Source organism: Gorilla gorilla, chromosome 1, assembly GCF_029281585.2.
Source record: "Gorilla gorilla gorilla isolate KB3781 chromosome 1, NHGRI_mGorGor1-v2.1_pri, whole genome shotgun sequence".
In the NCBI taxonomy this organism is placed as follows: Eukaryota; Metazoa; Chordata; class Mammalia; order Primates; family Hominidae; genus Gorilla; species Gorilla gorilla.
In genome coordinates this window covers 37,096,839-37,226,498 of record NC_073224.2, presented here as the reverse complement: position 1 = coordinate 37,226,498, position 129,660 = coordinate 37,096,839, and the positions used below count along the sequence as shown (strand labels likewise).

Genomic DNA, 129,660 nt, shown 5'->3' with positions numbered 1-129,660 from the left:
ACCAGCTGCCCTGAACTTTGTGCCAAACACCGTCTTAACGGCTCTGCATACATCATCTCATTTAATCCTCCCAGCGACTCTGAAGAAGGCGCTGATATTGTCCCCATTTTACAGATGAGAAAACTGAGCCTCGGAGACGCTAAATGACGTCCCCAATGTGGCACGACAGTCACAGGCAGAACAGGGACTCTAAGCCACCGGAGGCCTATTGCAATCACAATACTGCAATTACTACTGCTCAGCTGTTTATTTGATTATAGATAGGGTTGTCAGATTTGGCCAATAAGGCTGGGTGCGGTAGTTCACACCTGTAATCCCAACACTTTGGGAGGCCGGAGGCAGGCGGATCACCTGGGGTCAGGAGTTCGAGACCAGGCTGGTCAACATGGTGAAATTCCGTCTCTACTAAAAATACGTTGTGGCAGGCACCTGTGATCTCAGTTACTCGGGAGGCTGAGACAGGAGAATCGCTTGAACCCAGGAGGCAGAAGTTGCAGTGAGACGAGATCGCGCCACTGCGCTCCAGCGTGGGTGACAAAGCGAAACTCCATATCAAAAATAAAATAAAATAAAATAAAACGATTTGGCCAATAAAACAACAACCCTCCCAAATGTTTAATTTGAATTTCAGATAAACAACAGATACTTTTAAAGTATATGTAGGGCCCAAATATTGCATGGGCATACATACTTATTCTAAAAGAAAATATGATTCATTGTTTACCTGAAACTCATATTTAACTGGCAGGATTAGTTGGGTTACTACTGGGAGAAAGCGTTTAGAATACTGCCTGTGTTGGCTACTGTGACCACTCTGTTGTGGAGCTAGGGTGTGATTCTCATCTCACACACAGAGACATGGGTGCGTGCCAAGAAATGCAGATGGGAAGAAATTACCTCCTCTCCTTCTCTACAGTAGTAGGGAAGAATTTGGGTTTCACTGGAAGACTGTGCATGGTCTACAGCAGTGGTTCTCAACTGGGGGCAGTTTTGTCCGGTACCCACCCCAGGAGACATTTGGGAATGTCTGGAGATAGTTTTTATGGTCACAGCTAGGAGATGAGGTGCTACTGGCCTTTACTAAGTAGAAGCTAGGGATGCTGCTGAACATCTTCCTATGTCCAAGATAGCTCTTGTGAATCCAGAAAATCTGAAACAGGTCTCATTTAATTTAGAAAGTTTCTTTTGCCATGGTTGAAGATGCACACCTGTGACACAGGAGGTCCTGAGGACATGTGCCCGAGGTGGTTGGGGTGCAGCTTGATTTTATACATGTTAGGGAGGCAAGAGTCATCAGTCAAGTACATTTAAGAAATACATTGGTTTGGTTCAGAAAGGTGGGACAACTCAAAGTGGGGTGGGTGGTGGGTGGGTAGTGGGGGTGGCTTCCAGGATATAGGTAAATATTTAAACATTTTCTGGTTGACAATTGGTTGAGTTTGTCTAAAGGCCCAGGATCAATAGAAAGGAATGTTTGGGTTGCGATAAGAGGTTGTGGAGACAAAAGTTTTATCACATAGATGAAGCTTTTAGCTAGCAGGCTTCAGAGTGAACAGGTTGTAAAATGTTTCTTATCAGACCTAAAGTCTGGTTGATGTTCGCGCTGGAGAGGTATAATGAAGCATGTCCGACCTTGCCTTTCCTTCATGGCCTGAAAATTTCAGGTTAAAATTTTAAGAGCCTCGGCTAAGGAGGAACCATCCATTTAGATGGTTGGCGGGGGTAGGGGAGGGGGAGGCTTAGAATTTTATTTTTGGTTTACATTCTCCACCCAAAACATGATCTAGTCCAAGACATCAGTCATGTAGAGGCTGAGAAACCCTGGTTTAGAGCATCTCCTTCCAGAAGATCTGGGTCTAGCCTTTCATTGTTGTTGTTGTTGTTGTTGTTTTTGTTTTTCTTGAGATGTAGCACCCTGTCACCCAGGCTGGAGTGCAGTGACAGGATCTTGATGATCTCAGCTAACTGCAACTTCTGCCTCCCGGGTTCCAGCGATTCTCCTGCCTCAGCCTCCCACGTAGCTGGGATTACAGGTGCACACCACCACATCTGGCTAATTTTTAATATTTTTTGTAGAGATGGGGTTTCACCATGTTGGCCAGGCTGGTCTCAAATTCCTGACCTCAGGTGATCCACCTGCCTCAGCTTCCCAAAGTGCTGGGATTACAGGTGTGAGCCACCACACGAGCCCCTTTCATTGTTTTTGAGTTATTTTATAACTCTAAGTTGTATATAACTGTAGCAATGTATAGTTACCTAAGTAACTCTAAGTAAGTAATCTAAGTTGTAGATAACTGTAGCAATGGAAAATAATTTTTCCTATAGATATGCAAATGCATTCTGTCCAGTAGAGGCACTACAGTCCCCCTGTAGAGAGACCAGTTTTTTGTCTAGTTGCATATTCCGTTTCAGTACTCTTCACGTCATGTAAATTGTGCTGCTTTGGTTTCTCCTTTGAACCAGTTATAACATCCACCAGATTGCCTCGTTTAATCAAGTTAAATGGACTCTTTTTTTTTTTTTTTTTTTTGAGATGGAGTTTCACTCTTGTTGGCCCAGGCTGGAGTGCAATGGCACAATTTCGGCTCACCACAACCTCTACCTCCCAGGTTCAAGTGATTCTCCTATCTCAGCCTCCCGAGTAGCTGGGATTACAGGTGCCTGCCACCATGCCTGGCTAATTTTGTATTTTTAGTAGAGACAGGGTTTCTCCACGTTGGCTAGGCTGGTCTCGAACTCCTGACCTCAGGTGATCTGCCCACCTCTGCCTCCCAAAGTGCTGGGATTACAGGTGTGAGCCACTGCACCCTGCCGAAATGGAATCTTTAAAATGTGTTTGTTTTATACTAATATGAGAGCCATGATGTTACCTTTTCTTAAAACAAGTATTTTTGTCACTATTATTCCTCTGCCCCCATCTATTCTTGTCTCTGACACCCATTGCTTACCCCCTTTGCTTGACAAAACTTTGGTCAGACTTGTCTCTTTCCTACAGATCCCTGAATGCTGCCTGCCCCCAAGCCTGAACAAGCACAAACAAAGTGGAGTGTCCCCGCCAAGTCACTTCCCTGCCCAGCTTCTCCTGGGAATTGACTGAACACGGCAAGACCCTTTTCCTGTCGGCTCCCACTGGTCATTTCCCCTCACTTGTCCAGCTTCCCCTCCCAAGAGTCTGCTTATCTCCACTTGCTCCTCCTTTACCCTAGAAAAGAAGAATCTTTTTCTGTTTGATTTTGAGCTGCTGGCAGATTCTCTGAATTGGAATTGTCTTTCTCTCTTTTCTTTTCTTTTCTCTTCTCTTTTCTTTCTTTTCCTTCCTTCCTTCCTTCTCTTTTTCTCTCTTTTTTCTTTCTGTCTCCCTCCCTTCCTCCCTTCCTCTCCTTCTCTCCTTCTCTCTCTCTCTCTCTCTGGCTCTTTCTTTCTTGTTTCACTCTTGTTGCCCAGGCTGGAGTGCAGTGGTGCAATCTCCACTCACTGCAACCTTCGCCTCCCGGGTGCAAGCGATTCTCCTGCCTCAGCCTCCTGAGTAGCTGGGATTATAGGTACCAGCTGCCATGCACAGCTAATTTTTTTGTATTTTTAGTAGAGATGGGGTTTCATCATGTTGGCCAGGCTGGTCTTGAACTCCTGACCTCAGGTGATCCACCTGCTTTGGCCTCCCAAAGTGCTAGGATTACAGGTGTGAGCCACTGCGCCTGGCCTGCAATAGTCTTTCTTTCTATTGAAGTGTCCCTTTATAAAAGTCTGGATTTTTTTTTTTTTTTTTTTTAAACAGAGTTTCACTCTTGTTGCCCGGGCTGGAGTGCAATGGCGCGATCTTGGCTCATTGCAACCTCCGCTTCCCGGTTCAAGTGATTCTCCTGCCTCAGTCTCCCATGGTTTTGTTTTTATTTGACATCCTCCATCTCTGGTTTGCAAGTCTGGGCATGCTGCCTGATGGGCAGGTACCACCGTCCACCACCAGGCTTTGCTTTCTTTACTCTTGAATAAGGCGGGGACACACGTTCCATTGTGTAATGGTTGGCACTCTGGACTCTGAGTCCAGAGATGGGGATACAGGCATTCATTTCTAGCTCGTGGGTTTCTGGTGCAAGGGTTTTATGAAGCCATCACAATTGAAAACAGAGGAAAGAGACAGCCCTGTCCTGGAAGCTGTTCATTTGTTCCACTGTCTGATTTCCATTGGCCCCACCCCGACTTCTTCTGGGCTCGAGGCTCTTGGGAGAAAGCTTGTCCTTCTGCCCAGTGGGGCAGAGCGCAGGCTTCTCCTCCCACTGATCTCCTCAAGGACAGCTCATCTCTGGAGGAAGTGACTCCTCCCAGGCAGGTGGAGGTTATTTCCCTCCTAAGTCATTTTAGCAACAAATGGGCAGATCAGACCTATCATTCCAGTCAACTCAGAAGCTTTGCACAGCCTGGAAGCAGAAGAGCCTCCTGGCTCACCTGAAGTTCCTCTTCCCCAGCTAGGCAACACCCTCTTTGGTGCAGCCCTGGCCACTCCCCTTGCCATCCTTCTAGGGATCGCTGTGTACATAGGGCTCTGCTTACAAAGGGCTTTAGGCTGTCCTATGCCACCCAAATTTAATTGCAAACACATACAATGACTACTTTCCCCAACCATTTGGACAAAGTCTAGTTTTTAAACCTGAGTTAATGTTGCTTTTTCTACTTCCCAAAGCCTCTCACACTATGCTATCTCACTGACCCAGCAAAGTCTTCTCTTTCTCTGACCACACAATCCTTTTCATGGGAACACAAGGACATAGACAAACACTTCATGGTGGAAAACCTTCCTGGAGTGAGTCAGCCAGCCCTGAGGATGGTGGTGAGTCAGAAACAGCTGGGATTATCCAGAACTGCCTGGGTCTGGGCCACTGACCTTGTGAGTAAATGAGAGAGGGAGTGAGAGAGAGAGAGAAAGAGAGATAGAGAAGAAGAGGGAGAGAGAGAGAAAGAGAGAGAGAGAAGAGAGAGAGACAGAGAGAAAGAGAGAGAAAATAAGAGAATAAGAATGTGTGTGTCTCAGAGGGCCATGGCAATGGAAACTTTTTCAGTAGTATTTTTCTTTAGATTATTTTCTCCCTGGCCCTGGATGGTTGAGATGCATCAGAGGCACAATCTGCAGGTTCTGGATTTTTTTTTTTTTTTTTTTTTGAAGTGGAGTCTCACTCTGTCACCCAGGCTGGAGTGAAGTGGCGTGATCTCGGCTCACTGCAACCTCCGCCTCCCGGGTTCAAGCAATTCTCCTGCCTCAGCCTCTTGAGTAGCTGGGATTACAGGGGCTCACTGCCATGCCCGGCTAATTTTTGTATTTTTAATAGAGACGGGGTTTCGCCATGTTGTCCAGGCTGGTCTTGAACTCCTGACCTCAGGTGATCCACCCATCTCGGCCTCCCAAAGCGCTGAGATTACAGATGTGAGCCACCGTGCCTAGCCAGGTTCTGGAGATACTAACCAAAGCTTCCTTTTTAATTTTGCACCTCCACGTGTCAGTCTCAGTTTTTATTTGACATATTTGTGCACTTTACACATATTTACACATATTTGTGCACTTAATCTTCACAGCCAGTCAAGGGAGATCTTATCTCCTCATTTTATGGATGAGTAAACAGAGGCCCAGCAGAGCAGCTGACATGTTGTGTTGTAGAGCCAGCCTGGCTGCCAACACCTAGACCACGGTCCCTTGGGGTCTGTCCATACCCAGTGTAGGAGGGCAGAGGGAACGGCAGGCCCAAGCAGAGGAAAAGAACCTGTTTTCTTCCCCTCCCTCTTTCAGGTCTGTGATTTGAATCCAAAGGAGATCAGAGAGAATATGAATTCCACAGGGCTGCAAAAAACGGTTTCATTTGAAAAGAGATTTCTTTCTCTTCTGAAGCAGCTGCAGGTTTTATTCTTTCCTCATAGCTGTAGCATGGGTATTAGACAAGCCTGTTAGATGCCACTCCTCAGGGAGGGGGCTTCTGGAGGGATTCCAAGAGCTGAAGAGACATGGAAAGGCTTCTCCCTGGTGTTGCAAAAGATGGGACGTGCTGACAGTAGAAGGAGAGAGGGAAACTCCGGAAAGAAATCCAGCAGCCCAGACAGTTTTCTAAGCCCCTTCTCTTTCCCCAGTCTGTTGGAGCTTAGGGTATTACATCCCACCCTTGCCAGGAGGCAAGAGCCGAAGCTGCTGCCCCTCACCCACCAGTGCTATCTCCCAGAGAGGTTTTCATAGCTGGGGTCCCCTAGTAGTAATTTTACTAATAATACATGAAGTCTTATATGTGTGGGGTCTGGCAGTTTTCAAAATACTAACTATCCATTCTCCCATCTCTTAAAATGGGGAAATAATACCTACTTTGCATAGTTCACACGGTTGTTATAAGCATCAAATCACAGTGTATGTGAAATTATTTGGGGAACTATAAAATCTTAGATGCTATCATTGTTATCATCAGCAGCAATGGCCCCTTTCTTCTACAGGCACATGAGTACTTGACATGTGGCAGCAAATCCTGTTTTCACGCTTCCTGATGTAGGGAGCAAATATAGAGCAGCGTGCTTTTCTCCACTCCATGGGAAGTGATCACCTCAGATGTCAGCACCACAGGGTGCTGGGAGAGGAGTTGGCCCCGTCCATAATTCCCATCAGCAAGCTCCCCAATAAATATGTCTCTAAGCCAGAACAGGGAGCTTACTAAGCAAAAACAGCTACAAGACAAGCCTCCAATCCCCTGCCCCAAATGCCATCTACCATCCACATTTTATTTTTTTCATCCCTAAGTCCCTCCCACATCGAAATTCTAGAACTGCCCAGATATATGCTCAAGTTCATCTGGTAAGAAAGCCAAAGTAGCACTCTGCCACTCAGTCTTCCGAGGATGTAGTCATGGTGGTCAGTATGTCATTTCCCCAACACATCCGCTGGGGCAGAAACCAGTTTCCCCGTACAGTTCAGTGGTGGTTCTCTATGTGCAAGAATCACCAATGCTTGTCTAAATTGTGATTTAGGTAACCATAGGAGACATTTGGCTCTATCTTGCCTCTTTGTTTTGTTACTTTGCCCCGTTCCATTTCTTTTCTCAGCCAGTCCAAGGACAGGCTTGTTAACAGGGAGTGATATTGAAAGTATTTCAAACCACTGTAGTGCCGACACTGGCTTGCTGAAAGGGAAGTTGGTGTTGGCCGAGGGGCAGGAAGCCTCCCCTGAGTGAGCTATTAATCCTTTAGTGGATGAACTGGGGGAGTATGGGAGTTGCCAGGAAGGGGCTGGTGGGCCAGGGTGCTGGAACAGGGAGGGGCAGGAGGGGGCTGGGGGCAGCCAACTACCCATCCTGCTGTGACATATGAGAGTCACCCAACTCCATCACCTACTCACGTTGGGGCTCCACGTTTCCCCTGCCTCAGTTACATTTGTTTAATGACAGTCTAGATGTGTTTCTGTGTTTTCCCCTCAATTCAATGTTGTATTTCTCTTGGGATCAGCAACTATTTTTTTGTTGATATCCTTGACCACTTCCCTCCTTCCAGGCACAGGGCTGAGCCCAGTGACATCTCATTATTGCTGTGGCCCACCTTATTGCAGGGCCGACATTTCAGATACCCTTCTCATTTCCCTTCCCTCAGCTGTGGCTCCCTTTGGTTTTCCATCCTTGTGTCACACGGACCGTGACTCAGTGGCAAACTAAGACCTCAACTGTGGGTCTGAGACAAGTGTCTTGGTCTTCCTAGACCTCAATTTCTCCATCTGTAGAATAGGGAAAATGGTGCTGACAAAGAAATTCTCAGATGGGAGGAGACTTACAAATATAGCTCAAATTGCTAATGCAATTCAAATGAGCCTTCGGACTTCCCTTCTGTAGAATAAGGCCCTAGGCGACGGAGGCGTTTCACACTTTGAGATTCATATGAAAGAATCTCAGGGTTGGATGGAACTTTAGGGGTCTTCACTTCAATGTTTTTTGGTGTTGTTTTGAGATAGAGTCTTGCTCTGTTGCCCAGGCTGGAGTGCAGTGGCGTGATCTCGACTCACTGCAACCTCTACCCACTGGATTCAAGTGATTCTTGTGTCTTAGCCTCCTGAGTAGCTGGGATTACAGGCATGCGCCACCATGCCCTGCTAATTTTTGTATTTTTAGTAGAGACGGGGTTTCACCATGTTGGCCAGGCTGGTCTCCAACTCCTGACCTCAAGTGATCTGCCTGCCCTGGCCTCGCAAAGTGCTGGGATTACAGGTGTGAGCCACCACGGCTGGCCTAGTTCAATGTTAAACTTTAGTCAGCAAAGCATGTTTCATGAGATGTTCATGAGAGGGTCTGTGGCGTGTGTGGATGTGAGTGTGTGGTTTTTAGTGATCAAATGAATTTGGGAAATGCTTTATACTTTTCTCTCTTGATGAGTTATAATGTGTATATTTTAATATTAAAGGCCCTGACAAGTCCTGTAGCAGAGAATTCTGTTTAACCAAGTGTGTCAACTTGAGTCCTCTGGGAAGCAAATGCCAAAACGAACTTAGACATGCAAGAGACTTATTGGGGGTAAGTCCTGTGTAACTGGAGGGGAGAGAGAACAGGAGTAGTCCAGAAAAGCCTTCAGCCCATAACATAAGCCTTACACCTATGAAAAGAGATGGGGAAGGAAAGGCGGTGTGGTAGGAGGATCCATAGACTGCAGTGCCACTCTGAGAAAGCCTTGGCCAACCCATTGGGGATTCTGGGGCAAAGCTGGGCCAATAGAAGTCTGCATTGGGCAGAAATGGCCAGCCCAGTACCTCTACTGTGTTGTCATTGGCTGGAGCAGCCTGGAGAGAACACATCCTCATCTCAGGTGCTTTGCAAATGGCCAGGCACGGCACATTGGGAGGCAGAGGTGAGAGGACTACTTGAGCCCAGGCGTTTGAGACCAGCCTGCACAACATAGAGAGACCCCCATCTAAAAAAAATAAAATCAAATGCTTTGCACATATTTACTCATTTAATCCTCAGAATAGCCCTATAAGATAGGTCTTGTCATTGTTTCCATGTTTACAGATGAGAAAACTGAGACACCAAGATACTCAATGAGTCACCCAGGGTTATACAGTCAGTGGGTAGTGGAGTCGGCATTTGAATTCAAAACTGCTTTTGGGAACCTCTGTCCTAGACAGGGGCAATGTGGTTTGCAGAGCAAACGGGGGAGAAAATGAACACTCTGAGCCTTACTTGTCAGCACCCTGCGAAGTGCAGTGGTCACAGTCCCCAATGACTTCCTTGATTCGAAATCAAGGGAAACCTTCTCAGTTCTTACTCTCTGTGTCCAGCAGCTGCCACTGACACTGTTGCCATTCCCTTACTTTCTTCCCTCTGCTTCCATGGACACCTCCCTCTCCTGGTTTTTCTTCCACCTTCCTGGCTGTTCTTTCTCAATCTCCTTCACCAGCTCCTTCCTCTCCTTCCTCTTCTTGTACCTTTGTGGATTTTTTGCCTCAAAATCTACCTAGGTCAATAACTCCTATGCTTCTAATTTCGTCACAGGGGCCACTTGGAAATGTAGCAGTGCTTGGGGGAATATCACCAGGACACTTCCACTGGCCGGGCTGCTTCTCTCTCTGGGAGGTGGGTTATGTCCTATCCTCCCCGTTTTGCTCTCTTCTTGATGTATATACAGAGGAGACTTTTCTATGGACTTAGAGATAGTAATTTTTTAGCATATTAATTTCGGTTTTCAGGGACAGCTAGTGGAAGTTTGATGGTGTCCAAATCATTCTCCATATAATGTAGTTTATTTTCCTTCCTTTGTTTCTTCCCGTCTTTTTCTTTCTTTTCCTTTCCTTTTCTTTTTTTTTTTTTTTAGACAGGGTCTCACTCTGTCAGCCAGGCTGGAGTGCAGTGGTGCAATCTCAGCTTACCGCAACCTCTACCTCCCAGGCTTAAGCAATTCTCCTGCCTTAGCCTCCCTAGTAGCTGGGATTACAGGTGTGCACCATTACGGCCCAGCTAATTTTTGTATTTTTAGTGGAGACAGGGTTTTACCATGTTGGCCAGGCTGGTCTTGAACTCCTGACCTCAAATCATCCACCCACCTCGGCCTCCCAAAGTGCTGGGATTACAGGCGTGAGCCATGGCGCCCAGCCTCCTTCTTTCCTTCCTCCCTCCCTCCCTTCCTTCCTTCCTTCCTTCCTTCCTTCCTTCCTTCCTCCCTCCCTCCCTTCCTTCCCTCTCTTTTTTTTTTTTTTTTGAGACGGAGTCTGTTGCCCAGAATGGAGTGCAGTGACACGATCTCAGCTCACTGCAACCTCCACCTCCTGGGTTCAAGTGATTCTCCTGTCTCTACCTCCTGAGTAGCTGGGATTACAGGTGTGCACCATCACACCTGGCTAATTTTTGTATTTTTAGTATTGACTCACCATATTGGCCAGGCTGGTCTTGAACTCCTGACCTCAGGTGATCTGTCTGCCTCGGCCTCCCAAAGTGTTAGGATTACAGGCGTGAGCCACTGCACCTGGCCTTCTTTCTTTTTTTAAAAATATTTTTTTCTTTGCTTTTTTTTTGTTTTCTCCACATAGTTGAACATCCTGGAAACTCGTTCCTTTGCGTTAGTCTCTGAGGATGGGCCAGTTAGCTACAGAGCCATCAGAGTCTGAGCGTCTGGCACCTGAGCTCCTCCTTGGCCCACAGAAAGGCTCTGCCCACCAGCTCCCCAGAGAGAATATGGAAATGCTGCCTGGGACCAAATAAGGGAATATAATGAAAGGGGCCTCAGGGCTGAGTCTGTCTGAGTCACATTTTAGCAAAGCGGCCACATAGCTTCTGACTCAGAGCACAAAGATTCTTCGATTCTTCATGGCAAGAATGAGACTCACAAGCGCATAAGCTCAGAGGTGGAAAGGAGGGCAGAGCTGTCTCCTCCTGTCCAGTCTAACCAAGGCAGCTAAGAAGCTGAGGCCAGAGAAGGGAGGGTCCCGCAGCCCTACAGAGGGCCGGAGCCAGCTGGGGCCAGCTGGGGCTTCCAGACTCTCGGGAGAGGTCCCATCCTGCTGCCCGCTCTGCAGGCTCTGCTCAGTCTGCTTGGATGCTGCGTGTGTCGGGAGGCCCTGTCACCCTGCCCCTGACCCGGCTATGCTGGGGAGACCTCAGCTTTCTGACTCATACTCAGAAAGGAGTGTCTTAGAGGAATTTCTTTCCACTCAAGCAGTCTATGGACTGATCAAAAGTGCAAGTCATGTCAAGACATAAGTGCTCTCTAACATGTATTCTGCAATGTGGACTTGAATATAAACTGAAAAGCACAATAGTGAATAATTAGAGCTGCCATCTTAGCACGTTTTATGTAACTTCTGTGACAGCGCGTATCACCTGGTGTTACAAATATTTAGTGTCCATTTCCCTGCTAGCCCATCCATTTCTGAATGAGACACCATGTCTTTCTTGTTCACCTTTGTGATCCTGGCATAGTGCCTGGCACCTGGTGGGTGCTTAGTAAAGGTTTGTTGAACGAAGGGTCATAGGCACAAAGCGTTCCCAGGGAAAACTTGTTGGCATCTTTGATGTCAGAATCATTGATTTAGGGTGAGGGAAATGCTCCCTGGGCCCTGTGTCATGCTAAAGGAGTCCCTGAATTGAGAACTTTGAGGAGCCCAGATTTACTATCCACTAGGATTGCTTCAAATGTCTGAGTTTAGGGTGGGGTGGAGTGTACCCTCCTTTACAAGAGAACCAGAAGATTCCTCCCCCAGGGTTTAATGCTTGAATTCCTCTAGGAGAAAGATAAGAATGTTGCAGGACAGAGCTGTGCAAGCATTTCTTGTTGCTCCCTCCTCCCTCTCTCTCTTTCTCTCTCTCTCTGGGGATGACTGGTCTGTCCCTAAGTTGTGGGTGCTGGTGCTGGTGTGGAGGGGGGATGAAGGGCCCAGGACATCTCTATGGGGTCTACTTGGGACCAGACTGGCCATCAACACACAGCCCAGCCTCTCCACTTCATTGCCACTCCTGGGGGCATTTCGGTGGACTACAAAGTGCTAGAAACCATGAAGTCCCTGGACGCCCCCTTGGCCCCCTGAGCATTCTATGTAGGGATGGGGGTGGTTGGGTGTGTTCTGGGAGTAGGGTCCTGGGGGAGGGTGGTGGTAGTAATGTGAGATTGGTGTCAAAGAAAAGAAAAAATTATTCGATGGTACTTGTTGAGGTATGATTAGGAAGGTTTTATTCAGGACCGTTGCAATAGGCATAGGGGCCACTGCAATGGGGTTTTGCGGGGTGAATAGAGATTGGGCTCAACTCTGAATATGGCACGGCCAGGTGGGAATGCATAGCCAAGAAGCAGAGTGGGGGTCAGTGACAGATAATTACTAAGAGGAAACGTAAAGAATAAGGGGGATTCTGGCTAAACCCCCTAACCGAGTCTTGCTGAAGACAGGACAGGGTCATTGGACATCACCTAGATGGTGGAGGATGAGGAGCACAGTTAGATATTGGGGATGATCAGATAGCAAGGTGTTGAGGGGTTCTGGCTAAACTGACTTAACAGGGTCCTTGTTAAAACTGAATTTTTCAAGGAAGTGCACAAATGGGCCTAGGAAAGGATCAGGAGGCTCACTAAAGTTTGGTCAAGCAAAGAATCTTTGTCAAGGGCCAGAAGAGGCCAGAGGTGAGGCCAAGAGGTGGGGAGGGACTAGCTGCTATAGGACCTTGTAAGGGCAATTGGAGGGGTTGGAAGTGGAGGGTGAAAGAGGTGAGTGTGGTGGTCAGGCTGGTGGGGAAGGAGTAGGGCTCTAGGCAGCTCTGGTGGAGAGGCTCCTGAGCCCCATCACAGGTGTTCCAGGGTCCATGAGAGCTTCTTCTGATAGCAGGACTGTAGGCCCATGGTCCTGCTTGCCCACTCTTCAGAAGCAGGCCCTGATGGAGAAGAACTTGGCTTTTTATTTTTTATTTTTTTTAAGAGACAAGACCTTGCTCTGTCACCCAGGCTGGAGTACAGTGGCATGATCATAGCTCACTGCAGCCTCCGTTTCCTGGGCTCAAATGATCCTCCCACTTCAGCCTCCTGAGTAGTTAGGACTACAGGCATTTACCACCATGCCAAGCTAATTTGTGTGTGTATATGTGTGTGTGTGTGTAGAGATGGGGTCTCGCTATATTGCCCAGGCGAGTCTGGAACTCCTGGCCTCAATAATCCTCCTGCCTCAGCCTCCCAAGTGTGAGCTTGGCTTTATGAAGATACAATAATCTGGGGGCTTCTCCTAGTCTATTCCCACTCACGATTTTTATTTTTATTTTCACTTTTTATGTTTTTTGAGAAGGAGTCTCGCTCTGTCACCCAGGCTGGAGTGCAGTGGCATGATCTCAGCTCACTGCAACCTCTGCCTCCTGGATTCAAGCAATTCTCCTGTCTCAGCCTCCTGAGTAGTTGGGACTACAGACGCCTGCCATCACGCCTGGCTTATTTTGTATTTTTAGTAGAGACGGGGTTTCACCATAATGGCGATGCTGGTCTCGAACTCTTGACCTTAGGTGATCCACCCGCCTTGGCTTCCCAAAGTGCTGGGATTACAGGCGTTAGCCACTGCGCCCAACCCCCACTCACAATTAAACACAGCCTGCACATGTATTTCTGCACCAACAGGTTGACAGGCTCTCATTGGAGAGAAAATAACCCACTCCATCCTTTTGTGCAACTGGAATGATTTGTGTGTTTTGGGAAGTTTTAAAGGTCACGAAGATTTCCTGAACAACAAAAATAAGCCTGTAGTAATAAAGTTATTACACCACAATCATGCTCTTCACTGTGAGCTATAGCGGGTGGTCCTGCCCAGGCAGGTGATGACGGTAAAATGGCGCCTCCGAGGGCCCGTTTGATGTTGTATTGGCTCCACCACGTGGCAAAAAGCAGTATTGTTATTTCAAAGCAAGAAAACCCCTAATTTAGCCATGGAAAAGGAAACCTGTATCTCAAAAGGCCTTTGATGCTTTTCAGCATAAACAAGTAAAACTGGCAAAATGTCTTGTTTTGGATCTCAGGCAGTCATGACTCCAGATCCCAAAGCCCTCTGGAGTCTGATACTGAGTTCCTCATGAACTGACCCATCTGTTTATGTATCTATCTGTCTATCTATCATTATTTGTGACCACACATACGTGCCAGGCATAATGCTGGGTACTGAGGCTTCAACCGTGAACAGGATACTGTACTGTCCTTACAGAGGACATAGACAATGGGCAACAGGCCATTGCAATTCACTGTGGTAAGCGCTATGGAGACAAATTACTGAGGATCCTCACCCAGATTTGGGGAGTCTTGGGTTATTTCACTTAGCATAATATCCTCATAATGTCCTCAAGTTTCATCCATGTTGTAGCATGTGACAGGATTTCCTTTCTTCCTTCCTTCCTTCCTTTCTTTCTTTCTTTTTTTTTTTGAGATGGAGTTTTGCTCTTGTTGCCCAGGCTGGAGTGCAAAGGTGCAATCTTGGCTCACCGCCACCTCCGCCTCCTGGTTTCAAGCAATTCTCCTGCCTCAGCCTCCTGAGTAGTTGGGATTACAGGCATGCACCACCACGCCTGGCTAATTTTGTATGTTTAGTAGAGACGGGGTTTCTCCATGTTGGTCAGGCTGGCCTTGAACTCCCAACCTCAGGCGATCCGCCTGCCTCAGCCTCCCAAGGTGCTGGGATTACAGGCGTGAGGCACTGTGCCCAACCGATTTCCTTCTTTTCTAAGGTGGAATGATATTCTATTGTCTTGGATATACCACATACACTGAGAAAGTCTTTTTACATTTAATTTATTATTTTTTTTATTTTTGAGATGGAGTCTCACTCTGTCACTCAGGCTGGAGTGCAGTGGTGCAATCTTGGCTCACTGCAACCTCCGCTTCTTAGGTTCAAGTGATTCTCCTGCCTCAGCCTCCTGCGTAGCTGGGATTACAGGTGCGTGCAAACACGGACGACTCTTCTTTTTTTTTTGTATTTTTAGTCGAGATGGGGTTTCACCATGTTGGCCAGGGTGGTCTCAAACTCCTGACCTCAAGTGATCCACCTGCCTCGGCCTCCCAAAGTGCTGGGATTACAGGCACGAGCCACCACGCATGGCCAGGAAGTCTTTTTTTTGAGACAGGGTCACTCTCTGTTACCCAAGCTGGAGTGCAGTGGTGTGATCATGGCTTACTGTGGCCTTGACCTCCTGGGCTCAAGTGATCCTCCCACCTCAGCCTCCTGAGTAGCTGGGACTACAGGTGTGCACCACCACATCTGGCTACTTTGTGTATTTTTCATAGAAACGGGGTTTCACCATGTTGCCCAGGCTGGTCTTGAACTCTTGAGCTTAAGTGATCCACCTGCCTTGGCCTCCCAAAGTGCTGGGATTACAGGTGTAAGCCACCGTGCCTGGCCCTAAGGGAGGAAGTCATCAACTGGGGCCTGAGAGCTGAGTTCAATTAGTGTAAGGGTGGATGGATAGACGGAGAGAGGATAGGAAGGGGAGAGGGCTCCAAAATGACTGAGTAATTGGCTGGGAACTGAGAGAAGTTTCGGTGGCTGTAGTGTGGACTGTCAGATGAGGATGGTGATGGGAGATGGGGCCAGAGAAGAGAGCAGGTGCCGGGGACACACAGGGCTTGTGAGTTCCGCGAAGGAGTTTGCCCAGTGTCCAGCAGGGGGTAGTAGTGGTGGTCTCCCCACCTTGTTCCTATGGGCTGATTTAGGCTGTGGTTCTGGCTGTGTGTCCTCTCTGTGTCTGTTTCCTCAGCCAGATCTTCTCTGAGTGGACAGCACTTCGAGAAGACCTATGTGGGATGGTTGGATCCTGGAGAGGCCTGCAAGTAGCCATCGATTCAGTCCAGACACTATTTGCTCTGGAATGTGCGGGACTGGCTCACATTGGCTCCTGAGAGGAGGGAGAAAATATGCGCAGGGCAAGTTGGAGACGTTATTTCTCAGTTTGCAGTTGGTTGGATCATGTCAGCCCAGCAGGATATTTTAGCCAGGATGGAAACGAGCCTTCTAGAGCATTTAGGATGGGGATTGCCACTTGGGGAATTAAAGGCAATAATGACAAAATGAGCTTATCAGAGGACCTAGTAGGATTCTCATTCCTGTGGCTGGGTACTGTTGGCAGGAGGGCAGCTTCCTGGGCACTCGAAGGCAGGAGGAACTTGACTCTCCACTGGTGAGAACACAGCTAACGTCCTGTATTGTACAGCTGTGGTCATGCTGTGAAATTCTTGTGTCTTCTAGTTATATTTAGAGGAATTATATGTTTTTACTGTGTCTGTTGGTATTTTTACATCAATCACAGTCCATCTTGTAACAATAAAATAATCTTTCAAAAATGTTTTTCTGTTTAAATTAGCCTAAAACTCTCCCTTTCTCTCTCTCTCTTTTTGAGACATGGTCTCACTCTGTTACCCAGGCTGGAGTGCAGTGGCACGATCATAGCTTGATTATATCTCACTGCAGCCTTGACCTCCTAGGCTCAATGATCCTTCCACCTCAGACTCCTGAGGAGCTGGGACTACAAGCACACACCACCATGTCCAGCTAATTTTTTTTTTGTAATTTTTTGTAGAGGCCAGGTTTTGCTATGTTGCCCAGACTGATGCTGAACCCCTGAGCTCAAGCAATCCACCTGCCTTGGCTTCCCAAAGTGCTGGAATTACATGTGTGAGCCACTGGGCCCGGCCCCTAAAACTATCTCTCATTTTTCAGCAAAAAATATGATGAGTACTAATTCCCTTTTCTCCCAACTTCGTGTCTAAGATTTTGAACGTTGGGTGTTTAATGTCTGAAGGTATTTTCCTTCATGAAAACATGCAGGAGAGGGAGCTGCAGCTGCAAACTAAGGTTCTGAGGCCTCTTCTCCTTGTTATCCTGCAAGAAGTCCGAGGTTCATAGCACTGTGGCTAAGAACACATCTTAGATAGCAGGGCCTCCGGATAGAGAGTGCCAGGGGCCAGAGGAGACCAGGCTTCCCCTCCACAGGTATTAGTGTGTATGTGGGGGTGAGTCTGTTGTGGCTTGGGGCTGTCCCTGGCCATTCCACTGAGAAATGAGCCTCATGTGCTGGAGGGCCACCTGCCACTCTGGTCCTTTCTGCCTATGATCCAAAGGGGAGGATGGTGCCTCGTTAGCCTCATCTCACTTGTTCCCTGTTAGTTGATTGGGAAGTGTGGCCAAACCAGTCTGCCTAAGACTACACACCCTGAACTGATATGATGGAGGTTGACACCAATCTTTTGGGGGGTCTTTTGGAGGATTTTTAAAAAAATAAACTTCAGATTTATCAAAAATTATGGAAAAATTGCAAGACTAGTCCAAACCCCTCCTGCATATTTTTTACCCAGATTCACCAATTATTTACCTTTTGCTTCATTTTTGCTTTATTATTCTACCATCCATCCATCCATCCATCTACATACACACCATTATATGCATGTACATAGCATTATATCCCCATTACATATGCATATATGTGCTGTGTGCCTGTGTGTGTATATTTTTTCTGAACCACTTGAGAATCAGTTGCAGACATTGTGCCCATTTACTCCTAAGTACTTCAGGGTGTATGAAAGTCAGAATATTTAACACTGGCATATTGCTATTATTTAATCTAATTAATATTCAAATATCATCAATTGTCCCAATAATATCTTTTATAACCTTCATAATTTTTTTCTCAGGTAAATGATCCAATACAGGATCATGAAATGCCTTTAGTCATTATGCCTCTTTAGTCTTCTTTAATCTAGGGCAGTTCCTTAGCCTTATTTTGTCATTTGTGACCTTGACATTTTTGAAGAACACACTCTAGTTAGTTTGTAGAATGCCTCTCAATTTGGATTTGTCTGATGTTTCTTTATGAATAGATTGAAGTTATGCATTTTTGGCAATAATATCATAAAAGTGATATGTCTTTCTCAGGACATTACATCAGGAGGCACATGATATCGATTTGCCCCATTTCTGATGATGATAATTTCGAGAATTTAGTGAAGGTGGTGGCTGTCATTTTCTCCATTGTAAAATTACTATTTTTAAAATACCTTTGAAATTAATCAATTATTTTTTGGGAACTACCTTGAGACCATATACATATTCTGTTCCTCAACAAACTTTTACCTACTAGTTTTACATTCATTGCCTGAACCAACCACTACTATGATTATTATAAAATAGTGTTTTAAAAAATTATAATATTTCCTCTTCCTTTATTGGCTGGTATATGACTGCTAGGAAGAGTTTTCCATTATCTCCCAGTTATTTACATAAATAAGGGCAGATAGGTTCCTATATTACTCAATGGATTAAATGCATTACTATTGTTATTTATTTTGATGCTCAAATTGCCCCAGATTTTGCCAGGGAGAGTCCCTTCAGGACGGCTCCTGTGCTCTTCTGACGTGTCCTCATCATTCTTCGAGCACCCCCTTACTTCCTGGAACATGAAGCTATTCCAGATTCCACTTATAATTTTTCTGCCCTAGTTCTGGAATTAAACATTTCTTTTTTTGTGGGGGGAAATTAAGCATTTCTTCAAGGAGCCTTTTTTTTTTTCTTCTTTTTCTTTTTAGTGGGGAATAGTACTTAGAAACCAAGATCTGGGTGCTTAGTGCTACTGGAATTGCTTCTAGTGCCTCAAGGCAGACAGATCTCTGTTCTCTGTATTAGAGGACACTCTGTCCACTCTCTAGCTAACAGGCCCAGCCAAGAATTTTCTTATTCTTTTTTTTTTTTTTGGCGGAGTCTCCAGGCTGGAGTGCAGTGGCAAGATCTCGGCTCACCGCAACCTCTGCCTCCCAGGTTCCAGCGATTCTCCTGCCTCAGTCTCCCAGGTAGCTGGGATTTCAGGTGCCTGCCACCATGCCCGGGTAATTTTTGTATTTTTAGTAGAGATGGGGTTTCATCATGTTGGCCAGGTCAGGTCTCGAACTCCTGACCTCAGGTGATCTGCTCACCTAGGCCTCCCAAAGTGCTGAGATTACAGGTGTGAGCCACCATGCCAGGATGAATTTTCTTATTCTTTAGGAGAATGTACCTTGATTTGATTTGTTATTCACTATTGAATGGGGCCAAGACCATAACGTTACATATTAACATGTAGATTTTTGTCTAGTATAGCTACTAATAATTTCATTCAGGGAAAAAAAATAAAACAACAAAAACTAAAACAAAAAATAAAAACCAAACAAATAAACAAAAACCCTAAATCCCAAAGGTTATAGTCTTCTTGCCCTGTATAACATTAACCAGTTTTGTGTACCACCCCAAAATTCTATTTTAACATCTTTTATTAGTGCCTATAATACTTAGTCTCTCAAGTTCTCTTGAAACCAGCTTTACCATCCCACTCATTCTCTCATTAATTAGGTAAATGAGTTTTTAAAAAACCAGGTACATAAATCCTAAACATAATGCTCTCTTTATAAAAGTAAATAAATAAAATACAATTTTAACTCATAAAAAATTATACCCACGCTGGTGCAGAGCCTCTCCTTTAATCCCAGCACTTTGGGATGCCAAGGCGGGTGGACCACCTGAGGTCAGGAGTTTGAGACCAGCCTGACCAGCATGGTGAAACCTTGTCTCTACTAAAAATACAAAAATTAGCCAGGCGTGGTGGCAGGTGCCTATGATCCCATCTACTTGGGAGGCTGAGGCAGGAGAATTGCTTGAACCCCGGAGGTGGAGGTTGCAGTGAGCTGAGATCGTGCCATTGCACTCTCTAGCCTGGGCAGCAAGAGCGAAACTGTCTCAAAAAAAAAAAAAAAATTATACCCAGCTGGGTGCGGTGGCTCACACTTGTAATCCTAGCACTTTGGGAGGTCCAGGTGGGTGAATCATTTGAGGCCAGGAGTTCGAGACCAGCCTGGCCAACATGGTGAAACCCCGTCTCTATTAAAAATACAAAAAATTAGTTGGGCGTGGTGGCACATGCCTGTAGTCCCAGCTACTCAGGAGGCTGAGGCAGGAGAATTGCATGAACCCGGGAGTGGAGGTTGCAGTGACCTGAGGTTGCACCACTGCACTCCAGCCTGGGTGACAGAGACTATCTAAAAAAAAAAAAAAAAAAAAAAATTATACCCTGCCACTTGAATTTAAATTGGCCTCCAATTCCAAATGACCACAATGTGATTTATTTTAACCTTCCCTCTTTCCGTATTTGTAATTCTCTTCTCCAACAATGAGAGATATTGCTTTCATCCTTCTGAATATATTTATTTATTTATTTAATTCAAGAATACACAGAAAGTAGTCTTAGAATCACAAACCCATACTACCATGAAAATTACAACTACCAACTAGGTTAGGGTTCAATGTTTGTTTATAGTTCATTTTGTCCTTACTGAGAAGATATAGTCAAAATGCCATAGACAAAGTCTCTTGAATTACTTAGTTTCCCCCCTATTCAATAGATTCTTTTTGAATCTGGCTGAGCACGTGGTGGCTCACGCCTATAATCCTAGTACTTTGGGAGGCAAGGAAGGATTGCTAGAGGCCAGGAGTTTAAGACCAACCTGACCAACATAGCTAGATCCTATCTCTACAAAAAAAAAAAAAAAAAAAAAAAAGAGAGAGATTCTTTCTGAATCTAAAATCTGTTTAGAACAGGAGTGGCTTGGTTTACTCCACTACCCTTAGTTAGAGTGTTTCTAACTGTGGCAGTTCCTTTCACATGAAAATAGGGCCCTCACTTTTTGTATAGGTGGCCATAGACATATAATAGAAATAACAGACAAGTAGCAGAATATACAAAACAGTTGCGTTTTGATCACTTCCCAGGAGTTGTGCATTCAATTTACTAGTGACTTCGTGTTTCTACTAGCCTTTTGCTGATATCCTAACTACACATTAGTTCTTTCCACCCCACATGGAAAATGACAGTATTGGCGTACTTTAATTAACTCCAGATAGTTTTCTCTATTTAGAACTCTGAGAAGTTGATCTCTCTCCAGAGGACCCCAGATAATAAAAAGCAGTTCTAATTCTCTAGAGTTGGGCCATTCAAAGCCAGTTTTAAACAAGAGGTTGAATGATGTCCCCACATGTTCAGTTTTATATGTGGTGTTAGCATACTTCTGGTGATAAGGGAGTTTTGTTAATGACTCATATAAATGACAGCTTAATTTTTAGTTTTTAATAGTTGTGCTGTGTGCTTTGCTCTCATTTTTAATAGTTCGCTGTGTGATTTGTGTCCTGTTAGGAACAGGATTCTAACAAAGCCTAACTCTGGCTGTAATCTGGAATTTATCATCAGGCCCCTGGCCCTGTTGTATCACCCTTTCCCACCTTGATGGTAGTCTCCCTGTTTTCCTTGTATGCAGTGCCCTGAGGAGAGCTTTTTCACACATTTAAAAGTCTTCTTTCATCAAAGTATCTGAAAGTCAGTCACATGAAGTTGCAAATAACAGATAATAGCTTAAAGTGTCACTCTTCTCTCCTAGACTCCTACAGGACAACCAGGGACAATCATCTTCACAGGAACCTATCCTCCCTGCTGGGTATGTAATTTGCATAATTTACAGGGCTGGGTGCAAAATGAAAACGTGCTTATCTGTTAAAAATCCAGGAAAAAAACTGTAATTAAAATACTAAAATATAAAGCCTTCGCGGTGGCTCACGCCTGTAATCCCAGCACTTTGGGAGGCTAAGGTGGGCGGATCACTTGAGGTCAGGAGTTCAAGACCAGCCTGGCCAACATGGTGAAACCCTGTCTTTACTAAAAAGACAAAAATTAGCTGGGCACGGTGGTGGGGCGCCTGTATTCTCAGCTACTTGGGAGGCAAGAATCGCTTGAACCTGGGAGGTGGGGATTGAAGTGAGCCAAGATCGTGCCACTGCACTCCATCCTGGGCAACAGAGTGAGACTCTGTCTCAAAACAAACAAACGAACAAACCCCTAAAATATAAAGCTTTTTTTTTAAAAAACAATTTTTATAAAATGTAATAGGGATAATAGTGATATATGAGTAATGACTAAACCTACAAATTGCAAAAATGTACCATTTTTTGTTTCACCAATTTATATAATACAATGGATAATAATACTTTATTAATGTGAAATCTTGATGATTGGTCATAAGATTTTTCTGACTCACTTCTCTGCAAATCATTTCTAAAGCCATCAAAATTTATATATATATATATATTTTTTTTAAAAAAGGGGCTATGCTAATCTTCTCTGTATCGTTCCAATTTTAGTATATGTGCTGCTGAAGTGAGCACCAAAATTTATATTTTCAAGATGATGACAGCAGAGTAAGAAATAAAAATAAAATCCTAAGCCTCCCAACCGACTGAATGGAGTGCCTCTCAGCCAAGTGGACCCCAGAGGAACCTTAAAAACTGAGTTCCCAGCCATAAGGGGATGGGAGGTCAGATACACCTCAATATGCCCTATCCTTATTCATCTTTAACCAGAAATTTTTCCTAAGGAGTACACGGAAATCAGCCCTGGGGAACAAGATACAGATGACTCTACTTCATTGCCTTTAGCCGGTCATCTGAGGCCATGACTGGACTCCCCCATCCTTTTTGTGTTTTTTTTTTTTTTTTGAGACGGAGTCTTGCTCTGTTGCCCAGGCTGGAGTGCAGTGGCATGATCCTGGCTCACTGCAAGCTCCACCTCCCGGGTTCACGCCATTCTCCTACCTCAGCCTCCTGAGTAGCTGGGACTACAGGCACCCGCCACCAAGCCCGGCTAATTTTTTTTGTATTTTTAGTAGAGACGGGGTTTCACCGTGTTAGCCAGGATGGTCTTGAAGATCTCCTGACCTTGTGATTCACCTGCCTCAGCCTCCCAAAGTGCTGGGATTACAGGTGTGAGCCACCGTGCCTGGCCTTTTTGTGGTTTTAACACAGCAACTAACCAGCATTCCTTCCTGGTAAGAGATCACTGACCACAGAGTGGTTCTCAGCAGTCTGCAGAAGATGCACGTTGAGGGTTTTTGTGTTCCCTGTTTCACCTTTTGATGTCAGAGGGCCAAAAACTCCACCCTTGGATCATGCAAGCATCATCATTTTTTGAACATGTGACGCATGAAGAGGCATGAAGCCCAATTGCACATGCGCATGTTTCTCTTTTCATAAATATTCATGACTCCTCCTATTGTGTACTAAATATGTATACTTAGCCAAGCCATTCATTATACATTCCTGTTTTATCCATCCCTGCCTCGAAGTACCTGTTTCTGACTTCTTTCACAGGCTACACTTCCCAGCCTGTAGGAATGGCCACCTTGCAGATTGCAACACTTCATGAGAAATAAACCTCTTATTTCAAAATTTATGAACCTCACCACTCGTTAGTTGACAAGAGTATTAACCTAAGCATGGGGCCCCTCTTGGAGCAGGGCCCTTATGACTGCATAGGTTGCTGGCCATGAAGCTAGCTAGCCCTGCTGACCTTGTTGCTGGTTTTCCAGGAGTAGATGCTGAGATTGTGCTTGGTGTACAGAGTATTTATTAGGAATCAACATCCGTGGATGAGAGGAGGAGGAAGCAGTCTTGGGCAGAGGGAAAAGTCAAAATGTGATGCAATTGTGACAAAGCTTTGGCCATTCCTATGGGATGTTCTGGACCATACACAGCCCATCAGAGATGCTAGATTAAGCCAAAATGTCTGTGTCTTTATACCTTGCTTCTATCAGTCATTGGATGTGAACTGCCCCAACTTTGGGAGGTGGGATTAGCAGAAAGTTTCCAGGTCTCAAATCCTTTAGAGTTTGTTTCAGTTGCAGAGAGCTAACTCAACCGAGGGCACGGCCCTCCCAGGCTGAGCAACATCCTGCTTTCTCTTCTGAAGAAAACAGTAGCAAACCAATCCAGCTCTCTATATATGATAATGTATCACAGCCAATAGCTGAGGTCAAGAATAGTAGATTGACCACTTGTGGTGACTCACGCCTGTAATTCCAGCACTTTGAGGTGAAGGTGGGAGGATCGGTTGAGGCCACGAGTTTGAGACCAGCTGGGCAACATAGTGAGACTCTGTCTATACAAAGAATTAAAAAAAATTAACCTGGTATGGTAATGTGTGCCTGTAATCCCAGCTACTTGGGAGGCTGAGGTGGGAGGATCACTTGAGCCTGGGACGTTCAGGTTGCAGTGAGACATGATCGTGCCACTGCACTCCAGCCTGGGTGACAGAGCAAGACCCTGTCTCAAAAAAAAAAAAAAAAAAAGGAAATTGCTTTAACATTAGGGAATCAGAGAATCAGTCACTGATGGATTGATATATATTAACAGAATGATGCATAAAGATACAGATATAGAAAGGTTGAAAATAAAATGATGGAAAAAGGTATACTATGTGAACATTATGAGAAGGAAGCTGGCATAACTATATTAAAATCAGACATAATACTTTAAGGCAAAAATCATTATTAGAGTTAGAATGAGGTTGTTTGTGATGATAGAGGCTCAAATCATGAGGAATGTTAAAAAGGAAGAGGGATGACTCAAAGGAAGATCAGCGAAGACTGTGGAGGAAATTGTGTGTTTCCAGGAAGCTCCAGGCTCCTCACATTTTCCCCACCAGCCAGCAGATAGATATTCCATAGTTTAATTTCTTTAGCTTAGTGCTTTATTGTATAGTTAAAATTAAAAAAAAGAAAGCAAGAAAGGAAGGAGCCATCAAGTTATGAAAGGACATTGAAGAAACTTAAATACATATTACTAAGTGAAATAAGTTATATTAGTCCATTTTCATGCTGCTGAAAAAGACATGTCTGAGACTGGTTAATTTATAAAGAAAAAGAGGTTTAATGGACTCACAGTTTCACATGGCTGGGGAGGCCTCACAATCATTGCAGAAGGTGAAAGGTACGTCTTACATGGCAGCAGACACGAGAGACCTTGTGCGGGGAAACTCCCATTTTTAAAACCATTAGATCTTGTGAGACTGATTCACTATCATGAGAACAGCACTGCAAAGATCCGCAAAAATCATTATTAGAGATAGAATGGGGTTGTTTGTGATGATAGAGGCTCAAATCATTTTTCCCCATGATTCAATTATCTCCCACCGGGTCCCTCCCACAATATGTGGGAATTGTGGGAGCTACAATTCAAGATGAGATTTGGGTGGGGACACAGCCAAACCATATCACTAGTCCATCTGAAAAGGCTACATAACATATAATTCCAAATATATGACATTCTGGAAAAGGCAGAGCAATGGAGACAGTAAAAAAAAAAAGATTTCTGGGTGTTTGGTGAGGGGTAGATGAACAGGCAAAGCACAGAGGATTTTTAGGGCAGTGAAAATACTCTGTCTGATACTATAATGGTGGATACATATTATCATATATTTGTCAAAACCCATAAAATATACCATACTAAGAGGGAACCGTGATGTAAACTACAGTGATAATGACATGTCAACATAGGTTCATTGATTTTAACAAATGTACCTCACTAGTGTGAGACGTTAATAATTGGGAAGCTGTGTGTGTGTGAACATCTTACTTTCCTCTCAATTTTTTGTAAAGCTAAAACTGCTCTGAAAAACAAAACTATTAATTAAAAAATTAATAGGAGGCTGTGTACAGAGATTCTTTTTGTACAAGGAAAAAAACCAACTCAAATTAAGCCAAAACCAAAAGTAAATGCATGATAGGTCTTGGTCGTGCTGCTTGATGACTTAAATCTAAGGTTATGGCAAAACATCTGAAGCTCATTGCCAGGCTGTGATGGTGCAGGACCCTAAACAGAATGCTCACAATGGAGGGGCTCATGACATTAAGCCACAGAGGCACTATGAGAAGCTTACCACAGGTGACAGCGACAGAGCTGTGAAACTTGCCTGTGGATTTATAATTTGGAAGTGGCCCACAAGATGAACTCCATGGGAAAGAGTTGGGCAGATAGATCCATGGCAGGGCTGCTGAGTCCTGTGTGCAGGACACCCAACGTGAAAACCTCATCCATTTTGTGCTGTCGCCTCTTTTCTTCCTCCAAAAACCCATATGATGTATATTTCTCTTACCTTTTTTCCCTGCAGTAAACCTAATCCTACAGATGCAAGAAGGCCTGTATATACAGAAGCAATCCCTGCAGTCAGCAATGGAGCCTCTTTCTCTTAAGTGACAGAGAAACTGAGTCACAAAATAGTCTAGGAGTAGAATGATGGTTGCTAGAGGATACAAGGAGTGGGAAATGTGGAGTTGGTGTTCAATGGAGATAAAGCTGCAGTCTTGGAAGATGAAAAGATGAAACCTGCGGTTTTGGAGATGGATGGTGAATGTACTTAGTGCCACTGCACTGCACACTTAAATGCTAAACCTAGTACATTTTATGTTATATATATTTTATCACGGTAAAAAAAGTCCAAAGTAAATGCATGCTAAAGATTCTGGAATGTCGTTGTAAAACCAAGGTAGAATATGCATGCCTCAGGAATAACCTAAACAGAGACTCAGATAACATTGGGATCCCCTTTTCAAGGTGGGAGGAAAAGTGCCCAAACTTTATTTTTCACAGCTTCAACCATCAGATTCAAGTCCAAAAATCTAGGGAAAAAACTCATTGACCCGTGTTGGGTCAGGTAGAGTCTCCCATATCAATCAACTATGCACAAAATGTGCCCATGCCACCAGGACTGTGGGGTGTGTGGTGGCCAATTTTGGTAAATACTCCATGTGCATTTGAAAAGAACACGGACTTTGCTGCTGTTTGGTGCAGTATTCTACATATGCTAAGGAGGCTAAGTTTGTTAATTGTGTTATTCAAATCTTCTATATCCTTATTGGTATTTTTGTCTGCTTGTTCTATCCGTTACTAAGAGTATTGTATTAATATCTCATATTAATATTGCATATTTTCCTTTTTGTCTTGCCAATTTTTATTGTACATATTTCGTGGCTATGTTGCTATAAGTATACAGTTTTACTACATCTTCCCAATGAATTGATCTTTCATGATTATGAAATGTTTCTCTTTATCGCTAATAATGCTTCTTGTCTCAGGGTGTTCTTTTTCTGATATTATATAGCTATATCATCTTTCTTTTGGTGTTTGCATGCATTTCTTTCTGTACTTTTATTTTTAACTTTTCTATATCTTTATAGTTAAGCTATGTCCCTTTGTTGCTTTTAACTAGGCTGAGAATTTTTTTAATGCAGTCATTTAGATTTAATGGAATTACTAATATGTTTGCATCTAAACCTACTTTCTTCTTTTTGCTTTTTGTTTGTCCCATCAAGTCTATGTTTTCCTTCCTCTCCTTTTTTTTTTTGCTTTCTTTTGGATTAACTATTTTTTATTATTTCATTTCACCATTAGACTGGTTTTTACTATCCTTTTGGTGGTTATCCAAAATGTCAATAATGCAGAGGCTAAGAAACCCTGACTAACCTCTTATTTTCTCTAAACTGGCAGTAAAATCTAGAGGTTTGATTGGATTCAGTTTATTCTTTGGCAGGTGGACAGAGGTCTTCACAGATGAACCTGTATTGTACACCATATTATATGAGAAGGCAATAATGTCCCATGCATAGATGCACAGATTGATAAGTGGGCTTAGGTGTTTCAGTCAGATTCATCTATTATAAAGTTCTCCATTCGTCTTTCATCTAATTGTGTTAGCATCCATTGGTGATGGCTACCTAGACTCGTTAAGTCATTAAGGGTTGCAAGACGGTGACTCCTCTATCACTTGTTCTCCTATTCGTTGCAGTTCTTAAGAAGAGCATTGCCTTGCCAACTACTTACAGTCCACACAGGAAAGGTAGGATAAATGCATGACTGATGAAGCAGGAAAAGAGTGTTACTATGCAATATTACACCAAGCACTTGGTTTTAAATTAATCTGAGGCCTGTTGGAGGAAACAGACGTCTAGGGGGCAGCAGAGACCACCAGTTGCTGGAGCCATCATTGATACCTTCAACATGAGTTACCTCTGACTGCTGTCGCTGCACAGTTTAATTTCAGCTGGCTAGAATCCCAGCTGCTCTGAGAGGCCATATTCCCTTGCTGGCTGCAGTGAGGAGCTGGGGTTGTCTCTGGTGCCTCCTGGTCCTTGTTACCTGCTGCTGGAAGGTGAGGGAGTATCTCACCTGGGACTAGCAGAGGAACCCAGCAGTCCTGTGTTGGGGCTAAGGGGGAGATGTGGAGGGGAGAGTGGACTCTGTGACAAGAATGCAGACTCCATCAGTTCAACTCCCTGGGTGCATTCTACATAAAGTGATCATTTGTCACTTTAAACAGTGTCAATATGGTATCTTGGATAAATGTGTGGGCTTTTAGCTAACACACTTGGGTTCCAATCCTACTCCTGCTACTGAGGAACTGTGGATGAAGCTCAGATTTCTCACCTGTAGAATGTGGCTGGTGATAGTTGCTATTGCACGGCGTTGTTGCAGAAGCAGGAGATGGTGTGTGTAAAGGGGTCAGCCAGGGACCTGATGAGCAGGCGTGTGTGTGCACCTGTGTGCTGTTGGAGCAGGGAGCCCCTCGCTGTTCCCTGGTGAGGCTTGGCCCAGCTCCCAGGCTGATAGCTGTGTTCAATGCCCAGCAGCCTTTCGCCTCCAGAGAAGTGTAGCTAGACAGGGTCACAGGAGGGCTGGGCTCCGGGCTCCCATGCCCTCTGTGTCAGATGAGCACAGGAACACCCAGGGTTAAAGTGACTTCTCCAGGTCACTCAAGAATGTGGCAGAGCAGAGGCTGGAATCTAGATTTGCAGACTCTCAGTCTTGAGCTTGTATTGGCTGCATCTAAGTTACTATTTTCTCTGGATACTCTTACTGCTTCTCAAAATCCTTAGGTTGTCTTGGTTTAAGTTGTAGTTGCAAACATTTTCAGAGACTCACACATGAAATGAGCCCTCAGTATACATGTGTACTTTAATTCATACAATTATACTCATCATGGGCTTAACTATACTCTGTCTCTTACCAGTCCAAGAGTGTGAAATACGAAGTTTGAATATGACTTATATATTTAGCTAATTATTAATTCATCAAGCATGTATTGAACTCATATTATGTGCCAGGTTCTAAGTCACAGAAAGAAATTTGAGATAGGCTGGGTGCAGTGGCTCATGCCTATAATCCTAGCACTTTGGGAGGCAGAAGTGGGTGGATGACCTGAGGTCAGGAGTTTGAGACGAGCCTTGCCCACACGGTGAAAACCCATTTCTACTAAAAATACGAAAATTAGCTGAGTGTGGTGGTGTGCACCTGTAATCCCTACCTGGGAGGCTGAGGTAGGAGAATCGCTCAAACCCGGGAGGTGGAGGTTGCAGTGAGCCAAGATTGTGCCATGCCACTGCACTCCAACTTGGGAGATGGAGCGAGACTGCATCTCAAAAAAAAAAAAAAAGAAATTTGAGATAAAGGGAATAGAGACATAAGGATGAAAAATACAGTCCCTGCAGGCAAGGAATTTCAACTTTAATGGGAGTAGTGGGGAAGATGTGGAACGGAGAAGCCAACCATTGATTACAATTCAGTGAGACGCATGGGCTAGCCTTTACCTTGAGAGACGTTCTGGAGGAGTGATATTTGAACTTAATCTAGAAAGGTGAGTCATGCCTAAGCAGGGAGAGACCAGAGTGACTGTCCTTGCAGCCAGAAAGAGCATAGAGGTGTGAAAAGGCATTGTGAGTTTGGGGGGTGTTTCCAATGTTAGTTCTGCATGGAGGATATATGGGCAGACAGGGTTGTGACAGTGACAGGGCTGGGACACCAAGACGCTGAGGGTCACAGTGCTGTACCAAGGAGCTGGGCTATCATCTTTAAGGCAAGGTGAGGAGCATTGAAGTACCTTAAGTGGCAGGATCAGACTGTGGAGATTGGAGGGATTTGAGAGATTTGGAAGGCTATTGTTGTGCTGCAGGCTAGAAGGAATAAAGAATTGTACTTAAGTCATGGCTGTGGGGATGGAGAGGAAAGAAATGACTCAAGGGATGGTTACAAGAAAGACTGGACAGGACATGTGTTTAAACAGTGACCATGGGAAGGATCTGCAGCAGTGTTTTGGAACGAACCTTGAGAAATTGCTACCATCTGCCCAAGTTCCCACCTGGCTATTACAGGTTCAGCTTGAGGCATTTCTCTGAAATTCCTTGTAAACTGAAAGTCTAACAAGCACCTATACTAACAAGAACCTGTTAATGTTTTATCCTCCTTTGCCTTTCCTTTGAAAACCCAGTGGAGAACTCAATGTTCTCTTTGGACTAGTGACTGGGGAGCTGGGGACGGGAAATGAGGCTCTTTCCAAGTGCAGCCTAGACCCTAACTGCAAGGGAGAGTGACTGAGGGGCTGTGGATACCACCTTCCCAGCTGATTTCACTGCCAGGCCTGCTGTGGGAACAGGCTTGTTAGATCTGAGGCTCCTTGGGCAGGATTCTTAACTTGTAAATATCTCCCTCTCTACCTGCTGTGGGGATTTCTTTTTTTACTGTCCATGTTCAAAATTGGATTAATTGTAATCCTTGATTCATAATACTCTCATTATTATTAGTCAACACATGGCTTTCTTTACTTTTCTTTTCTTTTTTGTTTTTGAGACAGAGTCTCACTCTGTCACCAGGCTGGAGTGCGGTGGTGCGATCTCAGTTCACCGCAACCTCCGCCTCCCAGGTTCAAGCGATTCTCCTGCCTCAGCCTCCCGAGTAGCTGGGATTACAGGCACACACCACCATGTCTGGCTAATTTTGTATTTTTACTAGAGATGGGCTTTCACCACGTTAGCCAGGATGGTCTCAATCTCTTGACCTCATGATCCGCCTGCCTTGGCCTCCCAAAGTACGGGGATTACAGGTGTGAGCCACCGTGCCTGGCCAGCACATGGCTTTCTTTAATTTCTTTAAGTTATTATTAGTAGTATGACGAACTGGGCACAGTAGCTCATGCCTGTAGTTCCAGCTCTCTGGGAGGCCAAGGTGAGAGGATTGCTTGAGCCCAGGAGTTTAAGATCAGCTTGGGCAACATAGGGAGAGCCCCATCTCTACAAAAAATACAAAAAATTAGCCAGGCATGGTGATGTGTGCCTGTGGTCCCAGCTACGTGGGAGGCTGAGATGGGAGGATCAGTTGAGCTCAAGAGGTCAAGGCTGCAGTGAGCCACGATCACACCACCGCACTCCAGCCTAGGCAACACTGTGAGACTGTCTCAAAAACAAAACAGAAAGTATGATGAATTCCTATGTATCCACCACCCCACCCGAGAACTAAAAAATTACTTAAAACTTACATCTCTTTATATGCTCCTTCCTCACTTCGTTTCCCACTCTTCAGGGTGAAAGAGACCACTATTCTGATCTTTGTGTATATATTTTCTTTTTTTCATGAGTTTTATTTCATATATTTGTATGCATACGTTATATTTTCCACATTCAAAATTTCTCCACCAAACAGGGAAAAGAGAAAGACCCTTTACACGGAGAAGAGCTAATATGTACTCCTTGAAAATAGAGCCTGGCAGCTTGCTGTATATAATTCTTATTAAAAATATTAAAAATTGGCCGAGTGCAGTGGTTCACACCTATAATCCCAGCACTTTGGGAGGCCGAGGTGAGCAGATCACTTTAGCTCAGGAGTTCGAGATCAGCTTGACCAACACGGTGAACCCCCCCAATCTCTACTAAAAATACAAAAATTAGGCAGGCGTGGTGGCAGGTGCCTCTAATCCCAGCTATTTGGGAGGCTGAAACGGGAGAATCACTTGAACCTGGGAGGTGGAGGATGTAGTGAGCCAGGATCGCGCCACTACACTCCAGCCTGGGTGACAGCGTGAGACTCCATCTCAAAAAAAAAAAAAAAAAAAAAAAGAAAAAAGAAAAAAAAGTTAAGAATTCCTCTTTCAAAAAAAAAAAAAAAAAACTTTGAATAGAATGAATAGTCCAAGAAAACGTCATGTTGGTGCTCCAGCATGTTACCAAGCACCCCAGGGGGGCATATGTCCCCAGTTAGAGAGCCACTTCTGGCAAGGTGGCTCTGATAGGCTGAGAGAGGTACAGCCCTCTGGCCAAGGAAGTCAGGGGCTAGCTGCTGGGGTTGCAAGCACACCAGAGCTTGTGAGTTTGCAAACATACAGGGCTCCAAGGGGTGTGGGCATTGATGTTATGTGCCACAGCAACCAGTCCCTTAGCTTGGTCAGTGACATGGGACCTGTGTGATCTGGCTTAAGAAGGTACCAGGGCCAATTAGATTTTCTCTTTTGGCAATTTAGACAGAGAAACACAAAGGGATTATTTGCTAGTAAGTTGTGAGAGCTGTATTAGGCAAGTCATAAGACAGAGTTGGAGCTGGAGAGGCTATGATAGGCCATGGGGAAGTCCAAGTTGTGCCGGAGCAAAAACAATGAGTAATCAGCCGGATGCGGTGGTTCACGCCTGTAATCCCAGCACTTTGGAAGCCAGGTGGGCAGATCACTTGAGGTCAGGAGTTCGAGACCAGCCTGACCAACACTGTGAAACCTTGTCTCTACCAAAAATACAAAAATTAGCTGGACGTGGTGGCAGGCGCCTATAATCCCAGCTACTTGGGAGGCTGAGGCAGGAGAATCACATGAACCCTGGAGGTGGAGGTTGCAGTGAGCTGAGATCATGCCACTGCACTCCAGCCTGGGCGGCAGAGTGAGACTTCAATTCAAAACAAACAAACAAAAAACAATGAGTAGTCCAACGAGGCCAGTGGACAGCAGGACTAAATTAGACGGGTGACCAGAGCTGAAGCTCGCTAATGGGGGTGCAGCAGCGTAAGGACCCACCGTTCTGGTGCTGAGCCTGCTGGAGCCATGTGCAGCCGACATTCAGCAGAATTCACCTGCTGATTTTGGGAGGCCTGGCACCATCAAGGCTCTGGTTCTTAGATTTCTTGCTCTCACATATTCATAACTTACTTAATCCAACTTTCCATCTACCCCATGCCTGACCTGCGCCTGTACAGCTCAGTGTGACTGGAGTAAAGCACACAATCAAGGTATGGTAGTTAAAAAAATGCCCATAAATTATTTGGTATTCCTTACTTTAAGAGGTGGAGGTAAATTCCTCTTTTGAGAGTGGGCTGGACATAGCAATTTGCTTCTAATGAATAGAATAAACCTGAAGTGAGTAGACAACTTCAGAGACTAGATTGTAAAAAGCAGTTCCCTCTCTGATTTTTGTATCACTTGTTCTGGAGGAAGTCAGCTGCCGTGTCATGATAACATTGAAACAGCCTAAGGAGAGACCTACGTAATGAAGAACCGAGGCCTCCTGCCCATGGCCATGCGAGTGAGCCATCCTGATAGGAGATCCTCCCACCACAGCTGAGCCATCAGTTGACTATAGCTGCAGTCGGTATCTCATGAAAGTCTTAGAGGTCAGAACCATACAGCTAAATTCCCAAATTCCCTATGCACCGAAATTGTAAGATAATAAATATTTGATGTTCTAGACCACAGAATTTGGGAAAATTTGTCATCTGCAAAAAATAAATAATATATGTGTTGATCTGTCTTACATTAAATTGATAGTCACTAACTCAACTGGCCCTTAATGCCACCTGGCAGCATCATGTCTCTTATCCAATTTTCAAGATCACTTATTTTATTTTATTTAAAAATTTTTTTGAGACAGAGTTTCGCTCTTGTTGCCCAGGCTGGAGTTCAATGGCGTGATCTTGGCTCACTGTAACCTCCACCTCTCGGGTTCAAGTGATTCTCCTGCCTCAGCCCTCCAAGTAGCTGGGATTACAGGCATGCACTATCATGCCTGGCTAATTTTGTATTTTTAGTAGAGATGGGGTTTCACCATGTTGGTCAGGCTGGTCTCAAACTCTTGACCTCAGATGATCCACCTGCCTTGGCCTCCCAAAGTCCGGAGATTACAGGCATGAGCCACCATGCCCGGCCAGATCACTTGCTTTATACCTCCTCTCTCTCTCTCAAATCTCCAACACCTCTGCCCCATTCTCACTCTCAGCTAATGCCCTTCACTCCTATTTCCAAGAGAAAGGTCAAAGCACTGAAAACAGAACTTGCCAAGGTCCAACTGTGACATCTATCCTCACACTGTGTCTGCCATCTACCCTGTGACAAGGGATGAACTGTCTGTGTCCTAAGGCCAACCTCTCCCCTTGGGCTCTAGATTTGATTTCCTCTTGGCCACTCAAAAACATCCCTCCTGAAATTCATCCCCCTCTCTATTTCTAGGTGGAAAGAGCATCGACCTGAGTCCAATCAGCTACTTACAGGTCAACTAAGAAGAGGACTGAGAGTTAACCATTGGATTGAGCAACATCAAGACCACCTGGATATTGGCCAATGGTTTTACCCTGAACATCTGCCCAGAGGGATGGTAAGAGAGAAAGGCAGGACAGAAATGAAAGGACAGTGAGAATACACACCACTTTCATGAAATTTTGTTGTGAAAAGAAAGGAAGAGGCCCGGCGTGGTGGCTCACATCTGTAATCCCAGCACTTTAGGAGGCCAAGGCGGGCGAATCACCTGAGGTCAGGAGTTCGAGACCAGCCTGGGCAACATGGCAAAACCCCGTCTCTACTAAAAATACAAAAATTAGCCAGGCATGGTGGCGTGGGCCTGTAATCCCAGCTACTCAGGAGGCTGAGGCAGGAGAATTGCTGGAACCCAGGGGGCAGAGGCTGCAGTGAGCCGAGATCGTGCCACTGCACTCCAGCCTGGGTGATAGAGCAAGACTCAAGAAAAAAAAAAAAAAAAAAAAAGAAAGAAAAGAAGAAACAGGACAGGGGCATGGAGTCAAGAGAGATTAAACATTTTCTTTTTTTAAGGCAGGAGAAACTATAGCAAACTTGTATGGGAAAGAAAACGATCCAGCAGAGACAGAGAAAACTGATGCAGGTGCATCTGTGGCTGCTTGGCAGCAGGAACTGAGGTCAGGGAAGCATGTGATATAGTGACATGCCCAGCAAGAACAACCTCAAAGTACACTCGTAAGTCCCCATATTGCATGTGGAGCTCTGTGAAGGGTTGCACGATGAACTTGAGAGAGACACAGTTCCTACCTTCATGGCCTTGTTTTCTAAGACTAGGTCAGAGGACTCTCCGCCTTTATGCCGTCTCTTTTCTATTGTATTTATTTATTTATTTATTTATTTATTTGAGACAGGGTCTCACTCTGTCACCTAGGCTGGAATGCAGTGCCTATTTATGGGCATGATCATAGCTCACTACAGTCTTGACCTCCTGGGCTCAAGCAATCCTCCCAACTCAGCTTCCCAAGTAGCTGAGACTACAGGTGTGTACAACCACACCCAGTGAATTTCTTATTTTTTGTAGAGACAGCAGTTTTGCCATGTTGCCATGGCTGGTCTTGAACTCCTGGGCTGAAGCCATCGTCCCACCTTGGCCTCCCAAAGTGCTGGGATTATAGGCATGAGCCACTGCACCCAGCCTGTCCCTTTTCTAGCTAGTAGTTTTCTTTCAGAGGAAATCAAAATATCTCCCTATTTACGCTAAATATGAGTCCTGAACTGTTACAGCTTCTGGGGTAGATAAGGTTAGGATCTCTGTCAAATGCCAGCATTCAGAGGCATATAAGAAGCACTCACTGTTTTCCTCTATTCACAACACATTTCGCTTCTGACACCAGATGTGTGGGTTTTTCCCCCACACTGAACAATTTTCCAACACCAGCTGGGTGTCCTACAATTTAACTCAATTCTGACACTAATTGCCTGGAGTTAGAACAAGTTAATGGCTCAGTCCTACAAGACCATCCCCACTTCAGAGTCCAATCATAAGTGGTGGGTCCCCAGGTCACTCACAACTTCTGTCTGACTTGGTTACAAATTGGAGGTTCCCACGACCTCCTCCTCATGTTCACTAATTTGCTAGAATAGTTCACAGAAAGCAAAGAGAAAAGTTACTAAGTTATGGGTTTGTCATAAAACGATGCAATTCAGGAACAGCCAGATGGGAGAGATGCACAGGGCAATGACATGGCTTGGCTGTGTCCCTACTCAAATCTCATCTTGAATTGTGACTCCCACAATTCCCACATGTTGTGGGAGGTAATTGAATCATAAGGGTGGGTCTTTCCCATGCTATCCTCTTAATAGTGAATAAGTCTCATGAGATCTGATGGTTTTATAATGAGGAGTTCCCCTGCACATGTCCTATTCTTGCCTGCCAGCATTGAAGATGTTCCTTGCTCTTCTGCCATGATTGTGAGGCCTCCCCAGCCATGTAGAGCTATGAGTCCATTAAACCTCTTTCCTTTACAAATTATGCAGTCTCAGATATGCCTTTATTAGCAGCATGAGAACAGACAAATACAGGCAAGGTATGGAGAAAGGGGTGCAGAACTTCCATGCCTTCTCTGGGCACACCACCCTCCCAGCACCTCCATGAGTTCAGCAGCCTGGAAGCTCTCTGAATTCTGTAGCTCAGGGATTTTTTTTTTTTTTAGCTGTGACCTTGCCTTTCTCTCTCTTTCTCTCTCTCTCTCTCTCTCTCTTTCTCTCTCTCTCTCTCTCTCTCTCTCTCTCTCTCTCTCTCTCTGTGTGTGTGTAGATTTCTTTCTTTATTATTATTTTTTAAACTTTTATTTTAGGTTCAGGGTTATATGTGCAAGTGCTGCGGTTTGGAGTTGTGTCCCCACCCAAATCTCATGTTGAACTGGAGTTGCCAGTGTTGGAGGAGGGGCCTGGTGGGAGGTGACTGGATCATAGGAACAGTTTAATGGTTTAGCACCATCCCTCTAGTGCTGTTTTAAAAGTGTGTGGCACCCCTCCTTCCTCTTGCTCCCACTATGTAAGATGTGCTTGCTTCCCCTTTGCCTTCTGCTGTGATTGTAAGTTTCCTGAGGCCTTGACAGAAGCAGAAGCCTATACAGCCTACAGAACTGTGAGACAATGAAACATCCTTTCTTTATACATTACCCAGTTTCAGGTACTTCTTTATAGCAGTGTGAGAATGGACTAATAAAAAAAATTGGTACCAGAGAAGTGGAGCATTGCTATAAAGATACTTGAAAATGTGGAAGTGACTTTGAAACTGGGTAATAGGCAGAGGTTGGAAGAGTTTGGAGGGCTCAGAAGAAGACAGGAAAATGAGGGAAAGTTTGGAGCTTCCTAGAAACTTGTTGAATTGTTGTGACCAAAATGCTGATAGTGATATGGACAATGAAGTCCAGGCTGAGGAGGTCTCAGATGGAGACCTCTCAGATGGAACTTATTGGAAACTGGGGTAAGGTTACTCTTCCTATGTGTTAGCAAAGAGACTGGCAGCATTATGCCCCTGCTCTAGACATCTGTGGAACTTGAACTTGAGAGAGATGATTTACGGTATCTGATGGGAGAAATTTCTAAGCAGCAAAACATTCAAGATGTGACTTGGCTGCTTGTAAAAACCTACAGTCACATGCATAAGGAAATAAATGATCTAAAACTAGAACTTTTATTTAAAAGGGAAGCAGAGCATAAAAGTTTGGAAAATTTGCAGCCTGGCCATGTGGTAGAGAAAAAAAAATTTTCAGAAGTGGAATTCAAACCAGCTGCAGAAATTTGCATAAGTAAAGAGGAACTGAATGTTAATAGCTGAGACAATGGGGAAAATGCCTGGAAGGCATTTCAGCAACCTTCATGGCAGCCTCTCCCTTCACAGGCCCAGAGGCCTAGGATAGAAGAATGGTTTTGTGGTCTGGACCCAGAGCCCCACTGCCCTGCACAACCTCAGGACAGTGCTCCCTGTGTCCTGGAGGCTCAAGCTCCAGATATGCCTCAGGCAGCTGCTCCAGAGGGTGCAAGCTGCAAGTATTGGTGGCCTCCACATGGCATTAAGCCTGTGAGTGTGCAGAGGACAAGAGTTAAGGCTTGGGAGCCTCTGCCTAGATTTCAGAAGATGTATGGAAATGGCCGAATGTCTAGGCAGAAGTCTGCTGCAGGAGTGGAGCCCTCATGGAGAACCTCTACTAGGGTAGTGCAGAGGGGAAATGTGGGGTTGAAACCCCCATGCAGAGTTTCCAGTGGGGCACTGCCTAGTGGAGCTGTGAGACGAAGACCACCATCCTCCAGACCCCAGAATGGTAGATCCACCAACAGCTTGCACTGTGCACCTGGAAAAGCCACAGGCACTCAACGCCCTTGAGAACAGCCATGGGAGCTGAGCCCTGCAGAGCCACAGGGACAGAGCTGCCCAAGGCCTTGGGAGCCCAGCCCTTTCATCAGTGTGGTCTGGATGTGAGACACAGAGTCAAACGAGATTATTTCAGAGCTTTAAGATGTAATGACTGCCCTGCTGGGTTTTGGACCTGCATAGGGCCTATAGCTCCTTTGTTTTGGCCAATTTCTCCCTTCTGGAAAGGGAGTAATTATCCAATGCCTGTACCCCTATTGTATTTTGGAAGTAACTAACTTGTTTTTTGATTTTACAGGCTCATGGGTGGAAGGGACTTGTCTTGTCTCAGATGAGACTTTGGACTGGACTTTCGAGTTAATGCTGAAATGAGTTAAAACTTGGGGGACTGTTGAGATGGGATAATTGTATTTTGCAATGTGAGAAGGACACAAAATTTGGGATAGACCAGGGACAGAATATGGTTTGGATTTGTGTCTTTGTCCAAATCTCATGTCAATTTGTAATCCCCAGTGTTGGAGAAGGGGCCTGGTGGGAGGTGATCAGATCATGGGGGTGGTTTAATGGTTTAGCACCATCCCCCTAGTGCTATCTTAAAAGTGTGTAGCACCTCCTCTCCACTTCCTCCTGCTCCCACCATGTAAGATGTGCTTGCTTCACCTTTGTCTTCCACCATGATTGTAAGTTTTCTGAGGCCTCCTCAGAAGCAGAAGCCTGTATAGCCTGCAGAACCATAAGCCAATTAAACAACTTTTCTTTATAAATTACTCAGTTTTAGGTATTTCTTTATAGCAGTGTGAGAATGGACTAATACAGCAAGTTTGTTATATAGCTAAGCTCCTGCCATAGGGATTTGTTGAACAGATTATTTCATCACCCAAGTACTAAGCCTAGTACCAAATAGTTATTCTTTTTTTGTTCCTCTCCCTCCTCCCACCCTCTACCTGCAAGTAGGCTCCAGTGTCTGTTGTTCCCTTCTTTGTGTTCGTGAGTTCTCATCACTTAGCTCCCACTTACAAGTGAGAACATGTGGTATTTGGTATTCTTGCATTAGTTTGCTAAGGACAATAGCCTCTAGCTCCATCCACATTTCAGTAAAAGACACAGTCTTGTTCTTTTTTTGACTGCATAGTATTTCAGGGTGTATATGCACCATGTTTTCTTTATCCAGTCTGTAATTGATGGGCATTTTGATTGATTCCATGTCTTTGCTATTGTGAATAGTGCTGCAAGAAACATTTGCATGCATGTATCTTTATGGCAGAATGATTTATATTCCTTTGGGTATATACCCAGTAATGGGATTGCCAGATATAATGATAGCTCTGTTGTTAGCTCTTTGTAGCTCAGGAATTTTTATGGAGGCTTTATCTCATAGACATGATAGATTATCAACCTAGTCACCAGCTCCTCTCCCCTGCCTGGAGGATGGGGAGTGGGGCTGAAAGTTCCAAGCCCTCCCTTCCTCCCTTCCTCCCTCCCTCCCTCCCTCCTTTCTTTCTTTCTTTCTTTCTTTCTTTCTTTCTTTCTTTCTTTCTTTCTTTCTTTCTTCTTTCTTTCTTTCCTTCTTTCTTTATTTCTTTCTTCTTTCTTTCTTTCTTTCTTTCTTTCTTTCTTTCTTTCTTTCTTTCTTTCTTTCTTTCCTTCTTTCTTTCTTTCTTGTTTCTGAGACAGGGTCTCTCTCTGTTGCCTAGGCTGGAGTACAGTGGCATGAACATGGCCCGCTACAGCCTCAATCTCCTGGGCCCAAGCAATCCTCTTGCCTTGGTTTCCTGAGTAGCTGGGACTACAGGTGTGTACCACTATGTCCAGCTAGTTTATTATTTTTTATTTTTAGTACAGATATCATCTCACTATGTTGCCCAGGCTGGCCCTGAACTCCTGGGCTGAAACGATCCTTTTACTTTGGCCTCTCAAAGTTCTGGGATTACAGTTGTGAAGCAACTTGCCTGGCTTTTTCCAAGCTTCTAATCATGGCTTGGTCTTTCTTGTGACTAGCCCCCATTCAGGAGCCCACAAGAGTCACCTTATTAGAACAAAAGACTCTTCTATTCCCAGGAAATTCCAGGGATTTAGGAGCTCTGTGTCAGGAACTAGAGTCAAAGACCAAATATTACAACAAAAGATGCTCCTAGCACATTTATCACCCAGGAAATTACAAAGATTTTAGAAGCTTTGTGCCAGGAACTGAGGACAAAGACGAAAATAATTATTTCTTATTAAATCACAAGATCACAAGAGGTATCCTGGCTGTGTCTTCCCTTCCTCCACACCCATCCCCAGCCTCTGGGACTCACAGAGGAGGTAAACTTGGGAACTCCTCTCCCTACCTGCCCAGCCCCAGTGCCACTACCTGAATTAAGCCATCATTGATTCTTGCTTGTTTCACAGCAACTGCACCCTAACTATAGAGAAGAAGTCCACATCCATTTAGGATGGCATTCAAGGCCCCCAGTGTCTTTTCCTCTTGTTGTTTGCCTCCTGCCTCACTCCAGGAGTGAGTGATCTAGAATGATCTCATTCTAGATAATTAATATTCTGTTAGCACTGTGTGCAGAGCTGTTCCTTCTTGCCATTTTCTTGCTGTTCCCCTTGACTCCAATGCCCTTTTTACACTGCCTTCTTTCAAAATCATCATCCTTCAAGCACCTTATCCTACAGATCTAACTGGAAGGCCACCTCCTCCATGAAGCCCTCCTTATCACTCATCATCCTCAGAATCAACCACTCTTTCTTTGAGCATTGCCCGGTCTTTCCACTGCATGGAAGTTCTTTGTGGGCAGGCATGGTGTCTATTTGTCTTTCGGTTTTTTCTTTTCTTTTCTTTTTTCTTTTTCTTGAGACAAGGTCTTGCTCTGTCACCTAGGCTGGAGTAAAGTGGCGTGATCTCAGCTCTCTGAAACCTCCACCTCCTGGGTTCAAGCAATTCTTCTGCCTCAGTCTCTTGAGTAGCTGGTATTACAGGTGCCTGCCACCATGCCTGGCTAATATTTTGAATTTTTTGTAGAGATGGGGTTTCACCACGTTGCTCAGGCTGGTCTGGAACTCCTGGGCTCAAGTCATCTGCCTGCCTTGTCCTCCCAAAGTGCTGGGATTACAGGCCTGAACAAATGCATCTGGCCTCTATTTGTCCTTTTATCCTCCTACCAGCATTGACCCCTGCCCAGTGGAGTGTTGGCACAGAGATGGCTTGCAGATGGAGGGCTGAGTGAGTCATTGGATTTCTTCCTTTTAGGCATCACGTCTCACAGCCTACTGCCCAGATCGGATCTCCCTGTTGGTATGTGTGGGTAGCGTGCCTTAAAAAGAGCATGGGGATTAAACAGAAGACTTGGGCTCAAGTTTGCTACTTGAGTGACCTTGGGGTAGCCTGACAATATGATCTTTCTTACAGACTTGTCGTGAATCTCTAAGCAGCCATGGCAGGAAAGTGCTATGTAGACCTTGCATTCTATTCAAATGTGAGTTTTTGCAGCATTACTTAGTCATACCAGGTCAACAGGATCTGTAGGCCTCTAGGGGGCAGTCTCAGCTGGCCTCCCAACTGGCCTTGACTGAGCCCTTTCCTGCCAGGATGAAGGCCTGAGGTGTGACCCCTAAGATGCCATGAGCCATCCTGCAGACCTGGAGAGAGAATGAGCCCACACATCTCAACTCATCCACGCTTCTGGTTAGGTAGGGTTTGCTCTTACAGCTCTAGAACTGTTTGCATGTGCTGGGCACTTGATATCCTGGGCAGATGGGAAGCCAATCTCTTCCTTAGAGACCACCTACCAATGCTTGTATCATAGCCAGCCTTCCCCTCTGTAATGCCTTTTTTTCTCCTTTTCAATTTTAAAATTGAGATATAACTCACATAACATAAACATCGCCAAAGTGTACATTTAAAGTGTGATATTTATTTATTTATTTAAGACAGGTCTCGCTTGCTCATCCAGATGAGAGTACAGTTGTGCAACCATAGCCCACGGCAGCCTCAACCTCCTGGGCTCAAGCGATGCTCCCAGCTCAGCTTGACAAAGTGCTGGGACTGCAGGTGTAAGCCACTGTGCCTGGCCTAAAATGTGACTTTTGGTTGTGCAACTATCACCACCATCTCATTCCATAGTAATTTCATCACCCCAAAAAAGAAACCTTGTAACTATTAGAGTCAGCCCCACTTCCCAATCCCTGGCAACCACGACTCTGCTTTCTTTCCCTATGGCTTTGCAATTCTAGGCATTTCATAAAACTGGAATTATACAATGTATGGCCTTTTGTCATTAGCTTCTTTTACTTTGCATGTCTTTAAGATCCATCTATGTTGTAGCATGTAACACTATCTCGCTCCTTTTATGGACTCCTTTTATGGCTGAATAATATTCCATCATATGCATATGCCACATTTTGTTTATCCATTTGTCCATTGATGGGCATTTAGGTTGTTTCCACTTTTTGGCTATTATGAATAATGCTCCTATGGGCATTTATGTACACGTTTTTGTGTAGACATATGTTTTCAATTCTCTTTCAATCCTTGAAGTGGGATGTTACTCAGAGTTACTGTGTAATTCTATGTTTAGCATTTTGAGAAACTGCTGGACTGCTTTCCAAAACAGCGGCACCATTTTACATTCCCACCAGCAATGTATGAGAACTCTGTAATCCTCTTGACACTGGATTCAACCCCTGCTTGCCTTAGCATTCTGAAACTGTCAGGCCCAGGAGAGAGAATTCTGCAGTTAGCTTGCACCCATCTTTTCCCTGAAGTTATAGTTATGCAAGACAACAAGCTTTGCAAACTTTAATCCTCTGAAAAGAACACTTGGACCCCTGGGTGCAACCAGGGTGATTTAACTTCCTTTCTAAGGGGATAATACAGCCTTGATCCTTTTGACTGAGAGGAGCCATGTATAGATACAGCTCAGCATCCCCACTTGGCTGGTGTGCACAGAAAAGAGGCAGCATTCACCTGGGCTGTTTGCCGAGAAGTGTTCTTGTTAAGGAGGTGCTGCCAGGTGTGTGTCAGTTGTGTCTGCCCACCCTCATCAACCTCTTAGTGGATCCTCAGGCTGCCTGGCAAGGAGCTGGCACTGGTTCCTGTGGTGCCTGGGGTGTGAGGCTGGAGAGACATCTGTCCAGGTGGACAGAGACAGTGGATGCAGGCTGCTTCCTCCTGGGTACCTGGCTGGAGAACACATAGATGTTTGCTGTCTGCTCATGAGGCGCTGGGGAGCAGAGACTTCTCAACTCCACTTGTTCTTTTTGTGCCTGGATACAAGGAAGGCTTTATTTTCAGTGGCTCAGACTTGCCAGCCTCGATGAGGAAGGGTTTGTTTGCACAGCATCTGGATGTGGGAGCGAGGTAATTCAGGCAGGTGGGGTAGGAAGGAGATTGCTAACCTCGAAGGAGTTCCCTTGTGCAGAAGGAAAATTACCAGCTGTGCTTATTCTGCGATTGGATGGAGGAAGGGCTTGTTCATTTTAGTCAGTCTAAGGGGAATGTTTCTGGGAGGTGTAGGGGAGAAAGAGGCAAGAAAAACAATCCCATAGGATTCTTGTTAATGAACTAATGACCCTGCTGGAAGGTGTCAGGTCCATTATACCTGGTGCACATTTATCCACAGCACGTCTCATACCTGTAGGTGTATATTCATGCAACAAATATTTATTGAGTCCCTACTATGTTCCAGGAGCTTTCTAGGGTTCAGGAATACAACAATGAGTAAAACAAACAGGGGTAATTGTCCTTGTGGAGATCAGAGCCTTGTGGGTTGGAGAGGCATTAATTAAATGATTACAGGAATCGGTGCGGGACAGGGTCTTGCAGGTTGCTATGAGGGCATATAAGAAGGGAAAATGGCTTAGTATGAGGTGTGGAGTTGTCCAGAAAACCTTTCCTGGGGCACCCAGGTCTACTGGATGAACAGGGCTGGGGTGGGGAGAAGAACATTTCAGGTGGAGGGCACAGCAGGTGTCAAGCCCTGAAGCGGGACAGAACACAACATTCCAGGAATGGAAAGAAAGCCAGGAGGGGAGAATGGAGCAGGAGGAAAGGTAGGCAGGGCCAGCTGCTCAAGGTCAAATGGGCTGTGCAAAACCCCCCTTACTCTTCTCCCAGGAACAGTGGGCAGCCATTGGAGGTTTTAAGCTTGGCAGTGACACAGCCAAGATTTGCAATGACCATTCTGTTTTGACTGAATGGAGTTGTGGTTCTGGTTTTAGGGGTGGTTGGGGCCACCCAAGTGAGATAGTGTCAACTGTGTGGGCCGGTGAAAATGTAACTGTGAACACTAGATGAGCTTAATAGTGGGCAGATGTGGAATCAACGGGAAAGTGATGTTGAGGGAAGGAAGACAGGGTCCCCAAGGGGGCATGGACCATAGTCTTTCTGAGGCTAGCTTTAGCCTCTGAAGGCCATTTTGGCCTTGAATTTCTTTTTTTTTCTTTCTTTCTTTTTTTTTTTTCAGGCAGGGTTTCATCACTCTGTCACCCAAGCTGGAGTGGGTGACTCACTGCAGCCTTGACCTGACCTCCTGGGCTCAAGCGATCCTCCTACCTCAGCCTCTTGAGTAGCTGGGACTACAGGCATGCACCACCATGCCCAGCTAATTTTTTCATTTTTTTTTTTTTTAGAGACTGGGTCTTGTTATGTTGCCCAGGCTGGTCTTGAACTCCTGGGCTCAAGCAATGCTCCTGCCTCAGCCTCCCAAAGTGCTGAGATTACAGATCTGAGCCACTATGCCTGGCCTGGCCTTGAGTTTCTGATGAAACCTGGGAAACCACATGTTTTTCTGAACATCTGGGAGCAACCCTTCTTTCTACTTGCTCAGACCTACCCACCTAGCTAAGTGCTTAACACATGGACTGTCACTGGCTTAGAAGGTCAGAGTTGGAGGCCTCAGAGGTCGGCTGGTCCAGAGCTTCTCAGAGGGCATCCCTGGATCCTTGTATTAGCATCATCTCTGTGGTACTGGTTTTAAAAATGCAGATTCCTGGGTCTTACTTCAGACCTCCTGAATTAGAACTCTTTTTTGGGAGGGATGGGGGTGGAGGATTTGTGATAGCACCTATTAGGGAATCAGCATTTTGAGTGAGTGCTCCGGGGGATTCTTCTCCACACTATGTTTCCTGCATCTTCTGTAACAAATGACCACAAATGTGGTGGCTTAGAACAACATACATGTATTCTGTCACCGTTCTGGAGGCCAGAAGTCCCAAGGCTGTGAAATTGAGGTGTCGGCAGGCCCACATCCCTCCAGCGGCTCTAGGGGAGAATCCATTCTTGCCCCTTCCAGCTCCTGTGGCTGCTGGTGTTCACTGGAGTGGGGCAGGATCTCGCTAACCTCTGCCTGCCTCATTTCATCACCTCTCCTTTTTGTCTATTGTCAAATCTTCTGCCTTCCTCTTATGAGGACATTTGTGTATTTAGGGTCAGGATAATCTTCCCATCTCGAGATCCTTAACTTAGTCATAGCAGCAAAAACCCTTTTCCCAGATAAGGGACTATTTACAGGTTCTCAAGATGAGGACCTGGTATCCTTGGGGGACCATTTTCTAGTGTGCCACAAACACTGAAGTTCAAAAAGCATTGGTGTGGTTGACATCCTTCGGGTAGACCAGATGTAGGAAACTGGAGCCCAGAGAGAAGTGACTAATCCAAGGTCATACAGCTTGTAACTCACTTCTGAGATTGGAATCAAGGCTCCTGATTCCAAGGCCTTTCTGGGAATCCTGGCTTCAAGGAATAGTGATACCTGACATTCACTGAATGTTACTTCATACTGTTCTAAGCAGATGACATGTACTGTCTCATCACTCTTCTGAACAACCCTTTGTGGTAGGCTCTCCTATGATCTTCCAGTTTATAGATTAAAAAACTTAGGAGAAAAGAGGTTAAATAACTTGCCCAACATGACAGAGCAAATTACTGGGGGAGCTGGGATAGAAACCGAGGCAGTCAGAGGCCGACACGTTCACTCACAGGTGGAACCTCCTCCAGTCAGGCTTATTCCAAATCTGGCCTGTGAATCACTACTCTCTGATATTTTTTGCCTTCCTAGGAAATATGCACCCAAACATTTCTGGCAGGAAAGGAGGCCCCTGTAACTACTTGCCTTCTTCCTGCTCAGAGCCATGCCTCCAATTCCTTGATGAATATTTGCTTCAAGCTGCACAATAAGCCTTCTCATCTCAGTCAATGGGCTTGATGCAAGGTAAGCAGGTCTTGCAAAGAGGTGTGTGGAGGGAATGCCAGGGTAGGGTCAAGATCCTAATGGATTTCTTAGGGTAATGGCCTGGGATGGGCCCTGGAAGTTTCCCAGACCCCAAATTATTTGCAAAAGGCAGAAGAAGAAGGTGGGGCAGATTGGCCTGGACCTTGGGTACATATTTGTCCCTGGCCATGACTCACTTCCTTCTGGAACAGGGCCTCAGGTGAAATGTTTGTCTGCTCCACCTCTCCTAGTGCCTTATAGCTCCCCTCCCAGTGGAGCAGGTGTCTGAGAGTACAGTGCAGCCCTGCCCTTCTGTCCACCCTACAGAGCCCACGGCCATGGCAGCCCAGGCAGCTGGTGTATCTAGGCAGCGGGCAGCCACTGAAGGTCTTGGCTCCAACCAAAACGCTTTGAAGTACTTGGGCCAGGATTTCAAGACCCTGAGGCAACAGTGCTTGAACTCAGGGGTCCTATTTAAGGACCCCGAGTTCCCAGCATGTCTATCAGCTTTGGGCTACAAGGATCTTGGACCAGGCTCTCCACAAACTCAAGGCATCATCTGGAAGCGGCCCACGGTAAGGAAGCGGACTTGCTGTTGAGTGACATATAAGGCGGAGGGGCCTTACATCTGATCAGGAGCAACTGAGGGAGAAGTTGAGGCTGTGGATCCTAAGTGTCTGGATCTCATATTTCAGACCCCTCCACCACCACCTTTTTTAATTTTATTTTTTTGAGATGGAGTCTTGCTCTGTCACCCAGGCTGGAGTGCAATGGCATGATCTCAGCTCACTGCAACCTCTACCTCCTGGGTTCGAGTGATTCTCCTGCCTCAGCCTCCCGAGTAGCTGGGATTACAGTCATATGCCACCATGTCTGGCTAATTTTGTATTTTTAGTAGAGATGGGGTTTCTCCATGTTGGTCAGGCTGGTCTCAAACTCCCAACCTCAGGTGATCCACCCGCCTCAGCCTTCCAAAGTGCTGGGATAGCAGACATGAGCCACTGCATCTGGCCCCCCCATCACCTTTTGAACTCTTATTTTTTTTGAGGCAGAGTCTCACTCTGTCACCCAGACTGGAGTGCAGTGGTGCAATCACAGTTGTGCTGTGTTGCCCAGGGTGGTCTTGGACTCCTGGGCTTAAGCCATCTGCCCACCTCAGCCTCCCAAAGTGTTAGGATTACAGATGTGAGCCACTACACCCAGCCTGAACTCTTGTTCAGAGATGGTGAGGTATAGAGAGAAGAGCATGGATGAGCTTTGGAACTAGGTAAGTTAGATTTGAATCCTAGCTCTGCCTGTGTTGTTTTGGGCAGGTAAACTCTGTGAGCCTTAGTTTTCTCATCTGTAAAATGGCATTTACTGGCACCTTATTTTTCAGGGTTGGTATGAGAATTAGAGATAAATCTCAGAGCATAGTGCCCAGAACATAATAGATGCAGAATACGTAGTTGTTATTACTGCATATGGTCCCTGGGCCAGTGCACAATGGAACAACTCAGTGCTGGATGCAGTCAGCTCGCAGGTAAATTGTGACAACATCATTGCTGAAAGGTGCACGGTTGCTCAAGGTCATGAATTGACATTATTCCATCAGGGCTGGTGAGTGGAGAGGTGGGAGCTGGGGCTCTGTGGATGCAGACGGAAGGCAGAGGCTCCTGCATGCGGTTACTGATACTACCCAAAGCTCAAGGGCAAGGGATGGAGAACAGTCCTCCCAAAACCTAGACCCATGACCTATCACTATGTGACCCTTGTCAAGTGATTCCTCAGGGATGAGAACCTCTCCCATACAGAGTGGTTGTGAGAATTGAGCTCATCCATACAAAGTGCTCTGTTCAACAGAGCTCATAACAACGTCTCAGGAGAGGGACTATGAAATGACCTGGGCACCTTTTGTCTTCTAATCCATGATAGGGAAATCAAGTCAGGGTTCCTATTTTCTTGGCAGTGGTTGAAACAGGAAGACAAAGGGAGAGTACTTCTTCTAAAATGGTCAAAATCACTATTTAACTCCAGCTACCTCTACCCTTTTTGCTTTGATCCTGCTGATTTTGCCTAACAGTTTTCATCTCTGAGAATAACTCCTTGGCCATGCTGCCCTCCCGCCCACCATGGTTCATCTTCCCATTCCCCTCTGAAACCTATAGGGTTACCCTGGTATGTTGATAAAATCCAGATTGGGAGTAATGGTTTTTATTCTAATTTCAAGACAGCCACATTTCATTTCAACAGACAGTTTTTTTGAGCTTCCATTTTGTGCCAGGCATGGGCTCTGCACTGATTGGAAAGGTGGTCAGGGAGAAACTGAGGAAGGAGCTGTGGTCTCAGCTCTGATGGAAAGTGTGGGGAGACACAGGTGTGAATAAAGGACAGATGCCCAAGGCAGAATGAAGTAAGAACTCTACAGAGGCATAAATGATGGGCCATGGGAACCTGGGTTGTCACCACTGGGTGGTGAAAAGCCTTAGGGAGGGGTACCATTGCAGATCCCAAGGGTCTTGGGGGAGAGGAAGGAGGGGGAGAAAATTTTCCTTTAGAGACCAAAGTCAGGTATCAGTTAACCTTTGCTTAGTTTTTCTCCTTTCTTTGAAATCCTTAGAGACTTTACCTCCTTAACCACATAGCCTGTTCTTCCCCAAACTGTGTCTTCACCTGTCCTCGTGGTCTGTGGAAATGCGGTAATTGTAGACTGGATGTGCTGATTTGTGGCTGTCAAAGGAGGAAGTAAAATTCAGAGCATGAGGCAGTGGAACCTGAGTAATGCGGAAGGTGCAATTGAAGGACTCCTATTTGGAGTTTTCAAGTGCGTGTTGAGTAAATAAATGTGTGTCAAAATTTAACCTCTCCTTCCCTAATCATCAGTGAAAAATTATCACACAGCTGCTTTTGGGCAGGCTCATGCTCACATACCACAAGGGTACATTAGAGAATGCAGACTTATCCTCTAAGATCTTACAGTTATTGAATAGACTCCTGAATCAGTAAAGATTCTGATCCTATCTCTATGAGGAACATGCATTGAATGCTGAAAAAATTAGCCTGCTCCTAAGTGCTTCATTATTATTTTTTCCTTCCAAGAGGCCTTTCAGGGGTTTGCAAAGAGATCAGGGTATCCAGAAATGTGGTGCATGTAAGTTCATTTGTTGCATTTACTCACTTATTTTTAAATTGTGGTATGATACACATAACATAAAATTTGCCATCTTAACCCCTTCTAAATGCACAGTTCAGTGGCATTAAGTACATTCCCATTGCTATGCAACCATCAACACCCTCCGTCACCAGAATTTTTTCTATCTTGCAAAACAGAAACTAAATACACATTTAAAAACTCCCCACTCATTCTTCCCCGAATTTCTTTTCGTTTCTTTTCTTTTTTCTTTTTCTTTCTTTCTTTTTTTTTGTTTGAGATAGAGTCTTTCTCTGTTGCCCAGCTGGAGTGCAGTGGCGCGATCTTGGCTCCCTGCAACCTCTGCCTCCCGAGTTCAAGCGATTCTCCTGCCTCAGCCTCCTGAGTAGCTGGGATTACAGGCACCTGCCACCAAGCCTGGCTAATTTTTTGTATTTTTAGTAGAGATCGGGTGTTGCCATGTTGGCCAGGATGGTCTGGAACTCCTGACCTCAAGTGATTCAATCACCTCGGCCTCCCAAAGTGCTGGGATTACAGGTGTGAGCCACTGAGCCTGGCCCTTCTCCCCAATTTCTGACAACTGTTCTCCTTTCTGTCTCTTTGAATTTGATTATGTTGGGTACCTCATATAAGTGGAATTATACAGTATTTGTCCTTTTGTGACTGGCATAACTCAGCATAATATCCTCAAGATTCATCCATGTTGTGGCATATGTCAAAACTTCCTTCCTTTCAAAGGTTGAATAGTATTCTGTGGTGTGTATAGACCACATTTTGTTTATTCATTTGTCCATCGTTGGTCTTGGGTTGCTTCCACTTTTGGTTATTGGTTATTGTGAATCATGCTGCTACAAACATGGGCATACAAACTTCTCTTTGAGACCCTGCTTCCAGTTCTTTTTGTTATATACCCAAAAGATATGACCCATGGCTGGATCATATGGCAGTTCTACGTTCAAGTTTTTGAGGAACCACAGTGCTGTTTTATATAGTGGTTGCACCATTTTGCATTCCCACCAGCAGTGCACAGGATTCCTATTTCTCCACATCCTTGCCAATGTTTGTTATTTTCTTTCATTTTTTTTTTTTTTGAGATGGAGTTTCACTCTTGTCACCCAGGCCGGAGTACAATGGCGCGAATTTGGCTCACTGTAACCTCTGCCCCTCGGGTTCAAGTGATTCTCCTGCTTCAGACTCCCGAGTAGCTGGGATTACAGGCACTCGTAACAATGCCCAACTAATTTTTATATTTTTAGTAGAGACAGGGTTTTGCCATGTTGGCCAGGCTGGTCTTGAACTCCTGACCTCAGTTGATCTGCCCACCTTGGCCTCCCAAAGTGCTAGGATTACAGGTGTGAGCCACTGCACTCAGCCATTTTCTGTTTTTTGATAGTAGCCATTCTAATGGGTGTGAGGTGACATTTCATTGTGGTTTTGATTTGCGTTTCCCCAAAGATCAGTGATGGTGATCATCTTTTCATGTGCTTATTGACCATTTGTAGATCATCTTTGGAGAAACATCTATCCAAGTTCGTTGCCTTTTTTTTTTTTTTTTTTAAGACAGGGTCTCACTCTGTTGCCTAGGCTGGACTGCAGTGGTTCAATCTTGGCTCACTGCAACCTCTGCCTCCTAGAATCAAGTGATTCTCGTGTCTCAGCCTCCCAAGTAACTGTGACCACAGGCTCCCGCCACCATGTTTGGCTAATTTATTGTGTTTTTAGTAGAGATTGGGTTTTGCCATGTTGGCGAGGCTGGTCTCAAACTCCTGGTCTCAAGTGATTCACCTGCCTCGGCCTCCCAAAATGTTGGGATTACAGGTGTGAGCTACTGTGCCCAGCCCCTTTGCCCATTTTTAATTGTGTCGTTTGCTTTTTTATTTCACTGCTGCTTTTGAGGGTGATTTTGTACTTCTTCAGTGTTGGGGGCTTTAAGTCCACTGCCTAAATGTGACTCATATGATCCTGGTTCCCACACAGACGTTAATTTCTACCGCCCTTTGGGGGAAAGCAGATGAGATGGGTTGAACATGTATGTACACATGTTTTTGTCCTCTCAATAATAAAATAAAGATTGATACTTAGATATTTTCTGAAATCACATCATTCGACATCCTGCCCCTGCTGGGCGTTTCTGCCTATTCATAAGCAATTGAGCAAAGATTTGCTTGAGCTCTTGTCCCAAGGATTTCAGGACAAGTTTGCCCAGAGGAAGGGCTCAAGGTCAAGCATAGGTTCTCAGGATGAGCTTTTGGTTATTCACAATCCTGAGACAGTTTAGGGTTGGGCAAGAACAATCCTACCACAAACAGCATGGTTGGCTATGCGAGATCGGGGGTGTTCTTAGCAGGTAGATTTTTGCCTCCTTATTTTCTGGCTTCCCCTCTGTGTTTGGATAATGCCCAGCCCAGGTCCTGTGGTTTGAGGAATGCCCAGCATGAGCAGGCCCTGGTGCAGTGCAGTCAATGATATTCTTCCCTGAAGTGTCCACTTTTTGGCAATTAAGTGGTTTATTGATCTTAAGGAGAAATACAGCAAGACAGCAATGAAGTGATGTCAGCTGCATAGTAAGGACCTAGTTTAAGAGAAATGTCAAGGGGATGAATTGTTGGGGGGTTAGGATAAGGATGAGGGTGACAGGCCTCAGCTTGGAGCTTCCACTCTTTCTTCAGCTGCTACATCTGGAGTGAATCTGGAGTTTTCAGTTTAGCCATGATTTATTGCGTGCTGGTTGTGTTCAGGTGTTGGAGAGGAGTCTTTGTGGAGCTTTGGCTCATCAGGGAGAGACATACGGACAAGTGGACAGCTGGCAGGCCGCAGAGTGGTTAAGAGCATGAGCTCGTGCATCAGGTAGATCAGGTTTCTGGTCCCCTCTGGCCATTTGCTATCTGAGGAACCATGACTAACCACCCCAAGACTCAGTTTCCTCTTCCATAAAATGGGGATAATAATATTACCCACTTCACTGTTTTTTGGAGGCTTTGGTTATTGGGATGCTTGAATAAGGAAATCTAGCTGTTATTACAAGACAGAATATCCAGAGGGTGAAATAAATAGAAATATGAACACAATGTATGGGAGTTCAGGGGAAGAAGCAGTTAAATTTGACAGTGAAATTGGGGCAGGTTAATTACCGGAGACACTTGAGTTGGGATTGTTGGTGGAAGAGAATCGGGATAGAGACTGAAGAGAAGGTGCAGGTGTGGGCAGAGGTACTGGGTTGTGGCAGTGCATCGGGAGCAAGTGTATTCAGAGGAAGGTGGGAGTCCATTGTGATGGGAGGAGAGTGATAATCACTCACTGTGGGAAACTGACAGACAAAGCTGGAAACATCCAGTGGGGCCAGATCACAGAGGGATGGAGGTGCTGGGCCAAGCAATGTGGCTATACTTGAAGATGGTGATGGTGAAGATGGCAGCATCTCTGGGGGTTCTAAAAACCAGAGCTCATAAAGTGCAAACCAAAGCTATCAGACATGGTTAACGCTCTAGGAGAGCAGTGTGGCCAAACAGCCATCATCACTGAGACAGTGTGGGTTTCAGTCACTTTCTGCCTTGGATTCTTGACTGATACCTGTATTTCCTTAGGCCTGGTCATCAGAGGCTGATCCTAGGTTAGAGTAATTTGTATTTATGGAGTGTTTTGAGATCCTCACTTGAGTAATAGAAAACAGTGTTACTAAAAAGACATGATTGTTATTAGGAAAGATAAAAAAGCGTTCCAAGTGTGGGTAGGTGGGAGGCTGCCTCGTCACAGAATCCTGCCTCTTTAAAACCTCTCTGACTGCCAATTACTTTGTATCTCTGATCTGTGCTTCAACAGGAACTTAGTAATGGAGAGATTTGGGGTAAGTTCTTTGGGCATCGTAGTGAGATGGAATCTCCTTGCAAAGCTGGGGACTTTCTTTTTCTTTTTCTTTTTTGAGACAGAATTTCACTCCATCACCCAGGCTGGAGTGTGGTGGCGCGATCTTGGCTCACTGCAACCTCCGCCTCCTGGTTTCAAACAATTCTTATGCCTCAGCCTCCTGGGTAGCTGGGATTACAGGTGCACACCACCATGCCTGGCTAGTTTTTGCATGTTTATTTGTAGAGATGGGATTTCACCACGTTGGCTGGGCTGGTCTCAAACTCCTGACCTCAAGTGATCAGCCCACCTTGGCCTCCCAAAGTACTGGGATTACAGACGTGAGCCACCATGCCCAGCCCAAAGCTGGGGACTTTCTGTGGTCCCTGAAAGATTCATGCAACATATTAGTCATGACATTCCTTGGTGTGTGTGTATGTGTTTTTCTGGGGAGGGGGCATTTTTTGAATTATACTGAGTACCACGTAGTAAAATGGACATTCCATCTACCTAGAAACCACTTAGCACCATTCTGTATATTTCACTTGTAATTGTCTGTAGCCTTTGCCAATGACTCTGTCTTCCAAACCAAACTCAACATTTTAGCAGAACTTGGGAGGCCTATTAGATATGAATCTAATGAAAAATGAGCAATGTGACACAGGTAATTGAAGATACAGCTCAGGGAGTTATTTTGGAAGCATCAGCATATTCTGCAGTTAATAGTTGAAGCCATGGGGTCGAATGATGTCACTGAGAGAAGAATGCTTAGGGGTGTTACTGCTGTATGAAATGGGATAATCTCAGAGGGTTGAGGACCAACAGCCAGGGGTTCCTTGATACTTAGGGGTAAGCACAGTAGAAGAATGCGTGAAGGAGACTGAGGAGAAATGCTCAGAGAGGCAAGGAGAAAATCAAGCATGAGTAAGGGTATGGAAGTCAATTTCAGAGAGGGAATAGCCAACGGTACCAAATGCAAAGAGAAGTTAGTTATTATTGGTGACATGGGTGAGGGGAGTTTTATGAAGCTATGGATGTAGAAGTCAGATTTCAATAGACCCATGGATGAATGGCGGATGAAGAACAGGAATCTATTCATCTATTTATTTATTTTTTGAGACAGAGTCTCACTCTGTTGCCCAGGCTAAAGTGCAGTGGCACAATCTCGGCTCACTGCAACCTCTGCTCCCGGGTTCAAGTGATTCTCTTGCTTCAGCCTCCTGAGTAGCTGGGACTACAGGCACTCACCACCACGCCTGGCTAATTTTTGTATTTTTAGTAGAGACAGGGTTTTGCCCTGTTGGTCAGGTTGGTCTCGAACTCCTGACCTCAGGTGATCCACACACTTTGGCCTCTCAAAGTGCTGGGATTACAGGTGTGAGCCACCATGCCCAGCCAAGAACCTACTTTAAGAGAGTTTTTAAGAAAGGAGATTCTTCCAAACCCCTATTGAGTGTGCTGTCTTTTCTTTCCTCTTGACGATACAACCTTTTCCTTCTTTTTTTTTAAAACAACATTTAAATTAAATTTTTTTTCTCTTTCTTTTTACTTATTACTCTATCAGATCTCTCTGCCTTTTATTTGCCAAAAAATGACTGCCTGGAGACTGGGAGCTCTTGGGCACCCGGGGTGAACATTTGCAGCTGCACACTTTTAGAACACCCAGATTGGCTGGTGCCACTTTTCTCTTTAAGTTGCCGCCAGAAATTGCAAAAGACTGAAAGCGAATGAATAAACAAAAAACTAAAGGTCCATCACTAGAGAACCTTTATTTACAAATAAATAAATGGCAAGAAAATAAACGAGCTAAATAACTTATGGTACTTTTAATGAAGTTACAAAGCTCTCTATGTCCTAAGACATACGTACAAGACATATGTGACAAAAATGTGTGTATGTGGCTGGGAGCGGTGGCTCATGCCTGTAATCCCAGCACTTTGGGAGGCTGAGGCGGGCGGATCACGATGTCAGGAGATGGAGACCATCCTGGTTAACAAGGCGAAACCCCGTCTCTACTAAAAATACAAAAAATTAGCTGGGTGTGGTGGTGGGCGCCTGTAGTCCCAGCTACTCAGGAGGCTGAGGCAGGAGAAGGGCGTGAACCTGGGAGGCGGAGCTTGCAGTGAGCCGAGATCACGCCACTGCATTCTGGCTTGGGCCAAAGAGCGAGACCCCGTCTCAAAAAAAAAAAAAAAAAAAAAAACCCAAAACGTGTGTATGTACATAAATATGCTTTCATATCAGAAGACAGCTTCTGGAGGGACACTTAAGAAATGCTACCAGTGCGGACTCTGAGGCGGAAGGGATTTTGTGTTTTACACCATTATTTACTGTTGGGTTTTTTTCTCATGTTCATGTATTAATTTTTCAATGAAAAACAGGTAAATAAATTGTTGTTGTTGTTGTTGTTTTTGAGATGGAGTTTCGCTCTTGTTGCCCAAGCTGGAGTGCGATGGCGTGATCTTGGCTTACTGCAACCTCTGCCTCCTGGGTTCTCCTTCCTCAGCCTCCCGAGTAGCTGGGATTACAGGGGTGCACCACCACGCCCAGCTAATTTTTGTATTTTTAGTAGAGAGGGGGTTTCACCATGTTAGCTAGGATGGTTTCGAACTCCTGACCTCAGGTGATCCACCCACCTCGGCCTCCCAAAGTGCTGGGATTACAGGCGTGAGCCACCACACCCAGCATAATTTTTTTTAATACTTGGGAAAAAAAAAAAGTCAGCCCAGAGGAGCTGTTTCTGCCATTTCAGCAGGAGCCAGCACCTTATAGAGGCTATGGGGCTGCCACCTGGAAGGTTCCACCTCACATAGCAGAATCCCAGAATCCCCACTGCCAGCTTCATCCAGACCCTATGCATCTGCCCTCAGCCCACCCTCCTGCTTCCTGGTCCTTTCTGATCTGCCCTTTCTTCACCTCTATGAAGTAAGAACGAAATGATTCTCTCTCTCTGTGGCCAGACAGTCTTTGATGTAGTGCAGCCCAGGATGCCTCTGATTAAATGTAGGCTGACTTCCGTTTTGTCCCTCGAGGTCCTGCCCTTTTCCCCTAGCAGTTTGCCTGGTGAACAGGTAGACCCATCTCTTCTTTAGGAACCAGTACGTAGACTGCTCCTGCATCCTACCTTTGTAATGGACAGGCATCATCTCCCACCCACTAAGTCTTGCAGCCATCATCCCTGTTGGGCCCTTCTCATTTTTCTCTCTTTGTGTTTTTTCTCCCTTTGTGGATATAGCCTACATTCTATTATTATGCACTAGCCTTTTTTCTCTGACTTTTTCATAATGTCAATCTTGGTTTGCTATATACAGCAAAAGCACCTTGAGGCCAAGAACTACGTGGTTTATTTCTTTTCTTTCTTCATTTCACCATGTTTCCCTCTTTCCCCTGCCTGCCATGGTTCAAAGGGTACTGGATACAGAACGGGCACTCAAAAAATCCTTGCTGGGTAAACAAAGAAAGCATGACTAAAGCATGTGTCATTGTGCCCCAACAGAGCACCAGGGCCATGAGACTGCTGTAGGCAGATGCCAGTTGAGATAGGTGAGTGGAGGAAGTGCAGGTCAGATATGTCAATGTATCAGAGATGAATTCTCATCTCAGGATACATGGTACTTCTGACACTTCAGTGTGTCCATCAGCACATGGGGTCATTATCATTTAGTCAAGACTTTAACGAGTGCCCACAGGGTGCACAGCATTTTGCTAAATATTCTTCTAATCTCTTTATGTAAATAGGGGTGTTGTCTGAATAGGTGAGATCATTTTTCATCACATATTATCTCAGCCTTTGCCTTTCTCCTACCTCCCTGCTCCTCACCACCTTTCCACACCCACACACCCACACCACACATATAGTATTAAAACACTAGTCCTGTCCGGGCACTGTGGCTCATGCCTGTAATCCCAGCACTTTGGGAGGCCAAGGCAGATGGATCACTTGAGGTCAGGAGTTCAACATCAGCCTGGCCAACATGGTGAAACCCCATCCCTACTAAAAATACAAAAAAAAAAAAAAAAAAAAAAATTAGCCGGGTGTGGTGGCACGCGCCTGTAATCCCAGCTATGTGGTAGGCTGAGGCAGGAGAATCACTTCAGTCCGGGAGGCGGAGGTTGCAGTGAGCTGAGATCATGCCACTGCACTCCAGGCTGGGCAACAAAGCGAGACGCTGTCTCAAAAAAATAAAATAAAATAAAATAAATAAAAAATAAATAAAAATGAAAACACTAGTCCTGGCAGGGGCTCTGGACTCCAGCTTCTGCTCTGTTCACCCCTGGCTGTGTGACTGTGGGCAGGGCTCATCCCCTCTCTGGGCTTCAGAGTCCTCAGCAATAAAACCATGTGATGGGCAGTAGACAATCCTGGGTTTCTTCCAGCTCTGCAACCTGGGACTCTGATGTTCCTTTCCCCAGGCTGCCGCCATCACTGAGCACCTTCTGACTTGTGTTTTGTTCCAAATTGCTTTCAGGAGTTGTGTCCCAGCCCTCAGTTTATCATTGGTGGAGCCACGCGCACAGACATTTGTCAGGGTGGTCTAGGTGAGTAACTGGGGAGAGTCTTATTTGTTTTGGGAGAGGGCGGGTGTGTATGTGTCATGAGTAAACATCAGATGAAGCTGTGAGACTTCACCGAGTGAATTAGGTACCTGATGTGTCCGTCTGGGTTTGTGTTTCTGAGACTGCATTCTTCACTGTGAGTCCAAATGCTGGAACTTCACTGTAGGTCCAAATGCTGGAACTACCTCTTGGCTCCCCCTAATGAGAGATTTTGCCAGTTCATTTAACCACTTTAATGCTAGAGCAAGGAGCCAGGATTACAGGCGTAGAGTAGATATCTGTGCTATACTGTGTTTTTGTTGCAGTTACCTTTAAGTAGACATAATTTGTCCTTTGGAATGGCCATATCTAAGTAATTATGGGCTGTCATAATAAGTGCTTTTATAATTAGTAAGAAAACAGGAATCTTATTTTTGTAGCCAGGCATTCTTTCATAGGCCCGGGATCCTGTAATCAAAAACCTTCATTTCTGAACTTATCATATTCCTTTTAAATTAGGGGCAGTTGAGTTTAAGAAATAATTTCATTTAGTTTTGTAAGTTCTAGCCTCCATTGTCAGAAACTGAGGCTCTCCTTGGTAGCAGATGAGCTTTATTGATCTCCTAAGCCCTCCCGATACCAAGGCTTCACAGATGGGAGTTTCTGCGTTGAACTGGACAATCCTTACATTTTATGGACAACATGGCTCTGAATTGCATTTGAGGGGCTTCCAAACCACCATCCAGTGACAGCTGCAAAATACAGAACCGGAAGTGAAGGTGAAAAAGAAACAAATCCTGCTTACTGAAAATCAGCAAAACAAACAGAAACCTCAGCATCACATGGACCCCCCCACCCCCCAACCCGCCACTTTTTTTTCAGGAGGTTTTCTCTTTTTCTCATTCTTTCTTATTGCAACCAAGAAAGCCCTTTCTCTTCAGCCTGCTGGAAATGTTCATGATTTTGAAAATCACAAGGCATTTTATTTTAAACTCTTCCAATATTCTCTCCTTTAATGAATATAGCAAATGTACCTTAGAAAGAGCTCACAGAGCGTGACGATCAAGCAGCGGGAACGATTCGGGGTGCCGCACCCGAGCGAGTGCCCCGTTGCCTGAAAACCACAGCCTCCATTTCCCGAGCTTTTGTGTGAGGGCTCACAGAGGGGTAGCGTTCTGACCTTTTCTTGTTCTGGATAAGTGTGGTGCCTTTTTACTTCCAGCTCCATGTTTAACCTAATTATGCATGTGTCTCAGGGACACACAACTTCGAAGGTGCCTCAGACAGCTCCTTGTTGGAGATGTTTTAACTTTGGGAAAGGTATTTAATAAGTACCTTTTCCTTGACGGGCTTGGATGGATTTTTCTTTGAATAGTTTTAAGCAAGGAGAAGTGAGGGTTTCCAAAAAGCGGCCCGAGCGTTACCATGGTGAGTGCGCGCTGCCAATGGAGACGGAGGCTGGAAGCACAGGAAATGAACCCAACCAGCTCTCCGAATCCAGCTCACATCAGAACAAACGCAGCAGCCTCTGTGGTGGCTGCCCCGGGGAGCCCAGCCGCTGCGGTGGTGGTTTTTAATTAACAGAGCGGAAAGGGGCTGGGGAGTCCAACCTCCTGAAAGGAGCCAGGTGCAGACTGAGCCTCTGCCAGTAGAAGAGGAGATTCACAGCGCCAAGGCTGTAACCCAGAGCGTCAGGGTGGGGAGCCAGGGGCTGAGTTGCAACAGCCTCTGTGGCCTGAGGGATCTGAGTCAGGGCTGGTCCTGAACAGTGGGTGAATTGTGAGAGATTAAGAGGAGAGATTCCCCACTCGACATACCGTGTGTAGTCCCAAAGAACAAGGGAGCAGCACACAGCACTTGTTGAATTGGGGCCTGATATGGATTAAAGTTTGTTAAATGTTCTGTTGGCTTTTCAGAGTACAACACAGATTGTCATCTGTGTCACCTGCTCTAAGGGTTTCTAAAAAAGATGTTTATATGTATATATATTTTTGAAACAGGGCCTGGCTCTGTCTCCCAGGCTGGAGTGCAGTGGCCCGATATCGGCTCACTGCAACCTCCTTCTCCTGGGCTCAAGTGATCCTCCCACCTCAACCTCCTGAGCAGCTGGGACAGCAGGCACGCACCACCACACCCAGCTAATTTTTTTGTAGTTTTTTGTAAAGACGGGGTTTTGCCATGTTGTCCAGGCTGGGATTTTTTTTAAAACAGTTGATTTGTATAATGAAAATGATGTCTTTTTCATAGAGTTCTGTGTGATTATTTCATCATTATTTTGAATACACACAGTATAAAAATTAAAGCAACTGAAAGGCACCCGGTGAAGTCTGTTTCCCACTGACTCCAGTTGACTCCACTGATTCCATTGCTCACTGCCTTGCAGCCATGCGAAAAATTCCCTCCATGTTTCTTTGTTCAAATTCAAGCAAATCTAAGTACATATTCTAAATATCCCTTCTTGTATTGAAGGCAGCACACTATCAACACTGTTTGGCACCTAGCCATTATTTGGTGTTATTTCACTTAATAAAGTATTTGGGAGATCTTTCCGTAACAGTCTATAAAGAACTTCGTTCTCTGTGAACCATTCCAAGTGTTACACTCTGTCGGATTTATCCTGCCTCCAAAGGATGGACATTTGAGTTATTTTCTCTTGCACTCGTATAAAACACATGGCAGTGGATCTCCTTGTTTGCACTTCATAATGGGTGTGTTAGGCTATTTGCCAGCAGGTCCAAAGTCTGGCTGCTTCTGTCAGGGTGGGCTGTGTGTTGTCCCTTCCTCCCTACTGTCCTTGCTAAGCCAGATTTTCATCCTAAATGTATGAGTCTCTTGGCTACCATCAGAGCTTATGCTTACTTAGAGCCCAGGAGCTGGCTTTTCTTGAAGACATATTTTAGGAAAATAAAGATTGAGGAAGCTGAATGCCAAGGATCCAATTGTTTCAAGTAAATTTTCCTCTAGAATATGACTTTTCTTTGGGCAGCTCAGTCCCTGAAGGAGGACAGTATGATTTTACCTCCATTTAAGATATTAAATGAGTAAATCCTTTGTTGAAACAGCCCTCAAATGAAAGCCCTCCCACAACGCTCAGGCCTCCTGGCACACTGAGAAGGAGAGTTCTTCAAAGTTGCTGTTCCTGGCAATCCCAGCCTTTCCTTGCTCCGTCTTCTCAGTGGAGCCTGTTCTCACCAGGTCTAGCAAGGGCCACCCACACTCAGTGTCCTACTGGAGTGGAAGGAGTCTCAGGGTCGCCCCATGTGGTGATGGAATAAGTTATAATGTGCAGTCCCCTGTGGGTCATGTCTGTGTGTGCTTTTTCCGGTGGATGCTCAAGGGTGCACATCACTCAGGAAACTTCAGGGACCCAGCCAGTCCCTCCACTGCTTGTTCCAGCACAGTCTCTCTCCCTTGCATTTTGGCCTATGCACGTCTCAGAGCATCTTGAGGTCTCTGTGGCCACTGAAATAGACTTTGTCCAATGAATATAGCACCCATTTCTGGCTTTGTGCACCCCCTTATAGTAAGTCATACCCATATATCAACCAGAACTCCTTTGGTCACTGGCTTTCAAAGTCCAACCCAACTATTAATAGCTTAAGGAAAAGGATAATTTATTGGCTCATCCAACTAGATCATGGAAGGGGAACGGCATTGTTGGCCTCAGAGCCTGGTTCCAGGGATCTGAATGTTCCTGGCACACTCTCTGCCCATCTCTCTTCTCTGTTGGTATCTACAGGTTGGCTTCATTCTCTTCCATGGCAGACAGGATCCATCTGGCAGGAAACAGGACGACTAATGATTCCAGACTTTCCCTCAGTATAATTGTAAACCAGCTTTGGTTTTACAGATCTCAGAAAAGGACTGTGATGTTATGGTTTGGGTCTTCTCCCACTCCTTGAGCCAGTTACTGCAGCCAGAGCCGTGGGCCCAGCCTGGGTCAGGGCCCCACTCTAGCTGCTGGGAGCCTCTTGTGACTGGGAACCTCCTCTAAAACCACAGGGAGAACTATCCAAAAGAAGGGGGCATGGCCATGGCTCTGGGCAGAAAGAATAAGGCAGGTACACCCCAACATGTAAATGGAGGGGGATCCCAGGTCTGGCCCAGCCTGCACTCTCCCTCTCCAAGGCCACCTCTGCCCTCTGAGCCCCATGACCCTGGCATCTTTCCGCCTCTCCTAAATCTATCACTCTGCAATGCTCCTGGAAATGCCTTTGCCAAGGGCCCCTCCTCTCTCTCTCTTGATCTACCACTAGCAGTGCCTAATTCAGCATGCACGGGTAGTCTTCTTGGTGCACCTCTGGCCTCTCCACCTCAGTTTTCACAGCTGTAAAGTGGGGATATAATCAAAGCCAGCTGGTCAGGTGGTTGTGATGGATAGAGAGTTGACACTTGGTTCCTTGTCCTCTAGGAAGTGGGGGCTACCGTGGGTGGAGGGGGATGGTAATAACTCTGGGAGTCCTGACTGTGTGCTCCATGAGACTGTCTTACACATCAATATATCCACGGTGCCTGGTACCTAGCAGGGCTCCATAAATGTTTGTTGCACTTTTGATCTGTTGGTGTAAATCCCTGCCTATCATAGTTATTAAATCATTTGAAAACACAGCCTAAATCCAAGCCTTTTTGTATTTTTCATTTTCCTTTGCCAGTATCACTTTTGGCAATTAAGATGGATCAGGCATTTAGAATAAAAATTCCATCCTGAGGTTGCCTATGTGTCTCTATTTCCAAAAGATTTCAGAATTTTATGCAAACCAGCTTGTCTGTATGTCTGTCCCCAGCTTGCTGACACTGCTGGGTGGGTACATTAAGGGGGTTGGAGGTGCTGACTGATCCTTGACAGTGGAAGGATGTCCTGGGAGCAGGTCATGAAGGAGACTGTCCCCAGCCCCTGCTGGTGGCTGTGGGAAAAGGAACACAGTACTCACTGCATCCTGGGGACCCCAGCAGGACTCTCAGAGTAAGCCTGTTTCTCACAGGCTCAGCAGTAACTGCTAACTCTACCTGCCATGCAAGCTCCATCCAGTTCTTACCTGAGTGCATCCACAGGCAGGAAACACTAAGGTGCGGTATCATTTGTGCCTATGGTTGTGAAAATGCAACAGGACTTGAATCGTCTGTATGTGTAAATAGGCCCAGAGGCCACTTGAGCGATGCTACTGTATAAAAGTAGACCTTGGTCTCTGAAAAATGAAATTTGATGCTTGCTGCTTTCAGGAATGGGGAGCAAGATACTTTCTTCTTTCCTAAATGAGGACCAGAGACTTCCAGAATGTAGAAAGAAATTAGAGTGCTTTTTGAATAACACATGCTACTAGGTTTATCCAAACTTTGAATCTAGTGGGTGGCTTATTTTCCATTGGGAGCAGGATTCATGAGTGAGATGAGCTTTGCCTTAAGGGTTTGATAAGTGCTGGGGTTTCTTTCTCTGTCTCCTGCCTTCCCCGTCTATTTTTCACTCTGTCTTATACTCCGTGTGTTTGTGTGTGCTTTTCTCTTCTAACCCCCTTTTCTCTATTGACCTGATTTTTCTCTTCACCTCTATGAAATGGATGTCTTTTTCATTTTTGTTGCATTTATTGAGTTTTATATGCTGTATTTCTGTTTTGTAAAGAGAATAACTGGACCTTTTCATATGTCTCTAAAGGCAAACAAGGAACCAACAGCAACAACCTAAATCCAGTTGCCTTCTCTTCTGCATCCTGCACATTGATTTTCCTCTGTGAGTCCACGCTCCCCCATGGAGCGAGGCCTGGGCTCCTGGAACAGGGGCCTGGCATGCACACCGCTAGTCAGTAACCGGGAGTAGTGTCAGCATCTTTAAGATCACTTTCCTGGACACCTTTTGATCTGTAGCATCCTTCGAGGACTGTGGCAAAGTAAATCAATTCACTAGGACTGAGCAGATACTTTTAATGAGCAGTCAGGGAAGCCTCAGGGAACATAAGGGCCAAATCTACTCATTGATTATGGAGAGCACTGTGTCAGGCCTCCGAGGTGGGAAAAACTGCAGGTGACAGCTCCATGTGGCCCAGGGGGCTTAACTGTGATTCGGGGGAAGTTCACTTTGCTACCCGTGGTGGCTCCTCCACTCCGCGGCGCATCGTTTCCCTCAATCTTGGGTCCTGGTGCTCATCGCCCTCTGGTTTTGTTCCACTAACACCACTTTCCTTTCTACTCTGAACAAAGGGTCCCCAGGACAACCCCTTCCACTTTAATGAGAGTTTGAGGCCGTGGATAACAGGAGGATTTGCACATTGCGCATTATTTCAGGAGCACGAAAGAATTCTGCTTTGCGTGGAGAGTTCCATGAACCCTCACTAACTTAGCTCCTTTCTGTATGACTGCAGGAGATGAAGTACAGTCATGGAAATCAGGGGTGATTTTCATATCACATGACAGTTGCTACAAATATCCAAAACCCCACGTCTGCTCACTGCCATTTCATGATTATGTTGTCTATCAGGCCCCTCTCCAAATCTTTTGTTCAAGACATTAATAGAAAAGCACAGCATTATTATAATTTTTAAAAAACATATTTTGATAACTTTCTGTACAATTGTTTTTTTATGGCCCTATTTTTTGTCTGAAGCATTTGCCAAAGGGGTCCTTCCTGTAAACCAAAAATGTGACCGCAGCAGGTGTCGATCAATTCGAGGTTTTGTTTTTGCTAAGGTTGAGGACACATCTGGGAAAAAGAAACACAAGTCACAGTGGAATCTGTGACCTGTTCTTTTTCCAAAGAGGGTTTTAGGAACTTCAATATTTAAAGAGGAAAGAGCAAGCAGGAGGGAAGAAAGAAAGGAGAGGGTAGGCAGTAAGGCAAGTGGTTACATTCCTGTGAGGCTCTGATTAGTGCTCAGTGAATCTACATTTTACATGTGAAAAGAAGTGGGTAGAGGAAAAATCATTTATGCATTTTTCTTGTGCTTAGTAAATCTGCATTTTACATAGGATAAAGCAAGCCTGTGAAATTACAACTATCTGGGAACAAAAGAAAGGTAGTTTTTGGGCGACTCAATTCCCAAGCTTAACTTTTCCTTTAGCATAATGAGTTTGGGGTCCCAAGATTCTACTTTTCTTTCACAATGCACAGGAAAGGTTAAGAATCCTGCCTTACAGGAATGCTGGGCTCCTTCTGCCAGGGGAGACTTCTTTTTGCCAGAAGAGAATTTTGTCAGTGTTCTCCAGTTTCACCTACTCAGAGGTGACCTGACTATTCCTCACTTTGTAAGAAAAGTGCAAAATTGCCAGTGAGCCTAAGTCCCCAGGAAGACACCCCCTGAACCTTATGAGAGGTGGCAGGTGGTCCCAGGCCAGGGGGTGCTCTCTGAGCTCCAGCTTGGCTGAGCTGCCTGAGGTTTGGGTCTGAAGATCAAGTCCTAGAGTGTTGCTGATTCCTATTTAGAGTGTTGCTTGTTAAAATGAATCTGTTCTGCATTCTAGGGGATAATTATTTTAACACCTTTCACAGACCCCAGTGTTAGGACTTGACTTCACACCTACCAGCTCCGCTCTCTGCCTGTGGCTTCAGTTTTGCAGACATCGTCCCAGGGCCTAAGGACAATTTCTCTATCACAGACTGGCCATGAGTCTTGGGCTTCTTCAGCTCTCTCTGACTTACGAGGGGTACCCTGCTGTCCCGCCTCAGCCATTAGTTTCAGCACATGTGGATGGTTCTTAAAGGGCATAACTAAAAGAGATCTGAAGACAATGCAGTTGATCAAGCATCAGTAATGCAATGTCCCAGTCCCCAAGGCTCAAGGGAGCCTATGCGTGCTCTCTTGGGGATGTGGTTGAAGAGAAAAAGGTGGAGGCAGGCTGGCACAGAAGCAGGAAGGGTGAGGTTACAGGCTGTGTTAAGGCCTCTGTCACATTCAGGGCAGCTCTGGGCATTTACTGGAAGCCCTGGCAGCAGCATCTGGGACTGGCTGGGAGACGTACATCCTCAGTTCTTCAGTAGGCTGGCTCCCGCCATCCAAGGAATAGAGCAGGATGCTCCCAGAAAAGGCTGGTCCTTCTGGAAGCAAGTCCGCACCACCTGCTCATGGGAGAAAGGACAGGTGACGCCCTTCTTCTAAGAGGCCATGAACCTGAGGAATGGAAACAAGTCCCATTTAACAAGTCCTTTGCAGACACTGTTCTCTCTCTAGTGCTTTCTCTTGGCCCTGTGGTTGCTGTGTCACCTCCCTCTTGTCGTCTCAGCTATTCTTGCTGACTTCCGGCTGGGCAATCCCTCACCAGCTGGCAGAAGTGGATTGGATCTTCCCTGTACAGAGTGCAGTCTATTTTCCCCACAGTGCTCCCTGTACCCCCATAGTCACCTCGTAAAGTTACAGGTGGCATTTCTTGCTGGCTTAGGGAATGGAATGAGGCCACTCCATACCTTGCCCCAAACCTGCTCCTTGAAAGTGGAGCGCTTTGGTTTACCCTCTCCCTTTACTTTGCACTTCGGTTTACCCTCTCCCTTCTGCTCCAGGAGGCCTCTTGTGCCTCCCTCAGGGGTCCCATAGGGTAGCTGAGCAGCCCTGGGATGTGTTTCCCAGGCTTCATGACCCAGTACCTGGTTACTTTGGTCTGCATTCTTGCTCAACCTTGGTCCCTGATGCTCTGCCACCTGGGACCCCCAGCCTTGTGCCCTATAGTGGGAGAGAGATCTGGGGATCCTTCCCCAGTTGCATCTGGAGCCCGTTCTGTACACGTATTCAGGACTCAAAAACTGTGTTTCTCCATCATTTAACAGGGAAGTGCCTGGAGTTGTCCCCCCACCCCCTTCAGACTTGGCTTAGGCTCGTATTTCCTCAAATCCCATTTGCTCTGACATGTTTTGCGTGTCTGCTTGGGAGCAGTGTCTCCTTTCTCTGCTGGATCCTGGGTATCCAGAGTTGGAGGGCGTGATGGTTAATATTGAGTGTCAACTTGATAGGATTGAAGGATACAAAGTACTGTTCCTGGGTATGTCTGTGTGGGTGTTGCCAAAGGAGATTAACATTTGAGTCAGTGGGCTGGGAGAGGCAGACCCACCCTCAATCTGGGTGGGCACCATCTAATCAGCTGCCAGCGTGGCCAGGATAAAAGCAGGCTGAGGAATATGGAAGGACTAGACTTGCTGAGTCTTCCGGCCTTCATCTTTGTCCTGCGCTGGATGCTTCCTGCCCTTGAACATCAGACACCACGTTCTTCAGCTTTTGGACTCTTGGACTTACACCAGTGGTTTGCCAGGGTCTCTCGGGCCTTCGGCCACAGACTGAAGGCTGCACTGTTGGCTTCCCTGCTTTTGGGGTTTTGGGACTCGGACTGGCTTCCTTGCTCCTCACCTTGCAGATGGCTTATTGTGGAATTTCACCTTGTGACGGTGTGAGTCAATACTCCTTAATAAACTCCCTTTCACATATACATCTATCCTATTAGTCCTGTCCCTCTAGAGAACCCTGACTAATACAGAGGGATCTAGGGAAGGATTAACTCTGGGGGCCACAACTCTGATGCCTACAGAGGCCACATAAATAAGCAAAGTAGGCCAGGAGGAGGTAACAAGAGAGAGTAGCGGGGACTGTGGCAAACCAGAGAGCCTGCCCTGTGTGAAGAGGAAGGCATCACCTAGCTTGAGCTGGACGTTGCCGTGCAGGAGCTGGGAGACCTTCCCAGACTGCCTTGCATTTCCTAGCGCTCCCCTAGAAACTCTCACTCCCCTCACCCTGCTCTTGTTTCTTTACAGGATTTACAACCACCTGTCACATGCGTTTATTTATTGTTTGTCTTTCTCACTAGCATGTATACTCCATAACATCAAGGATTTTATTTTTCCCCACTGTTGTATCCTTAGGGCCTGGAATACTTGGCACAGACTGAATGCTCAGTAAATATTTGTAGAATAAGTAGAGAGAGAAATTTTGGCCAGATTTTGCAGTTTTTATAAGAAATCAGAAATCTAGGAATTTCCATCATGGTGTACCGTGGTCAGGGCCAGAAAGTGCAGAAAGCTATGATGGAGCCCATCAACCTCACCTACAGATTCTTACAAAATAGATCCCAGATTCAGGTATGGCTCTATAAGCAGAGAATATGTGGATAGAAGGCTGCATCATTGGTTTTGATGAGTATATGAACCTTGTATTAGTTGATGCAGAAGAGATTTATTCTAAAACAGAGTTAAAACAACTGGGTTGGATCATGCTAAAAGGAGATAATATTACTCGGGTACATAGTGTCTCCAACTAGAAATGATCAATGAAGTGAGAAATTGTTGAGAAGGATATAGTTTGTTTTTAGGTGTCCTTTGTCCAATATGAACATTTATTCATATTGTTTTGATTACCCTTATGTTATTACAAGATGACAATAAGTACTGTGGGATTGTTTGTATTAAAGAAATTTTTTAAAAAGGAAATCAGAAGTCTAGATTTTCTAGAAATCTAGAAATCATTATGCTGGCCAGTACTGTACGCGCTGGACAGACTAGATCTGCAAGCAGGTTAGGACGGGTTTACTGTCTTCAGTCTACATCAAGCCCCCACCGGGCCTGAATTATGGTGCGGACCCTGGGGACTTTCTGCATTCCAGTCGGCTTTCACCTGTGATGTGTGTTGAGCTACTGCCAGCTGTCCTCACTTTGGACAAACTGTTTGGAGAAACTCCGTGCTTCTGTAGATGTGCTCCAGGCTTCTGTGCAGTCAGTGGCTTCTGATTGAAAGGCTTTCTCTGCAGTTGCCCTGCCCACCAGCCTGGCCAGTGTCCCCTCTACTACTCCCTTTAAGAGTTTTGCTTCCTTTCTATCTCTTTTCACATATTTTTGCTCTTGGGCATTGTACTCAGGATATTTTCCCAGCCTCAAAGTATCTCGTTTTCTGCTCACAACACCCCACTGGGTTCCTTGGCATTTTAACATTTGAGTTCAGTTCACCTCATGTCAGTATATTTGAGCCTGGAAGACCACCCTCATCTTGCTAGGAGATGCCATTATCCTCTGTTTAATATTTGATGCACTTTAAAGATCTATGTATATTTGGAAACCTCAGGATACCTAGCCCGGAGTTGGAACTGCCGGGCCATTTAGGATCATTTTCGGAGGGGACACTTGACAGTGTGTCAGAGCTGTCCCTAGCAATAACGGTGATGTGCCATTTTTGTATCTCATCCCGTGTATTTCAGCCATGGCTGGAGCTAACAATTGCATCTCAGTGCTCATCTTTTCATTTCTTTCCCTGTTACACCTGGCTTCTAGCATTTTTGTCTTATTTTTGAAACCAAAGAGCATTATAATTAAACTCAGTAAGCAAGCCGCTTTCCCTTGAAACACGCTCTGAGATGTGTTTACATAAGCCTCAAATATATTTACTCAGTGGGTTTTTCTCCCTCTGGTGAATCAATTCCACTTTTATAATTTACTAAGAAAAATGTTTCCCTCTAAGTAGCATTAAAGGTCTGATTTAAAGCTGGAGGTGAGGCAGAAAGTCCTGAAGCTGTTTCATGCCATTGAGTTTTATTCCTTCCACAATCACAGAAACGAGATGGATGAGAATTGGCCTGGTAGGCTTTATAAGCAACTAGGAGGAACTCTGAAATAATCTGAACAAGTTTATTCAGCTGTGAAGAGTTTGCTTGCTTTTTTTTCTTTTTCTTTTTCCTTTTCCTCTCCACTGAAAACTTAGAAGGTAAGGCAAAAATGGCTTCTGATTCAAAGATGACCCACCAGCCTTTCCTGTTCTTTCCTCTGTTTTGAAGTACATTAACTCTCTGGGGTGCTCTGTAGCTCCTGGAAGCCGAAGACCCCCCTGGCCCAGAATAGTCCTCGGCCAGATGTAGTGATGTGTGATAGCTGCCCCTCCCTGAGGAGCTGCCCCCACGCTGCTATCAGGTCTGAGAGGCCCCTTCTGGGTCGTCATGGGAACCAGGAGTGGAGGTGCTGGGAAACATATGGGGGGCAGCAGAAGTGGATTAGTGTGCCTTATTATATGTAGCATGACTCCAAAGTGTTATTTTGAGACTATAAAAATTATAGTTGCCATAAATGAGTCATGTTACCATTGTTCAGAAAAACACCAGTGCTTGGGGCTAATCTTCGAAACTCTTTGTTTCAGAAAAATACCAGACTTGGGGCTAATCTTCGAAACTCTTTGTTTCAGAAAAATACCAGACTTGGGGCTAATCTTTGAAACTCTTAGTGACTTTCTTTCTTGGGTGACCCCAATACCCCACCGTCTGCTGAGAACACAGTACCTGGGGCCTTTTGAGTTTTCTGGGTATCTGTCATGCCCAGGATTGATGTTCTCTATAATCTTGCTTCTAGAACACTGGTAGCTTGCCATCATCCACTCTAAAAGGAGGACGATGTTCTAGTAAGGTGTGCCAGGTTCTTAATTTACAAGTACAGTAGGAGGTGGGCTCACGGTGTTGAATGGTGGTGGATTGAAGTACCGTTGGTTGTGGATGCTTACAGGAGTGAGGGAACATGTGGCTTATCTGACATACTCATTTGTCAGAATCAGGAAGAACTTTCACAGCCTATTTACTCATTTAAATATTTATCAAATGTCTTCTTCATGCCAGGAAACAGCGGAGAACAAATAGGCACTCCTTCCTCTCCTGGGAAAGAAGGCGGGGAAGAGGGTTCCAGGCTGCAGGAAGGAGATGAATAAAGGTCCTTCGGCTAGGAAGTGCATAGCACTGGGGCGGGGACTTGCAAAGTAGTGGTAGGACTGGTGCAAACATGGAACAGTTAGTGCAAAGGCTGAGAGTGGAGAGGGAGGCAGTGGCCAGATCACGCAGGGCTCTGGCACTGTGTGAAGAATTCTGGACTTTATTCCTAAGGGCAATGGGGAATCATGTAAGATTTTAAAGCAGGGCTGTTTATAGCCAGATTTGCTACAGTGTGGAGAGTGCAGACACCAGGAAGAGACAATTGCAAGACAGGAAACCCTCATTATTTGCAGATAACTGGTATTGGAAAGGGACCACTGAAAGTAAAATGGAGGTCCACATTTCTTAGTAAACAGTTTTTTTTTTTTTAAAAAAGCTTGATTAATATCTTACTTTGGAAGATAATACAAAAAATTATGAAAAAGTTTTCATGTGACTTTGTATTTCGTGATACTTATGTAATAATTGCAGTTTTGCGCTAGCTCTTTGAACAAGGAATGAATCAGTTGTTGACTTTTTGAGGGAGAACTCATGCTGAAAAGATGACAAGACAGCAGGATGCAACAGTTTTTGCTTCCTGCTTGAGTTTTGAGGAAGAATCATGAAAACTTTCAAAGAGTTCATTAGTTTCTCCAAGGCCCTCCTTCAATACTTGGACGCTCAAACCATTCCCTTTTCAAGGACCAGTCCTGCCTTGAACCTCAGCAGTTTTCCTTCCTCAGCTGCAAATGCTTTAACTCTGCCAACTTCTTCTTGGTCAGTGGTACTGAAGCAGATCTCCAGTATTACTTTCATCAACTTCATGAAATCCAGCAAATTGAGCAAAATGTTCAGTGTCACTTTGCAACCACCTTGCATTGTATCTGCATGTGAGATTGGCATGGTTGGTAGTTTTAGTGTTTCTAGTGTTAGGTGGGGAGGGATGGTTGGGTGAAAACTCATGAATATTTTCACATCATGACAATTTTGCTTCTTTTTGCAACCTCCTAATTACTGCTCCTGGATGATGACTATTTGGAGAAAGAGGGTCCTTTATAGTCTTACTGGGAGTGGAGGCAATGGCAACAATGTTAGGAAGGAGGATGGGATTTGAGAGCTATTTAGGAATAAAATCAAAAGCACTTGGGAAGCAATTCAATATGAATGGAGTGAGGAAAAGGAATCAGAATGGCTCCTGGGCTTCAGCAACTGACAAACTACCAAACTAGTGGTTCTGATGCCTCAGATGGGAAACCTGGACAAGAAGGCAGGTGGTGGGAGTGAGATAGCAGTCCTGAGTCCTATACCAAACAGAGGGGTGGATAGGGAAGGACACCAGCAACTTCCTGGTATCATTTCAGTTTTTGTTTTCCTATAGGCAGTAGATGCTCAATAAACATTTGTTGATTCACTTGTTTGGGTTCTCTGGTGTTTGGGTTAATTGTATGTTGGGGGATAACAGTGAATAATAAGGAGGTTTATTGAGGGCTTTCTATGTGGCAGGCACTAAGCTAGGCACCTTGCGCATCTTATCTCATTTTTATCTTTATGAGAACCCTAAGAAGTCAGGCTGTTTTATGTTATTGCAATGTAAGGAGATGCTATTTTATGAGGTAGATCAGAAGGTGAACAAAATGCTAGCAAGGGGTGGGGAGAGAGGGTGGTTGGTGGCAATTGGAAAGTGAGGATGAAAAGGGGCTGATGAGAAGCTATGTGTAGGTTGACAGCAGGAGGGACTGTTCCTGAAATTTCTTGCTACCTTTGTACAGAGATCTAGGGCATGTATTTCAAATGATGTGAATGTATTTACTTCAGCTTCCACATGGCACTGCAAGATCTAGGAAGGCAGAAAACTCATCATCTTGCTAGAACTAGTCCTGGCTCTGACACTGCCTGGCCTTGGGGGGTCACTTGAACTCAGGGCCTCAGCTTTACTTGTCTGGCAAGTGGGCATTAAATAGCCACTTTGTCTTGTGCAAAGCACAGGCAGATTCAAATACAGGAAATGTTAAAGGAAAAACTTTAGACAAAATAAATGTGACAAAGTTTATTTGAGCAAAGAAGGATTCATGATTTGGGCAGCCCTCAAAACCAGAAGAGGTTCAGAGAGCTCCACTGCAGCAGTGTGGGCTTTTAGAGGCTGAATATGGAAGTAAGACAAATACAACACATTTGATTGATTACAGTGGAAAGACTGGTTTTAGAGGTTAGTTTGTGGTTTCTGATCAGTAAAGTCTCTAGTTTCATTTTACTGTTTGCATTGGGCTTTGGCTTGCTTAGGTAAAAACTTACAGTGGTGTAGCTTCCCCAGCCTGATGGCTTCCCAATTAAAATGATTGTAACAGAAGGCACTCTCCTTGTGCAATACACTGATGAGGGTGTGGCTTATGTGATTTCAACTCTTGGAGGGTGAAGGGCTGAGCCTATAGTACATTTTTTTCTCATCTGCATTTTCTAGGAACTTACCCTGTCCAAAAGCCATCTTGTTAATCTACTTTATTTTATTTTATTTTTTTATTTTTTGAGATGGAGTCTTGCTCTGTGAACCAGGTTGGAGTGCAGGGGCACTATCTCGGCTCACTGCAACCTCTGCCTCCCAGGTTCAAGCAATTCTCCTGCCTCAGCCTCCCGAGTAGCTGAGATTACAGGTGTGGGCCACCACGTCCAGCTAATTTTTGTATTTTTAATAGAGACAGGGTTCCACCATGTTGGCCAGGCTGGTCTCAAACTCCTGACCTCAGGTGATCCACCCACCTTGGCCTCCCAAAGTGTTGGGATTACAGGCGTGAGCCACCTCACCTGGCCAGATTAACCTACTTTAATTCTACATTAGCAGGATTTATTGTGGGCAACTTCCAGATGTGCAAGATCCATTAGGCTGAAGTACATTTGTAGGTTCAAAGAAGGTGCAGAGAACGATTGCTTTAAATCTGACTCAGCGCAGGCAGGTGGTAACGGGGTGAGTGGATTAGGACAGAGCAGGGCCCCAGCATAGGGACTCATGTTTCTAACTGTGTGTGTGGGCTTCTGCCTGAGATTATTTCCTTTGGTTCTATGTTGTTTGTTTGAGGCAGGGTAGGGACCACAGAGCCTGGGGTGTCAGCAGAAGCCCCTGCCTACGATTCCTGGAGGCACTGAAGGTCCTCTTTTGTCCTGAATATGGAAAGGCCAGGGAATTGTTCCTCATCAGCAAAGAAGCAGTTGCTTATTGGGAGAGATTATACTCAGCCGGGGAGAGAGAAGCTGGTTTACCCACGGGGGAACATTAATCAAGATACTCCAGAGGCACTCTAAAAATATCATACCTGCTGTTACATATACAGTCATGTGTATCTTTGATATCTTTTATATCCTGATGTCCTCTCTAGCCAACTGGAGACCACACACACACACACACACACACACACACACACACACACACATACCCCATACAGTCTTCCCTCGGTATCTGTGGGGTACTGGTTCCAGGATCCCCAGGAATATCAAAATCCACAGATGCTCAAGTCCCTGATATGAATGATGTAGTATTTGCATATAGCCCATGCATATCCTCCCATATACTTTAAATCACCTCTGGATTACTTATAATACTTAATACAGTGTAAATGTTATCTAAATAGTTTTTATATGGTATCATTCAGGGAATCATGATAAGAAAAAAGTCTGTACATGTTCAGTACAGACAAAACCATCCACTTTTTTCAAATATTTTCAACCTGCAGTTGGTTGAACCCATGGATATGGTACCCATGGATACAGAAGGCCAACTGGAGATATATACAGATATCCCTAAACATTTCGCTTGTTACAAGTAAGTCCTTTTTGCTCAGTATCAGATGATCTTGCACAGTAAACTGTGAGGTCCAAACTCATTTTACAGATTAGAAAACTGAGAATCCTAGGAGTCAAGTGATTGCTGCCAGTCACTCAGCAGGCAAGTAAGGGTCCAGGGCTTTGAACACAGGATTTCTGAGTTCAAAACCTGTGCTATTTCTACTCTACTAAGTTTGTAGCCTTCTCAAGGGCAGAGATGGTGTTCTTTAGGTCTCTCTTGTCCCAGTGTCCTGCAGATGGCCCCGCACATGGTGATGCTTGGCAAGTGCTGGTGAGTGATGATGGCATACAGGAGCTACCCCTTAAGCCAGAAGGGAGAGGAACTCCAGGAGGGTTGGAGGCTGGTGCAAGATGGGAAAGATTTACTAAGTGATTCTAAGAGGACAGGAACTTAAACAGAGGATCCTGCTAGGATGCTCAGGAGTAGGAACCTGGCTGACTCATTCACTCCCCAGTCCCATGTCACCTGGTCAGACTGCCCAGGTGCTGCTGCTGGATGGTGATGGGAATCAGGGTGACAGGAGCAGGTGACAGGAGCAAACAGGAGTACTGAGGATGCTAACAGGTCATGGCAGAGCTGGAGCCAGGCGTTACCAGGGCTGGCAGGCATCTGTGCTCCAGGGCTAGGCTGGGGGAAAGGGCAGAGGTGGAGTATGGCTACAGATAGTGCTAAGGCTGCAGGATGGGGGCACTGGAGACCCAGTCAAGCTGGTGTCTGCCAGGTTCAGAAAAGTCTAGGTTACCTCTGGTCACAGTGGGTTGGCATCTGTATCATTTGGAGGGAATGAAGAATGGTATAATTACACGGCTTGCGGGAGGTCAAAAAGTCAGTCTCTCAAATCCAGGCAGACCTGAGTCTAACCATGATATACGCGAAGTCTTCAGAGAGGTGAGTGTCAGAAGGTAGGGGAGATGAGGCTCTACTTGAGGCATGGGGAACAAACTTGAGAAGCAAGTCAGAGCCTTCCTTTGAATGCCAAAATTTGATTTTAGCCAGAGAAGGCAGAAGTGGGAGAAAAAGGGGGGAAACAGAAAGTGGGTCCCAGAAAGCTTTACTAGTGACAGGCTACTCAAGGTCTGAATTTTCAAATAATCTTTGATACAATTATACTGAGGTGAATTCAGTCAGTAAGAATTTTATGCTGGGGTCTGTGAGAACCACCAGGCCCACTGTCTGCCTCCAGGCAGCTTCCAAGTCTAGCCAGAGAGATGGGAATTGTCAACAAAGCAAATAGAGTCAAAAGTCAACGTGTGGGTCGACTCTGAGCACACTGCCTATGAATTAGCCCTGCTCCGCAAGGAGTGGTTAAAAAAAAAAGTCAGTGTGTGTATGTGTGTGTTTGTGTGTGTGTGTTTTAAGGTAGTCAAAATGGCATGAATCAAACGCCAAGGGCTTCAAAAGGCGTGTTCCCCAAGTGGGGGAAGGGAGGCTCTGTGACTGCTTCGTGGTAATGTACAGAGCTGAAATAGCTCCCTGTGTATAAAAACATTTAGAGCAGCCTTCTGTGGAAGAGTAGGCTAAGGATGCCTCAGCTGTGATAAAATATTGAAGACAGATTTTTAAAAAACAAGCATATATTAGCAGGGTCAAAATCTTTACATTACACTCAGATGTGCAATCAGCACAGCATTCATTATTTTGCTCAACTATTCTCAGCTTGCTGAGGAGCCCCTGTTTCCATTGACCATGAGTGGGAGGGAAACATAAACTAGCCGATTAAAGGTATTATGCCTCTGCCTGTTTCAAGTTCTTACCTCTCTTGGATAAATATTGCTTTCAATTACTCTATTTGAGTGGTGCTATAGACTGAATGTTTGTATCTGTCCCCCCTCCCGCCATTCATATGTTGCAATCCTAACATCCAATATGATGATATTAGGAGGTAGTGCCTTTGGGAGGTGATTAGGTCATGAGAACAAAGCCCTCATCAATGGGATTAGTGCCTTTATAAAAGACGCCCTAGAGAGCTCCCTCACCCCTTCTGCCGTTTGAGGACACAACTGGAAGACAGCCATTTATGAACAAGGAAGTGGGCTCTTGCCACATATCAACTCTGCTGGTGCTTTGATCTTGGACTTCCCAGCCTCTAGACTTGTGTTGTTGTTTCTAAGGCATCAAGTGTATGGTATTTTGTTATAGCAGCACGAATGGACTAAAACAGGTGATTTCTCACTTTGTAAAGTCTGGTTCCTCCCCCACCATCCTAGGATGGCACCTGGATATAAGGAAGGCCAAACAATGTCCTCCCACCAATGAGAGAAGCCCGCTAGTCCTTACGTACCCTAGTGCTGACTTATGGGTCTTTGCTGGCCTCCTGGAGATGTGACTGGCATGTTGTGTGGTCTCTTCTGATTTCCTCAGGGTCCAGTGGACCTTTCCTGGCCGACTCAGCCCCACCTGAGTGCTCCTTACTGCTGCAGACATGACACATCACAGCGTCCTTTCAGTGCCTGACCCAGAGGTCCACCCCACAACCTCTGCAATAGGATTGAGCTGACTTTTTCCTCCCTGCCCTCAGCTCAATCTTACATAATACCCGAGGGAGACTTGGGGGCACTTCAGTTGTCTCTCATCTTCTGCATAAGTGCTCCATGATGCCATCTTTACTCTGCTCCTGGATTCCCGAATGGGCAGCAGAGCATACGTGTTCCCTGCTTTGGCTTCTGCTTCAAACTAACTGGGACTTTACTCTTGTTTCCACTTCAGCCATTGTTCAACCTCAAGGTAATGTAAGGGCTACTGTAGGGTTTCCGATGTCTGACCTTTCTTCTTTCCTTCCTCTTTCTTTCTACCTGCAGTCCAGAAGTATCTCCATTTCTTCCCTTGGTGTTTGAGAAATTCCATTAAGCTATAGCTCAAGTTCTTGCTACCTACAGTTTATAATAACATTAGACGTCCTGACCTTTAAGCTTTGATTTTAATGTGTGAAGGGAATTTTTGAATTAAGGGATTCTTTTTTAACAATGTCTGATTCAGGGTTATTATCTCCTGGTGGATTTTAATTTTTCTTTTTTCTTTTTGAGGCTGCGTCTTGCTCTGCCGCCCAGGCTAGAGTGCAGTGGTGTGATCTTGGCTCACTGCAACCTCTGCCTCCTGGGCTCAAGTGATTCTCTTGCCTCAGCCTCCTGAGTAGCTGGTACTACAGGCGCCTGCCACCACGCCTGGCTAATTTTTGCATTTTTGGTAGAGACGGGGTTTCACCATGTTGGCCAGGCTGGTCTTGAACTCCTGACCTCAAGTGATCCGCCTGCCTCGGCCTCTCAAATACATTTTTTTTTTTTAAGAGAGCATTTGTTACAGTCTCTGTTTCGGGATCAGACACAGGCATTCCCATCCAGGTCTTCCAGTCTCCCTAGAATAGATTCAACCCAGTGCAATGTGTGTATTTGAAAGGCTATTCCCAACTTTATTTTGGAATTCCTTTTGTGGAATTCTTTTTTCAGAGCCAATTTATGGGGCATACCAAATCACTCTGTAGTCATGCTTCTAATATCAGTTAGAAAAACCTTTGGCTACAAGAAGCATAAATAGGGGGCAAGTTCTTCTTTTATAATAAGAAAACTAGGGGCAGATAGCCCGGGGCTAGTGTAACTTTAATAATGCCCTTGGAGAGCTAGACTCACACTGTGCTCTGCTCTGCACTCTCCTATGCTGACCTTCATCTTGCACCTGCAGCCTTGGGATTGCAAGCTGGCTCTGCACCTCCAAGCACAGTGTGGACTTTCCAGATGGGAAGAAGGAGGAAGGGCAATGGGCAAAAAGTCTCTGCCAGCCAAGTCTGCCCCACTTCATCAGGACATGGAAACCTTGCCTAAATTCCCATGAAGTGCACCTCTGCTTAAAGCGCATGAGTGAGCACTAACTCCTGAGCAGCCCTAGCTCGAAGGTGACCAGGAGGAGGGACTTGTCTATCAAGGTATTTCCCAGTGTTTTTGTCTGCCTTATTCACCACCTAACTAGTATGTCAAAGCCTCCTGACTGCTTTTGAAAATTAAAAAATTGAAAATTAGTCAGGTGTGGCAGCTCATGCTTATAATCCCAGCACTTAGAGAGGCCAAGGTGGGAGGATTGCTTGAGGCCAGGAGTTCAGGATCAGCATGGGCAACATAGTGAGACCCCAGCTCTGTATTTTAAAAAAATAGCTGGGCATGGTGGCACATGACTGTAGTCCCAGCAATTTGGGAGGCCGAGGTGGGAGGACTGCTTGACCCCAGGAGGTCAAGGCTGCAGTGAGCCATGGTTGCACTACTGCACTCATCTGGGCAACAGAGCGAGACCTTGTCTCAAAACAAAACAAAACAAAACAAAACAAAACAAAACAACAAAACCTATGCTCCAAGATCAAAGCTGTTTTTTTGCTGGCAGTTCCCCAAACAAGTTTCTAAATGTGAACAGCAGAGTAAATGTCCATCTTCCAGAGGACTCTGAAGGGAAGCACATTTGGATATATGCCCTTGAAAACGCATTCTCGTCATGACAATCCATTCACACTTCATGCAGTAACTGGCAAGGATCCAAAAGCCTCCAAACCCACGGCATCCCTTCGAGCCTCTGTGCTTGCTTGCAAGAGCTGGGTAGACCCTGTGAAATGTCAGGAGTGAGGTAGATGAAGAGAAAATTAAACTCTCCTCCAGCTGGGCCGCCTCATTTGATGTCAGCAACGGAGGGACATTTTGTTGCCGTGACTTGAATTGTAATATCTAGGGAGTGCTCTGGGTGGGCTGTCGGAAGAAGCTTAGACCGGGAGCCAGAACCTTCACATCGGAAGGGAACCAGGGCCATGCCCAGTAATGAAGGCTATGTGGCTGCTCTGATCTCTTTGAGAAGCCACTTGCTTTAGAGGTGTTGCAGAGCAGTCTCCCCCTTCACTCCCCAGAGGACTGGGCTTCTGTGCTTGCCTTACCTTGTTTATCTCCCTCTGCCTGATGCTGGTGAAAGTGAAATCTGTCAGGTTTGATGCAGATTCTTGTTGAATGCCACTTCCCCACAGACTTGGGAAGTTGAGGTGCAAATATATGTAAGATGCTGTTGGAGATTTGCAGAAGAACAAAATATGATTCATTGATTCATGTAGTCATCTGCTTATTTGTTTTTATTCATCAAACATCCGTTGAGCTGCTTCTGTGTGTCAGCCACCTGCTGGGGATGCCTAGATGAGTGAATCCACATTGCTGCTTTGCAAGAAGAGGTCAGAGAGGGATGAGGGAGAGAGAAAAACAGATGTAATCAAGTGGCCTTAGAACTTGCTGGGGAGGTGTGAGGAGGAAGGGCTTGGCGCTGGTAAGACAGGCCAGGGGTAGGGGTAAGGAAAGCTCTGCCAAGGAGTTGATGCATGAATGGAGTTTTGAGGCCAGTCTGGGTGCAAATCATGATCTGAGGCAGCTTGTGATAACTCTGCAAGAGATGCGTAAATAAGGTCTTTAGGACACATACCAAAAAACAGGTGACTTCTGGCTGGAGGGTAGGCAGTATCAGAGAAAGCTTCATGGAGAAGGGGTAAGATTCAGCAAGAAGTTTGCAAGCAGAGGGAACAAACAAGAAAAATCACATCAATGAAAACGACCAGGGTATGTTTGGTACATATCCAAGTTCGATTGGGAGATTAGATTCATAGCGGAGAGTGTAATAGGAAAAAGACTGGAGAAGTAGGTTGGAGTCATATTGTAAAGGGTGTTGATGCCCTGTTAGGTTGTATTTCATTGGTGAGCAATGGAGGACAGTTGCGAGCAGGGGTGTGACATGATCACAGGTGTTCACAGAAGAAAAATGGGCTGAGAGGAGCTGGGTGGGAGGAGGACACTGTGTTATTTTGCTCAACCTTTGGAAGTTGCCTTTTAATGAGAGACTGCCCTGCTTGAGGCTTCTTTGGTGAGAAGTAACATAACTCATGCCAGCCCATCCACATCAACTCTGTTTCCCTCGACTACCAGGTCTAGTCTCACCTAGGAGCCCTGTTGCCATTAGGAAGATAGTGTTTGTCTGTGAAGCAGAGCCTGGTGAGAGAGTGAGGCAGGAAGCAGGTTGCCTCCTGGATCAGAAAAGCTCTTCAAAAAGTAATATGGCCAGGCATAGTGGCTTATACCTGTAATCCCAGCACTTTGGGAGGCTAAGATGGGAGGATCACTTGAGTCCAGGAATTCAAGACCAGCCTGGGCAACATAGTAGGATCCTGTCTCTATGAAAAAAAAAAATTAACAGGGCATGATGGCATGCACCTGTAGTTCTAGTGACTCAGGAGGCTGAGGTGGGAGAATTGCTTGAGACTAGGAGGTTGGGGCTGCAGTGAGCCATGATGGTGCTACTGTACTCCAGCCTGGGCAACAGAGCAAGACCCTGTCTCTTAAAAGAAAAAGAAAGTAAATGAGTATGTGTGTGTGTGAGACAGAGAGAGAGAGCGAGTGGGAGAGAGAGCGAGTGAGCGAGAGAGAGAGAGAGAGAGACAGACAGAAAGAGAGGGAGAGACAGAGAGAGGAATTAATTAATTTGGGGTCAGATCATGAATGACTTTGTTGGGAAAGATCCAGGCAGACAGAGGCCAGGGCTTTCTAGGATGACCTGGTGATGGAGCAATTCTGAGTGATGATGGAGATGATGGCTCCTCAGATGTGGGTTCCTGGCTTACTGCTTGCTCAGGCAACAGGTTTTCTGAGAAAACCATAATGTGTTCACACCTAGAATATGTATATAGCTCTGGCCACAGTGTTAAAAGAAAACTTAGAGTGAGACAAGGTCCACAGATGGTCTCTAAAAGGTTGAAGGGCCTTCCATCTGAACACACATTGAAAAGATTCAGATCTTTGATATGGAAAAGATAAAGGCTAAGATGCACAGGCAGGATTTTGGAGCTGTTTGAATGGAATAAATAGGAGAAACAGGGACTTGTTCACCAAATCTTAGACTCCTAGAGCTAGGGATCTACAGTGAAGGTGGAAAGAAGCAGTACCAGGCCAGAAAGATGCAATAGCCTTCACATGATGAAAAGCACGCTTGAGGTCACTGAGACCTCAGCAGCTGGTGTGGAATAAGCAAATAAGTAGTGGTGAGCAAAGTTACGTCACTTCCAGGATGATAGATTCGCCATAGGATGCTAAGGTAGGCAGCGGTGCCTGGGGCCCGTGCTGCTTCTTTTGAAGTTGACACTGCAAGGGACAACGATGCCTCCCAGGGAAGTGCCACTCAGTGGCACCAGTGTGGTGGGTCCCAACTTGCACAGAAAGGGGTTTTCTGTTTTCTTCTGCATTTCCTTGAATCTCCAATGTGACCAACACCAAAACCCAGGATTTGTAACCTCTCTTGACTTTTATTTCTTCTGCCTCAAATTATGATGATTTAATGCTAAGCAGTGTCTCAAGGGAACTTTAAGCAATGAGGCATCAAGGCTCTCCTGGTGAACTCTGAAACAAGAAAAGGCAATACTGTAAACAGACCACGCAGAGCCAGCTCTTCATTATCCAAGGTCAGGAGGGGCAAGGAACACACACACACACACACACACTCTTACACGTACACATCATAGATTGGGTTAACAGCTTCAATGTTTCCCTCAACCAACTTAATCAGAGCTGCTAATAAGGGACCAGAGGGACTAATTTTCTTTTCTTTTCTCTCCTCTTCTTTTCTTTTCTTCTTTTCTTTTCCACTCCACTGGCTGAATGTGTAGGAGTGGGGAAATGATCAGCATGTGGGGGAGGGGGCAGCCACAGGGAGGAGCAGAGGATCCACTCCCGAGTAAACAAATCCCAAGGAGGCAGGAGAAGCTGATGGCTGCGGGTGCATTTCCAGCACCAGAGGAGGAAACTCTACCTGACTCAGAAGGGAATGTGGCGACGTGGACTCTGGGTTGAATGGGACAGGGTCAGAGAAAGCAGGGCCCCTGCAGGCTGGGCCTGACCAATCTGTGTCCCCCGTGACACTGCGCAGGTGACTGCTGGCTTCTGGCTGCCATTGCCTCCCTGACCCTGAATGAAGAGCTGCTTTACCGGGTGGTCCCCAGGGACCAGGACTTCCAGGAGAACTATGCGGGAATCTTTCACTTTCAGGTACTGTGCTCTGCTCCGGCCCTTTGTTGCTGCTTTCCGTACTCTTAGGGCTCACTGCAGGTCCACTGCGTCAGAAATTCTGGGTCTGGGGCACAGTGACCTATGTCTTAATAATCCCTCTAGGTGACTCTGATGCACACTTCAGTCTGAGAACCTCTGCTTTAATGCATCCATCCAAATATCCACACATCCATCCTCTTCCCAGCTCCGCTAGGCCACGTGGCCTTCAGGAAAGCACTGTGGACTGAGGGTCGGGAGGTGTGGGTCTGAATCACTTCCTGCTGCCACTAGGTGGCACAGGGCAAGTTCTCTGATGCACAAACGCAGACCCTGGACTAGATGTTCCCGGGTTCATCTGGCATCTCCTATGTGCACAGATAAGGCAGACACATGTCCTGCTCTTAAGGAGCCAAGACTCGAACACTGATGGCACAGAGTCCCCACGTGAGGTCCCCTGGAGGGACTCCCTTTACACATCTGCTTATTCATGTGAGCTGCCGCCGTGTCCCCCCTCCCCAGTTCTGGCAGTACGGAGAATGGGTGGAGGTGGTCATTGACGACAGGCTGCCCACCAAGAATGGACAGCTGCTCTTCCTACACTCGGAACAAGGCAATGAATTCTGGAGTGCCCTGCTGGAGAAAGCCTATGCCAAGTAAGTGGGGGAAGCCAGGAGCTGGGAGACGCCAGAGCCTCCCTGAAAGCTCTCACCTGTCCCTCCCACGTCTGCCTCCCCACCCCAAACTCAGGGCGTCATGGCGTCTTTCCCAGCATCCAGACCCCCATGAGCTGGAGAGAGAGCATTTTTCAGTAACTAAGAGAAACAGAAATCTGGGCGGGGAGGTTAGCATCTCAGCTCTGCCTCGGGTGAATGTGTATGTGGTGGGGCCAGCCTCCCTGCCCTTCTGGGCCTGAGCTTTTCCTCTTTCAAATCCCAAGGTAGGTTCCTGGGTCAACGTAAATGTTTAAAAGAATGATGAAGAATAATAAAACAAATGTACTAGATACCAAACTCAACAAAGTGTCTGCTCTTTCCTCAGGAATTCTTCTTCTCACCAGCGTTTGATGTTCACAACCTTCTTTGGGTTTCTTTTAATTACTTTTGTTTACTGATACCCTTTTCTGCAACCCCAGTTCCTTTCCAGTTCTATTTCCCAGCAAGCCTCAGCAGATGCCTCTCAGCCTTGAGGGAAAGTTCTCCTTCTCCCCATCTGTGCCCCCAGCCCCCAGAAACCCAGGCAGCTGGGGCCAACTCTGGAGGGGTTGCCCTTGGCTTTGTAAAGGAGGGGGTGGCTGGAGAGAGGTTGGCTGAGGTCAATTCCTAGTGAAGTGCTGAGCTGGGCACACAAAACAGTGGCCTAAGCACCTTCCTGGCCCATAGGCAAAATAGGCAAAGAGCCTTCCTTTATCTTCCAGGCCACAGTATGTCCTAGCACTGTCCCGGTCCCCAATCCCCGGGTCTCCTTGCTGAGGGTGCTAATGGAGCATGTGTTCTTTCTTTTCCAATAGGCTTAATGGTTGTTATGAGGCTCTCGCTGGAGGTTCCACAGTGGAGGGGTTTGAGGATTTCACAGGTGGCATCTCTGAGTTTTATGACCTGAAGAAACCACCAGCCAATCTATATCAGATCATCCGGAAGGCCCTCCGTGCGGGGTCTCTGCTGGGCTGCTCCATTGATGTGAGGCATATGGCTTCTCTACTGCCCCACCTCCCCCCACCGCCACCCCTTGTGTGGTAGGGAAGGGATGAGACAGCGGGAGAGAGGCCTAGGAAGGCTTTGGGTCAGAGCAGAGTCTGGAGCTTAGTAGGCAAGTCTAGTGACACACAGGCCTGAACATATAGGGGCTGGTGAAGACCTAATTAGTGGGTAGGAACTGGGGTTAGTTGCATTGCAGGAGCCCCAATTTCCCTCTTGTTGTTAGAGCCCCTTCAGTACTGCTGGAGTGGCCCTGAGAACATAGTCTAGGGTCCCTGGATCCGAGGCCCCCCATTTGCTACCTCCTTTTTGCTAAATAATCTTGAGGTTTTGGAAAACAAATGTGATGATTGATGATACCTGATGGATCTTGAGATCCTGAAGAAAAGACAAGTTCTGAAACCAGAGATTGTGGCTGGACAGGAGGCTGAGCTGTGTGGATTTCCAAGGTGGCTGTGGAAACAGAGGCTGGAGGCCCCCAGCCCTGAGGTCCTGTCACCACCTCGGGCTCCTGTGACCAGCTGCCCTCTGGCTGCCCTGTCTTCCTCTCTTGTCCTTACCTGGTGATTTTAGAAATGTGAATGACAAAGTGAGAAGATCCTCCCTTTTTCCTGTCTCTGCAAACCCCAGCAGGAGATGTGGTTTTTGGTGGAGGGGTGGTATGGGGCATGGGAGAGGGGGTGCTGAGGAAATGGGAAGGGTAATGAGGAGTCCACTCAGGGAGAACCTTGGAGGACTGGGACCTGTCCAGAGCCATCAGCATGGAGAATTAGCCTTCTTCAGGCAGCTGGGGGTCACTCTCAGAGAATAAATGACTTCCCAGTTTCTTGGTGGCATTTTGAAGGCTGGTAAATTGTCTTCCAGGCTTGGCAGGCACCTGCACTGGTCCGGAACTACAGGCCTAATTAAAGAGGGAGTCTGGATGGAGATGACTCTTTGCCTGAGGTTCATAGCCATGCCTGCACCCCTAGTCCCACACTGAAGCCCCCAGTGGCTGTGTAGTGTGTCCTTGGAACGCATTCTACGGCCGGCCCCTGAGAGGTCAGGGTCAGCCACTGAGTGGACTTTCTTCTCTACGCAGGTCTCCAGTGCAGCCGAAGCCGAAGCCATCACCAGCCAGAAGCTGGTTAAGAGTCATGCGTACTCTGTCACTGGAGTCGAAGAGGTAAAATTGTGTGGAAGGTGGGGAAGGTAACATGTGATAATATTTCCATGAATCCAAGCCATCTCGACAGGAGGAAAGAGGTGATTACTACTAGAAGGTTTGGAATTGGCTTTTGAGCTTCACTGCCATGTTGGGATGCACTCCGCCTGTACAGAACCCCTGACACCACAGATGAGCATTAGCTTTTGCTCATTAGAACAGCTCTTCTGGCCAGGTGTGGTGTCTCACACCTGTAATCCCAGCACTTTGGGAGGCTGAAGTGGGAAGACTACTTGAGGCCAGGAGTTCAAGACCATTCCTGGGCAACATAGTAAGACCTCATCGCTACAAAAAAATTAAAAATTTTTTTTCTAAAACAAAAAAAAAAAAGAAGATTCTTCTGACTCTTACTCACTTGAAGATGGACAACATAACCTCTCTGAGCTTTTGCTCAATAGGTTCTAACTAAATGCAAGCCCTCTCCTTAGATGCAGCCAGGAAAGCTGTAGAGATTGTCAGTTAGATTCTACAGATCCTCCAAAAAATATGTTTGTGTGGGCAAAACAGTGGGAACTCACAAAATCCCAAAACGGGAAAAGGGGCAGTAGTCCCAGGTTTTAGGGTGGGGTAGAGTCATGGAAAGGCATGTAAGTATTCCTCACTCTCCAACCCGAGGAAAAAACATGGGCTATACTAGTCATTATTTTTTTATTTTTATTTTTTATTTTTTATTTTTTGAGACGGAGTCTCGCTCTGTCGCCCAGGCTGGAGTGCAGTGGCGCAATCTCGGCTCACTGCAAGCTCCGCCTCCCGGGTTCACGCCATTCTCCTGCCTCAGCCTCCCGAGTAGCTGGGACTACAGGAGCCCGCCACCATGCCCGGCTAATTTTTGCATTTTTGGTAGAGACGGGGTTTCACTGTGTCAGCCAGGATGGTCTCGATCTCCTGACCTCATGATCCGCCCGCCTCGACCTCCCAAAGTGCTGGGATTACAGGTGTGAGCCACCGCGCCCGGCCCATTCATTATTTTTATTTCCTACATTGTGTCTTCTTTCAAAAGGGGTTTAAGGTGGCTTACAATGATTTTATTTATTTATTTATTTAGAGACAGGGTCTTGCTCCGTTGCCCAGGTGGGACTGCAGTTGCGTGATCTTGGCTCACTGCAGCCTCAACCTCCTGGGCTCAAGTGACCCTCCTGCTTCAGCCTCCCAAGTAGCTGGGACTACAGGCAAGTGCCATCATGCCTGGCTAATTATTAATTTTTTAAAAATTTTCATAGAGACAGAGTCTGTCTGTGTTGCCCAGGCTGGTCTTGAACTCCTGGGTTCAAGCCATCCTCCTGCCTTGGCCTCCCAAAGTGCTGAAATTACAGGTGTGAGCCACCATACCCAGCTAGTGGTTTACCATTAAAAGAACAGACATAATAAAACCACACAACTACAGTAAAATACATCAATCCAGGCTGAAGACAGTGCTATAATTGAGAAATTAATTTTGCTTTGGGCTTCCCAATGGCCAAGGCAGAAAGGGAAATGCAATGAATGTCCCACCTCTTGTTATTTATTTAACTGAAATAGGCCAGGCATAGTAGGGTGTGCCTGTAGTTCCAGCTACTCAGGAGGCTGAGGTGGGAGGATCGCTTGAGCCCGGGCAGGCGGTTGAGCCTGCAGTGATTGCACCACTTCACTCCTGCCTAGGTGGCAGAGAGAGGGCCTATCTCAAAAATAAATAAATAAATAGAGTTAAATGAAACAGATGTTCTTTACATGTGTTTGTGTTTCATAAATACGCTTTTCTTTTTTCTTTTTTTCTTTTTTTCTTTTTTTTCGGATGGAGTCTTGCTCTATCACCAGGCTGGAGTGCAGTGGCACGATCTCGGCTCACTGCAACCTCTGACTCCCTGGTTCAAGTGATTCTCCTGCCTCAGCCTCCCGAGTAGCTGGGATTACAGGCACGCACCACCATGCCCAGCTAATTATTTTTTTTTGTATTTTTAGTAGAGATGGGGTTTCACCATGTTGGCTAGGATGGTGTTGATCTCCTGACCTCATGATCTGCCCACCTCGGCCTCCCAAAGTGCTGGGATCACAGGTGTGAGCCCCTGCACCCGGCCCAAATATGCTCTTTAATGAAGTTAATCTCATAAATGGGAATTGAACATGTACGTGCAAACATTGGGCTAGGTGAGTTGGGGGATACACAGGAAATGAAGACAATGAGGACCTAACAGCCTACACAGTTGGTGTGTGTATATGTGAATGCCAGTGTGTGTGCAGGGGCCCAAGGGGCTTATGCTTGAGTGTTCAATAAATAGGGGAAAGCAGTATATGTGGATTTAGGAGTATGGGCTTTGGAGACAGACTGCCTGAGTTCCTGGCCTGCGTTCACCACTTACTAACTAGATAATCTTGGATAATGTAACTTCTTTAAGTCTCAGATTTTTGAGCTATGAAATGAAGATAATTCTTTATCTTCTCAGGATTGTCGTGAGTGTTAAATGAGGCAATAAAGCATCTAAAATGCTTAGCGCAACACCTCATCTGTAGCACCTGCTCAATAAATGTTAACTGCCGTGCTTTGGTGTTTGTTTGGAGGGCGTTTATTATCATTAGGTCTCATGTATTAAAAGCTCAGTCAATCTTAGTCAACTATAAAATCTAAATCTGAGTTAAAGCAGACGTAAGCTTGTTTTTGGGCTAGACTCACTCTTCATTTATTCAAACAAATTATGAAAAATACTTCATTTATTCAAACAAATTATGAAAACACTTGGCCCAAGCCTGAAAAGATGCATTAAAGGAAAATAAAAGTGTGGTCCTTTAGGGACATTTGAAAAGTTTAATGCAGATCCTGTCAGGTGCAGACATGCCTGCAAGGCAACAGGAGCATAGTAATTCAGTCGCTTTTCTGTGTGTGGAATTTGCAGGTGAATTTCCAGGGCCATCCAGAGAAGCTGATCAGACTCAGGAATCCATGGGGTGAAGTGGAGTGGTCGGGAGCCTGGAGCGATGAGTAGGTTTTTCTCCCCCGCTTCTCCAATCATCTCTCCCTCTGCGGAAGGGTGTCGTGTAAAACACACAATAATGAGATCGATGTCACAGTGAGTTCAGCAGCACGTCCTGTCTGCAGATCACACAGTGTGTTCAGAAAAGAGCATTAAATGGATCCAGGCTGGGAAAAGCAAAATAAAAACCACCGGGCTGTAGTCTTCGATTCTGGCTTTCTGCTTTGGCATTTGAAAGTTTGGCGGCTCTGTGGAATTTTGCTTTGCGCTGAAAGGTTTTTGTATTTTTTACCTGACACACCGTGCTGGTCCAAAGGTCAAATCGATCACTCACAGTCTGTTTCTTTCCACTCCACAAACACTGGACAGTCTGACAAAGGCCAAACCCCTCAGCACCAAGAAGAAACAAGGATGCTGAGAAAATGAAATTTGACCCTAGAAGCCCCGGGCCCTGGCAGCAGTGATGAATGAGGCAGCGGCACTCACTCCTACCCTGGGCACGTTTGATCACTGACTGGAGAGACTCCTCTTGGGCAGGCCTCTCTGCTGATGAGGGAAAGTCGGCCAGAGGTGGTGATGTCCCAGGACAGCTGGGCCCTGGAATCCATGTCCCCATGATGCAGGAGGGTGGAAAGCATGGGGTGGTTTCTGTCCAGTGAGCACAGCTGGCCTGGCGGAGGCAGGTTAGTGTGGAGGAGGAATTAGAATTAGCCAGTCTCAGCTGGGTACAGTGGCTCACGCCTGTAATCCTAACACTTTGGGAGGCCTAGGTGGGTGGATCACTTGAGCTCAGGAGTTCGAGACCAGTCTGACCAACATGGTGAAACCCCGTCTCTACTAAAAGTATAAAAATTAGCTGGAAATCGCTTGAACCCAGGAGTTGGAGGTTGCAATGAGCCGAGATTGGGCCACTGCATTCCAGCTTGGGCAACAGAGCGAGACTCCATTAAAAAAAAATAATTAGCCAGTCTCATGGACAAAGAACCACCAGAAATGAAAATGGTCGCAATAATGCCCCCTCCCAATACGTCCTTAATCCTCAAGTGCTGTCGGTACTCTGTGATGCCACCAGGGCTTTCGAAGGGGACATCGCCAAGTTTAATCACAGCATCATGACTGCTCATGTCATGACGGCGCAGAGGGGCAGTAACTCCCTTCAGGTTGTGTCACGAAGAAACACGTGTCTCTAGGGCCACACATGAGCCTCCTGTAGGAAGGATTTTTCATTCTACTGCCTAAGATTGAGCAAAACCCAAAACCTCAGTTCTGCCAACTTCCCTAAAAGGATGACAGGGCCACGTGAAATTGAAACCCTGAATTTGGGCCATTCTTACCAAAAGCCACTACTGAGCTGTCCAAAGGGCTTGTTTGACTTTCTCTCCTTTCCCTGAGCCCCCGCTCCCTGGCAGGTGGAAGGTGGTGACTGTCAAGTCCTGGAGGCCCTACCAGCTGGAGATGCAACCTGGGATAATTATATATATCAGCTATTGGAGAAGGAGGGTGCCGAATCTCTAAGGCAACATCCCTAAGCTCAGCCCAGGGATTAGTGAGATTTTACTCAAAAAAAAAAAAAAGTAAAAAAAAGAAATTGGAGCAGTAGGTCAGATCTGGAATTTTCCAACTCCTGCACTAATCTTTGTTTATAACAAGCACATTCTGAGATTTGGTTTTAATCAAATTAATGTTTCAATGAATTTAAGAGGCCCTGGGAATTGTTGTGCTGACCCCTGGGGTCTTAAAGCCTAGCTTGGAGGGAGAGGCTGGGCTGGAGTGTGCCCCAGCTCTTATGCTGGGGAGAGAAGGTGCTTAGGTTTTGCTGAAGGTATTCAGGCAGGGATTTTTTTTTTTTTTAAAGATGGATCTTGATACTGCTCTGTTACTTAGATGTCACATACATATTTCAGGAAAACCTAACTTCGTAAAGGTCAGGAAGCTGGAGATGGCATTCAAACAAAGTGCATAGATATTGCCCTTGAAAGGCCACCAGCAGGAGGTCTCATAGGGTGACATTACTTCTGGGGAATTGCCGTAAAACTGGGCTGGATGATCATTCTCGCAGGTGTAAGGAAGTGAACCTTGTCCATGTCCCCAGAGCTGGTTAGACTCTGTCAGCATATTCATCCCAGACTGCTGGATAAACCAGAGTGATAAGTGACTAATGGGTACTGGAGTGCCTGCCTTTCTAGTGACAAGAACTCATCCACGTTCTCTCCTGGGCCTCCCCATTCCTGCAAACAGGGGCCTGGGAGTCTTAATTAGAAATGTCAAATTTGCCCTAGAGAGTAAAAATTAGAGCATAATGTTTGAGCCATAATGTTCCTGTCACATGTCCAAGGCCATCCTGCTAGTGCCCATGGAGTCCGTGTCCTGGGTCTGTGTCCCTTCCCCAGACAGTGTGCTCACCCCACACTGTCCATTCTGCCTTTCTGTCTGCCTGCAGTGCTTTTGGTATTTTGTTTCTGGCTCTTAGGGGGAAGCTTAGCTGCAGTAAACAGCTTGCCCTGTGTGTAGAACCTCTCAGGAGCGAGCATCTCTGCTTGTTTTCCCCTCAGTGCACCAGAGTGGAATCACATAGACCCCCGGCGGAAGGAAGAACTGGACAAGAAAGTTGAGGATGGAGAATTCTGGTGAGAGAGTTTTCTGCTGAAGCACTGTCCCATTGGTGATGGGTCCATTTTCAGTTCTGATGTGAACTCTAGGTCTCTGGGTCTTCCAGGAAGGCGACATGGTTCCTGACCATGGTGAATTCATTCTTCTCCTTTTGTCCTGGTATAATTCCACCTCTATACCAGCACGTCTAAAGCACTGAAACCATGATATCTGGGCCCTCAACCTGGCCTAGCTATCAGCCTGTCTTTCTCAGTTCTACTATCTTTCCAATGAACTGAGAGCACTGCTTCTGTCTCTTTAAGCTAAGATTTACCTACCATCAATATGGGAGAACTTCCTTTGCTAGTGAGCTAAGGAAGATAATAAGGATACTCTTTGAATATGGTACGGCTTAGCTGGACATCACTCAGAATTAAACAGAAAGAAACCTCTTGTGAGCTTAGACTTAACCCAATCTAGAGGCAGAGGCTTTGTTGAGATGACCTCCTGGGGTCTTTTGCAGTTTACAGTTCAGATCCTTTGCTTGGTTGTTAAGATATGTGTGGGGGGCTCTCTGTAAGAGCCAAGAAGCCAGCGCTAGTGAAGAATGTGGACTGTTGTCTCTGCGTGTTTGTATCAGTGTGCTGTAGGAAAGATCAAGCTAGCCCATGGCCTCTAGGGCCTGTGCCACGGCTCCTTCCCATGCCCAGTATGCGTGTCTTTAATCACAACCCAGCCCTCTTCACTGAGAGCCCTCTGGTGCCTCTGCCCCAGGATGTCACTTTCAGATTTCGTGAGGCAGTTCTCTCGGTTGGAGATCTGCAACCTGTCCCCGGACTCTCTGAGTAGCGAGGAGGTGCACAAATGGAACCTGGTCCTGTTCAACGGCCGCTGGACCCGGGGCTCCACAGCTGGGGGCTGCCAGAACTACCCAGGTAAGGTGAAGGGCTGCCTCGGCCCAACCTTCTCCAGCTTATCCTCCCTGAGCTGGGTCACTTTATGTAATTTTTTGTTGCTATTTTGTGTGTTTTTTTGAGACAGGGCCTTGCTCTGTTGCCCAGGTTGGAGTGTAGTGGCACGATCTCTGCTCATCACAACCTCAGCCTCCCGGGCTCAAGTGATCCTCTCACCTCAGCCTTCTTAGTAGTTTGGACCACAGGCATGCACCACCATGCCTGGCTAATTTTAAAAGAATTTTTTGTAGAGACAGGGTCTCACCATGTTGCCCAGGCTGGTCTTGAGCTCCTAGGCTCAAGTGATCCACCCACCTCGGCCTCCCAAAGTTCTGGGATTACAGTTGTGAGCCACCGTGCCCAGCCCTATGTGTTAATCTTTGGATAAGGCCTTTGGACTTTGTTCTTTGACTTCTGGGCACCCTCTGGAGGCCCTGCTTCTCCCTAGGGCTTGGAGGCCAGGGTTGTGAGGGTGGGCAGTGGCTCTGCAGCCGCTCAGCTGCAGCCTGAACCATGTGTTCAAACCATCCCTGTTTCACCCACCCGCCCTGCCCCCAAAGGACGTGCTTTCCACACTAACCCTGCTCTTGGCACCTTATGCTAAGGCCTCCTGTTCTTCCCTTGGGCTTTTGCCCCTTCCTCCCCACTCCCCTCCCCCGACCCAGCTGGCTAACAGTCACCCCGCTGACCTCTGGGATAGAGTGGCTGATGGTGCGCTAGGGGAACACGGGTACAACATCTGCTGTTTCAATAGACTGCATCCATTAGAGCTGCTGTTTCACTGTGTGTTTGTGCCTGAGTTGGAGGTGGAGGGACAAAGACAGCGTGGGCCGTGATGGCCACACACAGGGCATGCATGTCATGGGGACTCAGTCCCTGGTGGAGATAGCATGGTGCAAAGCATGGCCTCCACACTAACCCTGGGTCCTCACCTGGTGAAAGGTGGGAAGCTTTCCTGGCTCGCAGAAGATCACTAATGTGTCCCTGTGTAGGCTCCTCCTAGGTTGAATCAGCTGAGGCAGCACCTGATGAAGAAACTCAGGAAAACAGCCCCACATCTCTAAGGAGAAATGAAGAAAAGCAAATCCTGCTCTCTCTACTTTTCACCTCCTGCTCCCCACGTTCCCTGCCTGGTTTGCTGTTGATCTGTTGATTGACTTAGACTGTAAGCGCATGGGGCAGGGCCAGTCACTTTCTTCTCATGACAGAGCTCACTGCAGGGCTGTGCTCAGAGCTAGGGAAGCAGCATTAGAATAAAACCCCACCTGGGTGCAGTGCTGGGTCTTGACAAGTTCTCTCTTCTTTCATCGCCCATCCAACCCAAAGCTCCCAGTTCAGGCAGCTGTGACCAGAGTGCTGAACAGAGAGGAAGGAAAGGGGTCCACATCCTGCCCTTGTTGTTTGATTTAGACCCTGGGAAGGGCATTTCCCTCTTCTGAGCTTCAGTTTCCTAGTCCTCTAGATGGGGTTCGACCTTCCAACCTTACTGGGTCACTGCAAGCCTTGGAACACAGAGTGTGTAGGGAAGCACTTTGTAAACTGTGTAGCATTATATAAAGGGGAGTATTATTTTTATGGCCCATTCTCTTCCTCCAGTACTGTTAAGGAGTAAACAAAAAATGTATGGATTGCAGTAATGTTGCATTTGGGAGAAATTAAAATATGCTCACCATTAGCAAGCTCTTAGAAAATGTGGAGGAAATTTGCATGGATCATTTTGGGAGCTCAGAACTGTAGGGGGTGCCCAAGGTATCTGCACGCACCAAATCACAGTCCCATCCATGCTACCAACTAGCTGTCAGGAAGACATGGGTAGTTCCTGCCCTTTGGTAGTGATGGAAGTATAGGCGATTACAGATTTTTTTTCTGTCTCCTATGGGATCCACAGATATCCGACTTTAAAATCCATAAACTTGAGCCCTAAAACAAACAAACAAACAAACAAAACACAGCAACAAAAAAACAAAAAACAAAACAAAACAAACAACCCCCCCCCCAAAAAAAAAAACTGGAAGTGGGGATTCTGGGAAGGTGGAATTGAATAAGTAAACCTACTGTAAAGAAAAGTGATAATCAATGGCTCTTGGTCACCTGTGAATGCCTTGTTATTTTCCAAGTTAGACTCTTCTTTAAAGGATGTAAGGAAAAATCCCATGCCCTTCCACTTCTTTTTTCCTCCCGGGCACATCATTATTGAAATTTTTGAGGCCCTAGAGTGGAGACACCTGTCAGGCGTGTCTTCTGCAATTTTGCTCTGCCACTGGACTCTGTCATAGACTTGCTGCATATCCTTGGATGATCCTTTTAATCTCTCCGTGCCTTGGCTTGTGTACTTACTATTCTGAGAGATTTAAAAAAAGCCATCTTTGAAATGAAGGAGTCTTTTTCAATATCCATACGTGGTGTGGCAGGACTGCTTCTTAATTGCCAATTGTGATTCCTCATGCATTATTAAATGACTTACTCTTGAAGAAAGTGTATCTCGTCAGTGGGCTGCAACACTGAAGCCATCCTGTGAGGCCCCTGGGGTGATGGACAGCAGATTAGTTCTCAGGGGTGCCGCAGGCTGTGCTCTGCAGCTGGGGCCCTCTCAGAGGGAGAATAGGTGTCAATCAGATGGCAAGAGCAGTTGTCTTAATAGTGTCATGGAGAGACCTTTTTGGTAGCTAGTCTCTTCAGGGACTTTCTCCTCTACTGTCCTGGGGACATGGTTTTTACCCAGAGATCTCCCTTCCTCCGGAAGGTGGGTTTGCCTTCACAGGTCAAGTGCTGAGAGCAAGGTGATGTTAAGTCTTTCCCCAGGAAGACTTGGAGGCAGTGCTGCCCAGTTTAGCCCTTGGATCATGTGATCCTGAATATTCCCAATCAAGCACTTCTGGGCTCCTGGTTGATCAAATGGACAAGCACACATTTCCAAATGCGATGCAGTATGTCTGTGTGTGTGGATGTGTAGGAAGGTAGGAGGAAATGCCTGAACACCTTGTAAAGAACACTTTCTGAGGCCTGCTTACTAGGCACAGTTTGGACGGAGCTGTGCATTCATTAGGATGATCAAGTTTCTTCCCTTTTACTTTATTCTTCTTCATCTCCTCACCCACTACGTGGGGAACCACCATCACCTGGGTGACTTCCAGCCACTTACTGGACCAATCCCCAGTTCAAAATCCATTTGGATGAAGTGGATGAGGACCAGGAGGAGAGCATCAGTGAACCCTGCTGTACAGTGCTGCTGGGCCTGATGCAGAAAAATCGCAGGCGGCGGAAGCGGATAGGACAAGGCATGCTTAGCATCGGCTATGCCGTCTACCAGGTACTGCTGTGCTGGGTTTGTCCTCCATTATACGCTTGATGTTTTGGGGCTGAATATCTTGGCCAGTCATTGTAGCACATCTTTCCTATTGCTGGAGTATTCCTAATTGAGAAGCGTCCTTGCTCCTCTATATACCTCTCCCAGTGGCCTTACTGAGGCCTGAATTCCACAATTAGAGATTCATTCCTATGGCTTAAGTCTCTGCTGTTAACATTGAGATGTGTGATACATTAACCTTTGCCTGTCATTGAGGGCTCAGTGTACACGTGTTCATTAGACTCTTCTCCAAGTACAGGCTTCCCCAGGGACAAGAGCCAAGAACATGGGGGCATAAGGCACTTGAGGTGGCACAAGGAGGATGAGGGGCATCACTGAGTCAGGGAAGGAGGCTGGATATGGGAGCCAAAGACAACTATTCCCTGGGAGGCCTTGAGACACCTGGAGCACACAGGGCATGAGGTGGGGTGATGGAAACCACATGCCCATTTTCAGTTCTGGTGTCTCTGAACTCTGGAATACAGCTGGCTCTGGGCTCATGCTGCAGTCCCTGACTAATATGCCAGTTTTCCTGGCAGCCACCCCTCTACAGACTTAACAGCCTCACAGATATGTTAAAGCAAGACCTTTGCGTCTTGACAAGTCTAGCCAGAAGCAAATTGGAATCCACTTTTTTATACAGGCAAAGACTCCTTATAGCAAATTCCAGCGGGGCTCATGGTGGTCATTTTTAAACCAATTTTATTAAAGGAATTTCTTGGGAAAAATACAATTCTAATCAGGAAGACCAAGAGCTGTCTGGTGGCCCAATATCTCAGTATAAATTAATGTATGAAAAAAATATTGTAATAAGAAACCAGTAAGGAAATAGTGCAATGGTTGAGATCCTATCTGCACCCCACACTTTATTTCTCATATTCTGGAATTTAGGGCTTTAGAGTTTAGGGTGTATATGTGCATGTGTGCACACGCACGAGCATGCGAGTATATTTTATGTTGAAGAATGGAGTTGGAAAATAATTGCTAATTGATGGCAGGAGAAAGGAATTGCAAATAAATAAGCTCCAATTCTACTCCAGTGTGGCTCTTTCATCTCCGCCTAGAATGTAAGTAGCACAAAGCCAGACTCTGTTTGAAGAGATAAAAACCTGATTAGGCACTTAGTGTATGCACATCAATTCAACAAACTGTAGTGAGCATCTATTATGTGCCGGGTGCTGTGCTGAAAGCTGAGGACATGGAGGATTATCACATAGTTACTGCCCTCAAGGTGCTCACAATCTGAAGTGGAAAGTGAGATGCACACTCCACTGGCAACAGAGCAGATCAGATCTGCTGTGATGGGGACCAGACACAATGGGCTGGGCTCACCTCAGCTTCATGGAGGAGGAGATTTTCATGAGAACCTTGAAAGATGAGCTGGATTTCAAGGGAGAACATTCCAGCCAGAAGGACATTTCTTGGCAGCTTGAAAGTTAAGTGATGGTTTTGGAGAGTCAATAGTAGGTGGGCATGGCTGCAGGATGGGCTACTCAGTTCTTCATCCATCAGGCCTACCTTTTTTTTTTTTTTGAGACAGAGTCTTACTATGTCGCCCAGGCTGGAGTGCAGTGCTGTGAACTCGGCTCACTGCAACCTCCGTCTCCCAGGTTCAAGCAATTCTCCTGCCTTAGCCTCTTGAGTAGCTGGGATTACAGGTGCGCGCCACCACATCTGGCTAATTTTTGTGTTTTTAGTAGAGATGGGGTTTCACCCATGTTGGCCAGGCTGGTCTCAAATTCCTGACCTCAGGTGATCCACCCGCTTTGGCCTCCCAAAGTGAGGGCATTAAAGGCGTGAGCCACTGCACTCAGCCAGGCCTACCTTATATAACCAGACCAGCAAAGCATTCTTTCAAAGGGACTGAAATAGCTTTGTGTGGCATGACATTTGCACTCATAAATAATATATAAAGCATATCAGTTTTTTAGTCATCAAATTATAGCTGCTTATAAAATATTCCAGTGTATGTGATCTGTGGTCCTTCTATATCTGGCCACAGGCATATAATTTAGAGCACGACATCCATAAGTGAAAACAGTTTAAAAGTCAGGTTAAGAGGGTATCAGGAGTAGCTGGGGTTATAAGGAGTAGCTGGGGTTGCAGGGAGTGGGTGCCATATTCTTATTCCTGTATCTCCCTCCTCTTGCTTTAACTGGAGTTTGGATTGAGGATGAAAACCTGCTGCTGACTGAGAAGCAGCCAGGTGCCTCCAAAGACTAAAGAGCCCTCCTTGTCTGGCCTCCTCTCTCTCCCCTCTATCTTCCTGCAGTGATGCCAGGCCAGCCTGTCATTTGCAGTCAGGATCCTGCATTTCAAAGATGACTGTTTCTTTCCATCCACCCATGGGCAGTGGCTAAGGCCTGCTCCCTTACCTCGCTGCTCTGGATTTGTGCCACCAAGAGGCCCCACCTGCCTGGCTCAGTTTCTGCTGGGTGATTCTTGGTAGGGTGGATCTGGAGCATATTGATGGCAGCAGAGGTGGTCAAGTTGTTTGTGGAAAGATGGCCCATGTGTTTGGGCAAGCCCCTGCCAAGGGTGTGTAAAGGTTATTAGGCCAGGAGCTGACAGGAAGATACTTGTGAGGCCTCTGCATGGGCGATTTTGGTTCTACACTCAAAATCAGAGGAATGACTGTGACCCTGGACTCTTCTACTTCTGCTGCCAATGACCCATGGGGGCTCCAGAAGTGAGCATGCCAGCTGATACACATTTTCCGTGATATTGTTGTTTCTCAGAGTTATAGGCAGTTGACTATAGACCTAAACCACAAATGATGGATGGTCTTCTGGTCAAAAGGGCCTATGTGTCAGGGACAAAGAATGGAAAGGGACAAATTACGGGGTCTGAATCCTCTTCTCCAGCCTGGCATAGGAACTCCAGGCATGGGAAAGCTTCTACTCTGGATCTGAGAGCTACTCTCTTGTGGGAGTCAACACTTCCAGTTGCATATAATAGAGCCTAACTCAAGCTAGGCTAGTGAAAAGAGTGTACCAGCTCATGAAACCAAATTAAGGGAAGGAGATGAAGGCTTGGGACAAGGGACTTGGATACTACCAGGATTCTTTCTCTCCACATCTCCTCTCTAGTGCTGATGACATTGTGCTAGTCTAGATTTCTTCATTCCCTAATATCACTAGCATTAAGAAAGGAGCCCCTTCTGTTAGTTCCAATTCAGAAATCCCAGAGAAGTAAGTCTCTGATGGGCTCAGCTTGGGTCACGTGCCTATTCTTGAACCATTTCACCATAGCCAAGGGCAGAATAAACTATGGCTCAGGTTGAGTGAGATTCCCCCACTCTGGTCAAGCTCTTGATCTTGGACACCAGGTCCATAGGTCTGAAGAAGAGATTAGCTCTCATTGAAACCCCAAGGCTATTACTCCTGAATAATTTGAGATCTTGGTAGATTCTACAACTAGAAAATAAGAAAGTAGAACCTAGAAATCTGGTGGGCCCCCACCAGATTTCTAGGATCCTATTTATAGATGGCCTTGAAATTCATCAGTAGTGTTCCAGTTTCAGAAATGCTGACTGGCTTCTCACTTTAGCACAAATGTCTCCTCAGTTGCCCCAGGACTGCACAGTCTGTTTGCAAGACATAGGGAGAGAGGAAAAGGAGCAGAAGGAGGACCTTGGAGCTCTCAGGTGACCTGCTCTTTTCTTCTGCCCCACAGGTTCCCAAGGAGGTATGTGAGTGCTGACAGAGATTCCTTCCTTTGGTGAGAAATAGCTTGGCTGCCTTCAGGATGGGCAGCCAGCAGCGTCTGTTTCCTGTGATAGAAGCTGGTTGTTCCACAGCTCTCACATGATCCAGTCATGAATCAAACCACATGAGTAGGCTGGTAGCTCTGAGAGTGGGTGAGGACCATTGCAAGTCCCATCTGTCAGGCCCTTATGGAAGGAACAGTGGTGACCTTTTTCCCCATGCCCCTGGTGGTCTGAACAAGGTGATTCCAATGGGCAGCCAAGGTTGAGAACCAGTGTTCTATCTGAGCTTCCTCTAGCTGGTGTCAGTTGCACTAATTATGTATAGGTGCATCCACCCTGCTCAGCTTTACCCCAGTTCTTCTGGGTTTTCAAGCTTGGCTAGCCATGAAGCATGTGCCAGCAAGGCTCAATTCATCAGCTCTAGTGTATGCCTTGGTCCAAGGCTGCAGATTACTGGTCCATCTGCCCTTGGCTCACAAAGTGCATGTTATTGATTACAGAGGGAACAGACAAGGAAGTGAATGGTTTAGAGCAAATACCTCTTACTGGTGCAGGGCAGGTGAGCCCTCAAATTGGGGCTTAGCCTGGGAGGGTTCTTGGCTTCACCCAGGAAAAAATTCAAGGATCAGCCAATGGTGTTAGCAACTTTTATTGAAGTGGCAGGGTAGAGCAGCAACAGAGGTCCTTGCAGAGCAGGGCTGCCTCATAGTCAGTGAGCCCACAGTAGCAGCTGACAGGCAGTTCCACACTCATATTTATACCAACTTTTAATTATATGCAAATTAAGGGGCAGATTATGCAGAAATTTCTAGAAAAAGAATGTTAACATCTGGGTTGTCAGGTTGTTGCCATGGAAAGGGGCAGTAACTTCTGGATGTTGCCAAGGCAACAGTAAACTGATAGGGCACACTGGTGGGTATGTCTCATGGAGAGGTGCTTTCACCTCTTCCCTGTTTCAACTAGTGCTCCATTTGGTCCAGCGTCCTGCTGGGAGTTGAGTCCTACCTCCTACCTCATTACTACTGGAAAATAATTAAAACCAAAGCTGATTTAAGTCTGGGTGATGGTGGTTCCCATCAGAAATGCCCCATTTATATGAGAGAGAGGTGACATGTACACACAATGGAGCTTTCTCCAGCAGCACCTCACAATGCCCTCAATGTGTCACCCTGGATCCTGTGCTCTACGAGTGCCGGGGGGCCTTCAGGACAACAGTTGTCAAACTTAGAATGTGCTTCTGAATCCCCTAGAGGGCTTGTTGAAGCACAGATTTTTGGGCCCTGCTTCTGGAGTTTTTGATTCTTTCAGTCTAGGGTGGGGCCTGAGAATTTGCATTCTAACAAGTTACCCTAGGGTGCTCCTGCTGATCCTGATCCCACACTGAGAACCACCCTTAGTTAAACCTGCCCAACCTCCATCCTGTAACTGAGCTGAGCTATGTCAAGGGCAGATGTGGGGGCCAGGGACCTTGTGGCACCTGCTTACTTGGGGTCCCTAGTAGGACAGAGTCTTACCTAGATCTTGCCTCGGTGTCCTCCAATTCCCACTCTGGCCCCCAAATAAGACTTCTCTAACCTGCTCCACCCCTGGATTCTTGCTGGAACTCAGTTTGCCCCCTTCCCAACCCAAGACAAATTAGAGTAGCTTCCTTACTTCAACTCTCCTGAGTGCTTTCTCCTGCCAGTGCCCCGTATCCTCCCTTTGCTACCATCAGGTATGGCAAGAATGACCTTTAACTCATGACATGTAGGGCCTTGGTCACATCCTCGCTGGCCACACCACCAGCATTCTCCTGCCCAGAATGTAAGCATTTTTAGGGAGAATCTCAAGGACTGTGGGCACCCTAGTGGCCGGGTTAGTGGGGACTGTGTGGGGGCTCTATGTGGAGTCCTGACTAGGGTAGCGGGGGCAGGTGGCCTGCTTCCTTCTTTGCTTAGCAGATCTGTAATCCAAAGAGGGTCTGATGACCAAGAGTGAACACTGTCCACTCTGGGGTGGACGTTTCAGCTCTGGGTCACACAGAAGTTAACAGCCCTTGCAGTGTATCAGCACCTGGCCTCTGTCACAGGCATCTTGATGAAGATTGATGGTAAAGACACAGTGCTATGGGGAGGCTTAATTACAACAATAATAACGTTGGCACCTGTGTTTTGGAAGCACTCTGCAGTCACTAATTAACCTGTGTCATGCACCAACAGCCTCCCACCTCCCCGCAACAAATAAGTGGGTCCTGGAGAGCATCGTCGCCTGTTGAGGAGAGTCGAGGCCCTGGGGAGGCTGGGGGGACCCCAGACTAGGCCTAGCTGTGGCCGCCCCCTCTGCCTGTCCCTTTTAGAGCTGCCTCCCTGGGTTCCCGGACTGACCATCCTAGTCTCTTTGCAGAGCAGTTTTCACAGATAGTCAAAGGTGAACAAGTTTTTGTGGCAGCTTTTGCTTGAGGACTAGGATTTAAGCTCTTTTCTCCAGCCTTGGGCCTGTACTGGGAAGGTCAATGCCACACTCCCAGAGACAGCTGCAGAATAAAAGAGCCTATTGGATTAGAGAGGAAAAATATCCAGAGAGAAGCTGAGCGCACACTAGAGACCCTGTCTCTCAACCTTCGTTTAACTGGGGAGGCCCAGAGGTCAAGGTCACACAGTCAAGATCAATGCCTCAAACAGGGCCTGGCACCCAGAAGGCACTCAAAATACACTTGATGATTGACATACAGTGAGTTCACAGCAGAATCCGCGGCCTCCTGATTCTTGGTGCAATGGTAAAAATCAATAATTCCTAAATCAGCACAATAAAGCTGAACTCTTGGGCTCTCATCTTCCAGGATTTAACAAGAAATTGACTCTGCTTATTGTTTTGTGCAGCTGGAGAGTCACACGGACGCACACTTGGGCCGGGATTTCTTCCTGGCCTACCAACCCTCAGCCCGCACCAGCACCTACGTCAACCTGCGGGAGGTCTCTGGCCGGGCCCAGCTGCCCCCTGGGGAGTACCTGGTGGTGCCGTCCACATTTGAGCCCTTCAAAGACGGCGAGTTCTGCTTGAGAGTGTTCTCAGAGAAGAAGGCCCAGGCCCTGTGCGTCTCCTTCCCTCTGTGGTGGGGAACAGTTGTCTGTGGGCCCACGAAGGGAAATGGTCCCATGCAGGTGCAGGACCCACCCCAGCTCCCAGTACATGTTCCCAGAAGAAGCCTCTAAGAAACTACAAGGCCAAAGGACCCTTCACTGGGTGTCCCCCTCCTACCCCTCCACCTTGCTCTATAGGTCACGGAGAGAAAGAGAACCAGACCAGCAGTGGCCTGGACTGGGGCTCCCACCTGTGCAAGAGGAGCATGTGAGACCCCGAGAGCGGTACCTGGACCAGAGTACCCCTCCTCCCCTCACACACACACCCATATACACACCACATATACACACATACACACCACATGCCACACACATACACACCACGTATCACACACATACACCACACACATACATACCACACACACACACGCCACACACATACACACCACATGCCACACAAACATACACCACATACCACACACATACATCACACACCACACACACACAACACACACATGCACTACATACATACACACCACATGCCACATACACACACCATACACACATACACAACACACACACTCTCCACACACATGCATATATAGCACACACATGCTCCACTCACACATCATGTATATACCACACACATACACATCACATGTACCACCCACACACATATACATACCACATACCACACACATACTCCACTCACACATAACACATACACTACACATACCATGCACACACACCACACATACACACCACACACACACAGCAGGTATACAACACATGTACACACCATGTACATACAACATACCATAATACACATACACCATGTACACACACATACACACATTACACATCAGTCATACACTACACACTGTATACCACATACATCTCCCACACATATACTATACACATGCTACTTACACTTACATACACCACATACACACCATGCACACATATACACCACACACCACACACATGAACATCATGTATTACATATCATGCACATCACACACTACACACACTATACACACTACAATACACACCACACATATATATCACACACATTTATACCACACACACAGCACACATACTACAAGCACATGCATACCACATATTACATACCACACACACCAAACACACCACACACCATATGTGCACACCACACACATCACACATCATACAGTACACACACAGTACACCATTCACACACCATGCACATACCGCACACACTCCACACAATCACACAGCACACACTCATACCACATACATGCTATATACATACCATTCACACATACCACATACATATGACACACACACACCACAGCACACACAACATCTATGCACACCTGCAAGGGCTGTGGGCTTGCTGGCTTAGCCCCCAGAGGACATTTCTACAGGGATCACCCTTCTGGGGAATTCTCTCCCTACCTTACTCCAGTTACCACTTTTGTCCCTGGGAGTGATCCATCAGGGTGAACATTCTAGAATCCTTGAAGGGCCAATGGCACTGGGAAGCTCTTGTCTCTGATGAAAAACTCAGGGTGGGGTGGAGGTTGAGGAGGCGAGGGAGAGGAATCTTGGCTAAAGATTCTGTTTATGCAGTTTTTAGTAGGAAATGAAGTCTGGGGTGCGAGGCCAATCTCTCAGGAGGGTCGAAATCTTCCTAAAACAACCCAGCCATTAGCTGTACTTTTTACTTACTCATGTTTGGTTTATTTCTTTCTTTGCATTTCAGAGAAATTGGGGACGTGGTAGCTGGAAACCCATATGAGGTATGCAATCTTTTTGTATGCCAAACTCTGACACTGTTGCATAGCAGTCATTCCAGGTTTCTTCTTGATTTGTCAGAATCTTTATGTATTAAGGATGATAACTTCTTATTAGTTAGGGCCACAACATTTTCTAGTCCCTGTCTCTTCCTGATGAAGATGAGACAGAAGTAGCCCTGGAACCCAGGCTTTGTAATATATCCCTACCCCCTGGGGGAGATCTTAGCCATCGTCTTCCACGTTTGATAAGCAGGACCCACAGATAGAGCACCCACTGTGCCTAAGCCGTTCTGTGCGAGATAGAGAAGTCCTTGGGAGAATAGATCCAGTGTCCTGCTCTTGGATTGACCTCCAGTCTTTTGGAGGACAAATGATGAAAGTATATGTGAAAGATGAAGAGAAGAACACACCAGAAAACCCATCTAAACTTGAGTATGTGTAGTCTGAGGGGTGCTGGGGGAGTGCCTAGTCTGGGAAGGCCCCATGGAGGAGGTGAGTTCTGAGCCGACTTTGGAGGAATAAATATGTAGGGTTTGAGGTGTGGGTTCACCACCTCACTCCCTTTATTCCTCACTGTGTCCTCAATGTACTGTCCTTGTTCTCAGATGGTGGGTGTGGCGGATGATGGGTGTATTGGGTGCTGCTGCTCCCTGAGAGCCATGCTGTGTCTGTGGCCAGTGGGCACTGGCCTGGGTGGGGCAGGACCACCTTCATGGGGGCACAGGCCCAGCTTCTACCCCTCCGTCCAACACTGACGTGTCTCTGGCTGCAGATGCCACACAGAGTGCTCCCAGCTGCTGGGCGTGGCATCTTCGGCTGAATGGAGGTGGGGGCAGACACACACACACCCATATACACACCACATATACAAATCACATATTCTGTGATTTGACATGTGTCAAATTTACAAGCTCGTGTTTCTTCCGATGCATGAGATGGTGCCAAATAAGGATCCATCTTGCCTTGGGGGTTTGTGTTGTGAGTTTATCAGATAGAAAATGCATGCCCCATGTCTATTTTTTCTTATTCCAGTTAGTTTCTGAACTGGTGTGACTGCTTCCCTCTGCACTGTAGTTCAGCCAGTGGTCAATAGCGCCCCCTGCCTCGAGTTGGTGGCAATACCTGGCGCCAGAGGCCCTTTCTGTGTTTGTGACTCTTGGTGATCTGAGCTGGGCAGAATTTTCCCTCCTACCCCTCGCCTCAGTTGCCGATGCCAGCTCAGCCTTCTCACTGCCCCCAGGAGGACTTATCGCTCACGGTGGCATCTCTTACTGTGGGTCCCAGGCATATTAGAAAGGCTGCGGTTTGCCAGTGTAGAGTATGGAGCTGAGCCTGAATTCAGGTGCTAAGAATTATCTTCTCTCCTTTTTTGGATGGGAAGGGCAGGGTTCTGCTAAATCAACTTATACTGATCCTAAGCCCCTTTTGCACCAGATTGGCAGGAGTTCAATCCTAGTCACTACTGGGGCTACCCATCTCCACGTCCCATGATATTGGGGTTTTCTAAAGCTCCCAAGCAACAGGAAGTCTCTTCTGGTCATGGGTCCACATTGGATACCCCTGTGGTCAGCTCACAGGTTTCTTTATGACTGACAGCTCTTGGGCTTCTGTGCTCAGCATGGGGCCTAGAATCTTTGATGAACTGGGAGTCCTCAGGCCAATGGTCCAGCCTCCCCTTCTGAGGTACTAGGACATGGCTATGGAGCCATTCAAGGGTTCCCGTATCCCCAAGATCCTGTAAACTTTCAACATCTTCTTGGTCTCAGGGAAACCCTGCTTTTTCTCTTTAGGGCACCACTGTGCTGTGACTGACACACACACACACACACACACACACACACACACACACACCCCAGAATACACAGATAATGTCCTCAGGGGACTCAGGACTTTACAGGAGACAGGAAGGACTATTGCCTTTAGGAACTTCTGTTTTATTCCCTGCAGAAATCTCCAAGTCACGGACAGTTGGACATTCAAAGAGCATAATCACCTGCTCTGAATGAGGGAAGGAAAAATTACAGGGTGAACAAACACACTCTTGGAATTTAGCCGTGTTCACTTTGAGCAGGGTTGTAAAGACATTCCCAACATGTGATATAATGAATAACAAGAAAATAATTCCTTGCTTATGCCATGCTGCCATACCATTTGCAAAGCATTTTCATATAGATCGTATCAGGGAAATAGAAAATTCCACTATAGTACGTTCCTTGAGAACAAAAACTATGCCTTGTTCACCATTGCATTCAGACGCAGGTTCTGAACAGTTCCCAACATGGGCCAGGTGTTCAGTAAATCTTTTTTTGAATGGACAAATTGTGGAGTACCACAGTTGCAACCACGTACATGTTTTCCTCATTCCCAATGTCCAAAAATTCCCTTGTGTCCAATGATAATGCCTGCTATGTGCCTGTGTGTGTCCATATCCATATACTGTTTTGTTGTTAGTTTTTATATGCAATTTTATGTTTTTCCCATAGAATAATAGAATATTACTCCATGTCTGGAATTTATGGACATCCAAGATTTTGGCGTACTGTATTACATGAATGATATAATGTTTTTTTCCCTATAAAACCACTTTAAAATCATATATGTGTGATGAGATATGATGTGTTTATCATTTTTTCTTCTAAAAATCTAGATGTGTTTTTGGATTAGCATATCTTCTATGTAAACAGCATGGTAGGCGTTAATATCCTCATTCTGCAGGTGAGGAAACAGCCCCAGAGAGGCTGAGAGTAGTCGGATGCAGGGAGCATCTTCTCTGACGATCATTCCAGAGGGTGGTGGAGAAGCGCATGGGCTGGAGTTTAATCCTGGCTTCACTGTTTACTAGCTGTGTGATCTTGGCCTGTTACATAACATTTAAAATGAAGTAACATTTAAAATTCCAGTTTGTCCATTGGTGAAGTGAGGACAGTAATGAGACGAACCTCACAGGACAGTGGTGAATATTAAATGAAATAATCCACGCAAAGTACCTGACAGGTAGTAAGTACTCAACAAAGACAAGTATTATTACTACAGTGGTTATCTTTATGAGTACAGCATCATCAAGCTATATTGGGCCTTTCGTACTCATCTTAGTGATAGTTTTGGAAGAAATTAACCCAGCTTTCTAGAAATTTCGTGTCATCTGGGAAGCTGTCACTTTTCCATTCTGTCTTGTGGTGACAACTGGGCATTGTTCTATTTTGGGCAGAGCCCATTGTCACATCAGAAAGTCTCTGGACAGAAGCATTCATATAATGGTTTGTAATTTCCAAAGGACTTTGACCCACATTAGCTCTCATTTGATTCCTAAAATGGCCCCATGAAAATGGTCTGGTTAAATCAATATCAGAGTGGAGGCCATGGATGTTCAGAGCCCTGAGATAGTGTCCAGTAAGGGTACAATCTGCTATTTGAACTCCAGTCTCCTGGCTTCTAGTTCTACTCTTTCTACTAGGCCATGTTCTCAACACTTTTGAAATCATGTTGCTCTTTGTGAATCTGATGAAAGCTAAGAAAATGTTTTTTTTTCTGATATAAGGTCTCGCTTTATCACCCAGGCTGGAATACAGTGGCACAGTCTTGGCTTACTGTGGCCTCAGCCTCCGAAGTAGATGGGACTACAGGCATGCACCACTACACCCAGCTAATTTTTGTATTTTTTGTAGAAATGGGGTTTCACCGTGTTGCCCAGGCTACTATTGAACTCCTGGGCTTACGTGACCTGCCCGCCTCAGCCTCCCCAAGTATTAGGATTTCAGGCGTGAGCCACTGCACCCAGCCAAAAATGCATTTAGATATGACCCCATGTTTTCACACAATTTCTGGAGTTCAGACTCCCTGGAAAATTATCAGTGATTCCCTTAGGAGTCCACAGATTCACACCAAGATTTTCTGGTGTCAGTGTCATTTTCTGAAAGTGGTTCAGGTTGTAATCAGAAATTCAGGGTTTGTGGAGCTCACTTCCCCAAATCACTTAGAGAGAAAACTGCTAGGCCCCAGTGCTGCCTCCCTGCTCATCCCTGCTGGACTGTAAGCTCCCTGGGGCCAGGACCTTTGCTGTCTCTTGGTTTGCCACCGTGTGCCCCCACTTAGCCCAAAGCCTGGCACATAGTAGGTGCATCATAGATACTAATGGATGAAGGAATGAATTTTAAATCTTCGTCTTTCATTCTCCTTGACGATTCCCATTTTAACTTTGCAAATGTCCTTCTTTTTAGCCACATCCCAGTGAGGTGGATCAGGAAGATGACCAGTTCAGGAGGCTGTTTGAGAAGCTGGCAGGGAAGGTGAGTGGAGGGTGAACATGGCTTCCCAGGTGGGCAGGAGAATATTCAGGAATGCTCAGGTCACTTCATTCTTTACTCCCTGAGGTCTCTAGGCATAAAAAGGGTGAGACTCAGGTCTCAGGGGCCCCCAGCTTCTGTGCCCGTCACCATCCTGTCTTAAGATCGAGTACTTTTGCTTCATTGCTTGGGAATTGGTCCTGAGGCTACTTATCTTGCTGCGTTGACTGACTCTTGAGAAAATAGAAAAGTCAGATCTCCAGGTCCTGCCAAAAGCCTTTCTGTTTGCAGATTGGCCCTGTCAGATTGGGGCCTCTGGATAAAAAGCTGGGACGGCAAAACCTCTCCAAATCGATATCCTTCAGAGTGGGGATTGCCCAGCCGCAGTGGAAGGCAGCTCAGCTAACCTGGCTTGGGATTAGTGTGCAGGACTAGCCCTGTTCCCTGTCACGGTCCTGCAGCCCTGCCCGCCCTCTGGGAGACCAGCAGCCTGAGGAATCCAAGCTTTGCCCGACATGAATGCAACTTGGGCACTTGGAGCAGAGAAAAAAGCGCCCCCTGATCCTTCTCCCCTGCCCTGGCTTCCATTCACTTTGGTAGCAGCCCGGTGGGGGCCACAAGTCAAAGCATAACCAGGACTTGAAATGTCAAAACCAGCCCCATAAATACAGCAAATGTGTTACTCTTTGGAGGATAATAAAGTGTGTGAAAAGGGCCCGGAAGAGGAAAAAAAACAATGGTCTCCCCCCGCCACCCCGGGAAACTCAGGGCAACTTTCTAGACTTAAGGATAAAATAGAAGAAAAGATATCAGAATCCCTCGCAGGAAATAAAACCTGGGAACAGTTCCTTTGCATAGCCATTGAATAAAACCCTTGCAAAAATGAGCCAATTTATGTTTTAGATGGATTTACAGGCCAGTATTTTTGCTAACAAAACCTGTTTCCTTAGCTGCCAAGGGCCATATTTTATTAAGAACACCAAGAATGATGAAAGGAAAAGCTCATATTTGCATAGTTCTTCATGCACTTTATCTTACTTTTCTCTCTGGCTGCATGGGGCAGTATTGGTCACTCTCCTTGCTCGGCTTGTGAAGTGACCTGCACAGAGAGGTTAAGGAGCTGGCTGAGGGTACAAGGCCTCATGAATGATGGGGTCAAGGTCCAAATGTAGACTCTTGACATCCCATTTCTTTCCTAGCAGGCTAATGGGGGTAGTCTTCTAGCCCCAGAGGCTTTTTAAAGGGGCCTCAAGTCTTTTTTTTTTTTTTTTTTTTTTGAGATGGACTGTTGCTCTGTGACCCAGGCTGGAGCGCAGTGGTGCAATCTCGGCTCACTGCAACCTCTGCTTCCCGGGTTCAAGTGATTCTCGTGCCTCAGCCTCCCGAGTAGCTGGGACTGCAGATGCCAGCCACCACGCCTGGATAATTTTTGCATTTTTAGTAGAGAGAGGGTTTCGCCATGTTGGCCAGGCTGGTCTCGAACTCCTGACCTTAGGTGATCCACCCACCTCGGCCTCCCAAAGTGCTGGGATTACAGGTGTGAGCCACCGTGCCCGGCCCAGGTCCTCAGGTCTTATTACTGGGACTGACCACTCTGTGCTGGGGTGAGGCCAGTTGTCCTCAGAGGAGACACTGCTTTGTGCAGCTCTTGCCTCTCTCATTTCCTGTAGAATTGCCAGGGCCTGGCTAGTGGAGGATGGGAAGATGGAAAGTGACTCGGCTAAAGTCACATGATGAATAAGGGGCTGAGTTGAGACTGGGACCCAGACATCAGCCCAGCACCCCTTCTCTGCATTTCCTTGGTCATCCTGCCTGAGATCTGCTCTCCATCTGAGAGTTAAGGGATGACTCTTCCCCCTGGCTGAGTGTTTATCCCAGATGCACACAGAATATGCTGTTCTCTTAATCTCTGCCCCCAGTTTGAGATGGGCTCCTATGTGAAATACCACCTCCTGTAGGTGTGGTGGGGAAAGCTGGCACTTTGGGGTGAACCAACCTTAGGTTTCCAAGTCTAGCTCTGCTTCTTGGTAGCTACAAACCACAAGCAATTACGTCACATGAAAATGACAAATGATGTTGCATGTATACAGTGTTCAGCAGTTTACAAAATCACGACTTCCTTAACTTGAAAATGGCTGTGGAATTGTTCTGAGGATTTAAGGATCTTCCACATTGGCTCTGGCACATCTGATTCAATCCTATCACTGCTGTTCCTGTTACTTTATCCCTGTTCAAGCGAGCCCCGTGAAAGGCAGCAGGACCCTGGCATGGCAGCCTTCTGACACGGTGTGTACCACACTCATGGCACTAACACACCTCTGGCCAGGCTGCTGGGATCCCCAAAAGAAGAGGATAATTTGAGCTTTTAAAGATGCCACCTGCTTTTAAAATCACAGGGCCAGTCGGGCACGGTGGCTCATGCCTGTAATCCTAGCACTCTGGGAGGCCGAGGTGGGCAGATCACGATGTCAGGAGTTCAAGATCATCCTGGCCAACCTGGTGAAACCCCGTCTCTACTAAAAATACAAAAATTAGCCAGGCGTGGTGGCGCGCATCTGTAGTCCCAGCTACTTAGGAGGCTGAGGCAGGAGAATTGCTTGAGCCTGGGAGATGGAGGTTGCAGTGAGCAGAGATTGCGGCACTACACTCCAGCTTGAGTGACAGAGTAAGACTCTGTCTCAAAAAAACAAAAAACAAAAAACAAAAAAAAAAACCTCACATGGCCAGTGGGCCTGGTGTCTGACTGTGAGGAAGCACTGCATTAATTCACTGTCTTGAAACAACTTGTCAGGGCCTGACATGATTTGCATTTGGGTTCCTCTTTCTAGGATTCTGAGATTACTGCCAATGCACTCAAGATACTTTTGAATGAGGCGTTTTCCAAGCGTAAGTTCCTTCCTGGGGTCTTTCAGAAAGTCCGTAGGAGATGCTGGGGCAGGGTGAGGGACGGGCAGGCAGGCATTGGGCTGGCAGCACCACAGGTGGGAGAAAGGGCATTGGTGTCTGACCCCAGGAGCCCTGATTCAGTCCAGCAAGACAAGAGGGGAAGAAGGAGAGGCAGGAGACGGGGAGGTGAGGGTGGAGGTGAAGGCGGGGCTGGTGCTGGCAAGCAGCCAGCGCCTGAAGGAACAAAGATCCATAGTGTCAAGTGAAATTGCAGGCTGAGTCCCAGGAGAAAAAGAGCTGGGCTGGGATTGACTTCAGTGAATTTTTTTCACAAAATTAATAACTTGGATACTGTGGAAACCTCTGCAGATGAAAGATCTAGTTCTGTAGCTCATCTTGAGGGAAGGAGGAAGGAAGGGATGATTCTGACTCTCCTAGACTGTCCTCAGTTCCCCATCTTCAGATTTTTGCAAGCCTCAGAGCTGTCAGGAGGAAAGATTTGCGTCTCCCCTCTGAGCCCCAGCCCATAGGAGGACACAGGGAGCTGGTTTCTTTCCGGGTCCAGGGATGGGCCAGGTTAAGTCTTCCAGTGAGTGATGGGCTCTCATTCGCTCACTGCAGCAGGACTGGGCTTGAGAATGCAGGAAGCAGGGCCTTGGCCCAGGAGCCAAGTCATACCCTTCCCAGGGACGAACCCAGGGCTGAGCAGATGGATCCCCAGGGCTCGGAGCACAGGCCCGTCTCCTCTCCACACCACTCTTGCTCCTGCAGTTGTTGAAGAGTGGAGAGAAAGAGAAGGGGTTGCAGGGTCTTTGGCACCTGTCTTGGCTCCCAGGTATATGGAAGGTGAGGGTGGAGGCCAGGGATGGAGCTCCAGTGACATGCCTGCAATTTAGTAAGGAAGGATAGCTGCTGTCATTGAGTGGCTGTGTGTTGTGATTACAAGCTCAGGCTGTGGAGCTGGCTGGCCTGCATTTAACTCCTAGCTTTGCCCCCTACTGGTTGTGACCTTGAGCAAATCATGTAACCTCTCTGGGACTCAGATTCCTGATCTATAAAATGGGTATAATGATAGCATCTACCACATGGAGTGATTTTGAAGAGTAGATGTGCAGTGCTTATAACAATACCTAGCCATATAAAGTTAGCTGTTTTATTAAGAACTTATCATATATCAAGCCTGGGCTAAAACTTCACTTTCATTATCTCAGTTAATACCCAGCCAGTCTTTGGGGCAAGTATGGTCATTGTTACTATCATGATTATTCCCATTTGATGGAGGAGGAAATTAAAGCTCAAAGATATAATTTGCTGAAGTCTGTGGCTTGTGGGGAGCCAAGCCAAGGTTCAGATGCTGTACTTGGATGCTGGTGCTTGTCTGTTCTATCTCCCAGGGCACCAGGAGGCTCAGGCGTATCTGCCCACAAGCCTGCCATGACGCTCTCCCCTTTTGGCAGAGACCAAGTTCGGTTCCACACCCTTGGATGGTATCTTTGGAGGTCTTCTACCGTGGAGGTTCTTTCCCTCACCTTCAAATGATCCGATTCCCACTCCCCTTTTCTATTTAAATCTTTAGGAACAGACATAAAATTTGATGGATTCAACATCAACACTTGCAGGGAAATGATCAGTCTGTTGGATGTATCCTTTAAATGTTGCATTATTATTATTTTTTTTTACTTTCGTCCTGTTTTTAAAGACTCCTCCACCTTTTCCAGTTAGAAGGAAGGGAAGGGTAAAAAATGAGAAGGGGAGCGAGCAGGCATGGAGCATATGTCAAGGATTGTACTTGAAGCCTCAAAGGAAAATGTATCATATCATGGATGTGTCTCAGAAAGCTTGAGATTATCTCTGTTTCACAGGTGAAGAAACCAAGGTGTGCAGTGTTTAGGTGACTTATTTAAAATCATGTAATCTGGAGGTAGCAAGCATGGGGCATTTGTGCACCTCCTCCCTCCACACTCTGTTCATCTCTTCGTCTTCCTCCTCCCCTTCAATTCTACCCGTCCCCACTCCCACCGTCTACTGCTCCCTGCTTCCCAAGCTCTCCCCATCACTATCTGATCTTTGCTTCAGAATCTTAACATGGCTTGTGGGCAGCTACTACTGATAGTTTAGAGTTATCACACAAGATAAAATCTATTTGTTCTCCCTGATCTAGTTTAACCTTCACTTGATATTGAAGTATGGTGTGTTAGGCTGTTCTGGCTGCTGTAACAGGAGACCATAAACTGGGTGGATAATAAACAACAGAAATCTATTTCTTACTCTTCTGGAGGCTGAGAAGGCCAAGATCAAGGTGCTGGTAGATTTTGTGGTGGATAAGGGCCAGTTTCCTAGTTCATAGATGGCATCTTCTTGCTATAACTTCACATGGTAGATGGGGTGAGGGAGTTTCCTGGGGTTCCTTTTATAAGGGCACTAATTTCATTTCTGAGGGTTCCACCCTCATGAACTAATTACCTCCCAAAGGCCCATCTCCTAATACCCTCACATGAGGATTGGGTTTCAGCATACGAATTTTGGAGGAAAAAAACACTCAGTCTATAGAAAATGGGCAGTAGTTTTTGGGAGGAATGGAGAAGGTCAGGGCATTCTAGGTGGAAGGAACCTTCTAGGTGTGGAGGCACAGAGGGTGAGTGGTGTAACATCACTTCCTTAGAGCTTTGCCCACAGCGGGTCCAGGTTGCCATTTATCACAGTGCTGATGGTGAAGGTGATTTCTTTAAAAATTGGAGCCTTGGAGGGTTCTTCTCAGTTCCTTGGGGCCTCATCCATGATGAGCTCTGTCTGTTCATCCATGATGATGTTTACTGTGGGTTCTTTCATTAACTGCGGGACGGGAGGAAGGATTTTCCTTTGCATGGTTGTCATGCAGAGTGGTCCTGGATGACAGAGCGTGTGTGCCCACCTCTGCGTGGCTGATCCGCCATGGAGGGCTGGTGCTATCTTTTGGCCTCTGAGCGTCAGTCGGCCACTCCCTGCATGAGGCTGGGGCTCTTTAGCCCTTGTGTCTTTTCTCCATGCTTGACAATTTAATTTGTGGACTGCAAGGAACTGTTAAGTATTGATTCACTTTAATGCAAATAGTTCCCTGGTTTCTGAATCATTCTCATCAAACCTTGTCTGTTGACTTCAGTTTAGATTTGAGAGTTGCCTTGTAGTCTACCCACTCTTTATTCCCAATGGTATTTGTGTCTTTCACGGTTCAAAGAGGAGTGTGACTCTCTGCCACTCTTCAGGAGTTTCTGTTCCACAGTTTAGGTAGTGTGGGGCAGTGGTTCTGAATCAGCAGAAATACCCATGGAATCCTTAAAAAAATAACAGCTCTATTGAGATATCATTTACACACCATACAGCATACTCATTTAAAGTATATCAGTCAATGGCTTTTGTGTATTCAGAGTCGAGCAACCATCATCACATAATTTAGAACATTGTCATCGCCCTAAAAAGAAACCCTGTACTCCTATTACCAGTTGCTCTCCATTTCCCCCAACCTCCACGACCATCCCTGGGCAACCACTGATCTACTTTCTGTCTCTATAAATTTGCCTATTGTGGACATTTCATATAATGAAATTATACAATATGTAGTCCTTTGTAATTGACTTTTTTTTACTGAACATGATGTTTCAATTACTATAGCATGTATCAGTACTTTATCACCCATGGGGTGTTAAAAATACAGTTTAAAAATACAGTCTTTCACATGTCCTACAAAGTGCTAGAAAAAAAATTTAAAAAATTGGCTGGGTGCAGGGGCTGATGCCTGTCATCCCAGCACTTTGGGTGGCATTGGTGGGCAGATCACTTAAGGCCAGGAGTTCGAGACCAGCCTGGAACACAGTGAAATCCTGTCTCTACTAAAAATACAAAAATTAGCCAGGCGTGATGGCACGTGTCTGTAATCCCAGCTACTGGGGAGGCTGAAGCACGAGAATCGCTTGAGCCTGGGAGATAGAGGTTGCGGTGAGTGAAGATCACACTGCTACACTCCAGCCTGGGTGAGAGAGTGAGACTCTGTCTCAAACATCATCATCAACAACAACAACAACAACAACAAAACAAACAAAAACCCCTGATTCCTGGAGATCCTGGTTCCATAGGTGTGGTCTCTGCAAGCAATTTTATCTGGAATTGAAGACCCCTGGTGTTCTGGGACAAAGGTTTTGAAACAGACAGGGGTCCAGATTCTGGCTCTACCACTTACTGAGGTGTATAAATTTGAGGAAGTTACTAAATGCTCTGAACTTCAGTTTCTCCTGGAAAATGGGATAATTATGTCTAGCTTGTGTGACTATTGTTAGGATGAAGTGAGATACAAGTATGTAGAGTACCTAGCCCCGAGTGTTAGCTTCCTTTGCATACTACTGTTCTGAGATGTGTTGGTTGAATTATTAGTAAGGATTTGAAGGCTATGATGCATTCAACACTCAGTGCGGATTATAGATCCAAGAACACAGACTTTCTTAAAGGATGAGGCTTACAGGACTTTTTGTTTGGCTAATTAAAGTGATAGTCTGTTTTAGAATTCTAATTATTTATTCAGAGATGGGGTCTTATTATGTTGCCCAGGCTGGAGTGCAGTGGCTATTCACAGGCACAGTCTGAGCTCACTGCAGCCTCAAACTCCTGGGCTCAAGCAATCCCCCTGCCTCGGCCTCCTGAGTAGCTGGGGCTGTTTCAAAATTTTAACATTGGTGCTGTAACATACACACTGTTTATTGATTAGTTGTGACTGGTGAGAAAATTGTAGAGTCTCTAAGAGACTTAACTTTAGGATCATAAGTGCATTCAAAACTAAATCCCTATTGACTAGCACAGCATTAAAAAAAAAATAGTTGTGGCACTTTGGGAGGCTGAGGCAGGCAGATCATTTGAGGTCAGGAGTTCAAGACCAGCCTGGCCAACATTGTGAAACCATCTCTACTAAAAAAAAAAAAAAAAAAAAAAAAAAAAAATTAGTGGAGTATGGTGGCGGGTGCCTGTAATCCCTGCTACTTGGGAGACTGACATGGAGAATTGCTTGAACCCTGGAGGCAGTGGTTGCAGTGAGCTGAGATCACACCACTGTACTCCAGCCTGGGCAACAGAGAGACTCCGTTTCAAAAAAAAAAAAAAAAAAAGTTGTGGAGTGAATGTAAGTTGGACACAGAAAGTCCCTCATAATATCCTCCTGTTTGGTTGTATAGTGGCCTATGAGCAGATTCTGTGGCTTAGACTCCCAGTCCCATGGTTCCTGGCTCCTGATGTCTTTTCCCATAACATTTTGACATTCCAACAAACTCGAATTAGCTGAATGATCAATCACAGAAATGTAAATGTAGAAGCGAATTTACAGATCATACAGCTCCACCCTGTAAATAAACCAGGAAGATTAGGGTATTCACGATATTGCAGATTGGCCAGCTCATGACTTGCCCTTTGTTCCTAGCTCTGTGCCTGGCTTCAGAGGAGGGCCTTGGTGCACGTTTGACTTTTTAATCTTTATTTGAACTTGTTACACACCGTCACCCCCACTGCTCTGCTTGCCACAGACATGGAAGGTTCACTAAGGCCTTAAGGCACTCATGCAAGCTCACAAGAGAAAGAAATCTGTAAGGCATGTAGAATTTGGACTCAATCATGTTGGTCTTTAACGTGCCTAGAGCAATGGAACGGGCACTTTGGGGGCGGTAGAATTCAAGACGCTCTGGCTGAAGATTCAGAAGTATCTGGTAACTCTTCTCTTCCTTCTGGGCATCCTCTCCTCTGTTCTAATCCTCCCTTACACGCATTCCTGGTCCACTGTAGTCTGACCACATCCTTAATCATGGTCAAAACTATTGAGTCCTGGGAACATTGGTCACAAAGGAACAAGAAGGCAATGAGAGACTCTCATGCCAACCACTGCCCTGAAAGCCCTGCTGTTCAGACAGCAAAGGGGCCAGCACTGGCCAAGCTCTTATGCTTGCTCTGAAACCTTCTTGGGAGGAGTCAATAGGGTCTCCTTTTGAAAGTGTCCCTGGCCTTTTGAGAAAGCAGTGCGGTGGAGGGAGATGGTTCTGGCAGGGGCCGTGAATGGTTGTTTTCTACTTGGGATTTCTTTCCTGCTTTAGGAGATCTATCGGGAAACTGATTATAACCACTTGGGCACCATCGATGCCCATGAGATGAGGACAGCCCTCAGGAAGGCAGGTGAGGACACATCCTGTAGACAGGGTCTTGGGATCCAGGTGTGCACATTGTAAATATTTATGCTCATGATGATGATTGCTAATGATCATCATTTGTAGCTTTCTTATATGGGATATCAAGGCAAAAACAGAGCTTTGTTGAGTACCTTCCCTGTCCAGGAAGGGGAGAATATTGCTCGATTCCATATAGCATAATATTTTAGAATTTTTCCAAGATCTCTGCCTGTTACTGGGAAGGTGACAGCAATTACAGAGGATGGGGCTATGAAGGAGACAGACAGGAACTGGCCAGACAGGCAGCCCCCTCACCTTCTCTGCTTTTGCTTGCTGATGTGACCCATGGCTGAGTTGGTGCTGGTACTAGCCCTGGACCTGGAATTAGGCTGATCTTGATGAGGAGTAGCTACAAGGAGAGGGATGGATGGCAGGACACCTTCTGGGATCCCCTGGAGAAGGCAGAGTCAGGCCTGGTTTGCAGATTGATACAGAACCACAGAGGGGCCCCTGGGATGTCAGCTCCTTGAGTGTTTATGGGAGACAGTGCTGAGTCCTCCATTCTACCTATGACCCAGGCCCCCTTTGCCCTCAGGTTTCACCCTCAACAGCCAGGTGCAGCAGACCATTGCCCTGCGGTATGCGTGCAGCAAGCTCGGCATCAACTTTGACAGCTTCGTGGCTTGTATGATCCGCCTGGAGACCCTCTTCAGTGAGTCACTCTGTCCTCCAGCCCCATCCTATTAATCCCAAGGTGCAAGGTGGGGCAGGGGCAGGGCCAAGGGGCAGAACCAGACATTGCCTTTAGGAGGCCAGGTGCCCAGAAAATGATAGACAGGGCTTCTGGAATGCTGGCACCTTGGGGGTGAGGGGCAGCTGGACCTGAAGGGGCTGAGGAAGTCCAGGCTGGCCAGATCTAGGACGGAGGATGCCTTTTTTGGAGACTTAACAAAGCTGCCATCCAGACTATCGCGCATCTACAGTGTGCAGTCACTAGGCCAAGATGAATGAGTCCCAGTAACTGTTCTTAGATGGTGTTTAGTGTCTATTTATATTTGTTTTTCAATAGGGATCATATTGAGAACATGTGCCACCTTCCAATGAAGGGATGGGGGGTGCCCTCTGGAAGGCAATAGGCGTTTTCCTGCCATCTTGGGCCTTGAGATTAGATATCTTATTAGGAAGGGATTTTTCCTTCCACTGAGGTTTGGTAGGTGTTACCTTCTAGTGGGTCAAGGTCAGTTAGCCAGAGACAAAGCTAAGGGACTGGATTACCCACAAGCAAGACAACCACAATCTGTTTGACCTTGATAAAGTAATTGCACGTTTCTGATATAAAGCTTCCGAGGATGGAGATACCAAAGGGACCATCTCTGCTGGCAATGGGGTTTGTCTGTTTCGGCAGGGGGGCATCTGATCCCCCAAAAGCTCATTGTGTGCCCTGGATCTAGCTTTTTGAGGCCCCTGGGCCTAGGTGGGGGCTGGAGGGGAGGGGGTGGTAGGGGAAAGGGGAGTTCCGCAGGTGGGGATGGGGTAGACAGAGGCAGCTCTCTGATTGTTCCAAAGTCCAGGAACAGCCTTATCTAATTTCATTTCCTTCTCTGGTGTTTTAGAACTATTCAGCCTTCTGGACAAAGACAAGGATGGCATGGTTCAGCTCTCTCTGGCCGAGGTGAATGTCCTGAGGTTTGATGAGTTGCTGGCTGATGGTACTCTGAAATTCTTGGACCATGTAGCTGCCAAGTGATGCTTATTCCTGTTGGCTGTCTTAGTTCCATGTGAATACCATGCACGTTCTGTGGCAGGCACCCAGGGGGGAGGAAGGCAACTGTTATACAGTTTTCCAAACATTTTTGTTTATTATTATTATGATCGTAAAGATAAAGCCACAGCTACATTTCAGATAATTTCGGAGATGCGAGCCCTTGTTAATTTGGATGGAGTTATGGGTAGTGGGCACAATATAAAGTGTCTGGCTTCTAGGACCAGCTGTCTTAGATGGACCTATGGAAGGATGTAGGAAACAAAAATGAAATTGCAGCGGGTAGAATGAAGATGCAAAATGAATGAGTGTTTTTACTGTGTACAAGTCACATAATGTTTTTGCAGAAAAAATCAGAGTACTTTCCCCGTGGACACTGCACCCCTGTACGACAGAGGCCTTTACTGACCAGAGGGGACAGCAGGAAGAGTGGAGATGTCTCCAAGGGTCCAGGCAGGGGGAGGCATTGGCCTTTGACTTGCTTCTGAGGCGGTGGAACTAGAGCGCCAGGTTATTGCTGGCTGTGCCCCATTGTCTGTGCTTACCCACTTTCTTCTCTTCTCTAAAGTGGGAATGCTATTGACCTCTTTCCTGTAGCCCAGGAAAGGCCTTCCTAGAAATAGACCTGTGGATTCTCACAGATACCTGGACAATAGTGTGGAACCTAAAACGGAGTGTGGTTGTGTGGGTGCATAAAATATACATATATACACACACAAATATGCACATATAGGAATATATATATATACACATATAGAAACAAATACATATATAGGAAAAGATATGTACACATATATAGGAATCTATAGGGATATATATACACACACACATATATAGTGTATATATATGTGTGTATATAATAGTATACACTATTGTGTATATATTTATGTGTGTGTGTATGAATATACATGCACATACCTATTTTGGGAGCTCCCTTTGGGTCTAGAGCTTTTTCTGAGTCACATTTCTGTAGTACCCTGGTTCAGGAGTTAGTGATGTAGTGAAAGCCTTCCTTGTTTCCCATGTTTGAGCAAGGCACTTACTGGAGAATGGAGATAAAAAGATCGCACCCATGTGAGGCAGGAGAGCATCAATGGTGAAAGCACACCAGCCCCTGAGAAGCCAAGAACTCAATCTTGTCCCTTTCCTTTGCAGTGGCTGTGCTGCGTGTTGGTCTGACCCGGGGTTTTGGACATCAGTGACACTCCCTGCCCCACTGCTTGCCTCTTGTCATCCCTTGTCTACAATTTTGTGAACATTTATGCTCCAGTGGCATTCACTGGTTGTTCATACCTTTCTTGCCCTGGGTCTATTTCAGCAGCACTGAGCTATGAGCTATGTAAGCCGACCCGGTGGGCCCAGTGGAGGGAAAGCAATCAATTAAAGTTGTGAGCCAGAATGGTTTCCACCTTTCTCTTGTGATATGCTATCTGGGCTGTATCCTGGGCTTTTTATGCTTTGGGAAAGACGATGTTCTCGGGAAATGGCACAACGCAAAACTGCTGAAAGATACAAAGCATAGGTTAATTTCTCAGAGGAGAAGTCTTCTGTGGACTGAGATGCATCCGGAGGCCACCTTCAGGAAAGGAGCCCAGGAAGGGGGCAGGGATGGGATGCTGGGAGAACAGGGCTTTCTTCCTTATTTGCAGACATGGGAGACTGCTGGACTGTACTGAGGAGAATTCTTACCTGGCAAATAGCTAGAGGGGAAAGGCAGTTCAGGTTAGTTTTGCTCACAGCTGAATGCTGGCATCTCTGTTGTTGGTAAGAAAATAGATGGCACAGCCATGGTGTCCCTAAGGGAGGAATGGGGACAGGGCTGGTTGTTCTAAGCAAACTCTATGTCTGCATAGCTGGTTGTTCTATGCAGACATGAAATATCAAGGAGAACACACACACACACACACACACACACACACACACACACACACACACACACGCTTTGGCCCTGGATCAGTCTGATTGATTATGGATTAATTTTCTCTTTCCGGAAGTAGATCTAGATGAATGTTCCTTATAGGAGTATGACTCTTAAGTACGGCAAGCACCAGTTGGCTTCAATGCTGCCGTTCAGTCTCCCAAGACCCAGTCGGGAGGAAGGGGCAGGCCCTTAACTGAAGACAGGAGGTAAATGCTCTGGGCTCTCACTGCTCAGGGAGGGGCTCTGCCATCGCTCCACTGCAGGGAGGGCTCTGTTAATCCGATGGGAGAGAAAGAGGTATAGTTGTTTTAGCAGCCTGCGGGTCCCAGAAGAAAAGGGGTCCTTCCTCGTCCAGTCAGGGGTAAGAGGGAGAAGCTTCGTCAGCAGGATTCAGCAGGTGTGTGCCCGGCCACGCTCCGGCTGCCTGGAGAGGCCATGCAGCCTGCTCCTGTGCCCAGCTGGTGTGATTCTCATGCTCATCGACATGCCGACCAGGTACAAGTCTTCACTCTATTCACTGTAGAGGACCAAAACCAATTCTCCCTAAATAGAAAGTGCTATGTTATAATCAACTTGAAGCAGGTAGTTTCATTTCGAAGCCCCGCAGGGTTCAACTACTTGAGGGAATAGTCTGGTAATAAATAAAATACTATCTCATTACAAAACATCCTTTGCTTTCAGGGTCCTGGGTCCGAGGTAAGGACTGTTCTGGGGACTCCTTACCAATACAGCCCAAGAAGCAGGTTAAAGATCCTAGCACTACATTTTCCCTCTCAAACACCTGAGAGTGTGCCCTTTGCTTCCTTCTCCCCCAAGATGAAGGCAGTGGGAGATGATGCTTTTAGTCATGGCCTTGTCCTTCTCCCCTAGATGTGGCTGCATCTCAGGAGAGCTCAGTGTCTCCTGGAATCCACTGCTCCCACAGCGCCCTGCACTTCCCCTCTGGGAGCCGGCACCACACTATTGCATTAACATGTTGACTTGCTTGTCTTCCCTGCTCCAGTTGGATAGTCTGTGGATGCAGAGATGGAGTTTTCTTCGTTCCCTCAAAACCTAGAACAATGCCTGGTGCAAAATAGACGCTTAACGAATGTGAACTCTGTCTTTCCCTTTGCAGAAGAGGAGGCTCTGTAGACTGTAGAGCAGGCGCCTCTCTGTGCTTTCCCAGCAGAGGGGATGTGTTTGCACTGGTCCCTCACAGATGACACAGTAGCCCCTGGCAGCAGAAGCCCCAGTGGGGACTGCCATTGAGGTGCAGATTCATCAAAGCTGGGTCTCTGTTGGCAGGGAGGTGCTGGGGGTTGAAAGGCTGTGGAGCTCTGGGAGATGTGGCCCCTGCAGGGTCTCCTGCTGAGCCGGTCCCTCCCCAGTCTTCTCCCCACCCTGACAACGCCAGGAGCAGAGAAAGCTGTGGTGCCTCCCATGTCATGGGGTCTTTGATTTGTGAGAGAACCCCAGGGATCTCTGATTCCCCCAGTGGGAGTAGGGGTGTGGTGAAGTCAGCCTGGAGTCACGGGGGTCTTCCTCTTCCTCTGTTGCCCTCCCACCCTCTCTAGCCTTCAGAATCAATTCGTGTCACCTCTTAAAGGCACAGTTTGTTTCCTTACTAGCAAATAGGAAGAAACACAAGACACCATGCAAGTCCCAGACTCATCTGAGACCTTCTGGAACACGGAAGCTGACATTTTGGTGAGAGGTGTTTGGGGCGTCCTAAATATTCTAGGTAATTCCACCACAACAAGACCATCTTCAGTGAGCTCCAGTTTCCTGCCGAGAGTCATGGATTAGCTTTCTCCTCACATCCACCTGCCCAGGCAGGGCTTTTTGTAATTATGCACAATCACAGAAGCAGCTTGGAGCAGGGCTGGGAGAGCCAGGCAGACAGCCCATCCGCAGGCAACAGGAGGCTCTTCCTGGCCAAGGTCCTGGCAACAGCCGTGTCTCAGCAGCCCGGCTCTGGGGGTTATGCACAAGGGCCCATCACAACTGGCAGACAGACTCCCGGCCCACCTGGGTGGTCTCTGTCTGGCTCATTGGCTGGCTTCTCTCTCATACCAGCTGTTACTCTGAGTTGGGGCAGGCTCAGTCTGCCAGCTTCTTCGATGTCCAGCGTCTCTGCAGCCTTGGATGTTCTAATTCCCTCTGAGCCCCAACCCTTGTCATTGCTTCTAGCTCTGGCTCTGGGATGTGGCAGTTCCACCATACGCTAGGCTACCTCTTCTCTGCTCTCCTCTCAGTCTCTCAACCATGTCTTCCATCCATATGTTAACCCTTTCCTTCAATTTATGTATGAGGTTGGCTGACCTTGAGAGTTGACATCATTGATGGTAAATAACCAAGATGCCCACTGACCTCTCCACTTCAGAAAAGATAGCATCAGAAAGAATCCACTTAGAGGTGGACCCCTCTGCCACCTTTTCACTTTCTCTCTCTCTTTTTGTTTTTTTTTGAGACAGGCTCTCGCTTTGTCACCCAGGCTGTAGTGCAGTGGCGTGATCTCAGCTCACTGCAGTCTCTACCTCCTGGGCTCAAGCGATTCTCCTGCCTCAGCCTCCTGAGTAGCTGGGACTACAGGCATGCACCACCACACCCAGCTAATTTTTTGTATTTTTGGTAGAGATGGGGTTTCACCACATTACCCAGGCTGGTCTTGAACTCTGGGACTCAAGCAATCTGCCCACCTCAGCCTCCCAAAGTGCTGAGATTACAGGTATGAGCTACCATGCCTGGCGTTGGTTATAAGTGGTGTGACTATGGAGGCCATCTGTGTGTTACAATAAGTGCTATGGCCTGAAGGTTTGTGCCCCCAGTCCTGAATTCATACATTAAATTCTAACCCCCACTGTGAGGATGTCTGGAGGTGGGGTCTTTGGGAGGTGATTAAGTCATGAGAGTGGAGTCCTCATGAATGGGATTAGTGTCCTTCTAGAAGGCACAGGAGAGCTTCCTAGTCCCTTCCACCCTTCCAGGACACAGTGAGAAGATGGCCCTCTATGAACCAGGAAGGGGGCCCTCACAGACACCAGATCTGCCAGTGCTTTGATCTTGGACTTCTCAGCCTTTGAAACTATGAGAAATAAATTTCTGTTGTTTATAAGGCACCCAGTTCACAGTATTTTGTTGCAGCAGCCAGAACGGACTAAGACAACAAGGATGAAGTGAAGCATCCTGGATATCCTCTGCCTGTAATCTGGTCTGATGTGCGGCACTTCGTGTCCGAGCTTATCCATTTAGTTTTGGTCTTTGGAAAAGACAACGTTAGTCACTTACTAGTGGCAGTTGCATGGAGAAGAGGGCTCACTAATGGGGGACAGGGTGATCATTTGGAGTTTGCAAGCTGTGAAGACAGATGTTAGCTCTTCACAATTTTGGAAGGGTTCACTAGTTAAGTGTAGGACCTTATGGGGGATGGAAATAAGGCAGAGGCATGGTTCTGGCCACTGAGTTCCTTAAGGTCTGCTGAAGGCTGCCGATGCATCTCTCACTCCCTCGTTATGCTCTGGAGCAGAGCCAGGGGCTGGAGGAATGAGGGAAGATCCTTTCATTAACCACCATCTGTTGACATTTTTCTTTGTGAAAACATTTCTATTGTATTTATATCTTTATATTTAACATGTTTATTTCTATATACATTTTTTTGTTTATTAGGTACTTATCAAATTATATACAAATTTATATATTTATTTATGTATTTAGATATTATTTATTTATTTGAGACAAGGTCTTGCTCTGTTGCCCAGAGCTGGAGTGCAGTGATGCGATCTCAGCTCACTGCAGCTTAGACCTTCTGGGCTCAAGCGATCCTCCCATCTCAGCCTCCCAAGTAGCTGGGACTGACTACAGGCATGTGCCATCACACCTGACTATTTAAGAAATTGTTTGTAAAGACATGGTCTTGCTATGTTACCCAGGCTAGTTTCCAACTCTTAGCCTCAAGTGATCCTCCTTCCTTGGCTTCTCAAAGTGCTAGGATTACAGGTGTGAGCCACTGCGTCTGGCCCAGATATTACTTATATTACATAAATCTAATATAAGTAAAAGTAAAAGAACAGTATATTGAAGCCCCATCATTATGAATTAGGACAGAGTGAGACTCCATCTCAAAAAAAAAAGATTTTAATATTTTATCATACCTATTTTGTCATTTTTTGCTGAAGTAAATCACAGATACCATGACATTTTACCCTCCATTATGGATGTCTAGGAAAGGACATGTTATGACACAACCACAGCACCATTCTCCAACCAAACAGAATTCACAAGAATTCTTTAATCACATCTAATAACCAATCTATATTCAAATTTCCTTGATTGGCTTCAAAATATACTCTTACAGTAGGTTTATTTGGATGAAGACTCAAAGAAGACCCCTAGCTTGCACCTTTTAATCTAGAGCAGTCTTCCACTTTCTCCATGCCATTGAGTGATTAACAAATAATTGTACTTTTAAAAAAGGGCTCTGGCAATATGAAATGTGCTTTACATGTTTCTCAGTCTAATTAAATCTCACATGGAGTTCCCATTCTACCCAGCTTCCTCCCTCTCCCCAGGGCTACACAGAATGATTTACAGGGACAGCAAAATGGGAAAACAGTGTCTAATTTTCACTCCACCGTGGTTGCTGTCGAAGCCTGCCTGTCCTTGGAGGTGACATCTCCTGCTCCAGCCCCGTGGGCTCCAACACTAACTGGGCTGGGAGCCGCTGCCTGGGTGTGGGAACGAGTCTCTGCTGTGGGCCTCTTTTTCCTGGCCTTTAGGAATCCCCCCTTCCTCTGAATCTTTCCTCCCCGATTACTCTTGACTCCCTCCCAGAGCTTCAGCTTTGAGAGAAGAAAAATCCCAAAGGCATTCTCCTCAGGCTGCCTCTCTTGGTCACAGTTGTCCCCTGAGGCCAGAGAGCACACAGCTTGACCACCCGCTCACCTGACTGCAGAGGGAAGGAAGCTGGAGTCCTTAGTGAATTATCCTGCCCATTAAAGAAGCAGCTCACTGGTGGAGAGAGGAGAAGAAAAGAGAAAGTTTACACTCCCTGAAAGGGCTCCCCTGGGCTGAAATTTCATTTCATTCATTCATTCACTATTAAAACATTTGATCGCTACTTCCGCCCCTCTTCAAAAAGATGTCTACGGATTTCCTCAACTGTCATCTTACTTTCCCTGTGCCTCAGTTTCCTTATTGGTAAAATGAGATAGTAATAGATATATACCTTATAGGATTGTTGTCAGAATCAGTGAGACACTGTACAAAGGCATGCAGAAAGTGCCCATTCACCAGGAGACTCGCCATAAATATTGGTGATTATTATTGCTTTTCTAGTTATTGTTAGAAGCAGAGTTCAGGTCTTGTTAGCATCTATTGAGCCTTGTCTGCTGGGCTTCCCTTTGGTCCTGATCAATTTTCAATATAAGATAGAGGATCCTGAGGTTCAGAGATATTCTCAGAGTTGTATTATCAAGCGTTCCTGTTGGCCAGTGGGGGCAGGGCTGTGCTAATCCTGGCCTGTCTGAGCCTCTGAGGATGCCAGGCTCAGGGGAAGGGCATTGCCAAAGAGAATCAGCTTCTCAGTTTCCATGGAAGGGAATAGCTCTGTTAGTAAAAACAGAGGAAAGCAGATGGAAACTCGCCGGGATTTTAGAAGGTTCTGCGGTTCTGTGTGTATTATAAGCCTTCAATTTAGGCGTGTTGAATTGAATTCAGTTCAACAAGGAAGAGAGGATTAGGAGATGAGAGGCATGATCTGGTGATGAAATTCAAGCCAAAAATCATCCCGCAGTCAAAATTATCCTGTGTATGCTCTGGAAGGGATTGCCGGGGAGTCTGTTCCAGAACTTCATGGATACTAATGAGTGGATTTGCACAGTGGATTTACCCAGCAGGCAAGGACTGCTCCTGTTTGGCTCTTCAGCTTCTCCTGGCTACCTGAAATGGGAACCCCCACCATCCCAAGGGGAGCGGGCAGTCTCTCAGGGGATGGAGTCACTGTCTTTAATTCTGCTCAGTAATTCAGTCGATAAACGTTTCTTAAGCACCAACTACATGTCAGGCTCAGTGTTTGCACGGGGAGTTGCTGAGAAGAGATGCAAAGATGAACAAGACAAGTCCTTGCCACCAGTAAGCTTGCCATTGAATGGAGGAGACAGGCCCATATACAGGTAGTAGTAATTTGCAATAGCATAACGTAAGTGCTGTAGGAGATGTACAGAAAAATCAAGCCAGCCAAGAGGAGAGAGAGGTTAATGCTGACTCAGGAAACAAAGCAGGCTTTATGCAAGATGGGTAGAAATTTGACAGGTAGAATTTCACTCATTCATCCAGTAAATATTTATTAAGCATCAGCTATAGTCTAGGTACTGTGTGAGGCCCTGGTAAAGGAGAGGGAAAGGTATTCCAGATGGAGGGAACAGCATGAGAGAAGGCAAGAGGATAGGATAAACTGGAGCCTGCATGGGGAAGCCCACAATCTTCTGGAGGAGGTTGAGCTTCACCTTGTCTTTGAGGCTGTCACTGCAGCCCCAAAAAGATAGCCTGGGCCAGGAAGCAGTCATCTTCCTTGCTTAGTCCTGTCTTCTGTTCCATGATCCTGTCTATGTTACCAATGTAGTAATTTTCCTTTCCATATCAGAGAGAAATAATTTCAGGCTACTCCCCAGATAGAGAAAAATCTCTGGACTCCCCAAGATTCAGGTTGCATGGTAACATCTACCCCATCCATTCCCTGGGCTGGAAAGGCCCTGAGAGCTCTTTGGGCAGTGAGAGACACCTTCTATGGCTGCTGCCTAGCAGTGGGTCAGAGCACCTTGATATGCAGCCAGCTTGTGGCCTTTGTAGCTATATCCTCACCGCTGAGGGTGAAGAAGGGAGTGCCAACCCTCAGAACCACAAAGGCCAGGTGGTGTCCTCTATGGCGGATGTCCCTGGGTGAGCCCGGAGATGTTTCCCTGGAGTTGGAAAGCAATCCAGATGCATAGCTGATGGAGCGCAGTCGGCTCCCACTTCCCCCTGCATTCTTGAAACATTTACTACTAATTAATTTCTGAATTACACAACAATGCACTTCCTAATTACACAGGGGAAGCACCAGCAGCTATAACAGGATTGTTATCTATTGCACAAGTGATTCTATTAGATGCTCTACCAGAAAGGAGAGGAGGGAGGAAGGGAGGGGAAAGGAAGAGAGGGAAGAAGAGAGACAGAGAGAGAGAGAAAGAGAGAGAGAGAGAGATGAACAGATTGAGACTGTGAAGAAAAGCCTGGCTGATAATGCTTTTTAGTCTCAGGAGGGAGGTTGGCTGTCTTGGGACCTCAGCATCCCTTCCAAGAGATGTGCAGCCATCTCTGGGCTCAGAGAGAAAAGGCTTCCTCAAAAACTCTGACAACTGTGCAAATATCAACGTAGAAATATAAATAATAACATGCAGACTTCATGAAAATATAATTAAAGCCCAACATTATGAGGAAAGAGACTCACTGGAGACTGGCCATATTTCTTTTTATCTGAAGGTTTGGTTTTGCATGGGGGTGATTAAAGCAAAGACTCTAGTTTCTTTCTGTCTCTCTCTTTTTCTTTTTTTCTTTTTTTTTTTACTGCCACATGGATTTTTTTTGTATTTATATCAGGTTGGACTGTTCATTAAAATGAGTGGCTTTCACATCTTGTTGAAATATGTGGGTTGTCCCAAATGTCCAACAACGATAGACTGGATTAAGAAAATGTGGCACATATACACCATAGAATACTATGCAGCCATAAAAAATGATGAGTTCATGTCCTTTGCAGGGACATGGATGAAATTGGAAATCATCATTCTCAGTAAACTATCGCAAGGACAAAAAACCAAACACTGCATGTTCTCACTCACAGATGGGAATTGAACAATGAGAACACATGGACACAGGAAGGGGAACATCACACTCTGGGGACTGTTGTGGGGTGGGGGGAGGGGGAAGGGAGAGCATTAGGAGATATACCTAATGCTAAATGACGAGTTAATGGGTGCAGCACACCAGCATGGCACATGTATACATATGTAACTAACCTGCACAATGTGCACATGTACCCTAAAACTTGAAGTATAATAATAATAAAATAAAATAAAGAAATATCTGGGTTGTCAAATGTTTATTAGGCTCATTAAATATTACTGAGCAGCTACTATGAGTGGGGCAAGGGTGAAGTATGCAAGGCAGTAGGGTTACAGATATGAATAATATATGGCCGTGCCTTTGGGTGTGTCACCAGTCTGAAGAGGGGGACAAGTGTAAAAACAAGCAGCTTCAAAATGAGATGATAGGAGCAATGGTGGGGACAGTTGTAGGGAGTGGTGAGGGTACAGAGAAGCACGAGCTTCATGTCAGGGTTCAGAAGAGGGTCTGTGGAACAGAGGAGAGTGTGAAACAGGAGTTGCCTTCAATGGAAGCTGGATTGGGAGGGCCAGGGAGCCCTTGCCCACCCTCTGCACCTGGGTTACAGGTATGAGGCCAGGCGGGAAGGCTGTAGGCGCAGGTGGTTATCCTGAGTGGTGTCTTGTATCTGCCGTGTCCATCCATTGGGAGACTAAAACTGCACCAGTTATTTGGACAGAAAGAATTTAATGCAGCAAATTGTCAAGAAAGTATAACGTTATAACTAGTAACTGAATGGATAAAAAGAGTACCGCAGGCTGGGTGCGATGGCACATGCTTGTAATCCTAGCACTTTGGAAAGCCAAGGCAGGCAGATCACTTGAGGCCAGGAGCTCGAGACCAGCCTGGCCAACATGGTGAACCCCATCTCTACTAAAAATACAAAAATTAGTCAGATGTAGTGGCATGAGCCTGTCTTAGGAGGCTGAGGCAGGAGGATCACTTAAACCCGGGAAGTAGAGGTTGTAGTGAGCCAAGGTCGCACCACTACACTCCAGCCTGGGCGACAGAGCAAAACTCTGTCTCAAAAAAAAAAAGCACTTCAGGGTGTCATGGCGTTAGCAACTGCAGGAGGAAGCCACTGTCTGTGGGGCTGAGTGAACAAAGGGATGAGGCTGGAATTATTAAAACTTTAAAAAGAGACCCTGTAGAGCTGAAACTCAGACCTCTGATGAGTTGGTGTCTTGGGGAGGACGAAGCTATGCCATGAGGAGAAGGCTAATTCTACAAACACAGGAGAAACTGCAAAGTGGATTCAACTGCTGCTC

General features: G+C 46.1%; 1 protein-coding gene and 2 pseudogenes across 1 annotated transcript; 2 read left to right on the top strand and 1 right to left on the bottom strand.

Moving 5' to 3' along the window:
- Nucleotides 1–22,072: 22,072 nt before the first annotated feature.
- On the bottom strand, nucleotides 22,073–22,171 carry LOC115932218 (uncharacterized; annotated as a pseudogene).
- A 24,351-nt stretch (nucleotides 22,172–46,522) lies between these two features.
- Nucleotides 46,523–120,189, top strand: CAPN8 (calpain 8). The gene is made up of 21 exons (XM_031015609.3): nucleotides 46,523–46,759; nucleotides 57,627–57,696; nucleotides 82,070–82,188; nucleotides 82,708–82,841; nucleotides 83,696–83,864; nucleotides 84,964–85,047; nucleotides 87,954–88,039; nucleotides 90,584–90,658; nucleotides 91,395–91,555; nucleotides 94,708–94,883; nucleotides 98,595–98,606; nucleotides 101,487–101,698; nucleotides 103,432–103,468; nucleotides 107,683–107,751; nucleotides 110,577–110,634; nucleotides 112,211–112,275; nucleotides 116,286–116,354; nucleotides 116,736–116,814; nucleotides 117,403–117,519; nucleotides 118,421–118,479; nucleotides 119,725–120,189. Exons 1-21 carry the CDS (start codon nucleotides 46,523–46,525, stop codon nucleotides 119,746–119,748), a joined length of 2,112 nt encoding a protein of 703 aa, XP_030871469.3. The 3' UTR covers nucleotides 119,749–120,189.
- On the top strand, nucleotides 67,643–67,917 carry LOC101147169 (small nuclear ribonucleoprotein E-like; annotated as a pseudogene).
- Nucleotides 120,190–129,660: the final 9,471 nt, after the last annotated feature.

Excerpts from the sequence above, each read along its gene's own strand:
- CAPN8 (XM_031015609.3), top strand. The coding sequence starts at position 46,523 with ATGGCAGCCCAGGCAGCTGGTGTATCTAGGCAGCGGGCAGCCACTGAA. Across the intron at positions 57,697-82,069 it reads CATTTGTCAGGGTGGTCTAG|GTGACTGCTGGCTTCTGGCT; the intron begins GTGAGTAACTGG and ends GACACTGCGCAG. Across the intron at positions 90,659-91,394 it reads GTTGAGGATGGAGAATTCTG|GATGTCACTTTCAGATTTCG; the intron begins GTGAGAGAGTTT and ends CCTCTGCCCCAG.